Raw genomic sequence first — 144,179 nt, forward strand, 5'->3', positions numbered from 1 at the left:
TCTGTTAGAAAATCTGCAGACTGCCAGCACAAAGTGCCCAGCTCCAGGACGATTTCACACACCCTTAGCTGACGTGTCTTACACGTATACCTTTGTGGGAGGTTAAAACTGGCATCCAGTAACAGAAGTCCATGGGTGCTGCTGTCCAGTGTCTCGTTAGTGAATACATCAGCATGGAGAAGAAGCTGGCAAAGGAAAATGCATGTAATCCTCTTGTTTCAGCAGGTATCTTTTTAAGCTAAATGAGCACCTAGTCAGAGATGAGCTACCTTTTTACGTACTTTCAGAGACATTCCTTATGAATTTTTCCAGGGCTGGAATGCTGTATATGTGATATTTCCTTTAATAAAGCATTCAGGAGTTGTTTTTCAAGGACGTGCATAAATATGGGAGTCCACCGTGCAAGGGAGGTCATGTGTAGAAGATGTGAGAACCTATTGGCAGAATTACCCTGTGACTTTATTTTATATGACTTGAAGCTATATTTTTTTTTCCTCCCAGATTATAAAATAACACTAATCTGTGTGTTAATGTGTGGCCTGAGAAAGGTGTGTGAAAGGCCCTCTGCTTGGAAAAGGCTCGTCTCCTCTGATTTAGATGACTCAAAATGTTCTCTAGGTGGAAATTAACTCATCTAGGAAAGTATCCATGGCAAGAAAAACATGAAAAAATTCTTTTCTGGCATCAGGAAAGCTTTTTCCTTAGTACATTGGGGTACTACAACTGTGGGAAAATGAAGGAAGGTGATAAACCTAAACTACGAGCTGTCTGGAAACAACTCCCCCCAACACAATACACATGAGCACACACCTCTGAATGGTTTTTAGAGGACTAAGTGAAAGATCTCAGACCAAGTAAGAAAAGAGACTCTTATTTTAATTTGCTTTCATTTAAGGTGAAATACTGACAGAAAAATGTAGAGGATTATTTCTGCCTGTGATGTGAAAGTTTGAAGTGAGAACCTTGTGTTTCAGAAGTAAAAATGAATAATAAGCACAAAAGGATTGTATCTCCATTACTCTAGTAGGAAGATGATACTTCCTGAAGCACTGAGAGCATGAAAACAGTAGAGGTAAGAGAAGCTGCAAGCTCCTCAGGTCAACTTTGTGCTCCTAAAATACATGGAAAAAGTCAGTTTTCAGAAATTAATTGTAATATTTCAATGTGTTTTAATGCATCACTGCTGATCAGCCAGAAGAGAACTGTATAAAAGAGCCTCCAGTGAGGTATGAGGTGTTTCACTGTTTTTACCAAGCAATAAAATTGTGTAGTAAGAGGGCAATATAAAACTGTACATTTTTTATAACTCAAACCAACTTTTTTTTTAATGTATGTTTTAATCCTGGATTTAAAATCTGCCCTATTAGATGAATGACTATATAATTATGCCTCCAGCTTTTAACTGTTACAGCAGGGCCAATGTTCTTTACAGGTTTTGCTTTATCATGAAATGTAAATATTAGATTTGCAAATATGATTTTAACAGCTTTTATTTAAATAAAGTCATAACATTCTGGTATGACATTTCCAAACCTCTTCCTGTTAACTCTGGAAACACTCTTTACTGCTGGATTTGATACACTCTATGTTCATGAACTTCATATAAATAATAGATATCCTAGAGGACCATAAAGATGGGTAAGCTTCTTCCTTTCTACTGGGGACAAAAATCCAAGTCAGAATGTCATTTGCTCAGCACTTGTATTTTCACTAAAGTTGGTGGGAACTGAATTTACTGTCTAGAGTTAATTTGGTTTAAACAACATCTGTTCAACACTTTATTCTTTATTGTGGAGCAGTGATCATTATATAAACTGATAATCAGACCCATCATTTTTGAGGACAGCAAAGGAAAATATTTTCTACATTTTCTTTTCACTTTTATTCACTGCATTAAAATGTCCTTGCCACTTACCGTGCGAGAGGTTCTTCCCCCCTCTCTGTGTCTCTGCTCCCTTTCTGCCCTCCCAGTCCATCTGGCTTGGTTCCTCTGTTTCTTTTGCTTCCCACCCTCAGTTACTGTGTTACCACTAAAACCAGTTTTGAAGTAAAACTCTCACACTCCACAAGACCATTCATATGTATGGTATACTGACTTTTTGAGCACACGACTTGCTACTTCTCCCTATATTCACTCTTATTGACACCTTCTGTTTCCTGTCCATAAGCCAGTTTTAAAGCTTGCAATTACAAGCTTACAGTCTTCTCTCTCTCTCTGTTTTTCAAGGGTTTTCTGAGAACTTTGTTATACCAGCCATCATGCAGACTTGTTGCAAGAGGGAGACCACAGAAGGTCATCTTCCCTCCTTGCTTGGCTTTTGTGCTGTGCCTAATTGAAAACTCTGTGCTTGGGACAGCACCTGCTCTTCTGCTGGGGTTTAAATCAGAAGGAAAAGTTTCTTTTGGTGGACCTTAAGCTGTGCCCCAATACTCATGCAGGAATCAAACCATCTCCCATCAGAGAGCAGAATGGATTAAAGAGGAAGCTGGGTCCTTGTTGCCTTCTCCTTGCATCATTTCCTAGTGACTGGGTGGGAAGAGGGCTGAGAAGAGCAAGAGATGGAAGGCAGAAGTTCCTACACTCCTCAGATGAGGAGGTCAAAGACTTCATTCTGAAGCACAAAAAATGGAGTTAATTTTAACCTCCCTAATAAGAAATGAAAAGTAAATGATACTTCAAGAACAGCATGACAACTATCAGTAAACAGTTAAAACTTCTATGCAGAAGAAACCAGGTTGCATCAAGTTACCAAATGTTTTCTATAACACTATATTCCTCTCCTGTGGACAATTAGGAAGACTGTTCTGCATTGGAGGACTAGTGTTGACAGCACAGAGCAATGGACATTTCAATGAAAAAGTTGCTGTTCTCTTCCTCCTGAGATGCAATAAAGATTTTATGCATTGGGTTTTGCCTTATTTCACTTCCATTGTGATGTTAAGTACAGAATGGTGATATTTATTTATGCTACACTGCCTGTTTGCGTGAATACATAACTATAAACAGGTACTTTCATTTTCAGTGGAAGCCGTGGAACTAATGTTTTTCCGTGACCGCTTACACTGATTTTAAACGATGTACCAAGTGACTTTTAAAAAGGGACTTGAGCAATAGTTACATGGCATAGCACCAATTTTTAACTCTGTGTTTGGTAATCTATCATACACAAGCAAATCAATCCTCATCTGCCAAAGGAATGCTAACAGTGCCTTACTAGACTGTAAAATCACTAAGTCAAGTTTTTCTGGCTTGTTCCCCGCTGGATCTCTATTCGTGAAAATCATTCTCGCTACAGAGCATCTGCTCCTCTCTTGGTCTTCCATATTCTGCATATCTTCAAAGCCTGACTACTGTCCTCGGTGACAATCATGTGTGTGATCTCATTTTCAGGCCCAGGTAACAAGGCTTCCACCATTTATCTGGCTGCTAGTTCCTGAGCTCAATATCTGTCATTGTCATCATGGTCAGGAAAATGCACTTTTTAGTAGTGTAGTTCTTTGTTCTCAATTCTGTCCTCTCTGGCTTTCCCCACAGGTACTCTGCTCCAGGTCAGCAAGAGGAGAGGAAGCAGAAACATGGTTGTTTTCCCACCCTGCTTAGAGAACCCAGATTGATCACATACTTTGGGTGACGTACAGATAAACATACAGACCTTGAAGTAGTTGTCCAAATGGGACATGCAAACTTCTGGAGAGGCAGCTGTAATTAATTTACTGTTACAGCAAATCCATGGCTCCTTCCTGAGGGCAAGGGTAGGCCAGGAGATGTAACGAGGACGCTGTTGTTCTTACACCACCCAAGTGCCTTCTAGAAGGTTTGCTGGTCTTCCTTGGGAAAGGTCCATCACAGGGCTCTGGTCCTGGGCAGTAGAGGGCAATAGTGCATACACCCAAGATGACAGGTCAAAATTAGGCTTGTCAATTGTCCTACATAGTCAAGTCAGTAAGAGATTAAAACAATAGTTAAAAAAAAAAATCCATTTCTGCCTCTTCACCAAACATTTCCCTTTCCTCAGCTGAGAAAGGACCACAGAAATATTGCAGGCAAAGATTTTCCCCTGGGATATAGGAGTGGGAAAAAGTAACTGGGATATAGGGGATGGGAAGGGAACCTTTGTGGACAATGGTAAAGAGGGATACCCATCCTATTACAGTCCTGTTATAAATCACCCTCTAGGAATTATGCCATAGGACTATTAAGCCAAAAGACTATCAGTTTTCCAGGATCCTGTTCTGATCGTCCTCAAATAGAGTATCATTTTTGGGAATTTTTCTTTTTTTTTTTAACTCTAGTGACCTAAATGCTGTGATTCTATACTTTTCAGAGACCTACGGAACTAACCCGAGAAATATCTCTGCTAGAGAGAGTCCTGGGAGTCTGATTTACCAGCCCACTTATGTAGGCTAAGCTGCCATTGCAAAGCCAGAGTCCACAAGACTTTCACCTCATCTATGAACTGGATTGATCAGTCAAAGCTACCAGAGGTCAAAACTAAATCTGATCACTATTACTGATTTACAGTGTAGGAAAGTAGAAGATCCCTAAATCATTGTAGTTTCTGGCAGGGATCAAATTAAATTCTCCTGTGCTTTAATTACAGTAGTTTTGGAAAACTTGCAGGCTTTTCATGTGCAGTGTAATACAGAGGTCTGCTGACATTTTTCAGAGCACACAGATAACAGAGAAAAGAATGGATTGAAATGTAGATAGCAAAAAAAAAAAAAAAAAAATAGTGTTTTGTTTAATGTCCCACCTGAATTCTGAAGCCCATGGGAGGGTGCTTTTGTTCAAAAGATGTTTTTGCTACTTGGAAATCCTTCAAAGAATCAATTCTAAACTACTCAGCAACATCCTTCATTTCCCAATGAGAGAAATTAAAATGAATTGGGACTGACATGTAGGAAGAGACAGGGAGAGAGAGAGGGAGGGAGGGAGGGAAGATGGTTGATTTTTTCATACTGCCTTAGCAAAAACTGCGTGTTAATTTGACTCAGGAAAAAAGGTGCAATAAGAATAAAAGAAGGAAAAAAAGAGAGAAAATAAATACTGTGTGAATTAATAAATTTTACATTAATAAAATGAAAAAAGAATGGAGCAATTGATCTTGTGACTAATTAATGATCCTTTAGGAGGATTTATCAGGTGCTGCCACTAAAATATATTTTAAAGTATTTTTCATGGAATATATAGGAACAGCTACAGAGCTTTAGAGACTGAATGAAAGGATTTAAAGCATTACAGAGATTTTATTTGTAACCCTTTGTGTTGAATTTTAAGTACCTTACACAGACGACAAGATGACTGGTATTTGAGCAGAGTTTCAGTTAGTGTTGCAGCTGTAATTCATCACAGATGGGGTTTATTTGATTTTATTTATCATGCCTTCTTTGAGGTTAAGCATCAGAGGCTGGATAGTATCTTCAGTAAGTGAAATCACTGAGGTTGTGTGGGTATAATCTCTCGCTCTTTGTTGGTGGGCGAGTGGGCAGGCACTCTGAACGCTGGATGCTGTAGGGTAAGCAGGGTCACATTCAGCCAGTGTCACTGCGCTGGTTCAATTGAGTGCATGAGGAGTTAACTGTGAGAAATGCATGTGTCAGGTTGTAATAACTCTTCTCCCTGAAATCTCTGAGGGGCTGCTCTGAATCCTGTCAGTGAATCACGATCCTTAAGAGTTGGGTCTGTCTCATCTAACTTCAGCGATGCTCATTTAAACTTTCTGGAGTCAGTGGAGAGAGGTAGGCACCCTCACAAATCTGTCTTAGGATGGAATTAACTGGGCCATGTAGACCAGGGGGGAATGACTATTTTAACTGTATGCCTAAAATGTAGGTGGCCAAGTTGGATGAGATGAAGGTACAGTCACTCTCTGTGACTGCACCAGCTGGAGGATTAATGGAGCACTGCTCACTTTGCTATGCCATCACTGTTGCTCACTGCCCCCCCCCACAAGTCTACCTTGAATATGGGAGCCGTGGCAGTGGTGGGAGGATCTGGATGTGGAAACACTATACTCCTTGGAAATTCTCCTTTAGTGAAGGATTTCCCAAGACAAGGCTTGCTGAGGCAGTTTCAGCTTTTTTAATGCATCTTTTAGCCTCTGACATAGGGTGCAAACAACTCAAAGTCCTGACTTTGCAACGTAATATGTAGAGCTCTGAATTTGTGAAGTTGCATGTATAGGAGTCTCTTGTCATACTTCCTTTAGAAAGCTGACAGAGCTCTAATCCATGCATAGTATACACCCAGCTTTCTGTACAAAGCTGAGAGTAAACCCCATATTATAATCAAAGCAAAGTCTACCAGCAGTTGTGTAAGACAAGACCAATTCTTCATTTTGAGTTTGTGTCTTTCTTCTTGCTGTCTTTCTTTTAGTTCTGTAATGCAAATGGACCTGTCAGTTGCAGGAGTGTGAATCTGACCTCATGTGAGGTTCATTTTTGCAAAGAAAAGGAGGTCTGTTCACCAGGCTCTGAAGATGTTCAGACTATGTTCCTCCTTTGATCTCCAGATTGCCAAACATTCTGTGACCCCACAACTCCTACTACTAATAAGATACCATCTGCTTTATGAGGGTGACAGTAAATTCTAATTTCACGTGAGAGGCATACCTCATAATATGGGTGAATAAATACATAGTGACATAGTGCCATTAGTGCTATATGTATGTGAGATGCCCAGTCATATGGGCCACACATAGATGGCCATATTTTAGAAGACAGGGTCAGTCATCTTGCAGTTTATCTGGGGAATAACTATATTAATAACAATCCACCATAACAGAAAGCAGAGCTTTAAATGTAACATTAATTTCTTTTTTTTTTCCTTTTATGATGTTTCAAGTATTCTTCATTCCTCAGTAACTTCTGTCATCCAGAGTTGTGTGCATTTTTCAGCTATCAATTTCTGAAGGAAAAAGTGCTGGGAGCTAGTAGCATGGTTTTAATTGGGAAAACCACCCAAGAGCTTGCATGTGCAGCTGATGCTGACCTAGATTATCTGACACCCATGAGTCAGATATACCCTGGTACAACCACACTGGAAATGAGAGGCCAGTTCCTCTCTCACAGCCTGTGGCATGAATCAGAAGTAATTATTCTGAAGGAAGAGCAATGATGACTGTGTAAGAGCAGCACAAAGCCCAGGAGAAAACCCAGATGAGTTACTGGATAAGAATCAGCCCTCTACAAAAATGAGCCCTGGGAGGTCCAAGTGTTCTCACACACCCGGTCTAATCATGTTAGCAATAACACAAAATCACCTTCCTCAGCCTCAACCTGTGCTCCTGCTCCTGTGCTAAAGAGGCAAAAAAAAAAAAAAAAAAAAGGAAATAAAAGAAAATAAAAACAAGTACTTTGGAACCTCAGAAAGTTCTGTTTCAGCTTTGATTTCATAAAAACCAGGTTACTATTTTAACACGTGGGATTCTTATTTTGTCTGAACCTGTCCCCCTGCCTACTGAATAACTGGAGTATCATCTTGGTTCAAGGCTCAGATCTCAGTCTAGCAAAACCTTAAAAACCTGCTTCCTTGCTCCCTTTCTCTCAGGCAAAGTGTCAGGAACATACATTTACATTTCATCCAGTACAACCAACCGCAGAGCAAGGATTTTCAATTAACAACTTGTACACAAGATTCTCGCAAAGCAAACGATACTTTTGCTGAGCTACAGCCTGTGTTGTATTGTGCCAAAATGTCAACTCCCAGAATATAATGTGTTGAAGTGAAATATGAAAATTCTGCTTCTGTCTTAGTTGTCTAGTCATATACACCATATTAACATGAGATATTAAGGAAATACACTCTAATGATAGGAGAACTGCAGCCAACATCTTGTTCATGGTTGGGCTAAATGTCAGTTTTGTGGTAGTGATGGCAGGGGAGCATTAATCAAGTGTGAACTTTGATTAATAAAAACATCACTCTGGATGCAAAGCGAAAAAGAAAACGTGCCATTTAGTTTACAGGCAGCGTAGGTAGCGAACAGATGATGCAATTAGAGAGGGACAAGTACTTGTTTGCAAATACGCTTGTATTATGATTATCTATTACAGAATGAAGTGTTATGATTACATTCAAGATTGTGAAATAATGTTTTCTGCGTGTGAAAACGGTTGATTATTCTTTCAGCAGGTAATGGTCCTCTTTCCCTTTTTCAGCTTCCTCCAGCATCCAACATACATGTCTGTAACAATACAGACACAAGACTGTTGTTGCCAATTTCTAATCCAGTTAAGAGGAGCCAGATTCAGGGAGGTGGCTATGTTGCCTCACCATGCAGTTTTTCACCCTTCTCATTAGCGTTACGTACATTTGTGGATGAAGAAGGGAGGGAGCATGTTGCAGATGCCCTCCCAGGCTGCAGAATGTGTGGCTCAGGTAGCTCTGGCTCCTGCAGCAGAGCTAGAACAACATGATCCTCCTGGCAACACGAGTGGGGCGCTCTCCAGTCATCTTCCCAAAAGTCCACAGCAACCCTAGCATGTAACTCAAGATGTCTCTGGTAGATAGAGACATGGACGGAGCAGGCGCTGGGGTTGGGAACAGCCACTTTACATTCCGCATCTGCGCAATACTAGTGGAAAGTGCAGGAAAACAACAGCAACTCTAATTCTGCTTCCTAACTAACAGCATTTCATTTTCCCATATCCAACCTCAGATGCTTCCATCACAGAGACCAGTAATAGGCTTTGTTGCCTATTTGTATCCAAAGAAAAGTGCAGAAGAATGAGAGGCACACAGAGTTGGGACTAGATTTTTCCATGGATGTCCCCACTGTACATGGTGGGAAGACCACATGAAAACCTTTATTGCAAAAGTTTCTCTGAGGGGTTTGTGTTGTAGCAATTCCAGAAAAGCTCAGAAAATTAGCTGTACTATATGTAGCCCCTCAGGAGATTTTGCTTGTGTGAGGACATTTTATTTCCTAATTAGACAGTCTGTTCTGCCATGGATTCTTAATGAAACTCATGTCTGTGCTGAAGGCCCCATTCAGGACTTACCTGAAGGATTTCAGTGATGTGTAAAGCCTTAGGCAAATGTCACCTAAAACCCACGTGGGATGAGATGAGTTCCTTCATACCCACTGCAATTATTCTTCTTCACATGCTGTGAGATGCATCTGTAGAGTCTGAAAACAAGAATCTGTCATCTGGTTTTATTTTGTTGTTCTTGAGAATGCCAAGTTGATTCAGCAAGGTCATGCATCGTCTAAATATATGCCAGTAATTTTTTTGTTGCTGTGAAAATCAGCTTTAGATTTATGACTATGAACAATAATCTAGTTTAAGCTCAGTTTTCTAGTTCTGCATGCTATTTTGCAAATAAAAACACAGTTACAAACTTTGAGCTTTTAGACCAGCCTTGAAGTTAGCATGAAAATCTACATATTGAGCTATCAGTTTCCTAATGTTAGTACAGTGAATATGTTCCCTCTTCTTAACCCTGCAATGTCCTTATATGCAAGTTACAGTTCTTATACGTCCCCTCTGAACGCTGTTGTGGTGCTAGTGACATATTTATGGTAGACACACTAAACAACTCTCACAAAGGAAGTGGTCTGCATTGCATTCTCCCTTTTTGCTGCATTTAGCTAAAGCTTGAAAGAGCAATACCATACAAATGTAGTTCCTAGTAGCTATATTGCAACTGGACATTTTTCAAAGCTCCTTGAAAGCCTTGAGCAAACATGTAAAAGTTACTGTGTAGAAGTTAATGGTTTTTGATCTAAGTTTCAGTAGTATAAATCTGGAATAACTTCAGTGACCACATGTCTGAATATGCATATTTGTCTTCAGAACTTGGTTATAGTTCAATGTACCAATGGCCCATATACCCAACAGAAAGCTTTTACAGCAAAGTGTGGCAGCTGTTTAACACTGCACAGGAAAGCACAATTTAGGAAAGTTCTGCATCAGGCTCTGCTCTCAAAACAGTTTTGCAGTGCAAAGGCATTGATTTATATGGAATTACAGCTTATAAACTCTAACGGTGATTGGAGAATCAAAAAAATTACAGCCAGCTGAAATCAAAGAAGAACTTCTATAGGAGCAAATAAATAATTATTGGAAATTGCATTTTTCATGCTCAGCAGGTTTAACAGCAATAGTGTTGAGAAAGTGTCAGGCACTGTTTCATGATCTCAGTCTTTGGGATGTAGATTAATGTTACTTCCAAAATGTGACACTTCCCCAGATAGAGGGCCCTCTAATTCATAATTAGTTCAAGAACCAGCTCAAATAGATAGACTAATAGGAAGTCTTAAATCTAGTTCAAATAATTTCTCTAAGGTGAATGCATAATGACAGCTGTTAAAATGGTAAGGTTACAGTGCACTCACAATGAAAAATAAATTAGTCTATTGTCTGGTTTTAGAATGTATCAACTTGTAAAAAAAATCTGTATGGTAGTGCTCTAAAGTTATTAAAACACAAGGTCTCCTAAAGTAATAATCACTGGAAGATTTTTGTTCCCTGTAATGATGCAGTGAACAGGTGTTTATATTCTGACCAGAGTCAAATAACACAGAATCACAAAAACAAAGAATGGCTGAGGTTGGAAGGCACCTCCGGGGTTCTTCCTTGCCAGGTGCAGGACTTTCTCTTTCCCTTTGCTCATGTTCATAAGATTTCTGTTGCCCATTTCTCCAGTCTGTTGAGGTCCCTCTGAATGGCTGCACAACCAGCTGGTGTATCAGCCACTCCTTCCAATTCTGCTTTGTCTGAAACTTGCTGAGGTTGCACTCTGTCCTGTTGGCCAGGTCATTACTGGAGATGTTAAATGGCGTTGGACCCAGTATCAACTCTGTGGTGCACAAACAGTGACCAACCTCCAGCTGAATTTCTAGCTCCTGATTACAGCCCTCTGAGCCAAACAGTTGAGCAAGTTTTCAGCCCACCTCACTGTCCATTTATCTGCTCTGTGTCTTATTAGTTTGTCCATGATGAACACGGTATTGAAAGCCTTGCCAAAGTGAAGACAGAGAACGTCAACTGCTCTCCCCTCACCCACTGGTGTTCATGTGTGATTTCCCATTTTTACATCCATGCTGGCTACTCCAAATAATCTTGTCCTTCATATGTTTGGAAATGGTTTCCAGGAGGATTAGCTCGATCCTGATTAGCTTCTTGGGGATTGGGGTGAGGCTGACCAGCCTGTAGTTCCCCAAATTGTCCTTCTTGCCTTTTGTGAATATAGGAGTGACATTTGCTTTCTCCCAGTCCTCAGTAACCTCCTCCAATCACCATGATCTTTCAAGGATTATCAAGAGTAGCTTTGCAGTGACATTGATCAGCTCCCTCAGCACTCATGGGTGGATCCCCTTGGATCCCATGGATGTCCAGCTTGCTTAAATGTTCCTAACCTGATCCTCTTCCATCCTCCAATCCTCTCTATATTACTGCAGGGTCACCTACCTCTGTTTCCACTTCTTTTACACTTCCTTTTTATGTTTGCATTTTGTCAGGAGCTCCTCATTCATCCATGCAGGCCTCCTGCCACCTTTGCTTATTTCTTGCACGTTGGGATGCACCAGTCTTGAGTTTGGAGGAGGTGATGCTTGAATATCAACAAGCTCTCCTGGACCACTCTTTTCTCCAGGGCTGTCCCCCATAGGGTTGTTCCAAGCAGGCCTCTGAACAAGCCAAAGTCTGCTCTCCTGAAGTCCCGGGTTGTGGCCCTGATTTTGCTTTTTTCCTGTCCTCTCAAGATCCTCAGTTCCACCACCTCAAGGTCACTGCAGCCAAAGCTTCTCCTGACCTTCACATCCCTGACAAATTTGTCTTATTTGTAAGTCTGAGGTCCAACAGAGTGCTTCCCCTCATCTGCTCCTTGATCACCTGTGTCAGAAAGTTGTCATCAGTGCACTCCAGAAACGTCCTGGTTTGCTTATGTCATGCTGTGATGTCCCTCCAACAGATATCAAGGTGCCTGAAGTCCCCATGAGGACCAGGGCCTGCAAATGTAAGGCTTCTTCCAGTTGTCTGAAGAAGGCCACATCTACTTCTTCCTGGTCAGGCAGTCTTTAGGAGACACCAACTACAACGTTGACCACATTGGTCTGCCCTCTAATCCTGGCCCATAAATGCTCAGCTGGATTTTCATCCCTCCCTAGGCAGAGCTCCATGCTTTTCCACTGTTCTGTCACATACAGGGTGACATGTCCTCCTCTCCATCCTGTCTGCCCTTCCTGAAGAGCCTGTATTGATCCATTGCAGTGCTCTAGTCATGTGAGCTATCCCACCATATCCCTGTGGTCCCAGTGAGGCTGCAGCCCTGTAACTGCACACAGATCTCTAATTCCTCCTCGTTATTCTCCCTAGTTGGATTTTAAGCTATATCTAATTCAAATACCTTATAGTTGCAAATTATACTAATTTGGGTTTTGAAAGAGTAATGCTTTATTATTGGTCTACATATGCATATAATGTATTAGGAGCTGATATATTCATCATTAACATATCTAAAGGATAGAGAGCACCAGTGGTTTTCTAAGTTTAAATGTACCCTGCCTTTCTTACAAGGCCACATTGGTTTACTGTTTCTGTCAAAGGGAATCTGTCTGATCCTATACCTGTTGGATTGTGAGCAGACTCTATAAAACTAATGTGACTTTCCTCCTTCCCCCTCACATACATGCTGAGGCTGGTATTTTAATGTGGTGGTGGTTGTTGTTGTTGTTGTTGTTATTATTATTAATTGTTATTGTTATCTTTATTATTGTTATTTTACAATAGCAATTTTCTCTGACTCAGGTGTGCAGAGATGTCTGTGTCACTACTATAGTTCATGGCCAGTCAACAGCATTTGGAAACTTGTTTCCATCTGGAAACTCTTTGCTCTCATATGGGAAATGCATTGGTGATGTCAGCCTTGTACTTAATGGAAAGAGATCCACAACACTTGAATTGTCACTGCTCAGCCAAAAGTGGCCAAGAACTGAATGTGCATGAAGCTCGAAATATTTTCTCAGCCACAGAGAAGATCACTTCATCCAAGGATTGAAGCTCATTGGCAGCAAAGGGCACTGCTCACCCTATTCTTGATCTGTGGATAAGTGCAGTGCTTCTGTTTCCAGGCTCCCCTTCTAAGACATTTCCTGAGCACTAAAAATGTTTCAAAAATGTAAAAGAAAACAGTTACAGAAAAACGATATTAAAAGAAAATTCCAAACTGCAGTGAATGCCTCCAGCCAAATTTCTAAACTGGGCAGCAGAGTGAGAGGAAATGGTAACATATTTTTGCAGCATTTACACTTTTTATGCTATTGCTGGCACACACAGTTTTGTGCCTGTAGAGAGAGCAAAATATTGGAGTCAAAATCTACCCTGTAGATCTGAGAGCAGAATAATATTGAAGTTCAGGTCCACAGCGTAGGTCTGAAGATACAATTGTGCCCTTGGGTTGAACTGCCTGTATGAAGTTGTGAGGAGTTTTCGGGAAAATTGGCAGCAGAGCTGGGACGAGTGAGTGAGGTTGGTGGCCCTTCCAAGGGGACCGGCAGGTCCCCTCCGGGAGTCCACAGCCAGCTGGCAATCCAGGGCTGGTAGCCCTGTGCCTGCCACTGCATGAGCCTTCCCAGGACAGGGAAGGGAGCGTGAGAGTCCTGCTGGGAAGGTGCTGCGGTTGTTTCTGTCTTGGGGAAAAAGAGGCAGAGTAGGTTGGATGGGAAGCCCCAGGAAACCTGGCACTGTTGGTTAGCAGTACTCATAGGAAACACTTTTGTTTGTTTGCTTGTCTTAAGCTTTCACATAAGCACCCTCAGTCCCTTTGAAACTTGTTTAGAAATGAATGAAACACGGCATTAAGTGGCTGATACATAAATCAAACCATTACTGTAACTGTGGAATGATCAGTAGAGAAAAACAGTCTCTCTTTAGTTTGTCACTAGCCTGGAAAAAGCATTAATTAGCACTAATGAATCACCAGAGCTATGACTGAGCCAGGTTTCCAGCATTGCCAAAACACAAGCATGATTCAATTAATGCTGAAGGTTTTAGTGCATCTGTTTTTATGGAACAGTCTTTTGACACTAGTGTCTTTTTAATAATGCTTTGCAAATCTCTTCCAATATTATTGCGTGCAGACTGAGCTTCCCAATTTACTGCAAACAATAAAGAATCAGAAATGCATTTGTGACCTCCTTTTGGAAGAAATATGCATCTGGGTAATGTAATTATTATGTAAATTACTTAAAGTTAATGGTATTTTCTATTTATGCTGGATTTACTGCTTTCAGAGTTGATGACTGACTAGCACTAGAACTTAGATATTGGTGGAAAATTTAATGTGTTATTTAATTTAATTTAATGATTCTGAGAAACTGCTCCTAGTGTGTAAACAAAAATCTTATCAAGCGACCTCCACAACAATTTATGTTTTTGTTGGTAATCTCTGCCATTCAGAGACAGGGGCCAAACTGTGCAATGAAATTCAATAGGGGATAATGTGGAATCACACCACAGAGTTGTGAGAGACCATATCTTATTCTTGCCGAATGTCCTCAGAGCAGGGAGAAACATAGTGCAGCCTCTGCCTTTGCTATGCAAACAGCTCTGTCCTCTTCAGGTGAAGTCTGAGCACAAACCAAGAGGCAGCAGAAACTACTGTACCTGAACCATCGAGTGGCACATTCTGCAGCTGCTACTTCATTGGCATCCTGGACTGGCTTATTCCCAGATATTACAATCTTCAGGGACAAGATGACTTTCTAGACCCTGAAATACTCAAGTTTTCAAATCCAATGTGAAGAGATGTGCTGTCTGCGATCCATGAAATTGAAGGTAGATGAAAGCCTTCCTAGTTAAAGGTGACTGAGGAAGAAAGTATAACATAATACCCAACCTCTATTTTCCTGTTGGGTGTCAGGAGCAGACCTAATGCCTCCATCTGTAGTAGGAGAGTCACTGGCTTTTTTCCAACAGTCTCTGCCTTTCAAAAGAGACTCAGAATTCCTTGTTTTGACAGAATAAGCCAGTTCATGGTCCTGAACTATCCATAGTGCTTGGAGTGGAGACATCTCACAGGTTCTCTTAAGTATGCATAAACCTGAGCTTATGCCAAACAAGTATTCACCAAACATGAACTACCAATGCTGGTAATCTTTTTTCTTGCCACTCTTCATTTTCACACTTTTCAGCCCCTCCACCTCTTATCTAAAACTGCATTGCTGCTACTTCCTCCAAGGGTAGTCTAGAAGGTCACCCACAGTACTGGATGGGCAAAGGGAGCTCACTGGCCAGGGGGAAAGTAGCAGCTCTGGCAACACAGAAGTTTTGACTTTTCCCCTAATTGGTAACCTGAATGTACTGTTGAGGAAAAGACATTGTCATGGTTTAGGAGTAAGAGTGAGAAACACTCCTGGGTTCAGATAAGAACAGTTTAATAATTGAAATAAAATAAAGTAAAATAATAACAATAACAATATAATAATAATAGTAATAATAATATACAAAGCAAGTGATGCACAATGCAATTGCTCACCACCCGCTGACCGATACCCAGGCAGTTCCCGAGCAGCGATCGCTGCTCCCCGGCCAACCCCCATCCCCCAGTTTATATACTGAGCATGACGTCATATGGTATGGAATAGCCCTTTGGTCAGTTTGGATCAACTCTTCTGGCTGTGCCCCCTCCCAGTTTCTTGTGCCCCTGGCAGAGCATGGGAAGCTGAAAAGTCCTTGACTAGCATAAGCAGTACTCAGCAACAACTAAAAACATCAGCGTGTTATCAACGTTGTTCTCCTACTAAATCCAAAACACAGCACTATGCCTGCTACTAGGAAGAAAATTAACTCTATCCCAGCCGAAACCAGGACAGACATTTTGCATTTTCTCTGGAAACCCTTGACATGACCATTAAGACCATGAACTGATGATACTACTGATAAGAGGACATGGAAGCAGGTTTCCCTCATGCAGAGGTAGTCTATACCAGAAACATTTATTCATCCTTCATCTATTTGAATTCTGAAGAGTTGAATGAAGTGGTATATCTGTAAGCAAAATCAGATTTGCAAAATTACACAAACCCAGCAAAGTTTCACATCCCAGATGGCCATCAACTTTGCCCATTTCCAGTACGTCTTGGGCTAGCAGTCATCTGCTCATCTTCTCTTCTTTGCTGCCAAGACTGCCTGCTGACAGTCTTTTTTCTTAGGAAAGGCCCAGCAATCACTCAGTGGGTGTACATGAGGCTGTCAGCTCCTTCTATACCACTAACACTGGGCTTGTTGTAATCTTTTCCACTATAAGCCAAAATTTCTCAGCACTTACGACCCAGATGTACACATTCATTTTGGTCTAAAACCTAAAACAGAAGGATTTAGGCCACCCAGCTCTGAACTAAGGACAAACTTCCCAATCTATGTGTTGTCCCTATGAGAAAAGTATAGGTCTCTGTTCCAGCTGGGAACATTTATGACATTTGGTATGTCTGCACATTCTCACTGCAAGGGACAGATTGTCAAATTCTGCTTCTAGTTACATGCAGGCAGCCCAAGTGAAATCAGTAAATGATCACATCACCAGCCTCTCCAGTGAAATCTAGGTCTTTTATAAGCTTCAGTAACAGATTTTTTTTTGTCTACTGTCACATAAATAAAATAGGAAATTAAATTTTAAAAGATAGCAAAATGACTTTATAAACACAGTGCAAACCAAGAAAATATCAGTCTTAAACCAGCAAACCATACGCCTTCCCATAAAATCTGTTGGCATTGGTGTGGTGTATTTGTGTCATAACTTTAATTGCATTTAAATGTTGAATTTGAGATAATTCATGTGAGTCTGAAACCTGAGAAGAGACCAAACTTGGTAAACAGAATAGGCTTTATTAAAGCAGTGATTTAGAGAGTAACTCCAAGTCTAGCTAAAGATCCCTGTATAGTGATTTCACAGGGTCTACTGTTTTCTCCAAGTTCATCCTCTCTCTAACCTATAAGCTACTTTCCGTAGCCTAGGCAGGTGGCTATGGGTCGGGATGTTACCATTTTCCATTTGGATCATGGCACTGTCTCTTAGCACAGGTTTATTTCTTTCTGCTGCTGGGAATGAAAGCCCTCCTGTTCAGCTTAGGGGCAGCATGTAGAGCTATCAGAAGTGATATTTTTTTTCCCTAAAATCCAAATTCCTGTTATGTCCTCAGATGCAGCTAACAGCTTTCCAGAACAAATGGTGCTTTTAATACTAGGAAAATGCACCCTTGCAACCATCATATGCACTTCCAGTAAAACTCTTATCTGCAATTCCTGTGGGCTACATTTATGACTCTTCTCCTTTTCTCCAAATGCTCAGCTGATTGTTTTGTTCATCAGAGTAATCCCCCAAGACAAATCTTGTGTGGTTGCAGTATGTTATTAACCAACAGTTTGCCCAATTATATTTAGCTCTGGTGCAGTTATCGCACACCATGTCCCAGTTAGACAATGGCAACAGCATGATGTTGTTTAAGAGAATAAACAATTTTTTTAAGATCCTGATACACAAGACAGAAAAAAGTTGACTTGAAAATGTGCAGGACTGGCTATAAACAGAGGGGACCTGCCATAGTAAAAGCAAAGATCATTTAATGTTTTATCGTAGTTTAAGGGCTTTCTGACAGATCAGCATTACCTGTTATAAGACCAGATAATGTTTGATGTGTCTTAAACTTAATGCAATTTCATTTTGACTAAGAAACAAGCGAGTCATTTTACTGATTTATGCAGCTTCTTTGATTTTTCCTAGGTATGATATCAAAACAAAACTGTCTAATCTTTTTTCCAAGACCGTCTCTCCTTCATAGCACTCTTCAGAAAAGACTACCAAGCCAGCAGCCACCTCTGAAAGTTTCTGCTCTGTGATTATCTCTGTTGGAAGAACATAACTACAGAAAAATAAAAAGTAGATGAAAGATTCTTTCATCTTCTGTGTTTATTTTTCTTAAAAATGGGCAAGGATAGGAAAATCAGAAATTGTTAGTTGGTGGTGGGCGTTTTTGGAAAGAGTGAGCAAATATGTCTTGGTTTGAGCTTTGTGTGTATTGCTGGCTAACAGGTTACCTGAACTTAATCTTTCTTCTGAGATTTCTTTTTCATACAGTAAAAATGCAGTTGGCAAAAAGTTGGGATATGTGTGTGCATCTGAGATGTTATGTGGTGCAGATAACAGCCGGTATTTTGCTTCCACCAGGAGTGAGGGACATGGCTAGAGAAATGCTCTGCTCTAACTGGGACTTTATCTGTGTATTTATAATAAAAGTGTGCCGAAGATCACATGGCAAACATCATCAGTGCTGAATGTTATGGGTGATGTTATCATGCCTTTCCAAATGCAGCAGGTGCTGCTAGTCAAAGAATTTCCCCTTACGTGCCACGTCTTTATTTTGTCTTGTGTTTCCTTGGGGATTTACTCAGCTTCAGTGGGGCTTTGCAAGCACATATGAGCGAAACATCCCTGTGGTCACAAAAGGGTAAGGCAACAAGGTGGTGAAGATTTCTGTAATGAGATACATTTATCCTCATTTTACATTTTTACTGCAATAAAGGTAAGATGGAGAATGAAACTCCAGATTCAAGCCCAAAGCAGCAGAACCAAGAACCCCATTTCATCTTCAGTCTTAGGGAGTAGCTGGCTTTGCAGAGCCAACCCAAAAGGTGAATTTAGATCCAAGAGCTGCTTAAATCAAGGGATGGGTTGTAATCTCTTTCCAACATGAATATAAGATCACACTGTGATCTTAGTTACAACACATATGTATACAATAACTATGCTGAAGTCCACGGAATTGCTCTAGATTTACAAGTGATGTAACAAGCATCTGAACACAGGACACAAAGTTCATTATCCTTTTTAACAAAACTGAACATATCTAAAAATCTGCGCATAAAATGCATTAAAACTGCATAAAATCTGCAGTGCTATATTGTTACAGAAAACTCTACCTTGCTTGTAAGGGAATTGGTAATACTCCCTGTGTCTATCTGTAGGGAGGGACTCTATATTTCCTTACTTCCATATTTAACGATTTTTGTAGTTATTTATGCTAACTTAAAAATTTTGCAAATAAATCTTTATGTAGGCATAGGAAATGTTGATTTGCCAGTTCTTAAAATCTTCACTAAGCAGTTATCTTAGCAGAAATTTGTGGTTTAGAGAGATTGTGTAAAATACTTCTGGAAAGGAAGGGTCACTCCAGGAAAAGCAATATGTTAACAGGCCTTTCTACCATGGCTTTTAGTTTCATATTGTGACTGAAAATTTCAAACCAAGACATTCTGTGTCCTGTATCCAGGTACCATGACACTCACAGGAAGAGCATCGGAAAGACAACACTTCTCTTGAGCGTATGTGTACTACGTAAAAACAGTAAGTCTCTTGCATTTCAAAACTCATTTAGATTCTAGAAAGGCCAAAAGTTGTGTTCACATTATGATAACCACAAGTTATGACAAAATGGCTAAAACCAGTGTTCGTCATTTTTTGTGACAGCAACATCTGTCTTGTTGATGCTTGTCAATACACTCTAACTACGTGTCAGAGTCAGGTCTACTGAATGGTGTACTTTGTGAGTTTCAAAATGAGGAAAAATGCACCATCAAATTTTTACATATGCTAACTGACTGCAAATGCAATTGAATATGTGGGACTTCCTCCAGCTTTGTTCTTCGGTGGGTTGCTATTAGCTTACATTTGAAATCTCTGTTGGCCACACATTTCACATTGTTCTTCCAAATGTAATCATTTCTTTCTTTTATCTGATCTCCGACAGTCTCTCTGTTTTCATCAATATTTGACAGCAATTCCCAAAGATACAATGTAGTCCACTCTAATATCCTTGTGCATACTCTCTTCTCCCTTTGAAATCCAATACCTAAGCAGTGAAATAATTTATTGTGCCTTATTTAGAATTTTATTTTTTGCATGTATTTTGATACTGTCCCTTTGAAACAAAAGTTATTTGGAAATTTAAACCAACTGTTCTCAAAAAATAGTTATGAAATATCACTCAGTCTCCCCCCTTTTCAAATATGTAGTGTTTATCTTGTTTTCTTTAAATTATTTCTTAAATTTCTTAAATATTTCTTTTCATATATTGCACGCCAAACCATAATTTTATCAGAATGCACAAAAACAAATTTACACTAGCCACCTGAAAACAAAGTATAAAAAAATCCTGTGGTCCTTCAAAGACCACTGCCATCCAGAAATCAATGGACTTTTTAGAGTGAAGGACCAAATACAGTTCTGAATTTGGTTTATGTGGCATTTTCTGGCAACAAGAAAACACACCATATGTGAAAAAAAAGAGATTAGTTTTCTGAATAAGCATGAATAACATAATTATCCCAGAATGCACAATTAAACAGTGAAGATGATAACTTTTCCAACAACCTATAGAGAAGTGGTGGATTTTCCATACCAGTCTGGAAGATAGGCATTAGTTAAATGCAAGTTAACAAGTTCTGTACAAGGATAAAATGTTGAAAATACCTGATTAAAAAGTAGAATAAGTAATTTAGAAATGTATTGAGATTTCTTGACCTTAGAATTAAAATACAAGATTCTGGACCATATTCTGTTGTAATGAATGTGAAGAGGCACTTACATATGATAATGCAAATTGTATATGCATTGTGTTTTAACTCCTAATAACAGGCTTGTAAATTTACAGAAGTGGATATAATGGTAGATTGTGTCTCTTATTACACTGTAGTGAGAAAATGAGCAAAATGATTGACTAGATTCTATAACTGATAATGATTAAAACCCACACTTTTCAATTGTGAGGAAAGACCAAGAATGAAATACTACTAATATGCTAGTCAGCTCTGTCTAAATTAAGATTATATTAATATACTATCCAGCACATAAATAAACCAAAGTACTTTGTTGTAGTCCAGAAATACAGAAACTAACCCCAACAGGGCTGCACACATTAACTTTTTGCTCGAGGAAAAACAGGTACAGCTCTTGGAAATTAACATTAATAAGAATTTTTAACAAAATAAGTTTTCAAAGGGGAATGTAATTTTCATTTAAGGCTAAATATGTTAAGACATGAGTTTTAACAAATGTCTGTTTTGAAAAAAGACACAAAACAAAGCCTCTCAATAATGTGCAAGATATCTCTTGATGAAAAAGTTGACCATTTTTTGTATTTAAAACCAAAAAGTTAAAACTTTTAACCAAAAAAACATCCTTTTTTTTATCTAGATAAGATGTCGCAACTGACTTCAAACACTTTTTTTAAAAATTTGTATTTCATGGGAGTTTTGAAGCCTTGTTCCTTTCAAAATAGCAGAATTTCCTCTCAAATGACAAGCCAGTTCCTGCCTACTCAATTATGTTGCTGTGTTGTTCCTGGGCTTAATGTTAGTCCTGTTCAGAAAAGAGTTTCACCCTTAGACAGCAAATAAAAATTACCTTTAATTTTTGCAAAAAAAAATGAGGTAAGGTTGAAAAATGTCTTGCTGCATTGCAGAAGTGTTAAATTGTGCTTTTTTTGCCAGGTTTGTGGAGTTTTTCGCAGAGCTCTGACCCTGAGTGATTCCTTTGGTCACGGGCACCTGAATGCACAACTGCTCTGCAGTTGTGGGTGTGCTTGCTGCATGGGATAGGACGGATGATTTTGATTTTCTACAAAGAAACTTATATTTCCCAGGTAATGCATTCAGGCTCCATCCTGACTGTAAGTACAGTTCTTCTCCATGTGCCCCCTCACCAAACTTGACTAACTGTAAGTGTTCTACTTTGAAGCAGGTTAACCTGTTTCATCTGTCCACATGTGGTATAGTTTCTGTGCTGTCCCTTTGGGGCCCACTGATCAACAGAGCTGGAATCGGATGAAAAGATTTCTTCCTGGAAGGGAAAAAACTACTAAAACTACTGCATGTGCAGTTCTGCACATTTAAGGAGAAATGAGATGGTGTCTGTGGAGTTACCCGTCACCCTTTGGAACTGCAAATGGTACCAGTAGCCTGGGCTGTGGCATCCTCCATGCATTTTCTTTCCATGAATGCTGAATATTCCCACGGCATTCCCTAAACTGCATGACCACTGCCTCAGTGTTTGTCTGGGTTTGCTACTGAAAAGTAGCTTCCTTCAATGTCACTCGTTGCAGGCAGAGAGGATTAAACATTCTGGGGCCAGTTTTTCCCATTCAGGTTCTGGAGCAGCTCCCTCAAAGCAGAGGAAAGGTTTTGGCTCTAGGTATTCAAAGGGTTTCACAAAGTTTTAATTTCTGTAATAATTCCTGTTATGGAGTCATCTGGTTCAACCAAGAGACTTAAGAATTGAAAAATGACTTAAGAATTGAACAAACAATTCATGTGTCCAAGTACTGTTTAATTTGACTAAAATTCCTAGTATTAGGGCAAAAGGAAGGAAGAGCCTGTGGGCAAAATTTAAAACCGGATATAGTCCAGGAGATAGCTCTGCCTTCCCTCCACTCGCACCACAGTTCCTGGGGTGAAGGGAAGGGGTGAGAGGGGTTGGTCTATTTATACCCTATATTCTTTCCATTCTTCTTTGCTTCCCTTTTTCTTGTGTTCTTCTTCTACCTAGTGAACACTGTATTGGTTCTCTTAAACATTTCAGTGTTTGGGGCAGTCCTTGTTTTCTCCTTTGCATCAATATTTATGAAAGTTACTGTTTGGGATTTGGGTTTAGGGTTGCGCAGAAGCATTCAGAATTTTGCAAGGAAGCAAAGGAGTATGTGTAATTCCTAAATTGATGAGTCTCAATATGATGACATTTAACAAAGTTTGGGGACTGAATGTGTGGAATCAGGGATAATGGTAAAGCAAGTGCTAAACGGGAGAAGAAATGGATGCTGGACTGAGACTGGCACTACTGGCAGAACCAATGGTATTGGTCATGAAAAGAGACAAGTAGAAAGAGTCTTTTAAGTAAGCATGTGTTGCAATGTTTATTCACTTGTACTTGCTGGCCTATTCAGAATGAAGAAATGTAAAAGTGATTGAAAATGAAAGAATAAACATTCCAAATCTGAAAGCACATTTTGAGCACCTTGGAGTAAATTCTCATTTGAGGTTAAAGTTTGTCCATCCTGTCTGTATCTGAATGGGTTTGCCCACCCTTAATTTGCATCACATGTTACTGGTTGTGTACAGTGGAAATTCTGATCTGAATTACATATTGCATAACCTGATTGCCATAAACGAAGTCTGGAAAAAATGTAGAATCTCTAAAAAAATGTTTTCATTGAATCAGGATTTTAATGTTAACTATTCAATATTCAAGATATTACCATTAGAACAACATCGTTTGGTTTGGTGTTTGATATGCACATTCAGTTAGTGATGCATTTCCTCCTGGAATGGAAGGCTTCTGTAGCACTAAATAAATTTGAGACCTTGAGCTTATATTTTGGCATCTTTTTAATGAATTCACCACCCAGCAAGTTTCAAAGGTCACGGTAAGATCAAAAACTTCAAAAACATGTTCTTTTGTTATTTTTTAAGCTCCTGCTCTGACACTAAACTATTTACGACATCTTTTTGGAAGTGAAATGTTGCATGTCTCTATAAAAGTATTGAATTTTTTTTTTTATTCAGTTCCAAAAGATAGAAGAGGACCGTATGTGAGGAGATACAAACACACAAAGAATAGTTGTTCCAGAGATACTAAAACAATTTCTTTGAGCATGGTGATGGTGTCAAGCACTAAAGCACTGGGTATGCACTTTCTATTTTGTTTACATAAGAGTGAATTAAAGAAACACGAAGTATTCTGTAATTCAGCAAGCTCAGTTTTGTGTGTGCTTGTCTATGTGTGTATGAATTTATAGGACTATAATTCTTCACTTGCCTGGCTCATGGTAGTTAACATGGGGTAGATTCAGCTTCACACTAGGCTGTGAAGGAATTATTTGTCACATGGGCTTTTGTTGTGCTGTAGGTGGAGCTCCCTTATTTTCTTGTGGAGGCTCAAAGAATGCCAAGACAAAGTCGTGTTGTGCAGTCCTTCTGGACCTCTCATTTTTGCTCTACATTGGGATATAAAGGCATGCTAAATATCTGTTCCTAAGGACTATCAGAAATCTTCAGTGCATAAGAAAACTTTCCACCCACTTAGTAAAAGCAAGATTTTGGTTCTTCTGTGGTTTTTTCTTCCTCTATCCTACAGCAAACAGAACCATAACTATTTCAAGCCCCATGTACACCTGGTGAATGCTTAAAATACATAAAACAAGTAGGGAAATGAATTTTTTTAATAGTTGAGAATTAAAAAAAAAGAAAAATAATTGGAGAAACTTATAGGACTTCTCTATGTATATCATGGCAAGTAAAGAGATAAAAAAGGGAATACGGGCATCTGCAGAAAACTTCCATAGGAGAAGAATGTGTCTTACGGAGAAGATTTTCATTCAGCTTTAGATACTTATGAAGAACTGGTTCTCTGCCAAAGCAGTTTACATATGTTTCCCAGACCTTGCAAAAGGCACACTCTCACCCTGCATCAGTTTCTCAGGAAATAAAGCATTCAGGGTCTGCTTCGAGAAATTATCAGTGCTCTCTAACTGAGGTGTTGAAGATAAATGTGTTCAAGTCAACTGCAAACACCTCAAAAGACTTTACATGGTCCAGCACAAACCCTGAGCCCAGATAGCTGGTGTAAACTGGCACAGCTCCCCTGACTTTGTGGACGTCAGTGGGGTACTGTTGATTTATACCAGATGGGCATTTGACCACTTGCTGTCTGCTGAGCAGACTTGTTAGACGTAATCTTTGACAAAAACTAACAATGGGCACCATGATCTAAGTACTTAGGGAAATGATGGAATAAAAGCATCCAAATGTGTTAAATATCCCAATGTATTGAAACTATTCATTGTGAAGGCAAGTCAAATACCATGCCAGTCTTTCTCCCAGCCTCAGCAAAATGTGAGAGAGCAAATCAAAACAAAATCAAATCCACAGCCAGGTCTCCTCCAGCACAGTCTTTACTTATGGGGTCTCATGAATAAAATAGGGCAACAAAGCTGGTGAAGGGTCTGGAGCACAGGCCTTATGAGGAGCGGCTGAGGGAACTGGGGTTGTTTAGTCTGGAGAAGAGGAGGTTGAGGGGAGACCTTATCGCTCTCTACAACTACCTGAAAGGAGGTTGTAGTGAGGTGGGTGTTGGTCTCTTCTCCCAAGTAACTAGTGATAGGACAAGAGGAAATGGCCTCAAGCTGCATCAGGGGAGGTTTAGATTGGATATTAGGAGAAATTTCTTCACGGAAAGGGTAGTCAAGCATTGGAACAGGCTGCCCAGAGAGGTGGTGGAATCACCATCCCTGGAAGTGTTCAAAAAATGGGTAGATGTGGCACTCTGGGACATGGTTTAGTTTAGTCTGCCCTTGATTGGTTTAGTGTGGACTTGGTAGTGTAGGTTGATGGTTGGACTGGATGATCTTAAAGGTCTTTTCCAACCTAAACAATTCTATGATTCTAAAAGGACAAAAGCATATAGTCACCATTCCTTGAAACATGGTGTGTTTCCTCTAAATGGATTGAGAAATTAAACTTTTACTGTAGCTGTCTAACATAAAGTGGAGCTTCCTGACCTGTCCATTGCAAAGTACCTGTTTTGCACACGTCATCCATCTTTATGCAAACAAATGGCCACCGGTTTCTGCGCAGTTTGGATAACTGACGTAAACATTTTGTGGAGTGAAATCTTGGCTTTTTATCCACAACAGGAACAGGCATTACTATACAACACTAGCGGCAAAATTTAGTCATATGGGTCACCAGCCCTGGAAATGTGGTGTGTGAGCACTGCTGTCCTGACCTGAGAATCCGAGCAAGTGTCTCTACCTGGACACACACTGCATGATGGCTCAATCCAAGATATCTCAGTGATTCTGCATCATTTTGTCCTCTGCGGTGTGGACAATCCTTTTGGGTGCATAAGAGTTATCTCCATGACTGCCAGCTTAATGAGTGTGTTAGAGATACACCTCAGCTCCCTATCTCAATGAAGAGCTTAAAAATCACGAAAGGGTTTGCCCAGCTCTCCAAAATCCTGCCAGGATCAGCTCAGCAAAAGCCTGCTCCTACCTGTCGCAGACTGTGGTGATGCAGGAGCATATTGGTATCGAGTAGGGTTGGGTCCTGGGAGAGGAAAGCAGAAAGGAAAGTGGAAAAATAAATGTCTGAACTGCAAGGCTCCTCAACATCTTGCTCAGCTTTTGCCCTGCATGATCAGGGCTCTAACAATGCCTCAGGAAACCAAGAATTGGACTGACTTTTTTTAAAGGAAATATCACAGGACATTTTAGTGATATATAACCTTTCCTAGCTGCTCACAGAGGAAATGATTCCTAAGGATCCCTTATCTTAAAATTAAATAGGTGACGATGGGAGAGAAACAGAACAGCTGTTTAGAAGCTGTCTTAAAGGAAACAGAAAGGATTGTGTTCTTCGATGTGGTCCTGCTGCTTTAAAAAACTTTTATAGGCAATTAAAAAGTGAAGTAATGATAATAGTCTGACAAAATCCTTCCTTATCTTTGCTCCCTGACTTTACCTATCATTGCAGGAAGACCAGTTCACAGTTTGACCGTATCTTTGCTTGCAGCATATGAATCACTATTCTCCAAAGAGGTATTATTTACTTAAAAGTGATTAACAGGGATAAGAAGGGTCAGGGTGTTCCACTTTGTGCTGTTAGATGAACTAACTTGATGATAGGCATAATGCACTGGGTCTGGGAGAGCTGCACTATGTGCCAAAATGATCCCATGCATTATCAGATCTTACCTACCCTTGTTTAAACTAAACAAAATTGTCAGCTACTCAGTTACATTTTCCATATGGTGCAGTATCTTCTGAGCAGCAACTTGAATCAATCTTTGTAAAGTAATATTTAGAGTTATTTGCCTGCTATTCACATTTCTCTCAACAGTGAATGTCGAGAGCAATAATAATAATAAAAAAAACCCTAAGGAGACCGTGTGCTTTAATTAGTCTGTTCTTGTAGCTATTGTTATTATTAATGGAAGTTCCATGTGGTATCCAGTGGAAAAAAAAAAAAAGAAACCTTTGAAAGACTATTTCATTTTAAGAGGCAAACAAATGACATAATTTCATTTGGAAAGAAGAAAATGGATGGACCTGATTCTCCATTCTCCACTCACCCATGTCATTTTTCTACCAGTGTAACATAGCTGATGTTAGTAGAACTTTCCCTAATTCACACCAGGATGAAGAACAGAACAGGGGAACAGACACAGGGTGTGTATTTATGCAAGTCTTTCAACATCAATTCTGAGCTGGGAGGGTGATCAGATTTTGGAAGCCAACTCTGGAAGCCTTTCTAAGGACACTCAGTGTGAGTGCATTTGCTCAGCCCATGTAGGGTGGCTATTTGCTGGAAGAAAGACAGGGTAGAAAGAAATAGAAGAAGGGTGAAAAAAAGTTTAGATCTGGAAGGGATGGGATGTGAAACACATGTCACAGGATGACACAGTGGAATGATAGACTGGATGAACAACGAAGGAAGGAACATAGGAAATAATGAGTTGGGGGCCCACATTTTTGGTTGGCGGGAGCTTACCCTTTATTCTCTTCCTTCCAGCCTCCTTCCCAAACTCTGCAGGACAATATCCTGATTTCAGTACAACTCCTCAAAAACCTGGAAGCATCACTGGAAAACCAGATCATTTTATCCACTCACATGGGAACTGGCTGAAATAAAATGTACAGCAAGCCATTCTCCAATGACTTGTGATGTGAGAACAGGGAGTATGGGGAATGGGCAATAGTGATGGATTCATTCCTTGGCAGATCTTCTTGGCCATTTCCTTCCACACTCTACAACCCTGGGGAATTTGACAGCTCAGCTACTCCAGGCCTCTGGAAGTTTTGTTGGAGCAGAAAAAGTTACGCCAATTTCTGTTCTTTGCTACACCAACAACTGTATGTGTTTTCATCTAGAGCTAGTTTTGATCCGGAGAGTCATCGTCTTTTACATTATCTCCTCAATATGCTTTTATTCTTCTTGGGGATTTTAAAGACGTTGCATGCTAATTCCATGATGATTCCCATGCATGAACTCATTTTAATACATTTTTCCTCTCTATCCATATTTTAATGTCAGAACCCATACAGCATTTCTGCAGGTTCCTCCCTGTGTCTGCCAGGTCACCAAGGAAATCTGGCTCATTAGGCTTGGTTGCCTGTAGTGTGAGAACTCCACCTCAGAAGCATCTCTACAGCCCATTTCCCTGTCTTTCCAAGGGACAGGGACTTCATTTCCTGACGCCACTCGGTTAATAATTTTATCAATTAGGACAGAAATGTTAATGCTCTTTGAATAGATCATTTCCTTTAACTGGAAAGAGTTTCTCTTGTGCAATTAGCAGTACAGGAAACAGTTTTGCATTGATAAGTTTATTTATTATTTCCTATTAGTGAGCAACATATCCTGCGATAACTTTCATAATTAGTAGGTCAAGTGTAAATTTGGTCAGAATGCACGTCAGAGCCTTCAGTTTTGGATTGAAATGCTAAGTACAAAAATAGTTTGAAGTCGGATGTCCTTGCCTGCAAAGCACATTTGGCACTGTATTTGCCTGTGCCTTAACAGTCTTTATTTAAACATCGAATGATAGCAGAAATGTATTTATCTTGTGTTTCTGTTAGAGCTCTCCTAAACTGGGATATACACTAATGGAAATAGCCCTGTGCCACTTTTCATTGCCAGAGGGCTAGACACAAGGAAAGAGCCCAGGGCATATAATCCTTCCTTCATACACAAGACTAATTACCACCCATATTATGCTAATACTGGATTATACTTAAATATCTACACCAATTAAACCTTTAGGTCAAGTGAGGACAGGATTCATGACAAAGTATTTGGACTCCCTGCAGCGGAGCCCTGTGTACTTGTGAATTACCCACTGCATTGGGAGGGAGAAATGGCTACAAAGGGAACAGGAAAAAAGTGCAGTGACATGATATTGTGGTAGGGGCAAACACAGAAAGAAACTGAGGTATGGATTATGTTTAAAAGCGATAAAAGAGAAAAGAATAGATTATTTTCCTGGAATTTTTGGGCACTTCTTTTTATTTTGGAAAGTTGTAATTAAAGTTGCACACATCAAATGTTTGTGGTCAATGAATTCAGCACTCTATCTTCAGAGCAAATCTCTGGATTCCTGTTCTATACAAGGAGGCTGGAATACAGTTTCTTGGAAACACTTTAAAAAATAGCTCTATTTTCTCAATATTTTCTGCTGAAATGCCTCCATTTTTCAACCAGGTCTACTCCTGCTCAGTTTCGTGGAGGGGGAGTCCCCACGTTTGGATTCATTTCACTTTGGGATTGGAGATGCATACCTTTTGATGAGCCCAGTTCACTCCAAGCTTAAAGCAGCCTGAGTTATGTTGGACCCTCACTGGACTGTGCTCTGGGGCCTATGTGTGAATTGACTGTGTCCTTCTCCTGCATGCACACAGTCACTTAACACTTTTTATAGACCTCTTCTTCCAGCCTTTGTTCATTTCTGTTAATTTTCACTGAACTCTTTGAACACAATAATGTCAAGAGCTGACTGTAGCATTCTAGGTATTATGCCATTGTTGGTACTTTGCCATTTAAAGAAAGTAAGTTTCCTTTTTTTTGGCCTGTGACATGAATTGTCTGCAAATGCATCCCATATTTGCATGAGGCTTTTTGCCATTTTAGCAGATGGAAATTTCATCTCTAATTTAATGTCCATTAGGTCTCTTTCAGTACCATTGCTTTCCAAGTATCTCCCTCCTATGAAATTAGTATTAACCCCCACACACCCCCATACCCCACTATATAATTATCCAGCCCTTCCCCCGCTTAAAGACCCTCAAACAAAACCTGGAATTAAATATGTGAAATCCAAATGTGCACTTTTAGTGCTGTGCACTCCTTATGCTTATATTGGATCCACTGATAGCTTGTGAGAGCAGGCTGTGCTGGGATCAACAACGGATAAACAAGAGGTCTGCTGCAATCAGTGATTTTCTACTGGCAAAAAGCAGAGGAAGGATCATGCCAGGACTGACACTAACATTTCTCGGCGTGAGGAGCAGCAGGGACACAATTCTGCTTCTTGCAGGGTCTAAAAGCAACAAAAAAACCATGTAAAGCTTCTCCGGGCTTTACTACTCTGGCCAAGGTGGAAGCGGATTTTTTCCACTTCCTTGCATAGCACAACCACTCCATTAAATTAATAATCCAACCCTTAATGCCACAGATGACAGAGGAGGCCTTTGAAACTTCACTGAACAAATGATTTCAGCACGCAGTGAACTCTCAGCACACACAGACTCCTCTCTCCATCAGTGAAATCATTAGTTAGCCTCTGCTTAAATATCCTGCTTGAATTGGAGGCCAATGCACAGTCTGCCAGCAGGAGCTTGCTGGGGACTGGTTTGTTTTGTGCAGATGCATTTTTAATTCCCTCCTGCCTGCCCCTTCATAAGCTGTTGCTTCTCGGAGAGGGGTGCAGACCTTCCCAGGTGTGCCCAGGGCTCACTCACCTCGCTGCCCCCCCAGGGTGCAGTGGGAGGTGGGAAACATGCTCACCGCGGGCTGACGTTTTGAACACGGAACAGGAGAGGAAATTTGTTTTGTAGAAGTGATGGTGAGCAAGGAAGGGAAGAAATTCACATTAGTCAGGCACAGGAGGGGTGAACAATCCTGTTGAATAGATGTCTGTAAGCCAGGCTCAGACAAGACAGGTATTTACAGGGGTAGAAGAACTGCTTGGAGGATGAATAATAAAGAAAATTATTTTTATTTTTTTTGCAGATTTAGAAATCCAGGTAGGGCCACATTGTTGTTTAAATTGTCACTTTCCAAGAAAATAATACATCCTGATGCCACAGTATTACCAAAATATGTATTTTCTCTAGGATCCAATCCTGAAAGGTCTGAACCAGCAGCCCAAGCTAACATCCTACCTTAGAAGGGCCTAATGACAAACCTGGGTGAAAAGAGATCTTAAGGGCCGCAGAGGCCCTGTCTCTGGGGGAGAAAGCCACAGCACAGGTACTGCATGGGACAGCTGTGGGGCTGCACCCTGACCACTTGCAGCACGGGGTCCTGGCGCTGGAGCTCTGCAGCTTGCACAGGGCACCAGTAATGACTAATTAACTCCAGGGGGTCTCCCCACCCCAGTTTTCACACGATAGGTGAAAACCAAGGTTCATTTAAAGATGCTTAAATGCATTGCTGGGGTGCAAGCAGTACGTGACAGAATTTCAACCCTGGAGTTTAAACATGTAATTGTATTGTTGTATTCAATTGTCATTGAACTTACCCCCCTAATTTATCATTAGGGAAGGTCTTGGTTTGCCATTACTAGGGCATGCATGCTGTAAGAACACAGTTTCACAGAAGGACAGGGAATGTGACGAGTGATGAGGTTTACTTGCACATTTCTAATCCAGTTTGGATGTAAACTTCTCCAGCATACAGGGACTGTTTGGATCCAGAGTTTTTCTCCAGGCCCATCTCTCCTTTTTTCAAATGACTGTTATTTTTTGAAACATAACACTGTGCAAATAAAAGTGAAGCCATACTTGAATGTCAAGAAATGCATGGAGAACATCAGTAATGTAGAGAATATATACTCAGGGAATAAGCTTCAGCAGGAATGCTAATTTAGTTATAGTTTTTAAAGCTGACTGCAAACAGCTGGGTAGCATTAACCGATTTAGGGAAACAAGAAAGGTGGAGCAAAATGTAGGGGACTAAGGTATGACAGTGCCAAATGTATGGAAAAGATTTGGAATATGTGAAATGTACTGCTGTTGGACCCACACTATGTAATAATGGTGATGTGGTGTGCAGCTATCTCTGGGACTTCGCAGCAACTAAAAGATTTGTAGAGCAATGTCTGTGGCTTGTGGCAGGCCACTCTTTTGATAACAGGGCAGGGAAACAGAAATACAAGTTAAAATAGCATGTGCTGTGTTCCTTTATAGAGGCTTCGGTCCTACTAGAGAGAAGATCCTGACAGTCCTTTATTCTCTTTTCACACACATGCTGCTCTACTCTGCAGCAACTCAAAAAGTCTGCAAAGTCAAAGCTGGGAGATTAGGTTTAAACTACATCTGCTCCAGCTGCATAGCACTTAGTTCGCACTTTACATTTTCCAAGAGCTGTGCAAACGTTAACTAATTAGACTGAATCCCAGCAACACCATTCTCACGGTGGTAGGAGCTTTTATCTGCTTTTTATGAATAGATGGAGGCAAAGAGAGCTCCAGCAGCAGATTGCAAAACTTATCCTCACATAAGTAGACCCATGTTCAGGCTGTTTCTGTAGTTCAAGTGCAAGTTTCATGGACTGCAATGTTAAGCAGAAATGCTTTGTAAGGAGCTGATTACCAGTGTGAGTAAGATGTTCAAAATATGGCCCTTCATGGCTTGCCCAAGACCACACAGTGAGTTAGAAGCAGAGCTGGGATTTCACTTCCTTTAACTCTGATTTTTCTCACACTTGTGGTTTCATTGCAACCCTCTTGTGTTGCTTTAGTATTTTTTGTATTGCTTGATGTCTCTATACCTTATAGTAGATTAATTTTTAACCTTCTTATTAGAGATGGGCCTGAAGTGGAACAGAAGTTCCTTCTTCACTCTCTGGGGACAATAAGCTGTGTGCAGATTTTCACCGTCTGGCCATTTATGTACTTCTTGTGGAAATGGAGAATAGTTGATGCAACAACCCATGAGAGTTGATTGAAGCAACTTTTCTTTAGAGCTAGACAACTAATTAATAGCAATTAATCCGTTGGCATTGATGCTTTTATGTTCATGTTTACACTTATCATGTTTTATATTCTTCACATGTTTCTTTGCAAAAACAACATTTTGGGTGCATTTGGAAAGTAGCCCATTAGGGAAAATGTCATTTTGCACAGTACTGCACAGTTTGTTTGATGGTTCTAGCTGTACTGCCCAATGAAATGGCTTATACAACTCACCAAGAACGTCGTATTTCTAAGCATGCAATCAGACATTCAGACAAAGTGCTGCTGACCCGTGCTAAGTATTACCGCTCGCAGGCCATTCCCAACTGCTTGTCCTTTCCCCTCTGCCAGAAGTTACTGTCCTGTCAGATCTGCTAGGATAAATAATTAATTAGGAATTTCTTTAGTCTGTGGCCTGGTCCTATGCATTTCAGTTTAAAAAAAAATGCCAAACTGTAATTAAAGTTTCACATTATTCTTTAAACCATGATCATAGAACGAGAGGAAATGGCCTCAAGTTGCGTCAGGGGAGGTTTAGATTGGATATTGGGAAAAATTTCTTTACTGTAAGAGTGGTCAAGCATTGGAACAGGCAGCCCAGAGAGGTGGTGGAGTCACCATCCCTGGAGGTATTCAAAGAACAGGTAGATGTGGCACTTTGGGACATGGTAGTAGGCATGGTGGTGTTGGGTTGACGGTTGGACTGATAATCTTAGAGGTCCTTTCCAACCTTAATGATTCCTAGATTTACTTTCATTAAAATAATCAGCCACCAAGCCAGGAAACATGAAATTAATCATTACCCTTAACTGGTTTAGTGGTGGACTTAGTATTGTTAAGTTAACAGCAGACTGGATGATCTTAAAGGTCTTTTCCAACCTAAACGATTCTATGTTTCTGTGATTTCACAGAGCTGAGGTACAGAGCAAAGAGAGGCAGAGCTGCACTGCCAGGGCTTGGAGCTGTGGAGAGTTTCCTTTAGCAGCGGTGGTGGTAAGGAGCAGGGATGGGGAGGAGGCTGAGGATGGCACTTGCTGTAGCTGGGTCAACAGTAGCGGTCTTAGGTGGGCCAAGTGTGCCCGAAATGTATTGCTAAGCATAAAATTCATGTTAAGGTTTGGTTTGGAATTTGCTTTTGGAGAACAGTTGAAAACTCAGTCTCTAAAATTAGCTTTTAGCAAGTATTCCTGTTTATAAAGTTCATTCACTAGCATGTTTATGGAAAGTGAGCCCAGAAAGGAAGGAATGCAGTAAAAGTACATTCATTTGAAAATGCAAATAAAAATATTTGCTTTGAATCAGAGGCTTTTTTTTTTTTTTTAATCCTTCTGTGCTCTTTGTCCAGTTTGTGAGTACTTTTGTTGTCCAGCAAACAGAATGACTGTCCTGAACTTTCCTCTTCTCATTACCATGCAATACGTGTGAGTGAAGACTCGTGCCTGTTGGGTGGGGGAACTGTTGGTCTTGTTTATGAGCATGGGAAATTATTGTTCTTTTAAAAACAACAACAACAAAACCCGCTCCCCCCCCCAAAGTCACCCTCCGTTTTGGGAAGCTGGGTGGCAAGAACAGCTGGGAGCTGTTACTGTTGCACTGACAGCATTGGTAACATGAAATGTGAAAAAATTAATCAAGCCTTCACAAGACTGGCTTAAAATAATGAGGTTTCCAAACTGACACTTTTCATTTGTCTTCTGAATTCTGAGAAGTATTCAGTAAAAAGCAACCAGGTTACAGGATTACCTTTTTATTTTCCTTTAAAGTTTCTGTCCTCTGCTGCCAGCTGCTTGTTCCTGCATCCTGCCCCTCAGGCAGAGCTCAGCCACATAGCTGTTCCCCACTTGGTACAAGGAAGGAGGGAGAAAAAGGGTGTGGAAAAAAATTGCTTTGGGGAAGGGAGACAGAAACTACTTGAAACAATAAGAAAGCAGCAAAGGAGGCAGATGAGCAGAGTAGCGGAAGTGAAAATTGCTGTTGTTACTTCCTCAGTTCCTTACACATCTCCTAATTCTAATCAGATACCAAATCCTGTGAGCACTCACTTCAGATGTTTATACACATGGGGCTTGACGATAATGTGCTTGGATAACTGGGAGGGTTGAGACACAACATCACTGTTATGTGGGATCCTCTCACTCTTATCTCCTTGTCAAGCGATCCCAGGTTAGGCAGGAGGGCACAGTGTGATAAAGGAACCCAAAACTGCCCATAGGTCATCTCTCTTAGAGAAAAAGCAATTCTGCTGCCCTAATATTCACCTTTTGGATTGAAAAGCGCTTTGATCACATCATATGTTAAGACCTGCAAAACTGCAAATGTAAAGTCATTCCTCTGACTTTAGTTCATCAGTTCAGCACGAAGCCAGACTCCATGCAGTAAGAGTTAACCTTGTTATCTCTGTTAATTACTTCTATTTGGTTACTTTCATTTAAACACACAAAGTCTATCTAACTTCTTATCTCTATTAAGTTATAGAGGGAGACTGATGAAATCCCTTCACAAATGATATTAGAAACAAATGTTTTCCACCAGCTTTGATCATTTTGTATCAGCAAGCTCTTTCTTTTCATCCTTTTAAGCAAGAAAGATCACTGTGTAAAGAGGTGGACATGAACCAGAGCTGTTGATCTGAACACATAGATTTTTGGAGAACTTTGGATCCAGAAATGAATATCTAAGAAAAAATAAATAGACCAGGAGGCAAGGATACCCTTTGATTTGAACCTGTTTCAAACTCTGCAGAGATTGAGATGTGAAGGTGAACATGGGTCACCTGGTTCCTCTTTGAATGTTTTTATGAAATGGATTTAATGGATTTGGCTTTCTTCTGCTAACTAGGTGGACCTGCAAACTACCCAGGAGACAACGTGGGAAAATTGGGCTGGCAGGGTCCTTGCCGTCTCCAGAGATGTCTTAATCCAGTACCTTTTACAAACACTAGAATCAAGTCATTAAAAATATTAAAAAGTCGGTCACATTCTTTCCCACATTCATGTGTCTTTAGCTGTGTGTGGTAGGAAAAGGATCCAAAGAGTTTTCTCTCATGTGTTTGCTTTCGTGGCAATGAACTGAACTGTTCCCCAGAGCCCTCACTTTAGGGTTTCATGGTACTGAAAATTTAGTGGGCTTTAATTTGGCCTTGCCTTCTCTTGTGTTGTAAAATGTGCAACAGTTACTGTTCAAAGACATATTTAAAGTTCTCCTTGTTTAATGTAGGAGCTGGTGAAAAAACCATAATTTCTGGTGGAAATAGTTTTAAACTCCAAATCTTCTTCAGTCAGCTCCTTGTTCATCTACTAGTTTGCCTTCAGAAATGAAACTACTTCAGAAGTTGTTGTTTGATTTGTGGATTGTTTGTTGTTCACATACTTCTTAAAAACCCACCACTGTTCTCACATGGCTATCAAGAAGGACAAAGACCATTTGCCTGTAAGTTCCTCTTCCTTTTTTTATCCAAAAAAGAACATCTAAGTGAGTATTTACCTTAGCAACTGTGAATTGCATATTTTAGTTTTTTTACTATTTTATACTGTATGTTATCTATAAAAGATAACTTAACTGTACTTTTTTGTAAAGATCTTAAATTGCCTTATAAAATCTGCTTTGCATCATGCAACCTATTTTGTAGACTGAGAAAGTGAGACCAAAGGGAGTTCATTTCTAGCAGAGGCAAGACTTCTGGGCTACAAGTTTAGAGGCCTCCAACTGGACAAAACCAGCTCCTTGTTTATATAACTTCTATAATTCAGTACAAGCCCACAAATGTATTGTTACGAATTTATGGCCACCAGTGACTCATACTTTTAGGACACTCTAAGTGTTCAGCATCTCACAGGAACAGCAAAAAACTTTATCCCTTGTATTTCTCTATCACAAGTGACAGCTTAGAGTTCTCTCTGATAATGGCAATACAGAAATTTGGACCTTCAGACTCTCATCTGTCTTGATTATATCCAGCAGATAACAGGAGGACCTATGTCCTCCACTGATACAGATGGAGTCTCTTCATGCATAAGACATGGTCAGCTACTTATGTTCCCCTACTGTGCCTTCCTTCAAAACACTCTCCAAAAACATGTGTGCAATCATACCATGTGATTCACAGTCTAATGGCATACATGCCTTGATTGCTTCACTTAAAAAAAATGAAAAATCTGTGATTTCTCATTGGTCATATCAGAAAGATTTTCTTCAGCTGGATGACTTTTGGGTTCCATCCTTTGATTTCAGCTTCAAGTTTCAAGTCCAAATGAACCCCAAACAACAAAAACCTCTGAGTCCCACCTGGTTTCAATACAAAATCATGTTTTGTGTTCGTTTCAAAATAGGCCCAGGTTGGTTCAAAAGATTCATGAACCTTGGCAAACTTTTCAATGAGCATGATTTAAGTTTCTGTGTTTGTACAGTGTGGTTTTATTGTGAATGTTTCTCATGGTCTTAGTTAGGAACATAATATGGATTCACTATAACATTAGCTACATGATATCTTGCCTGCATTTGATGGTTGATGCTCATGTTTTGATACATATCTACAAATATTCTTATGTGCACAGCTGAGAACTTGGTTAACCTAAAAGATTGCCTTTCCTTAGATCAATTAAGAATTTTGTTTCACTTGTAAAATACACACATTCAGAATTACAGATGGAGAAAAAGAAGACTAAGGGAAAGGAGCTTAGAAAGTTGGCAGATCCTTAGAGGAACTATATTAAAGAAACAAGCATAAACTCACTAAATATGGAAAGAAGGCTAGTAATTTCAGTTAGAGACACATTTGGTTAAATTATGAGCTTTTCAGAGCCTCTGAAACAAGGAGAAAGGGCACAGAAACATCCCTTTCACCCCTTTTTCCTTGTCTGTCTCATTTATAGGCATGGTGGGGGAGTACCTAAAGGTAAATCATATTTTTCTGGTTTTAATATTGGCAAGGTAAAGTTTACCCAGCTTCTTAGTGCATCATCTTGAATATCAGGCAGGAGTCTGATGCATTTTTTTTCATCCCACAGAATTTGTTTCTATTGTATATTACTACATCACTGGTGGGACCTATGTTCTGAAATTTAGATGCTGGTCCGAATTCCTTCCAGATTTGGGGAGGCTTTAGATTTTGCTTCATAATTAAAAGTATTAGGAGAGATCTACTGCTAATGATTTGCATTGCTATATTCCAGGTTGTTTCCTAAACTGAACCAGAACTCAACATAAAGCAGCACAGGATTGCTTTTCGATTTCTATACTTCTGTTCTTTGATATCACATTTCCTTCCAGTCAAAGTTCTGCCATTTAGGTACTACTTCAGCGAGAAAATATGAGAAATAAAATCACAGTGAAATAAATCTATCTTCATCTCATTTCTCTCTGCCATTCACAGATGCCAACTTAATACAATAACTCTTTGAGATGACGGACCCATGTGGGGCAGCAGCTCCAGTGACCTGAATGCTACGGTGTACAATTCGGCAGAGACTCCATAGCAACTGCAGAAAAAAATTTGTGAAAGCTATCGCTCGGCACTAAGGTATACTTTCAAAAGTACCCCTTTATTTATATAAGCATGTGTGCACATTCCTCAAGATAGCTCGAAAGCAGGAGTTTTTGAGATTTCGTTGAACAGCATGTTGGTCATTACTCAGCGTGGCGATGCATTTGCAGCATTGCCTGTAACACATACACAGGCAGAAGGACAGGGTGTCACAGGCCTCATCTAAATGGTGCAGCTAAAACCACCTCCTCCTGGCTCAGCTGGAAGCAGTGTTCCTCTCTGCATGGCTCAGATTGCTGCTTATGGTTTCAGTTAGAGCTAGCTGAAAAGGATCTATTTTATACTTTTGCATCTGAAAATAGGGCTTCATCAGCAATTACACTTGTCAGAAGGAAATCTGGAGGTGGAGCTCCTCAAAAGAGGAACCTTTATCTTAAGCAATTTCCAAACAAAATCTTTGAGCTCTGTTTTTGAAATTTCATAGGAGTTTCTGCGTCTTATACTATACGGTTCTTAATACAAAAAGGTGTTTCAACCCTAAACGTGTAAAAGACATGACCATAAAACTCCAATGAAAAACAAAAGGGAAAGACCTGGGAATCAAAACCTGCGTGATCTGGAGGACTTCTGGCAGCTGATGAAACCAGTGAGAAATCACATGATATCAACAGTTCAGCTCCTTTTCTTAAAGATGAACTCAGGGCCACCTTGCAGTTTGGAAGTGGAAAAGTTTGGATGCGCGCTTTGCTGGATGATCTCTGAAAATCCCAAATGTATAATCCTAAAAAACTTTTTCCAGTGGAAGCCATGGTTGCTCCAAAGAGTGTCACACCCTTTGGCAGAGGGGCTCGGAGGCTCGGCAGTGAGCAGACCTCCCTATTTCCTGGAAACCCATTTACTGGTGCAAGTCACCAGAGACGTAAAATCTTTCTAGAGCACCCGGAAAAATGTAGACCTAACCCTATTTTTTTGTCATCCCTAAGTTGGTTTTGGTGGGAATTTACTTGTCTGAACCAGAAAAATTACAGCACTTTTTTCTTCCAAGGAAAAAATCCAGGGGAAATAAAGATGGTAGGTTTACATAAAAGTGGGTAAGAAGTGCAAATCTGTATTTTCACCAGTGTAAATAAAAGCAAAATGTAGCCTGATACTTTATTACTTTTCCATTTTATTTCAAACTGCTTAATATTTTCTGTTCAAAGGTAGTTTCAAGCCAGTAAAGATTCATTAAAACATTTTAGTGGCGGTTTAAGAGTACTTTATGAATTAAATTATTATTTTTTATTAATCACGTGCTAGTGAACTGGGAATTTAAGAGGTCAAATACAGTTAGCATTTTATAGCTGTTTCCCACTAAAAAAAATCATCTTCTAAGAAGACTCAGTTTATAATGAAAATTAATTTTCTGGGTGAGCCATTATCAGTTTGGGAACATTTGACTCCTACATTTTTCAAAGCTGAGGAGGGAACGTGGAGGGAACACTGACAACCAGCCGAAATTCTTTATTGCCTTCCTATGTGATGTACATTTGCTCTCTCTAGGATAACTAGTGTCATGCTTGTCAGCAGTACATAAAACAGACAAACCTTTTTTTTCCCTTCCTCTACGTGACCGGAGCCCCACAAATTCCTACCGTCTCAGGGTCCAACTGAGTGCTAGTAGCCTTTGTCACAGCTGTGTTTTGCACTTCTGTGGTCCATGTCCTCTCGGGATCTCAAAGCATTTTATGTACACTCATGATTAATTGCACTTTCTAGTATTCCCAGGAAGTTAAAAAAAGTCTTTTCTACTGATTTGGAGAAGTGCGTGTCAGAGGAGCCTGTTGGTTGTGCTTGTTAAAACAGTCAGAGAAAACGCAGAGGTCCAGAGTGAGTGATGTGCAGCTCCTGCTCTCCAGCGTCCTGTGCAAGCTTTTAGTCTTCACAAATGCCTAAGTGGCCTCCTTGCCTGTCCTCTGCACTAAATTACCTTCTTTATTGGCTATAAGATACCAGAGTGGATTTCCTCATGTAATTGTGGGTTTACGTCTTTCAGCACAAGTTGCTTTTCTTCATGTCTCATCTCTCTCTCCTTATCTCTTTCTCAGAGTACTTTCTGAGCTAACACTTTAATAAATTAACATTTTGGTACACCAAAGTCCTTCTAAAAGAAAAGATGTGTGTAGAGATAAAATACCAGAGTTGAACATCTCAAAAACAACAGAGAAACATATGGAAAGGGATGACATCTCTTTTAGTGACATCTTCTAAAATGCTTTCAAAGTTTCTGGAACCTTTACTTCTTACCAAATTCATTCCGTCTGTGTGTCTGCAAACATTTTTTTTTTAGAGTAATGTCTACAGTCACAGGTGCTTCAGGTTGTTAGCGAGGACATTTTTACGACTGCAGATGGAAGCCTGGATCTAACCCTGTATTTCTGGTTAGCCAAGCTCTCAGATCTCCAGGCACGGAGCAGAAAGAAAGATAGCCCTGTGCTGGACTAAGCAGCAGACTGCACAGTGTAGAAGGGGCATCCGTGCATTCGGCTTCCAGTCAGCGTGGTGAACAATTTTTCGTGGCGCCTGTGAGGTGCATTCAGTTATTGGGCTGGTATGCCATTTGATAAAGCAGATTTAGCAGTGAAGGTAAGGGTCCTAAGGTGAAGGTACGGCCTCATTATTGCAGCGGTATTGTGCAGCAGTGCTCCTACATGCCAGACCACATTAGACTCATGCGGAGTGTTTGCTAGCACAGCGCGTTAAGCCGCAGGTGTTCTGCACCATACAAAGCCTTCAAAGATCAGTCTCAAATGTTTCTGTTACTATAAAGAGGATTAAAAGGATTTTAAAACATAGCGGGTCGGCCCGACTGCTGGTGAAATTGCCAACTTTTAGCAAAAGGAGGGGGAGGCTAGAGCAGCAGGGTGGAGTGGGGGCTTGGGGGAAGCCATACGGTACCTTTCAGGGGGGTTTTATGATCCAAATGTGGATCTGTAGCACTTTCAACTGGAACTCATTAAGAATTCATGGAGCAGAAAATGCAAGAGGTTCTGGAAATGAGGACTTTGAAAGGCCAAATGTGAGCTGTAAATAAAATAGAGTGGATATTCAATTTGGGCTATTAAATATCTCAGAATATTTTCTCAGATCAGCAGATCAGGCTTTCAACTAAAAACCTACCCCTAAAACAAAAGGACAAATAGAAGGAGTTTTACAGACTCTTAAGTAAAGATAAAGACCATAATCAGATATTACACATCTCGAAAACATGAGAGCTTATTGATTAGAATGCTGAACAGCACCATTCATTCTGGCTCTGACTGAGCAATGTACCAAAGCATGTGTTTATCTTTAAGCATATTTTGAAAACCCATTGACTTCAATCATCATTGACCCCTGTTACTGAAATTGGACCCTTGGGAAGACACAGCTTTCCTAAATATTATGTGTATAAACAAGAGAATCAGGAACACCCACACTTGAGAAAGCCAGCAGCTTAAGCAGAATATACCAGGATCACTAAGAAACCATCTCCTAAATTCATCCATTACATGTAGGTGGTGCTGGAGCTGGCAGTTCTTCATCACCGTATTTTCTAGAGGCCAAGACCTTTGCAAGAGAACATTTTATCTGCTGCTATATTAATTTAAGGCCTGCTTTAGAGGCCTCAATTCTGTCCTCATTTGGACACCAAGTCGTCTCAGGAGTCTGGGGATAAGTGTGTCTGTGTAAGTAAAACACTGTTTTGGACTACCTTTGTAATGAAGCCCCTCCAGGAACAAAGATGTAGCTCATGGCGTCAGCAGCTGAATGGCAGCTGAAGTAACATCACCCAGTTTGCAGCCTCATTCTCTCCTTTTGCAGGTGCAATTTTGTGCTGGCATTTAAATGCAGCCGCAACATTTACCCTAGCTATGGTAATTCTCTTTTGAAGACCTGGACTTTTCTATCAGAGGTGATTTATGCATAGTGGGCTTTTCTTCTTCACCTGCTGTGTTGAATTTGATGACTATTGGTGTTACTTGCTTTTTTAAGTTACTCAGAACTCTTCAAGGATAACTGTCCAATCCATTATTCCAACAGTGTAATAAATAAACAATTGATAGCAAGCTTTTGATTAAAGGTGGAGATCAAATAATGAAGAACAATTACACCAGATCTAGAGGAAGCAAGACCTTTCTGTGCACTAGGTCAGTCAGTGCACAACACAATTTAGTCTGAAGAAATGCAGAGTATTAAATCTGGGAATAGTAAATCAAAACAGGGAATAAAGTCTCTCCTGCTTATGGGAACACCTGTTAAAAGTAAACTCAGGTTAAACAAACAACTCTCAGAGGAACTGATTATTGCCTGTAACTTTCAATGGTGGTTTTTCCGCTTTAAAAGAACACTTACCAGCTTGCAAGAACACGTTAAAAATTTCACTTACAATTTTAATACAAACATTATCCTCTCTGGTCAGTCTCTTCAGTTCCTGCAAGAGGTGAGGGTTATTAAACGTATGAGAAACCTGCCAAACCCTGAGGATTGGCCAGATAGTATGGAAACTGGCTGGAGTTTTACTGACATCACATCAGCACTTGGGCAGATCTATTACTCAACACTGTCTGAAAAGAAAAATATCCTCCTGAAAAGAAGAATGTAGGCAGCTGATGCCTCAGTGAGCTAATGCCTCCTTGAAATATTATGAATTTTGATTAATATGTGCACAATATTCTGAAGTTCTTGGAAGGATGAAAATGTAAGAAGGATTCAAATGTTACAAGTGGCATTATGAGTACAAGTGTACACCAAATATGAAAATTGTTTTCCAGTTCAGGCAATTTAGCATAGCATGTATTGACACATTTAAGGTGTGCTTTATTTTTGGCTTGTCTAGCAGAAATTTGGTCTTAAGTCTAAGGAGTTTCAAATTTGGGTAGCTGCAATTACCAAAAGGTCAGAACCACTACAGCTGTCAGAAGTGCCAGAAGTTCACTTACATTGCATACCTCAGTTTTGCAGTGATTAACTTTCTATAGCTAAATGCTAATGTTATACATTGTTGGGAGATTATGACTGCACTGAGTGAGAAAAGTCTATAGCTCAAGATTTTAAGCCCGTGTAAAGTCACTGAAAAGCATGTATCAGAGCTGAAGTTTTTAAAAATAACTGGAAATCCCTTTCCAATTCACAGGAATTCAATACGGTGCCTGGTAATGTTGTAGTTATACCCCCCCAAAAAAAAGTTAAAAGAATTCTTTTCCGGTTACTGGGGGACTCTTGTATCTACGCTTGTCTTTGATAAGCACCCGTAATGGGCATTCTGTAAATCCGTCTTAAATATTATAAGACACTGTTTTCCCCTTCATTTTAGCAGAAACTTCCTTTTTACCCCAATGCAGAATCTGGTTATATCTTGGAATATGTGAACTGATAAGTTTCTGAATTAATAGTAATGGACTTTAAATATTTCAACTTTGTATTTTATCTTGCTCTTTTAATAGAATTGCCCTTCTCAGATGAGCTCCTTTCATTGTCTTAACATTACGTCACAACATTCAGACACCCTAACTTTATCTTCATGAGGCTGCGTTCACTATCTCACACCTCCCTGTATCTTTTATTTCCTGCTTGCATATTCTGCTCTGCATTCTTCCAGATAGACTTCTCTTATAACAGATGCTTCTGGTAACTCTTCCTAGCTCTTAGGTCTTTTTTCATTTAAAATGAAGCACAGATACACTTTGCACAAATGTAGACTAAATTTCCTTTACCTCTCAATTCCCAGCAGAAGAAAAAAATGCAATTAAAAGAATTCTAATTAAAATTAAAACATAAATGTGTCTATATTTCTACTTTGGATAGTTACTTAAGATGGTGAATTTTAACATGCTGTCTGTCAAACATAAGGTCTTATTTTGCCACACTTGCTGATTCTGGACATTGTAAGAAACCTTAACGGGCTTCACAGAATAAAATGTTTGATTTCTAGATGATCAGCCACTGGGTTTCTGCTGTGTATTTTCCTGTGCCAAAAGCATTTTTAGCTCAGAATAAATAATCTTCTTGTCCATTTACCAAAACCATTTACTCATTGTAAAAATTGTCTTTAGAAGTCCTCTCAGTTTTCCTGGGACTATTCCTGATATACATTGTACACGCCACAAGAAAATGCTTCTATCTCTTTTGGATTCCCTTACCTGGAATGGCACTACATGTGCTCAACTAATTGATTGCCATGTTGATCCCTTAAGCATTTTGCTATCGTCCTTTCTGCATACTTACATTTTCACAAACTTGCTCTTAGCTTCCCACTAGAACAAGAGGGGTATTTTTTCAGTCAAAAAGGACATAATAGAAAAACACTGCTTGAAATTCTGCTCACTGAGAGAATTTATTTTCCCATATTTTTCCATATTGAATAGAAAAATAAAAAAGGTTACCTTTTAAAAATTTCTCCCTTTTATGCTAAGAAAATATGAAACTGGAGAGAGAGAAGTTAAGATCAGTGTTTCTGTGGTTGGCTAAAAGTTTTTTTCACTGTCTTCAGTTTTTGAAGGGAAATGTGGAAAAGCCATAGGAATTTTTCATTTTGACTTTTAGCAATCTCATTCACCCTAATGCCCTCTCCCGCTCCCAAAAGAGTCCCAAAAGTTGTTCAAATGCCACAGTATTTTAGAGCACTGATTGCTGCTGAAATTCTGCCTTGCATCCTCAGGTTTCTTAGATTGTTAAGAGTGGGCTGCGTGTGAATAAGCCATAGCCTTGATATTCACCATAACACCATTGCAGGGATTAAGTATTGTGCTGAACATGGATTACGCTCCCATTTTGCATCCATTAATTACATTAATCACAGCCACTGCACTTACATCTGTGCTCAATGGAAAGGACAGGCTTATGCAATTTTCTTAGCGAGGACCTGAATTTCTTCTGCTTTCTCACTTAAACATAATTTTACCTTCTTGCCTCTTATTCTGCGTTCTGTCGTGATAAATAATTACATGTTTTGTGCCCTGAATGCTTCAGTTGTTGGTGAACAAGTTTTAGCCTCACTAAAACTTTGCACAGCACTTTGGATCAACCCAGATGGGAGCAACTGTACTAATTTCACGTGGCCATACTGCAGCTGGCAGAGTCCACAGAGCGCTCAGCAAGTTCACCTCTGAGGCTGGACGGCTGGCTGAGCAAACATGGCAGAGTTATGTCCCTTCTGACAGGTGAGTCAGAAGCATAACCATGGTGACAGCAGTAAGGTGTCTGTATGTTCTTCCTTCTGCTGGGTTTTGAAAGGAAATTAAGATGTGAAAGCATAAATAGAGTCTTGTGTTTTCCAAATAGACCAGAAACTTGGTGCAATGTTGTTGGAAAGGCTGCTAAAGCTGTAATAAGGTTTTGTATGACCAGGGCGCTGTGCATCGTTGTCTTCTTTATCATGCAGAGACAAAAAGAAATTTCTTACTTACATGTAAGCATCTGTAGAAATATAGATCTGCATCTACTGGCACTAAATTATGGCTTAGAGGTGTCCCATCATTTGCAACTTCAGTTGTGTTCAGTTTACATTGCAGGAGTTGTAAGCTTTTTGAAATTTTTTAAATTAAATTATTGATAATGAAATGGCTGTTTACTTTCAGACAGGTCTTGGCTGACCACAGTGTGACTGGGACACAATAGTTACTGTTATTTCACTGTACAGCCTTATTGGACCATGAGCTTGATTTGGGGGTCTCTGTAGAAACACCTTCATGCAAAAGCAGGTGAGCAAGGGAAGATGAAGACATGTGCAGGTCTGACCTGGCTTTCAGGATTCTGGCCTTGGAAAATAGTGGTGCCCAATTAGAAAAAAAAAGACACAAAAGAGATGGAATTATGGGATAACACTTTCTTATTTCTGAGCCTTTATTTTTGTGGTAGTTTCTTTTTAAGATGTAGAATATTCTAAAAATAATGTAATTTTACCTGCATTTTCTGTTTTCTCTTTAAAACTGTATTACAATACCTGTGAAGGGATAGCATGCCACAATTCTGCTGTGCTTTTAAAGTACAGCCTTAGAAGGGGTGAACCAAGATGAGTAAAACCAAAGATAAAGGATTGAAAGACATATTTTATAATAGAGATGACTTATGTATCTTTAAATAATTCAGTTTCATCATGAAACTACATACAGGTATGACAGGGGCAACATTCAGGTAAATATGAGTAAAAATATGTCCACTACTTCTGAGAACTTTAAGAAGTTTCTGAAAAGGGAATAGCTGCTTACTATCAGCAGCTCCTGCCTTACTGTAAATTGAAAAATAAGGAAGATATTGCTGAGTCAGTAGCTTTAATTTTTTAAAAAGATAATTAACAGCATCTTGATGGTAACTGCATCCCGTGAAATACATTTTGATGTGAGTTAGGCACATGATTTTTTTTTAATTTGCCCATGCAGCCTGCTTGAAACATTAAGAATTTCTGTATACTAGGTCCAATGTATCTCTTATTTTCCCAGGAAAGAAATCAGGGCAATTAGTGTATTTTTGGGGACTATATTTAGACCGAAGAGAGGAAGAATAAGAAAGGGAATTCTACTTGTCTGACCATGGAAAGGTACAACACATACAGAGCCCTTTTCTCCCGACTGCACCAGCAAACACATGCGTACTGTGCTGGCAGTACAAATATATTCACCCGGAGCTAAGGATAACTGTAAACAGTAAACAGGTGGCCTCTTCTGAAATCCCATATGCTAACGGAAGAAGTTCCCTCCAAGCTCCTTGTCACTAAATGTGCGCTAGCATTTCCTCTCCCCTCTTTCCTCAGTGAATGAGGGGTCTCTCGTACAAACTGCTCCACGGGAAGATTACTGGGAAGGAAATAAAACAAATGCAAAAGCAACCTGCAGATTGTTTCAACTAATAATAGTTTGCAGGATCCTCAAGTCACCAGTTGCAAGAGAAGAGACAGTTCTGGCTCTGCACCGTAGCTCATCTCTGAAGACCAAATGTTACGAAGCAGAGTGGGATGTATTGTATGGAGTCAGATGCAGACACACCTGGTTCCACAGAGGGATCCTCTACCACAAAGACTTTCCTGAGTAGAGCTTCTTGCTACTCCATTTGCACATCTAAAAATGGCCTAAGTGTTGGAATCAAAGCCAATATTTTATTAATAATTTTTCGTTTTAAAATAACTTTGTGAAAACATCCCATTAAAAAACACCTGGGGAAGAGCTAGCAAAGTAGCAGGAATCCTTGCAGCACAAAATTTTTAAGTAGCACCCTCAGATTTTTCTCCTGATCTCAACAGGTTGCCTGAGAGTGCGCACATTCAAGGATACACATGACTAGCTGGGAGCTTTGCTATGATAACCCCAAAATGTCTGGGGTCCCACTGCTCAGCTACTTGCTCTATGGGGAGAGTAGAAGCTATCGGAGTTGATAACTGAGAGCTGTGACACTGCACGAGGGGGACTGTCCAGGAGTGGTGATGGCTTTGATGGTCGCTCACCACCAAACCTGCCTGATGCCCTGGCACCTACCCACCACCGTTGGATTTGAGGCACTGGCCCAGGGGATGGACCCAGCCCTTTCCCTTTTTCTGCCAGCCAGCACAGAGGCGGTCGTCGCAGGGTGTGCTGCTGGGAGCCGGGGTGGGACACTCAGGACTGCCTGGGTCCCTTCCCAGTTGCCAGCAAAACGTGTTTTTGAGTTCTTTCTTGAAAGCAATCAGCGCCCTTAGCAACTGGGTGCTTTAAAATGTATTTATTTCAGCTCCAGAGAAAACAGTAGTTTGCTTTTATATATGGACACCATAGTGACATAACAGTAAACTTACAGCAATTCTCTGTGTTACTGCCATTTACAGTGGTTGCCTCAGGAACTGCAAATAAAGTTACATGTTTTATTTGAGTGTTTGAAAAGGGTCACTGTCAAGTAAATTAGACCAAAAATTTAAGCTTTGGTAGGAAAGGAGAGAAAGTCTACAAAAGGCTCCATTAACAGGAGTGTTTTCAAGATTTTAAAAAGACAAAGGTAAGTTAGAGCTATTTAAAAATATTTTTTGCTACTTTGCCCTGCAACATTTGCAGCCCATCCCCAGGAGTGTTGTGTTAGTCAGACCACCAGCAAAGGAAGGAGATGGGAAGAAGAAAAACTGATTATGCCCTCTGGTTTTCTTGATTGCCCAAAAACTTAAACAGCATTACTATACAAAAGTGAGTATGATTTGTTTAATGCTTTATTTTTTCAAAGTTTACATGTCATTCACTCAAAGCGAAAAAGAAAAGATCATGGAGCCTGGAGTTTAACCAAAACTTTTTTTCCCCCAGTTTTCACAAACATTTTGCATTTGCAACATTTTTTCTCATTTGCATGCTTCAATGATTCGAGTAAAAGAGAGAAGGAAACCTATGACCTACACTGAAGAACACAATATTTCCATAATGCAGGCACTGTCCCTCTGACTTTGGGATACACTCCAGATCAAATTCCACTTGGTTTGCTAGTCTAAATCCACAGCAAGTGTCCTAAGTAGCAAGTGTATGGACATTAGTTTGATCTGAAAGCAGACCTTGACCAGCAGATTTTAGGGAAGCTTTTAGTTGGAAGACTCATTGTACTTTCATAGTCACCTGTCAAGCTAATGAAGTTACCTGAGGTTCAAAGACAGAAAAGGAGAAGTCTGGGGGAACAAGGCTTTAGTTAGCAACTCACATGAAGTACAGGTCTTAAATAAGTTCTGAGATTTTGAAGTTCATCTGCATTTTAGACTGGATACATGCTACAGATAAAGATTTGCATTTGAAAAATCCAGGCTGAAGGATGAATCACCTTGTAATCTTTATGTGCAGAGATGTATAAAGTGTTGGTGAACACTGCACTGTGCTACACTGCTACATGAAAAATAGCAATTACCACCCAACAGATTTCACACATTCCCAGAAAAAAAGAGCTTCTGCTGTTGTCTTTTGCAGGCATGGCTTTTGTAGTGGATATTTTAATGCAGATCTAAATGAAGGAAAATCCATCCATTGCAGAGATATAAGTTGCCTTTGCATCCTATAGCATGAGTACAAAGATCCTAATGCTTTACAATATCCATAGCATATCGTTAAATTGATTGTGGAAAGCTGAATAAGGGACTAACTGGCCATCCACTTCTTCAAACCCTAGATTGCTGATTAAAAATTGTTAAGCATGTGAACCTAAGAAAAGCAAGGTTTAATGACGTTATCAGTGTAAACTGTCCTGTAATTATCTGATCTTCTAGCCACACATTAGTCTCTTACGCAGGGACTTGATACTTGAGCTTTCTTTCTGCTCTAAGAAGGAAAGATAGAAGTTTCAGACCACCCATTGAGCTGTCTCACTGTGATGTTTAGGGCTGTTTCCGCATTTGATGATAAAACCATAAGGTATGCATATTCCATTCTGAGGACATGTGGCACTATTTTAGAAAATGCTCACGTAACTTCGACCACTGAAATATATAGAGTTAAAAATAGGCCAGCATTCCAGAAATGCCTTATTCCTTCATATCCACTATGGTTTTATCATGCAAAATTCAGACAAATTCTGGCAAGGAAATTCATTTCTCGATTTCTTTTGAATAGAGAGGAATAGGGATTACTTTGGAGGCAGGAGACATTCAGAGATGCAGAATTAGACCATCAGATATCACACCTCCTTACCCAGCTGTAAATATTCATCTCACAAAGGAAACATAGAACACAAGGGGAGTCAGCTATCAGATGATTCTCAGGAGATCAAAGAAAAAATAAAAAATAACCACGCACAAAATATAAAACCAAAAGATGATCAAATGATTACAGATGCTCCAATTGATGTGCTTTTTAGAATTCACTGAAACTTTTAGGTGATCTGCTTGACCTTTGTTTACTTCAAGGCTTTTTATTATCTACATGGGAAAAAGACAAATTTGAAGGGTGTTATAGAAAAGAGTCAAAAGGCTTAAGCTGTCCTTTCAACACATGTATTATTTTTAATAATGTAATAAAGAAGGAAGAGGGTTTTTAGAAGTATGTAAATGATAGGTTTTTTGTTCCTTTTACAATAAAACTGGTTTTGAAGTTGTGCTTTCATTTTCCTCTCTGCATTCTTTGTATACATTGTTTTCTCTCTGCTTTTTATGTTTTTCTGTGTTGCATTTTATTGTGGAAGATGCACAGGCTTTTCCTGGTCTTGATTCTGCAGGTCCCAGAGTTAATCCTCAGCTTCCTAGAGGTGAACACCACTGGAGTTACACTAACTGCCAGTATCTCCACTGCAAGCAATGCCGTGGTGTGCCAGTTGTGTGCCGTGGTGTGCCAGTTGTGTACCCATTTTGCTTCTACTCCTTTTTATCTTGTGTGCTGATGAGGAGAGAGCATAATCTACATTGCACAAAGCACAGGGTCAAGATTGAAGCTTGACTACCCAAACAAGTCTGACTCTGAGGAACTCTCTATGTCCTTTCCCTACTTACATTCCTAAAAAGAGGCATCATTAAGAGCACTATCACAGTCCCAGTCAAGCAGCTGTTGTGGTAGGTACTGCATAAAGAATTAAAAAAATAAGAGATGCTGCCTAAAGCACTCATATTCAATATATTTGTTAGGATGTGATTCAGAAAAACTGTAGGTGTTGAAATTAAGGTAGGAACTGAACAGAACAGAAAAGTCAAATAAGAAAAAAAATGCAACCGGAAATAACAGTATGTCAAATGATGAGCAGGAATGATTTCTGGAAACATGACACCCTTACTTCAAAGATGATAAAGTGGTGGCTTTCAGGATGTAGATGGAGTGATAGGAAGGTGCTTGTGCTTGGAGTAGACTAAGAAAAGGGGGTAAAATCGAGCATTATGGGCATGGAGGAAGATGGAAACAAATCAGTGTGTGTGCTAGAAGATCGAATAAAATGGAGATAAACACTGTAGGATTTTACAAACAAAGATAAGTTTATTTTTGATACAGTAATGGGGAAAGAATTAATACAAGAATGCAAAGGGAAAAGTGCAATCAGACTGCCAAGTAATCTGAATCTGATCCTACCAACAGTGTTTTGAGTGGATGAAAGGAAGATGCAGCAATATGACAATGTTTAAACTGCCCAAAGATGAAATTGTATTAGAGATGGAAATGCAAGAAATGGGAACTTTCTGCTTTCTGGGCAGACAGAAAAACCTGAATATTTGGTACAGAAACAGAAGTGGCAAGACAGGGAGATGGCCTATGTTGGAGGCATCTGGTTTTCTGGCTCTAGCAGCTTATTGGAAATGCTGACTGTAGCCTCTTCACAACCAAGGAGTCCATTGCTCTCCATTGGGATCTTTCATTGGATTCGCTGGCAGAGAACTAAATATCAGTTTGTAGAATGAGGAAAGTAATACAGACTGTTATGCTAAGCCAGTCCAACACAGGATCATTATTTCAACATAAATACATATGGTTTTTTACAGGAAACAGAAAAGGCTGACACCCTTTTAATGAATAAATCCAGCAAAATCAGGATGAATAATAATTCTGGTTAGTTTGCTTTTGGCTGCTCCTCAATTCAGCAGAAACCAGGTCTATCAGAAAAATGTTTCATTGTGTAATACATTCTACATGACTGCTTTTATCTGTTTATGTCACACACAGAGCAGTAATGAATGTTTAAAGGAAAATATGTGTTCCAGGAATACAGGTATATGAAAAAATATGAGCAGAATTCTACCATAGTTTGCTTTAGAAAAGAGGTTAGTACAATCTTTCAAACTGTTTGTTGGAACCATGTTAGTGCTGTAGTATTAGCATGTATAAGTATCTATATCGCATGATTACACATATATAGAACATATACAATGTGTAAGTGTGCTAAAAAATTTGGGGTATTTTTTCCAAGATTTTTAATCAATTGAGGATATTGGTTAAAGGAAATAAAAACCTTTCTTGAAAAGGCATCATTTTTTATTAATCTTTTACTGTTCTTAAAAATGTGCATTCTTATTTGAAAACTCAAGATAGTTTCAATGAACTGCTTATTAAAAAAAAGGAAGGTATTATACCAAAAGAAAGATTGTCACAACAGTCCCAAAGTTTGCAGGATGTATTCTGCTATAGATAGTCTCTATAGAAAGTTAGAAACCTGAACCAATAAACCCAGGTCTTATATGGTATACAGTCTGCAGAATATGTCCATATTCACTTATGAGTGTGATTCATTTTACAGCCTGTGAGGAAAGGCAAGGAGACAGGAGAATTAACAAGCTGTGGCCTGATCCACCCATCAGAGTTGTGCCATCAGATAGTCTGAGTGCGCCTTTACCATTCTTCCCTATGCCAAGTAGCTACTAGCAATGCCACAAAATGAAGTTCCCTAAATTCACAAAGAAAAAATGCTTTGGAATTTCCTTTAAACTGAGAAGTTACCAGATGCCCAGGTGTAAAGAAGAAAGAGAAAGCAAAGTATGGCACCCCATTCTATGAAGGAGTCTTTGAGTGACTCTCTGAAATAAAATTATCATGGGAGCAACTGAAAAACTGAACATGAGATTCATATTTGTTATATTTTATACGTGCATCTTATTGATTGTGTGTGTTTCTTTTATAAAAGTGCAAGTTATTTAACAATCAAAAGCTTTGCTTCATGAGGATAAAGCTTCTTTTTGCTTTAAGTATATCTTATGCTTACTCAGACGCTGACAACAAATGCAGGCACCTAACTTTCATGGAAAGGATAAATCCCTATAAATCAATACAGCAGACAAGTCTTGAGGAGCATCTGCAACCACTAAACCAACCCAGGAGTGGGTGTGTTTTATTCAAGCTCTGTGGGGACTGATGCCATGGTAGGAGTGAAGATTTTCCCAGGTGAACATAGTTCAATGCTTCACTGGCAATGATCTGAGAAGGAACACAGGACATTTGGAAATATTCATAATACAGAAAGTTTGTGATACTTCATGATTTTTGCATGAAGAAAGAAAGAAAAATCCTTAAAAAAATCTCAAGTAGAAGTTGTAACGTAGGGCAAGATTATCTTGCAAGAGAGATCACAATCTCACATCATCATTTCCCAACATGTAAGTGCATGGAGAATGTACTCCTCTGGGCTTACAGCTCTGCCACTGCCCAGCCTTGTTTTGACATGACATTGCATCAGTGCTAAGACAAGGGAAACTGAATCTCCCACTGTTAAAAGAAGAAAGGAAATAAAAATATAAGACATATTGCCTCTGAGAACTTCATCAAACAGTCTTGTAGGTGTCAGGACTGCAGTCACTCAGCTTGCCGTTTGGAGGTGGAAGCAGTGGTCAACTGTGGCATCTCAAATGAAACAACAGGCATGACATTGATTTGGATTATTGAATTAGACAGTTCAGGGGCTTTGTTAATATAGCTGATGAACATTCTCAGTCCACAGGTTTGCAACCCTAACAAGCTCTGCACATGGGCAGATAGAGGTGACTCTCAGGTATTTAAACACCAAACCTGGGGGCCCTACTTAGGCTCATTGGGTAATCACAGGCACAGTTCTCTTACTACTGTATATTCAGGGTGTTCCTAGTGAAGGGCTCTTGGCTCCTACAGCACTTCCTAGCCTTAGAACCTTAGACCCCAGTTTCAGTGTGTACTTATACTCCCCCACTATGTGTTCTAAGAAAAGTTAAAAGAATAAATGGGAAGGCAAAATGAAAAGGAATGGACAAAGTTGCAAAACTGGAAAATCTGTGTCAGAACTGTCCATGTAATAATTTTGGCTGCACTAATTATCTATCCCAATGAGACATACTGGTGCATGTGTGGAGAGGACAATGATTTCCAGAATATGGGCAAAGAAACTCAAGGCCCTGGAAGTAAAGTGAGGGCATTGAATTATAAGCTGTTGAAGAAAGGAACCACCAAAGTAAACCCAGATTTCAGCAGATGGTCTTGGAATACAACACAGGCAATTAGCACTCTTCACTGCACTCATACCACACCAGACAAGAAAAGAGAAAGTATTCAGCTGGAAAACAGAACTGCAGTCAGACATTTTAGTAGAGATGAATGGAAGCCTACTACTTTTGTTAACTGAGTAAGAAAAAACACCTCATTAAAGAACAAGGAAATATTAAGAAGTCCCCTTTGTTTACCCTCCACAGATGAAAGGATTATTAGAGTTAGTTTTAGTTAAATCTCCAGCAGTGTCCAAATACACAAATGAGAAAGTTAACATAGGGAGCAGTGCTCATGAGATAGAGGAATCAGAAAAGGCTCCCTATGAGCACCCCCCTAAAAAAAACATGGTTTTTTTTTCTCTTTCACCTCCTGGGATATGGAAATGTTTGGGCAACAAACATTCTGCCTAAATGCCAGCCACTGAACAGAAATGAACCCTTAGTAAGCTGAAAAGGGGAAGAAATTAAGGTAACTGATGACAGAAAATCTAAAAGCCTTTTTTTTTTCTTTTTTTTTTTTTTTTTCTTTTTTTCTCCCAAGGCTTTGGTTCACATTCAGAATAATGGTACCAGAGACATCATTTTTCAAGATGATTTTTTTTGTTTCAGGGTAAACTCTTCCAGCTGTCTGTGGTGACTGTCCAGGGGGATTAAAAATTGTTTTCCACATGATAATGGCTGGCCAACTTTCCACTGTTCTCAGTACAAGGAAATGTCATTTAATTATTGCACACAAAATGGCTTCTGTTGTGGACCTCCCAGTCATGGCACTGTTGATATCTCACATATTTTGTAAAGCCCTTCAGACTAATATCTTGATAGAGAAAAGATGTTGGGTATGAAATAAGGTTCTATTACATCCTATATAGCCAAAAATCTCATGGTTATGAAGCAATAATTGCATTCTTTTACAAGTCTTTGCCTGACCATGAGGGGGATCATTTGTAAAGAAGACCGAGAGGTACCAGCAAAGGGACCAAGAGGAAATCATTGGATTTGGTGTAGCCATATATATGCAGTCCAATGCTAAGGCTAGGAACAAATCAGAAGATACTGTGGAAAATAAAAGATACCATCCCTCAGGAAATGAGTAGATCTTTTTCTGAGGTAGGGTAGTATTATCACAAACCAGAAAGATGCTATTGCAAGGCTGATGATTTCAGAGAGTGAGAGTTGTCATGAGAAGTGTCACAGCCTTTCCATGAGAGGGCTGGGAAAGGTACACCACAGCATGCTGCAGCCCAGCGAAGCTCCCACAGAGATGCTGAATAGCTCATCCGCTCTGGCCAAAATCATTACCCCAGTGTTTGGGCTCAGAGGGATGGCACAGAGGGAATTTATTCTACCTCTTCCCCAAAATGAGTTTCTTGCCCGGACGGGTTCGTCTTGCAGACTATAGCATCTTTTGAATCATATTACCTTTCATCAGAATCAAAGTTCTTTACAGAAGTTGCTTCGTACATGTCACTAAACTTTTGTATATTTTCATCTGCGGATTACCTGGGCTACATCCAATATCTCTGTCACCTTCAGACAGCTCTTTCTTTTAATTCACATTTCCATCGACATTTCTGGCGGGCCTACAGTGAAATATTCCGTAGCTTTTATGAATGTAAGGAATGTGGTGGTGAACCACAGGATTCCCCCACCTACAGCTCCCCCTTTCAGCTGCCAGCTGCTTGTCAGATTTTAATTAACAAGAAAGTTGCTAGCAGTTATTCATGCTGTTTCTCTCTGTTCCTCTCTGGAGAATTCTTAAATAGCGTTCAGAGCATCGAGCCTACACTTTCTCTTTTTTTAATGCTCTTCTTCACAGCAGCCAGTGCAAAATGTTAAAAGTGATGGCCTTCTGCACCCAGAGCTCAATTAATAGAGAAAGGTGTTCACTAGTTGTGGATGTGGCACATCTACAAGGGACGTCCCTTCCTTCTGCTTCCTCCTCCTGTTTCCTCCACAAAATGAACAGACAGGTCTTCTAGAACATTATGTCTGCTCAATTGTAGGTATATTGTTAAACTTTTTATTTTTTACAACATCAAAAGTATAATTTAGGTGAGAACACTGAAGGATTACCTGCACTGGGAAAGTCAATATGGGCATGGACAAGTAAAGTTGTCACTGGAGTGGAAGGAGGGCTCCTGAAGGCATTGTCTCTAGCAAAGACACAGCAGCTCATGATGTGAGTTTATTCCTCCTCCCTTTGAACATCGCCCTAAAATACATACCTATTTTTGCCTGTCACCTCCTGGAATTCAGAAGTGTTTGGGCAACAAACATTCTGTCTAAATGCCACTAAATGTCTAGTATCATATCAAAATGTCTGAAGAGCAACACAGCATACAAGGAGGTGAAAAATTATTTCAAAATATTGGCAGCCAGTGAATATCCTCAGCTTTAGCCTAGCCCTGAAATCTAACTGAAGACAGTGCTTATGGTATTGCTAAATGGGAAGGTTGTACTTTTCACTGTTGGCTACCAGCCTTTGAAAATTATTAAAACGCAGCAATATGCAGCAGTCATTCTAAGTGATCCAACAGAGACTCAGAGAGCATTTCTGTACTCAGTCTTAAAAGGCAATAGCAAATGGTAAACGGTTACAACAAATAGCAATTTAATAGGCATAGCTTTTGATACGCTGCAGATAAAATCTGCTGGACTGTGAAACCCCAAGTATCTGTCCCATACTCTGAGTGTAAGAGTTTCCATTATAAAACCTGTTTTGATGCCCTCAACCAACCCTCCATTCTAAGTTTCTGCAAAGAGCTCCTTCTTGTGTAACATTTCTGCTATGTGGACTCCAGCCAGAGAAAATCTGGAAAGGGGGGAGGAAGGAGGAAGAAGCTGGAGGTTATGCTCACAGCTATGGTTAAAAGAAAGGACTTTGTGAAGACTGTTATTAACTTTTGGACACATTTTCTATCTTTTCTAAGGCAGCTTTTCCTCAGTGTTTCTGATTTGCACTTCATATTTGTTTTTTTATTTTTATTTTTCCTGGTAGTTTTTCATTAAGAACTAGAGTGGGGAACAGAGCATTGGTTCAGCATTTGGAAATGGTAGTATGGCCCCCACTGCCCAGGTACCTCCACATCACTGGTGTTGTAAGCATTTCTACTCATGTGAGACAGTAATGGTCCGATTTATGCATCTTCTCCCTTCCAGGTAAAAAGTATGTCCATGGAACTTGTCCTGTATTAAAAGAAAATGAAGCCTTTTAGTGATTCTTCAGTTCCTGGGAACTGTTATAGATGACCATTATATATTACACGGAAGGAATAAATTCCCTTCTGTCATTATTAAGATCTACGGTACTTCCTCTACAAGCACTGTGGGTAGAGGTCGAATCTATATGGATAGACATTACAAAGCTGATAATGGTTGATATCATGAATGCTGATTAGTCCATAAGAATCATCCACATTTTTACAAAGTCTATAGATGTTATACTATTCAGTAACAGTCACCTCCTCCAGTCTTAACCCATTTATAAACTGGCTTTTCCTTCTTTAATGTACTGTCTGTGCTTGAGATGATACTGCAGTAAGCCTTTAGGTGAGAGTATCTTCAATCCAGCCCTCTCTTACCTATTCACTAGTAAAAAATGATGTTTTGATTCATGGGTTTCATGTGAAAACTGGGTGATGGCCATTTTTCATGGTCAGGAATTGTGGAGTTAATCTTCACAAGCATTAGTTGTGGTAATATCCACGTCTCTCTGATCTTCTACGAAGTTCTTGTAAAGAAACTATTGACAACAATCCAGCAGAACAATTGTAAGCCTAGCAGAACAATTGCAAGCCTAGCAGAACAACTGTAAGCCTAAGGCAATGGAAAAGTAAAGCATATCAAGTGTGATACAAATAACAGGGCCAGGTCCTAAACAAGATATACATGTCTGTGAAGATGAGAAATGGCCTCCAGTTCTATGGACTCAGAGTTGCAGCCACATACAATCGCACAATCCCCCACACAAGCACATAATGGCAGAGGTTTCCAGAAGCATGCAGGGGATTTAGGCACACAGTTCCCAAAGCTGACCAGAGGATTTATTCAGACAGTCCTCACTGGAAATCTGACTGGAGTTTTGTACGACTGAATCTCCTGGCTAGATCTGAAATTTTCAATCTATGTAACTGCGTGCCTACATTTGTTTAAAGGAACACACCTAAGCAAACTTCAGCCTATGCCCAACAAAATTCATACACACGGGAGGATTTCAAATATTGCAAATAAATTACTATTGGCCTGGGTTTACTTTGAGATGACAAGCTTCCATTCATCAGCAGACTCTTTTCACTCTTTGTTTCTTCCTTTGGAATGTTTCCGTAAATCAGCTTATAAACTTTTGGCTTTAAATAAAAAGATGCTAGGGGTTTTTTGTTGTTGTTGGGATGGGGTTTTTTTAAACCTATTGCAACAGCAACTGCAAGGTCTCTCCTTCCACCAGGGCTCCCCCTGAGAGTTAAAACCATAATGAAACAAAAGAGAACAGAGAGGACAGAGAAATCCCCTACAAGCCTCTGTGGAAACCAACTCATCTCTTTATGAGCCTTTGGCTTCTATATATCCCAAAGATGATTCAGAAATGTTCTGAGGTTGTCCCATGCAGGAGGTGGTGGTTATAGTGCTACAAAGGCTCTTCTGTCAACTTCACAGCTGCCTGAAAACTGGCTTTTATTTCATCAGCCACTTCAGTTCTGAAGAGGGGCTTCTTTTTTATCACTACATTGCATGTGTCCAGCCCATCTGATTCATACTATTCTGGCATTCCTTTTGTGCACTAATTAAGGGCTTTAGTTAAAAAAAAAAAAAAAAAAAAAAAAAAAAAAGGTTAACACTATGTATTCACTTTCACTTTAATGTACATTTTAATGATTTAAGTCAAATCCTAGCCATGCAATATAAGTAGGAGCATAGGACTTGCCTTATCAGATCAGACTATTGGTCCATGAAGTCTTGCATCATGAATCCAACAGCTGATTTGTGAGAGGAAGGTAAAAACAAGTGAAGCATTATCCCTCTTAGCTAAGTCTGCAATGGTACCCTCCAGGAAAAAATTCCTTCCTTGCCCCTGTGCTGATCAGATCACTATAGTCTAATTAAAAAGGTCTTCTCAGCTCAAACCATGCAAAGAAAGAATGTATGAAAATTGGTAGAAAAAGGATAAAACCAGGAAGATGCCAAGAAGCTTGGAGGGAATTTCCATTTACCAAACTTGTTTACAGACAGTTACAGGGTTAAAGGCAACAGGAAAAAGTTTGAGCAGTGCAGGTACGATATGAGATACTGTTCACACTAACTGCTAGCACACTAACTGCTAGCACAGCATCAGCAAAGAAACTCAAAATACTATGTATGCAAGAGGTCAGGTGTCTCTGACATTTACTTATCATACAGTTTCAGTGCAGACATTAACACAGTCTCTAAAGGCCTGACTCTGACACAGATGTGGTCATTCTGCTCCCATTTTAATGACAGTAGATTAATACTTACTAGTAGATAGCAAATTAATCTGTAAGTTAGTGGCCTCTTTACAATGTCGTCATAAGGGGCCATTGCATAGCTGTAAGGTCACTGTAAGGACATGTCTTTTGCGGGGAGGAAAATGTATACAAAATAGAGTTTTCATGGGGATCATGATCACTTGGGATGTTTAAAAATCAGTTCATCTTAGTTCCCTTTCAATCACTGTGAAATCTGGAATTAGTGTGCAAAAAATGTAAACTTTTAGGACCGTATCATGAGCTGAGTCCTCCAACATATGTACTAATTACTTGAATAAGAGAATGTCATTCTGTAAAATAATAAATGAAGTCATCTTTTACTTATGAGAACTACCAGCAGGATTTGCTCTGCAATGCCCTTATTTGTTAAACTTCTGGAACACAGTACTCTGCACAGAATTGTGTGGTCTCCCTTATCATTGTTTTTTTGCATCCCTTAAGTTCAGAGACATTAGCAGGGTGTGGCTTTTTTCCATTAAAGGCTGTTTTGGGTAATACTGATCCAAGATCTATTTCATTATGCTAACAGCTAAAGGCCTTGTAATAATAATTTCTGTTTGGCAGCATCACAGTCAATTTCACTGATGTTACAGTTGTTTTAATTCTCTTTTTCAGGGGTGAGAAAAGCTTCAGTAAATCTTCTGAGATGATTTCTCCATACTTTTCATCTTTTACCACAAAAGGGATTGCCAGGGAACTATCCAAGAAAGAAATGTAGATAAGCAATACCACCATCAGGAGGAAGGGAAAGGAAGGGAGAGGAAGGGAAAGAAAGGCAGAAAATATTTGCTTTTTTGACAAACTTGAACAAAAGCAAGAGCAGCTGTAAACTTTCAGAGATGAACAACTAAGTAAATCTGTAAAATTTCTAACACTTGCATGGATGCAGAAGTTTTGATACATCAGTTACCTGATGTTCAGCTGACTGGTTATAAATTGAGAAGTTTGTGATAATATTAACTGAAAACAAGGTGTCTGGCAATAGTGAACTGAGCCGTAAACTTGCACACACAATGCATGAGTTAGTGATTATAGCAATGGTAGTAAGAGCTTTCCCTTTCATTCTTCAACTCTTTTTTCACCCTTCGCAGTCAGCATGTCAGAGGGCAGAGCTGAAGGTGAATTTTTCAAGCTATTGTTAAGCACAAACCAGAATTTGTAAGAAATTTGCTGGGGCACCTCAGAAAAACCTGTTGAAGCCCACATGAAAATCTGGTCTCTGCCTTTCCTGCCATGAAGGAAGGGCTCCTGGAGTGGTCACCAGCTCTGCCTTGTACCTCCCGACATCCTCCTGTCTGTCCAGATACCTAATGGACAGCTTCCAGGATGCTTCCTGCCAGCCTTGCCAGCGATGCTCAGTGCTGAGCACTCACAGGTGTGTGGGAGAGTGTGCTCCATCTGCATTTGAGCCTCTTCTTGATGTAAAGAAAGTGGGAGAGGCTAGCAATCAGGAAAGCTTCCCAGGATGCTTTTAAGAAAAATGCAACCTATGCAGTCTGGGTTCATAAATCCTTTACTCATGGGATTTGTGCTCCTAAATCTTCAAGGTACTTCTGAAAATATTTCTTTTAATATGAATTTATTCATTTTGGAAAACTTACCAAAATGTTAATAAATCCTAAGGCGGTAGACTCACACCAAAGTCGACCTTCTCTATTACTGTTAGGAAGGAGAGTCGTTGGCATCGGTTGAATTGAAGGGGATTTCCTTTTGTTTTGCAATGTATGTGCAGACAAGCAGGCACCAAGCTACAAGTGAGTAACTTTCCCACTAATCCTCCAAGGCGTGTGACAATATGACCCTGAGCTTTTACAACTAAGAACAGTATGGTATGTAAATATTATGAACATATATGGTAAGTGCTCTACTTGCTGAAAAACACAGAAAATTATTCCCGAGAATGCCTAGTTGACCCTAAAGCTACACAGATTATTCTGTTTTTGTCTGCAGCATTCATCTCTGTTCAAAACCACGATGATATATTAGATGCAAGTTCACTGGAGCAGGAATTGTGTCTTGTTTTTCTTTATTTCTCAATTAAGCATCTGTTTTATTTTGGATATAAATAATAAAAATGAGAAATAAAAAAAATATTGTCTTGTATTTGCCACTACATTCTTTCCAAAAAGAGAAATAATCACTTGTTGAACTGAGAACATTTTAACTGCTAGCTGGAAATCAGGATGTCACTAATTGTGCAGCACACATTAAATGATGCCAAAGAACATGACTTGTTCACTGCAGTCATGCACTTAAACTGAAGAAAACCTGTTATTATTTCTTTGAAAATGTTGTGGCATCCATTAAAGTCACTAATCTATTGGAAAAAAGAACATTGTTTTAAGTCTGTGAATAGAAATTTCACAACACAATAGAATGTCACCTTTTTATGATGAATATGTATTCTGCTAAAAACATAGCAGTGGCACTAAAACAATGTGCAAAACCTAGGTTTATTTATACACAAGCAACTAGGATAAAGCAGATGAGGAAAAAAAAATGCAGTGGTGACTTACTGATTTTGCAACAGAAAAGAGAAGTTATGAATACACTTTCAGTAACACTCCCAACTGTTCCAAGGGCCGTGTATCATCTACCCATTTAATAATGAATATATTTTATGTATTGTGGCACATGATAACCTTTGAAAGTCTCCATCTCTTAATATGTATATGTATCAGCAGATTCTGCCAGTTCTCACCATGTATTTTCTTGATTTGCAATTCAGGTTTCATAATTGACAGAGACTTGGAACCTGTATCCCACAGAGAAGTCCCAAGAGTGCAGATTTATCCATGGGTTTATACCAAGAATAAATTCGACCATGGACCTCAGAGGCACCACTCACAAGGGTTTGAACTACTGGCTAGGGTCCGTAGTTTCTGTACTTTGGTTGTTTCCATTTACTTTAGTTCAGCTTGATTAGATTCCAGCACTTGGTAAACCTGAAGAAGAATAAGAATATGTTTGCATATCAAGTGCATTTTTTTTCATCCTTGCTCAACGTCTGCGAAAGACTCTTGATAAAAAGGCAACTTGCAGCTTTGCCTATAATATAGCAAGAACCAAAATTCCACTATGTCTTGGGAACAAGCATCGGGTGATGGAGGAATATGATGCAATTATCCAGGTGAGCTATTAACTGAAATGTAAGATTATTAATTGAGGTAAGATTATTTCCTGCAGCGTCACTGAACACGCTATTCCTGCATTCTTCCAGCATGACACAATGCTTGTGATTTATAGTGCCTGTTAGGTCCAGACCAGGAACAACAGCATCCTGCCCTCAAATCCTTCCTCTGCTTAATGCTCCTTGCTTCTCCTGTTAATATTCAGTTAACTTCTGGTAACCCTACCATTCCTCTGAGGGCCTTAAAAACCCTCCAGTTTCTTCATCATGCCATTATTACTTAATGATCACTCCGTTCTTATGAAAATGTCTGTACTGAACTTTAAAAAAAAAAAAAAGGAAAGAAAAAGACAGCAGCTGTGGAAAGAAATGTGATGAAAAAGGCTTTGTAGCAAGGAGTGGCTCCTGCCACCATTTACTGAAGAATGCAGAGTTCAATTTTTAAAACTGGAAATAAACTTGTATTTCACACAGACCGGAATTTTCACTATGGCTGAGCTGTCGCAGGAAACAATAATCAAAAGTGCTGCATGTCTTGGTCTTGGATTGCTGGCAGTGCTTTAGAGCATTTGAAGATTTGTTAGGATTTTGCCCTTGTGAACAACTATGTCCTTAGGGGGAAGTCCTATAGAAATCAGAGGGGTTTTCCTTTTAAGGTCAGATTCAAACCCCATTGAAGGCAAGGGAAAAACCTCCTGTTGACTCTGTAGGCTGAGTTCAGGCCCATGTAGAAATCACTTTGGTGACACCTAATTTTTCACCTCTGACAGAAAATTAGAATTGATCAATTGATAAAAATAATGTGCAAGTACTTCTGCAAAATTCTTTCAGCGTGTATTTCACTGTTGTTCTTAAGCTCATGCCATCTGTTGCTCACAGATATTCAGGCTAACTTACAATTTAGTCATGAAAATGTTTGAACATATCAGAAGTTTGAAAGTTTTTGGACGAATGATCCATCATCTGGAAATTCATCACAGAAGTCCATTATACAGTAGCTGTCATCATTTCAGTCTTTTGTTTAAAGAGTATCAGCCACTCAACTGGAAGCATGAACTGTATCCAAGATTTGTGTTAAAGCTAAGGTTATAAATCACCTTCTACAGAAAAGAAATATTTCTGGACACCAAATAATCAATTACATAGATTTCAAAAGCCCCAGAGGTTAAAATTTGAGCATCAGTACTATTTTTTTTTTCACTAAAGCATTAACATATACACATGTATATACAGCTATACAAACCATACAGAAAGTTAAGCATTATGTTAACAAGATGGCAAGAGCTAAAATAAACATTTACCCTCGGCACAGCAATATTAACCCGAAAGCAGCCAATTCAGACAAGATGTTTGTACCTAGAAGTGTATCAAATTGTGATACAGCTGACCCAGAAGGCAAGCTGGTTGTGGCTGTGCAAAGTTAGGACCATGCTCATCTACACTCTGTTGCGGGATATTGAAACTACAGCAGGAACAGCAGGATGGGCAACGCGTCCATTCCTCTGCTGCCAGCCAACAAATTAATACAAATGGTATGAATGGTAGATTTTGTTAGTATAATGACCAGGAACTGTGACTAATGAAGAGCAGGCACTACTTGTTCTGCTCTCCCTGAGATGGTTTTGGCAATTCCCAGCTTGTGGGTACACGGGACAGCTGTGGGCAGTGGCATCTTCAGCAGTGACATCCAAATCCAGCACAGCTCATGAATCAGAAACCTAAGCCTGCACACCATTGTTGTGAGATATCAGCAGTTTTAAAACGCAGAATTCATTCCAGATAAAACCACCTTTATACTGAATGACCATGGGAGAAGCAGAAACAGTAGGGTATAAAAAGGATCTTATGTAAGGATAGGATTTGGGCTGGGTGGTTTTATAACAATACTTGGCGATGCAGAAGAAGTGACGTTAAACTGAATTCTTCACTCAGAGATCAGGAGGGAGTTTCACCTTCAGCTCACTCCTTTCTTCAGAGCTGCACAATAGGGTGGGTTCATTGTTGTGGTTTTTCGCATTATCCAGATGCAACACACGTTGAAGATGGCTGGCAGGAGAATACTCGGCTCAGTGCAAAGCTGTCCTGACCTAACAGAGCAAATCCCATGTTCCAGCCTCCCACACACTGTGGTCCTGCACATGCCTGTCTGTTACACAATAACCATATTAATAGTCATTTACCAGAGATACATCTCCCCATCCCTATTAATTAGTTCACATTCTGTATTCATCGCTCAGTAATCCAAAATTGTGATTTCCACCCTAACTGTGGGCCGAAGGAATCTTCTGGTAGAGCACATTTTTCTATCTTTGTGCCTTACAGGGTATGGAGAGAATCAGAGAAGTAAGAACAAACAACAGAAGGGATGCTCTCAAGTAACAGAGAATTCCCCACTCTTTCTTCATCCCTGTGCAATAGGTGTACATATGTAAGCAAAGACGATTCCTGGTGAAAATGAATATTCCTTTGTGAGAGTCAGAACTGAATCAGGATTGACGCTGATTTCAAATGCAGATGCTGGCACAGAGTAAAATTATTTTTCAAACACCGAAGCTTTCCCTGGTAAAGTATTTAAGGTTGCATTTTCAGGCTAGAAGGAAAAAGTGATGAAAAGTTCTTAAAACTGAAGAAACAAAATCCTTGATTCTGATCCAAAGTCCTGCAAAACAAGATCCCATATGGTAATGGCTAATCTTAGGAGAATGGAGGGGGATAAAATGGGTACATTTTCCTTCCTCTCTCCCTCCCTTTTTCCCCTTTGGTTTTTAAAGTTGCATGTAATATGTCACAGGAGGGTCTCTGCCAAAGATGTGTTTTCACCATCATTCACAAACACCACACATCCCATACTTCATTCAGTGTGGCTCTGTAAGGAAATAGGTACCTGGTATTTAGCAGAAGACACTGCATAGCACCAAGCAGTGCAGTACAGAGGTGTTAGTCCAGGTCCTGGAAGTGGCATAGCCCTGTTTTCAGCTAGGTTTCATTAGCCTGGTGCAAGCCTTTTGCTGTTGTGATGGCTCTCTGTACTTCAGATAGTTCTTCTACCCTTTTTAGTATTGCAAGGTATTGAACGATGCATTGTAAGCAAAGCATGAATGCTTCTGCCCAGTTTTAAAACGCCTTTCCGTGTTATCTTGGGGGCAATGCCTGTCCCTGGTTAGACCATGTTTTGTACTGTGTATAAAGCAGTTGCGATCCTAACTAGTTCTTCTGTGGCCAGTGAAAATCAAGCAGTCAGTGGGTAATCATGTAGATGTGACTGGGTATTATTTTTGATTGATTGTCCTGTTAAAGGATCTTCAGGCATTAAACCAGAAAAGGGCCCTGGTGTCTTAAGTAGGCTCTGAAAAATAACTAAGGCTTCTCAAGAAGCCTGTTGTCTGAACAGGCCCTTCAGAAAGATATCCTGTGTTTCCAATCCACTGCCATAGATGGTCCTTCCCCATGTTTCACAAACAAAACAGTTCCTTTGGCAAGAAGTTCAGTCCATTCTCCTTCATGCCCAGGTAGCTTTACACTTGTGCAGAGCCACTAGTTACTCGTCTGTGGAAGGGCTTGACAGACCGATTAACTTTCATCCTGGAAATTCAGGCCTTGTGGAAAATGGGACCATAAACCTCATTGTCAGCATATATGGTGCATAAAGGCAACATTTCAAAGATGCCTTGCAAATTCAAGTAACATGCAAAAATTGCAGACAGTTGTTGGGTGTTATTTCTCTTATGTTAGCTGTCAATCTGTCTTTTGTCAGTTGTAGTTGACATAATACAAGGTGATATAATTCAGTCGTGATATAATTCAGTCATGATATAATTCAGCCATAATGTAATTCAGTCATAATTCAGCTCATAATGTAAAGTGATATAATTAATTTTATTACTGCAGGTTTCTCTAAGAACTCTATGGATCCAGACCAATGGAAGAGAAACAATTTAGCAAAGTATCTTTTTATGAAACCTCAAATAATAAAGGAAATCACATCCACCACCTGCTATATTGTGCAAAGTGTTCACACAGAGAGTTTTGGGAGAACTTTACTCTCCATTTGTATTTTATTAATTTGGCAGTAATTAGTACTACTCAGTTACTACTTCAGCCTGCTAATCATTTCTATCCTAGACCAGGAGGAAAAGACATTGTGTGGTGACACAAGCCAACAACTGCCAGGTTAGTCTGGATGCTGAAGAGTCAAAGATGCTTACGGGGTTTTGCTTGTGTTCATTTTAGGGTTTGTAAATACTTCTATAAAATTGATTACAAGTAGAACTGGAAAAAGCAAACAAGCAAACAGAACCATTCAAAAATGATTGTGTGGCAAAAGCCAAGCATTCAGAAGAAATATGAAATATATAGACTTTCATTCAGAACTCAGAAATAATACAAAAAAACTTGAAATATTTTGGACTCAGAAAGCTCTTGTGTTCCTGTCTTGACTTTGTCCAGTGCTTCTGTTCTGAATGGACTTTAACAGACTAGAGGTGTCTGCCAGAGATGGAGTTCAGACAAATAGCCTAGTCTGTCCCATGGGCTGCCTCATTTCATGGACTTGAAGTCCATAATTTTGCTGAGCCATGAGAAGTGGAGAAAGGGAATCTGAAGCAATCAAGACACTTCTGAAAAGATGAGGGTGGCAGGTATTTCCATAATATTTCACCTTTGACTGGTTTGTAAAATAAAACCAGAGTTTTCTAGGCAAATTTTGAGGAAAAATTCTATTTACCTGACAGCCTAATTTTCTGCTGTAAAATAGCTCTCCTGGGTTCTGCTCCACTGTCTATTTTCTTCTAGGAAGAACACTGTTACTTCTTCAAAAACTCTGCAGTTCCCTGGTGAATAACTTGAATGAATCTGTTCATCCCACACCCATGCCATTTTTAAATACGTTGGCTCAAAGAAGAAGATATTCTTCTGAAGTGATAATTTATATGAGTGAGAGGTCAAGCCATGTTCAGCTGACAAAGGAAAGAGCAGAGTGTTTCTATGGTATGAGAGCAGTTGCATGTTTTTGGAGTAATTTTTTGTATGACCTGTACAGGGAGCATTCTCCTGTATAGCTCCTATATTAGAATGTTCTTTTTTGGTTTATTTTGTGTATTACACAGTGAACCTTGGAAATACAATATAATTTTACTAAAAAATAATTAAATGTAAATTAACACTTAATAATTTTTATTTAATTTTGATTAGCATGTAAAACATACTTTAATTACCTCAGAATAAAAACTGCAACTTGAGCAATTATTTAAATATATCCCTAGAGTATAATACTATTTAGGACTGGACTCCCCTCTGATGTTGTGTGGGGTTTTTTTATAGTGAAACGTTTAAAATAACAGCTAATTTGTAACATACACACGTACATATGAAACACATTATTTTTAGAGCATTATTTTTACTGTGTATCTTGAAATAGAGTGTGTGTGTGTATATTCATTTAACACAACTTGAGCTCTTGGAAAACTCGGCTCAAATTCCAATTAATATACATTACTTCTAAAGCAAAATATGGAAGAGGAGGGTTGTTGTTGCCGTAAGCATTTTAATCGGCATCACTGTTGCAAATGGCAAGAGCTATGGAGGTCTTAGAAACATTTCTTCATGCCAAGGATAAAAGTTTGCATTAATTTGGCCTGCCCTGTCTCAGCCACCTGCTATTTCTATTGACCTACCCTGTAGTCTACCTTTGGCTGTGGTATTAAGCATACAGGAGGGGGTGCCAGCCTGGGGTGGTTTTTCCCTGCTGCTTGCCTCCTGCAGTCACAGGCACCATGCAGCCTCCAGTCATGCTTTGTCCCTTGAAGCGTCACCATATCCCACCCCATGCTAGTGTTGTCTCTTGAAAAAATACTCATAAAGAAGACCTATTTTTTCAGAGCGCCAAGTATCTCCTGCAGACATCTGCGAAGCATCATCCAGTATTTTTGCCCAGAAAGAGGAAAAAAGGGGCTTGAAGTTTTGTAGATTCAGATGTAATGGTTCTGTTTGCTGAGGTGCTGCGCAATTTCACCTCTGTCAATTAATTCAGCGGTGGGATTTCAGCAGTTCTGGAAGCTGGCTCTTCACATTCAAAAGATTAAAGGTAAAAAAAAAAAGAAAAAGAAAGCAGCCAATCAAAATAACCAACTAACACCCCCAAAAATAACCTAAGTTAATTTTTTCACTTTTTAGTAAGTTGATCAAATGAACATTAAAAGGTAAAATCAGAGTGCTTTCTGAAGTAGTAACTTAAAAGGCAAGCAGTCAGAATTAGATCTGTCAAAATGAAAAGAGATAGGATATCGTCTGTGAGAAACTGGTTTACCAGAGGCATAGGAAAGTCTAGTTTTCCTAAAAAAAAAAAAAAAAAAAATCTGTTGACTGAAAAAAAAACCTAATTTTTTTTTTTTTTTCCATCAGACAGCATAGCAACAGTGTTGACTTCAGTGCCATAACATGATTACAACTGCAATAAGGGAACACCAGGTCACAGACCATGTCATTCAAAAACAAGAGTAAAACCATTTGCTGATGTCTGCAATTTTCACAAATAGACTAAAATAGCCCATTACTTAAGTGTTCAGCTGCTCAGATGATTTGGCTTTTCATTCTTTTTTCCACCTCCCCCCCCCCCCCCCCCCCCCCCCCCAATTTTCCCCCTTTTTTTAATTGAAGGAAGGGAGTTTGGGAAAATTGCATTGGCTATTGTAAGTACAGCCTGTACTCTGTCTTGATGCTTGACCCTACATTCTTTCTTTTATATGAGATGAAATTCATTTTCCTTGGGCTAGCATAAAATGAGAACACCATGGAAGTTTGCATCATTGGCAGAGGTGAAGGGTGGGCTGGAGTGGATGATCTAATTGGCTTTCTCCGTCTTGAAGTTCCTGCACTCTGTGAAGTTCTGTGATGAGCCATTGGTTTAATTTTACAGGACCTCGGTGGCCAGCTCATGAAATCTGGCTAGAAAATCTAGCAAGAACACAATGGAGCTTACTGCATTATTACGGCTGGGTTTGGTATGTTATTTGTTTGCTTAGAAAAGAGCTTTTTTGGTACATAAATCATAAAAATAAAGGTAGTCTTTGTTAACACCTTAAAAATGAATCCATACAGATATATCTTTGTAGCTTCAGTGGGTCTTTTCCATGTGTCTATCAATTCTGACATGCTGATGGCCTTCACAAATGATTTGTGTTAGGGAAGCTTGGCTGTACAGTTTGCGTATCACCAGGAAGCCGATTCTGAAGAATAAACTTAGGAAAAAACTCTTCATCTGTGTTTTCAATTTTCTTTGGGCCTTATCAAGTACCTGAAATGATTCGCTGTTCCTGTATGCCCAGGGGAACTTGTCTGAAAGATCTAGAACAGGTAAGGGAAAGACACATTCTATTCATCTTTACTTGTTGTAAGTTACTGAACTTCAAGTTATGACTGTTAATATAACGAAATTACTGCACTCCTACGACCATTAAAAAAGAAACATTCTGGAAAAATGAGGAAATTAGTGGGGAAATATATATAAATAACTTAAAATTCTCTTCTTCTGACCCCTCAAAGTGCACCTGCCAGATGATGGCCTTATTTGTATCCCGGTACATAGAGGGTGATAAATTGCTCAGAAGATCAAACTAATTAAGTAGCTGTTATTGTTAAGAATGCCTTTTAAAAATGAAAAATTAAGTTGTATTTAGCACTCAACACCTACACACCAAAGTACATAACCCAGATGAGCTAATCTTTAAAACTGGTGTAGAAATGAGCTAATGTTTTTAGGGAATTGTATGCACAACATGGCAAGAGATCAATAACAATTGGAAAAAAACCCACCTAAACTACTCAGCTGCTAGCAATAAAGAAGTACCAAGTTGCAAAATGCATTAACTGTTTTTTGGCTTGTTTATATCATCTGTTTTGTGCAGTTTCATATGACAGGCTTGTATCTTGGCACCGGCACTGAAACAGTGTTCAGTGTGACAATGTGTACCTTTACAATTCATGGCAGCTATGCAAAAAAAGAGACAAAGATGTTATCTCTGCAGATTGATAAAAAGGCGTTGATAACACTGAATAGACTGGAAGCAAAACTATGTGTGTGCTGTATATGTGCATACATGTATGGTATACTCATATATATCCAAGCACACACATGCACATATATGAATCTCGGTAACAAAATTTTGGTTTTAAAAGCATGAAGTTGGCCTCAGGAGCTAAGAAGCTGAATTTGTGAGCTGTTAAATGTCAGAGCTGACCTCTGGGAGTTTGAGGAGGGATGATGTGGTGAAGGGCAGGCTTCAGGTCATGTTTTATACAAGAAGTTTAATTGTTCTGGCTAGGAAGCAAAAGTGACTCATTTACTTGAAGTGGGTCCCTATCTCCCAATGCAGATTTCAAATGGGGGAGGATACTGCTAGCAATAATATCTTTAAAAGAATTGGACTGGTTTACTTCAGTATTTTAACTACTTCCATTCAGATTCATTTGTTTTGGACACATAATTTGATAGTGTTCCAATGATAGCAAAAAACAGTGCTTTTGTCACCCTTCTTGAACCCATGCAAGCCTTTTCATTGTGTTTAAATCAGAGGTTTTTTTGCCAAAGAAAATTGTAAGCTAGTGGGCTCTTTCTGAGTCTTTTATTGAAAAATGTAATAAACTATTTAACTGTATAGATTGTAAAGTCATCGTGACACTGGGTTTGTGGTGTTGCTCTTTTCAGTTTCACTCCTGTCTCAGAAAGCTCCCTCTACAGATCAGGCATGTGCGTTTTGAGTTATGACAAAAGATGAATAATACATATATATAAATAAAGAACATATTTAACTTTTTTAGTAGCAACTCATTTATTAATAAAGGGCTGTCATTCATTTCAGTTCAACTTGTCTGTGTCCTGCGTTATCCGCTTTCATTTATCAAGCTCCCATCTCTTGGTTACCAGCCTATTCCCAGCCTTTAGTTACCTCCAGTTTCAATTTTGGAAACTCCTATTTTTTGGTGACATATTTTCTGTAAAATGTGAATTTCAATAAAGAATTTTGCAGCAGAAAATGTAAATATATCTCCTACTTTCTGATCAGCTTATAATTAAAAGAAGGTAAATAATTTGATTGTTACAAATTCTTATTGTTTCAAGATGCTTTTATCAATCACAAAGTGTAAATACATTATCACTGAAATATGACAATCCACTGCCACTGAGACCCTGGCCATATACCACTGAAATAAAAGTGAATGTTGTTACAGTGAAAGGGGAAGGGCCAAAGAGCATGATACCATGCAAAGCACCCACTTTGTGCTGAAGAAGCAATGCAATTTATTTTTTCAAACCTGCAGCTAAGGCTGTATTTCAAGACGCCTAGAAAATCTTTTCTCCTTCACTGAAAATGTGACTTTTCAGAGAAATTATTGAAGCCAAAGCTAAAAATACTTAAACTATGAACTGGGTATTTTTAATCATAGTAAATCATAGAAATGATGCATGGAAGGGACTTCCAAAAAAATCCTACCTTCTGCCTGAAGCAGGATTACCAGCTCTCCACTGAGCAGAAGCACTCCTCCCCTTTCCTCATATGGTTTCATTGTTCATTTAATGATATGAGCCTCCAAATTAGTTGCTGGTATTCCTTTAATGAGGATGATTTGCAGGCTGCCTTCAAGCACAAGTCCCATGACTTCTGCTGGCACAAGGTGAAATTCCTACTTCAGTAATGATACTGTGCCTGGCAAAAATAATGTTGACTTAGTTAAAAATTGAGAGAATTCTCTGAAAATTAGATTTACTGATGAGTAAGATGAATAAGAAAATATAAATAGAAGATATATGAATGTATACTAAAAATTGGGCCAAGCTGCAAAAGCCAGACCCACAGCCAAGCCGCCCTGAAGTTTGAAAGGCTGATATTCAGTGCACTTTTCAGTTCATTAAAGATATAATTGGAGGCCAATCACAAATATTTTATCTGCTTTCTCTGAAGTTCAGGTATTGAAAAACATCTGAAAACTGTTTTCTCTCTGAGCCCAGGTGTAGTATCAGTGTTCTTTCATACACCAGGCACCCAAACTGAAGGAAACCAAATATGCTATCAATTAAAATAACATCTGTTCAAAAACTGTATGGAGATGAAGATACGCCTTATATTAGCTCTTCTTGTCTTATGACCCTATCTAGTGGGCTCTTTTTGTGCCTGAGAAGCCAAAGCATTTGACTTTGCTGCAGTTCTTTCTTACAAATATTTTCTTTGGTTTCAGTAAAGACCATGCTAGCCAAAAATCTGGACTGAAAATCTGGATCAGGGTTAACAGCTCAGTGAACTAAACCCACGTACTGTATCTGAAGACAGGAACATGAAACCTTATGAGAACTGTAGGTCAGTGAATGCAGCCCTTTACTATTGCAAGCAACCATGGTATACAGTCTGCCTAGGAAACTAATCAAGTTCTTTCTGTTCCTACAGATCAGCACCTCACTGTTCAGAGAGCTAATAACCTCTTCTCACTTCCAGCTTATGTTTATTCATTCCCACTTTAAAGCCATTAGCTTCTTTGTCAACAGTGCCTTATAGAATCGGCTGCTTTACTCCCTCTAAAATGTTTACAGAGTGCAATAGTGTCTCCTTCCTGGTTTTGTTCTCCTAAACTATTTATCAATTTATTCTCAACTTCCCTCATCTCTCTAACAAGTCCAAAAGCCTTTCTTTCTAAAGCTATTCCAGTTTAAATTAATCCCTTTTAAACATGTGTGACCAAAATGATACCAAATGAGCTTTCTTCTGAGTCAATGGTGATGCTTCTTCTCTGTATACACTTACTCTCTGCTTGATTTTCTTTTTTTGAGGGAGGGGTGTTGTCACATCCCTTTCACAGATCATAGCAATTCCGTGATAGGGTTACTAGGGTGTAATGTAGGAAATTCAAACAAAGTAGAATATAGCAGCAGTTTTGAGGTCCCAGTTTATAGGACAGGTTCAGTTTTGGCTATCACCAGGTTCAATTCATTGCAATTTACAACCTACAAATTATGTTGTAAAGCAGACCCAAGTCTCAAAATAAAACTTAGCAAAGACCACACACTTAGTTAGCTTATTTCATATCAAACCATAAGAAATCATAAATCTTCCCTTTTTCATTCAACAGATTTATGAACTTAAGCCAAGCACTTAAAATATACAGTCTAAGATTTTATTTTGTAATGAAAAATGAAAACAGGTGCATTTCCCATTATTGTCATTTTAGTGTAAAAACTTTGCATACACTGATCAGAGTGAGGCACCTTCTCTTCACCTCCAGATTGAATCCTTCTGGTATGCAGAATGTTTCAAAACATAATCCAAACTTAAACTTTGCAAATTGCACTTATCTTCATCACACACTGGGAATAAACAGATGACTCAGTATCAAGCTCAGTAGAGCTTTTTTCTTTTCTTTTCTTTGTACAACCAACCAACCTACCTTTTTGATTGTTTCTGCTAAAGGATTTTTCACAAGTTGTTTTTAACCTTTCCTGTGGCAATGTATCATTATTTCTCATGAGTGACTGAATTCCACGTAGCTCTTTCCTGACAGCTGTTATGAACATGTCCTGATGTACAAAAAGCACAAGCACTAATAGACCTGATTAGATAAGCAAACATGAATGTTCCCTTAAAATGAGGGGAGAAGGTCGCATTATTTTTCTTGCATTTCTTTCAAAGATGCAACTTGTCTTCCTGATCTCCTGATGCCAGTTAGAATCAACGTGTGAAAATGAGTCCAAGCAAAGTCAAATGCTATAAAAAGAAAATTATCATCATCAAGGGGATGCATTTAGTTCATACACAAAGGAGGTAATATTTTTGCATAGCATATAATTAAATTTTGGAACTCATTACCACCTAACATTGTGAAGGCCAAAAGTTTAAAGGGATTCTTTGAGTGATAGGCTAACTCATTAGGGATAGGTCTAGTGCTGTTAAGAGCAATACAGTCTCCAACTCAGGTGGTTCCCTAAGCCACATGCTACTAGAAGGTGAGAAGCTACGTAAGAGAAAAAGTCATTGTTTATGTCTGCTACCACCCCTGTCAAAGATAGTCTAGTGAATTAGAGAAATCTCTGACTTGCCCTGGGGTGGCTCTTCATAAATTATATATGGATTTAGGTGATCAAATACAACAACACAGTGACATGTGGTAAGAGAAACACAGTGATATGTGGTAAGAGAAAGTTCTAATGCACTTACGAAAAACTTATCTGCAGATATAGCTTTTGAGTCTTGAATGGGATAAGAAATGGAAGGAGATATTTTTGGGTCTAGTTCGTACGGATATCATATAGCGCTTTTGCTTCTGTGGATGTCTGCCAGCATTCTGAGAAAAGGGTAACACACACATTTATCTCCCTGGTGCATGGATTTGTCTGCCTAGGCACTGTTAGAAATTCTAGTAAAGATACACCCTGTAAATGTTACTTCACAAGAGAAAACAGTGGGCAATGATAACAGATGGACTTGCACTAGATGGTAATAAAGTCACAGAAGTTTAACAGCGCTCCTCAGTAGCAAAGGGAAATCAAATCTGGTAGAGTGTTTTGGCCAGATGAATACTTTGCAACTTCATTGTTTATTTAGACCTCCTGCATCTGTGAAATGGAGGTAGAAATCTTCAGTGAACAACCTCTCTAGTGAGACTTACCAGACAGTCTTTTCCTGGTTACGCCAAAAATAGAAGATTAACATTTTTTTCATGTGTTATTTGAGCACTGTCATCTGCTAGCCTGAACAGAAGTGTGCAAATGGCTAAAGAAAGAAAAAATAACAGTTTTGATTGATTTCTGGTTTCTTGGGATTCTACTGTCAGTAACAGAGCTGTAGGTCCCTGACTGAAGGGCAATCTAAGAGGTAAAGGTTGTGCTGCAAAAGGCAACAACTTCAACATTTACTGGAAAATCTCTTGGCAGCCAGTGTGGCCAAAGCAGTATGTGGAGTGGTGGCCAGAGAGTATCTGGGAGTGACTGGAAGAGGCACTGTTTCAGCAAGTCTTTCCTTTACTGCTCATTAAAAAAATTCTGTATAGCTGCAAATAGAAGCTAGAGCTGCCTTGGAATCAGTCCTCAAGGACAGACAGGACTAGGAGCACGAAGGGGCATTACACTGTATTGATATTGGACAACAATGGAAATGTGGTTTGAGTTTTGGGAGGGCTCAGGTTAGTTTTTATTTGGCACAAATAGTTTAATGGAGCTTTAGATTTCAAATAGGTCAAACTGGCATGCTAGTAGCCCTTCTATGAGGCTGCCCAGTTCAATTTGATTTGACAGTCTATCAGAAGATATGCAGTAACTAGGTACTACGTTTGGGTGTGCAAATTAGAGCAGTCTTTACAAACTACTTAACAGAATTTAATATACTAGTGCAAGAAACATGGTTTCACAGGAATTCAAGGTTACATGTATTAAACAACTTATTCTTGTCAGTTGATTATTCTCTTTGTGTTGCCGGGGAGTGGGTACTGAGGATTTGTTTTAAATGACTGTTCCCCGGCATTGCTTCACAATGTTGCTTTTCATAAGAATGTGGTAAGCTATCTAAAGCCTGCTTTATATGAAGTGTTTGGAAATGCATTTGCAATAATGAATGGGTAGTGGAAATTTATCAAGTCATACAGAGGCAGATACTGTGAGGCAATGAATTAACAATAATAATAGCATATGATGCTGTGGGTTATTTTCATTCTAAAATAAACTAACTCATGTACAATACATGCCACTTGCATTTTTTAACTCTTTTCCCCCTTTGGCTACAGACAAACAAAAATTGAGCATGGTCTAAAGAAGTAGTATTTTTAGGAAGAAGTTTTACAAATGCAATTACAGCAAGACATTGTAGCTTAGATTGCACGTGGGTAAACACGTGCTTTCACACCAAGGGAAAAGTTTAGCTTGGCAGCTGAGGCTGAGAAGCATGACTCCGATCTCACTTAAAGCCAAAACTGCAGAAACCCAAGCCATTTCCAAAAATAACATCAAAATTAGAGCCTTGAACCTCCTCAGACTGGTCATGCTGAGAATGATGATCCCGGGGACCAACAAAGCTACTGAGTCCCCCATGGAAACATTTTTGTGTGCTGATTTTGTGCTTCAGCCATGGAGAAAGAAATATATTTCGGCAACTGAATACAAGTATAAATCAAATTAATTCAGTTTCTAGGATTATTTTGCTATTTAAAAACAATTATGAATTTTCAGGGCTTTTTTTAGAATCATACTAGCTAATATACAAGACTAAATCCTCTTAATTGACATTCATTAACAGAGAAAGTAGATTAGAGGAGATTCACCAATAACTTTCTTGCAAGCTCAGAATAGGATTTTGAGATACTTATGAAGCCTCAGTGAATTTAGTATGTCTATGTCCCACTCTATTTCAGTGATTTTTCTTTGCAAAATCCCTCCAGTGTTAGAAAGGTGGAGAATCCGTCGTCTCTATTTGCAAAAAATTTCCACAAGTGAATCCTACCACCTCGGTGTCAAGAGACCTACCTGGTGAATCCCAACAATTCTCAGGGGAGAGAGAGATGCTGAGATGTCCACTTTAGCCAGGAAGGCTTTGCGGAGATAAAGCCTCAGGTGCTTAAGGAACATAACTTGGGTAAACATATGTATCTTGGCGATGATGCTCACTGCAGTGGGGTTGGGCTAGATGACCTCTAAAGGTCCCTTCCAACCCAAAGCATTCTATGATTCTATGAGATGTGCCAGCTTATGTAGGAAATCTGTGGTGAAATGGAGAGCTGCACACTAGTCTGAATCCAAAGGAAAGCATTACCCTCTGCTTATTTTTCCTGTAGACAAAGTTGCATTGTCTCAGAAACCAGCAATGACATGGAGATATGCAGGATTGCTTTCAGGTTCCCAATGGCAGGAAAATACCTCCTCATTAAATACCTAACTAGGGAAGTTCAGCTAGGACATGAGGCAGTGGGACCAAGGGAAAAAGTACAGGAGTAGAGGTCCCAAGTAAACCAGATTCCTCTGCAATACAAGTAGCCTGGTATGAAAAGTAAGAAGGTTTGTCTTTATAGTCCTTTATCCTGCATAGGACTGCAGCCAGGATCTCTAAGCACTTGCAAAAGACAAAGTAGTTTTACTCTTTTGGAGCTATGAAAGGGAGCAGGAAGGATGTCTTCCTATTGCAGACCCTTGTTAAGTGCCCACTAACTCAGCAATGCTAACATGCACAGGAGCAAAAGACCCTTTCCCCTAGTGCAAAAGGGGCAGTGAGGAGCTCTGAGGGATGTGAAGTTGGTTCAGTCATAGCTTGCAGTCTGTTTCACAGTAGGAGGCAAGGATACAACACCATTTTAAAGAGGCATTTCAAATTAACCCCCACCCAAGCATAACTAGAGAGTCTCACGGGGCACTCTCCATTCAACAGTTCTTAGTGTGGGCTGTGTGCAAATAGCACTAGCTAGCACAACATTATTTAACCTTTAGTGTGTTTATTTGGCGGTAGAATAAGTTTTGATTTTCCCATTTATAGAGATTCTGCTGGGAGAAACAACATATTTCACACTAGCCATTGCAGTTCCTGAGCAGAGTAATAAAGCAGAGTGATGGATAATGCACCCCCTCACTCCCTGTGCTTTATTATGCATTTCTACATAAAACTATTTTCAGTATTTTGAGAAGGAAGTCCTGACAATCAGCACTGGTGTTTATGAAACTCCAGACCCTATCCAAGAGTCCCCCGACACAAATGTTCTTCCTCACAGAAGGAACTGTTTCCTTAGCTCTTTCACCTCTTTAGAGCCATTCCCTACAACTCTTTTGTAGGCATTTTCCATCTGAATAGACTTTATTTAGGTTTTGTGCTTTTAGGTTGCTATTTAGTTACTCCATCAGAAAAATAAAAAAAAAAGCTCCCCAGAAACTCAGAAGGATGCCTGAAGACCTTACACAGGAGGTTTTTGTCCAGGCAAAAACAAGGAAAGAGTTTGGGCTCTTTTCAAAGCTTGTCCAGTGTTGCGTACATATCAATATTCCTCTTTGTGCTGGGAACTCCTCGGTTGCCCTGTGCATTCTGTTGTTGTTTTTCAAAGCTTCAGCACACAGCTTGAGGAATAACAGTTGTTTATTCATCATTAACAAAAATTGTTTAAATACTCCATAGTTGTACAGTGCTGTCAAATGCACTACTGGATTTAATAAGGCCACTCGTGTACTTAAAGTTACTCCCATGCTTACATACTTTGCTGAATCAGGGCTTAAGTGAACTGCCTAAAATCTCTCTAGATGTCTGAGAAGCCAGAACTCCTGACTCCTAGTTCTGTGCATTAACCGCAAGATTATCTTTCCCCTCCTGGGAGATTCAAACTCAGTGCATTTCAAAATGACCACTACTGAATGACGGATGAATGAAATGGTACACATAAAAATAACTATGATCAGAAGTTTTCCCTCAAACTAAACATTAGCACAGACCCATCTGAAGTTTCCATTTGAACATTTCCATTGCTTTAAAATTTATTTTCCATGTTCATGTACATCTCAATTCTGGCCCAAACCAGAAGGTGAAGTGCCAAAATACTGTACGAAAGGATATTTTTGTGGTCCAAGTGCAAGCATTCAATGCTGAAAGTCTTGCAACAAAGCTTGTTCTCACAAAGTCTGCAGCCAAGTCTTGAAGATTTCAAGTGCTTAGATAGTATAAGGCCAGATCCTTGACTTCAATGGAAATATACCTCTTCATGCCAGCTGAAACTCTGGCCCTAACACATATTCAGTGTCTTTCTAACCCACTCTTACTGTACTACCTAAGTGTAGAAAACACCTGGTGAAATATTCTGGAGCCTGTGTGCCTTCTTGGAGCTCTGTTTCAGAAAACATAAAAAGAAGGAAACCTGTAAGCGCCCGGTAGTGTCCTGCAAAGCCAAATACAGAACTGAGCAATTTCATCATCTTAGAAAACCCTTTTTTTTTTTTGTACTGCGTGGCTTAAGAGTCACAGGGCAAACCATGGGCTACATTATGCAGTGCTGATAGTAAATATTTTGAATGAGCAAATATCCAACCTCTACATCAATGGACACTGCATCACATGAGCAATCTTCTCTACCTTTTTCCCCTACAATACACAAAAAATCCCCAAAATCCCAACTTTGAATAGCTGCCAGCTTCCCTTGTAAACTGGTATGCAATATCAGTGACCTATGCATGGTTAGACCAGCAATGAACTTGGCCTGCTTTGGTGGTGGCATGGCCAGGCATGGAGAAGTGAGTTGGATGCATACAAGAAGCCAGCAGGCAGAATGCCTGTGCTTGTGGTATCTGCAGTAGCTTCTTTTTACCTGTACTCTGCCCAGATTCATGACTGCTCCTAACAGTAATACACACACAATGTTGCTTGCATAGTTGTTGAATAATATTTGCTGCTGGACCTATAACAAGCTGGTAGGGAGGGTGGAGCGCATGTGCTAAAGAAAAATGTCTGCTGACACGCACATGCACGTGTGGAGTGTCCCAGGGTTAATACAGAATTAATGACCTCCCATGCCGTTTGCATCATAAACATCTCTTTGTAAATGAATCCAGGGCCATTTTTCTTTCTGCTGTTTCAGATGAAGTGAAGGTATACAAGAATACACAGAATCTTCTGCTACAAAGATGAATTTTATTACCTAATATTGCTAGGCATAAGAGGTGAAAGACAGACTGGGTTTCTAAAGCCACCCAAAGTGGATTCTGGCTACACCCTTAGGTTTACAGAAGCAGCTTGGCACCCACCAAGCAGAAATCACAGGCATGCAGAAGGGAGCTGGTCTTAATGCTGCAAATGTGTTTATACTGGAACTCAAAATAAATAGGGAATAATGTGTCTTGTGTGTGCTCAACAAGCCTATGACACCAACAAATTGAGCTGTTTTGGAAAATGCTGCCTGGGGAAATTTTAGCGCTAAGCTTTAAAAGTAGTGGAGCCAGAAGTGGAAAAAAAAAACCCCACAACAACAAATAACCCAGAACATATTTCAAATCTGTGCATATGCTATAGAAAAACCCTAAATTAAACAGCTTGGCTTTGGGCAACACACAAATCTTCACCACTTCGTAGCTCATTAAAACGGTCAAGGTTCCCAAGAAATATAAAAAAATCATCAAGCACTTAACAAACACACATCTTATTCAACAAGAGTTGAAAAGTTTTGTACATTTTATAGAGGTTGAGCCTGAGCTATTTAAGGAGGTATAATAACCTGGAACTATAGTGGTAGTCAGAAAGATTGTCTGAAACAAACACCCACAACTGACTGCCTCATTAATTCCTACTCATGATTGCAGATTTAAGAAAGCATTGAAAGGGATTGTGTTTGTAGTTTCTGTAAATCAATGAATTTTGATGCCAAGGAAAGTAAGGTATTGATTTGGAACACTATCAAAGTTAAACTGAGCAAAATAAAGGCAGATTCTGCACAAGGGTCCTTTGTCCTTTTCTAGCAATGCCTCTGTATTGCAATTCTATAGTCCCAGAAAGCCACAGTGAGCACAAATAGCAATAAAACCAAAGCATGTTCATTTTTTTGACAAATATACAGTAGATGTAATGAAGGACCTCTTAAAACCATTTTTACTAAGGATCTGAGAAAGATTTGTTTGTTTGATGCTATGAATCATGAGCATGTGTATATAATAAACATCAAAGAGCTAGGAAAAAAGTTTTCATAAGCCCAGGGAATATTTGGATGCTTTGTTGAGGTCTCCACACCTCCTAAACCTATGAAATTGATATGGCTTGTCAGTCTTTTCATAGCATTTCTACTAATGTTAGAATGCATTAGTAAGGATATTGTACTATATTGCCCTAAACAGTGCTCTTGTCCTGGGACAGGTCTCTCGAGATGGCCATTTGAACTAGTGCTGCTCTCCTGGTGCATCTTTTAGAGCTACTCATAATCATAGCCCTCAAATCTGAGAGGAAAGAGCATCTGGTAAATCCCAGTGGTCAATAACATTAGAAAGGTCACGAGGAAACATGCTTTTCCCACATAGTCTTTTAATTGAGCTATGAAAACCTGCTATGCACTGTGAGCCTACTGTATCATTTCAAGGTACAGAGTTAGAGACTGAGCATTTCTCCTGCACTCCCACAAATTCTAGCTGGGATTGTGCAGCTGTGTAGTGACCCCCTTGCAGGTTTAGCCTGAATGCCTAAGTTAGCCGTAATTTTACAGTTCATGCCTGTGATCAAGTAGCTAGTGAACTGAGACTGCTAACATATGGTGGCATTTTCCTAATCTACAGGAAACATGTTTCTACTTGCAGTGCAAATCAAGGTCTGTCACACCTCAAATAGTGAGAGTTTGATTTGTAATTGCTGTCACCATTGGCACATAAATAAATTAGCATCTAGTAATACACAAAATCAAGGGGTTTGCTATTCTGTGTCCCAACCTCCTATTACATTCAAAGTATCATTATCCTTATTAAATATTACATTTCATAGGTACTAATATATACTTTCTATATGTTAATATAGAATATCTTTCCTATTTTTATAGTAGTTTTATACCTTTGTGTTTATTACATTACCGTTATATTCAAAATACCATTGGTAGCACAATGGTTAAGATTTTCCTTTCTATTGAATTTTTCTGGATAAAGAAATCACTCAAGTTCCCATTCCTGTGACAGAGGCAAATTCATGCCAATGAAGTTTTTAAATGTACATGCAGATGTTCACATGTGTGCTGGCAAAGACAATATATCGCCTCATGAAATTAATTATTGCTCTACCCTTAATTGGTTTAGTGGTGTACTTGATAGTGTTAGGTTAATGGTTGGACTTGATGATCTTAAAGGTCTTTTCCAACCTAAATGATTCTATGATTCTATGAACAGGTTTTATACAGCTGGTGGCAAGAAAAATTAGCTGGCAACTTTAGTCACAGCTCACTTTGATTATACCTACACCTATATTCTACGTTCTATGGCTGTAACTATATTCGAGATGCATGACATTGTCAGATACTTTTTAACATGAACATTTTTGGAATCCAAGCTATTTCTTTTCTTTTATACTACCTACTGCATACATACTCATGCCATATTTCCTTCCTTTTCATAGTTTTTGCTTCTTTCCCATGTTTAGTTGTGTTTTTTCTGGTTCTGACATCCAAGATCTTTCAGCTGTCCATTTTTGCTTCCTATATCTGCCTTATCATTTTCTCTCACTGCTTTCTGGTTTTGTCTCTACAGTTGAAGTTCAGTTTGGTCTGGATCTTAACCTTAGTATGGTTTAGTAACCCTTAGTATGAACTATTTAACATACAAGATTCTTTACTATGCATACTTCCTATGTACAAAGATACAGGGTTGAGGGAAATGTCTTCCCACAGTTTTTGTAAAACTCATGTACTGAATATTTAACCATAGTTTCTAATTGCAATTTCAGACTGTATACTTTTCAGTTCTCCATTAAGTTGCAACACGCATCATTTCTATTAAAGGTGAAAGACAGAGTCCTGCAGTAGCAGAGAACAATTCTGGTGATGGTTATTAATTGTTTATTCTGCTCTAGACTTCTGAGTGACTGAGATCTCTGTGCCCAATATGTAAAATAAGAACGATCCTTCCTATCTGCTATTTTCCTTCCTGTGTAGTTATTATGTGCTTTGGAGTGCACACGATCTGTATATCTGCATAACCTCTGACTGCTACAAGCTATTAGGCCCCAGCATTGCCTAGAACTGTTGTCCTTACCAACTGAGTAGGAAGCCTAGGTTACTTCATAGAAGCAAATAATTATATACTCTAATATGGGATAGTGTCTCTTCAGACATTTCCTCCAGAATTTCTGAAAATGACATGCCTATTTAACAATTCTTAATGTTTTCCTCCAAACTAATAGATGCTTCAATTGCCTGAACCAGGCATGAGAAGGCAGAATTAAAAAAAAAAAAAACACAACCAACCAAACCAAAACAAACTAAACCTAAACAATTATATTGCTTGTAGTTTTCCCCCACTGCTCTGTTACACTTTTTGGTTTTTAACAGGCTCTCCCTTGCCCTCCTAAAACTGCCTGCATTTGAATTCCTGTTGATGGTGTTGGTAGAAGACATTGTTCATTGGTTACTGTCCATGTAGGGCCCCTGGCAGCATGCTCGTTTCTCATTTAGACATTTCACAATCCCCAACAAAACATAATTTTCTGGAAGAACTTAGTTTAACAAGGAACTACTGTAACAAAACCACAAGGCCTGCCATTTACTCTTAGGCTATATTTTACTTTTTGCCAGTTTCCTTTCTTTCTCTAAACATCATTAGGATACAATCTCTTTCCTAGAAAATACAACTTTTTCCCTTCTGAGCAGAACAAACTTTCACACGACAAAGCAGTTGGCCACTTCAAGTAGTTTTCTTGTAATAAGAGCAACAGAGCTCTTGACATTCTTTCTAAGCAACAACAATAACTCGTAAATCACCTTCCATTTTCTGTTTTGCAAATTAAAGAGACACTGCAAATTAAAAAAGAATATAAGGTAGGGAACATAAAGATAAGTCGAGTAAGCCCTAAGACACAGATTGAAGAGCAGCCTTCCCCTTCTCACCCCGGACAAGGCCTCTTCCCAGCTACCCTGTGCTGCCTTCTCACAACTCCTTGATTTAAACTCTTGGCTTCCACAAGTTTTGTATCTCATTTTCCCAGTGTGTTTCACCTGTTTTGAGCACCAAGCACAGCTTAGTTAAGGATTAGCCTCTTGACTGCCAATGCTTGGGCCCTGCATATTGTCAGGAGAAAAATACTATTCAGCTCTTCAGTTTTATAGAGATACAACAAATGTTGTGGAAAATTGGGCTTTCACTGAACTGTTGTATCATGTGCCATGAAAAGTCTTTAGATAAATAACTGAAAAAATATTTTTGAAATTACTAAGAAACTGAAAAGGAAAATAACAGTTTTGTTCTAATTTGTCCATTCATTTCCAATGGGTTTGAATATTGTCAGGCTGATAGCTATCATTTGGGATATAATTCCTCTCTATTATCCAAAGCACAATCATTACAGACACGGGCTTCCCCTGCTTGTCTCACCAAGGCCCTGCCTCTTTTAAGGAAGATAATCTATGTTGATAAAAAACTGCAGTCCCTGCTGAGCCTACAGAAATGAATTAGATATGGCTATCTGAGTCCTAAAGAAAAAAACCCCACAAATCTCAAAGGATACCATGGAAAATATGACTCCACCATTTCCATTCAAATCTAACAAACCTTTAGAATACAAAAAGAATGACTTAAAATGCATAAGCCAAACTTCATACTCTTTGAACCTCTATGGGCATTATATATTGCCTTGACACTGTACATCTGAACGTCTTATGGTGGTGCATTAAGTATTATGACCAGGATTTAGTATGCAAGATCCATTCTCTGCTCCTCACCTACAAAGAAAGGGCAAGTGTGTTTCAAGTGCTTTACAATGTCATATCTCCTTGGGAAGGTTGAAACACTGAGTGACATGGGGCAGGCTAGTGGCAAGCTGCGCAAGCTGGGCAAGCTCTCACCCATAGCAAACAAGGAGTGAAAGAGTTTTAAAGTAGGTCATAGAAACCATAAGTTGAGGGCGTGCCTAGAGCTAGCTGCTGGAGGGCAGAGGAGTAGACGCCACACTGCACCTGCTTACCTCCTTTTTACGTCCCGTGTAGCAGCAGTGTGTGCAGTTGGTACCATAACTCACTGCAGCCACCCTGAGTGTCACAGGCAGGACTGGCATCTTCGCTGCCAGCTGGTTACTTCTGGGCAACCCAACATTGTCCACTGGGCTCTGCAGGTGTACCTCAGTCTTTAAGCTGCCGCAGTTTTTCATGGCAGGGAAAACCTCAGCTAGACCTTCGTATCTCAAGCTGAATGTGTGAAGCTGACTGGGATGGAAGTGAACAAGCTACAGGTTTTGTCTAATCGACTACATATGATATGAAAGTCATGGATGGACAATAAACAAGCTATTTCCCTCCCCTCTCTCCTGTTGTTATTAAAGACACTTTGTAGAGTATAACAGTCTTCAAGTAAGGGCTGTAGGGTCAGGCCTTAAATCTAATCGTAAAAACCACCTGGTGCCTGAAATAGTTAATACCTCAATGAACCATAAGAAACAGATGCTTCTTTGAAAAGGGATGTGGGGACTGTGAAGATTTATAATATTTAAGTCCACAGGTGAAGTAAAAATCTCTAGGATCTTGAGTGCAGTCTGCTAAAACTGTAAACTTTCCATTTAGAGCATCTGCATTCTCTGTTGAATACCTAGTTCACAAGCTGACCTTAATTCCAGGTTGAGCTTGGTAATGGGATGGCTTTCCAGGAAATGTTGTAAGCACACACTATACTTCATACTGCCTGCCCAGGGCTTAACTAATTGCTTGACCTTATGCAAATGTTGCCGCACATTTTATTAACAACACCAAGTAGTCTGTGATTTCCCCCATATAAAGGCAAAAGGTTCGAAGCTTGATACTTAACATTTAGGTTCACAAATTCATTTTACATTTTTAAAAGTAAGTGGCCTGAACTGTTCAGGACCCACAGAGTCAGTGGAATCTCCCAGTGTTCAACAGCTGTGAAAGTTAAAAAAAAATATTAGTTTTGGTAGAAGGGCCTCAGGGAGAACTCAGTTGGGAGGAAGATTTGGCAGTGATCTTTGGTCAACTAAGACACATTCCCTCACATGCTCCTTCTCAGGAACCTGGTTACAATATGTGCTCTCACAGCTGGCATACTAAAAGGGATGTTCAAGAGTAACAATCCTCAAAATTTGTTGTACCGAAACAACAGACTGCTTAAAGACACTCAAAATAAAGGAAGAGTGTTGTTAGTTCTTTTTATGAAGAATCTACTTTTGTAGACTGCTTTGTAGCAGGTTAGAAGTAGACAAATATAGTTAGCTGTATTCAATGAGTGTGAAACCAGTATAGCACACAGAAAAGTAAAAGTGCCCCTTGCCAGGTTTCCTGTATGCTGAATGTTTTCAATTAATGTCAGATTATATGTATCTTCACTACAGAGCCATAAAACCTTCATTAATCAATAGCCAGTTCCCAAAGCAGCCCAATGTATTGAATAAGTTGCCAAGCAAATATTAGATAAAAATAATATTTTAATTCATGATGCAGAAAGAAAGAGAGAGAGAGAAAGAAAGGAGGAAGGAAGGCAGGAGGGCAAGGAAGGCAGGAAGGCAAGAAGGAAGGCACACAGGCAGGCAGGCAGGCAGGCAGGAAGAAAAGACTAGCAGACTGAGCACACAGGCCCTATCGCTTAATTCTTTTTGTGACACACAGTATATAATTTAATCCTTCATTTTTTGAAAGCTCACCACTGACTGGCTGCTTAAGTGTTTAGTTTAGATCTAAATGCTCTCAAAACTGAGTCAGTCTCTCCTTCACTGTAGGGGCTTTTCCTCAAACTTTGTGAAAAAGTACAGGAATAGTTTACCAACTCCAGAGGAAGGATCGTATGAAAGACAAGCCTTCTCACAAACTGGAGATGGAGACTTAGATCTCTGAAAGAGTTGGGGAGCATAAAAAAATATAGAATATAAATTATACATGAAGAAACAACCTACTGCTCGGCCGCGGATTAAATTTGCAGCAGCACTGAATGTCAGATACCCACATGAGTGGGATACAGGCACTCAGGAAGGAATCAGGAATCTCTGGTGTCTTAATTTCTTCATTAAGATGCTGAATTTAAGAGAAAAATGTTGAAACTTGTGCTTTTAAATCTAAAAGCGCTTTAGAAAACTTACACTAGCCATTAAATGTGGGTATTTGGGAACAGAGAGAAAACTTAGAAACATGCTGAAGCCCAAAGGAATAGTTCAGTCTCTGGAGTTCACAACCAGATGAAACACAGGAAATTACAGAGATGTAAACAAGTCTTTCAGCCAGGTTTACCATTACTTTTCCTTTTTTCTTTCTATGTTTCAGTCAACAGTTTAATTCCATAAAAAAATAAGTCATTTCTTTGACTTTCCTTGGTAGTTGTTTCACTTACAAATACTGCATTCAATTACCGTTGGCTGTATCATTTAGATTAATAGGCAGAAATGGGAACTGAAAGTCTGTGATGTTCTGCATTTGGTGTAACAACAAGCATCGATATCACGAACTGTTGTATCTTGGCAGTTGTTTTATCACCATCTTGATGGATTTGTTTTCCTCTGTCTAGGGTACAAATTGAATTTCATCATGTGTTGGCCAGTGATATAGTAATGGAACAGGGAATTTTTTAGCATTGAGGCTTTGTTATCTGCTTCTTTGTGTATTCTAAAGAGCCAGAGTTCTTAAAAACAGCACTGCAAATGTCCAGCTAGAAAATGCCCTTTTGTAGCCTTTGCAGATTATAGCCCTTCCATACAATGTATTCAGTCAACTTTCTTCCTGTTTTCCAATCAGTTAAATTTAGAACTATTGTCTTGATCTATTAATGAGATAGAACATCTAGGGAAGTCAATGATCAGTTACAAAACTGGCACCTACTATGTGTCTGAAATTCTCAGCAAAACTGGTATGCCCATCTGAAAACAGACAAGTTCCCTAATTTTGGAGACTACTCCCTCATAAATGGTCTTTCCTTTTCCGTATTATTTTGCAGTGTATGGTGCAAATAATTAAATGACTATATGAAAAATTAGCATAGTATGCCCAGAGTAGAGGGTGAAAAGGATATTTTTCCTGAGTTGCCTAAAAAAGTCACTTTGACAAATTTCTGCTATTTCAGCTGTTTCCCACAATGACTAGTTTCTTAAGTTGTCTGTTATACAGCCAGTGAAATATAGAGGGTTATGGACTAAAAGCCAAAAAAAGACATCAAAAATACCTCCATACTCTTCAAGGCCTTTGTACTTCATGAGACCTTCTATTATTTTTGTTATGGTGTAATATATATTAGCTCTTATGGCCCTCAGCATGCTTGCAAATGCAGAAACACAGACTTCACAAGAAATGGTCATGACTTTGAAGAGTTTGCTATCTAAGTAGATAAGACAAAGGCTAAAAGAAAGGAATGTTCCACTGAATAAAATGAGACTGGCATGTATAGGGTGAGGTATGCCACGTAGACGTTATCTGCTTGCTTCTCCCAGCCCCCACAAAAAGTTACAATCAGACCAGCAAACAGATTTCAGGCTCTTTGCCATAGCCCAGACTGGAGCTCCTTGAAATTAAAATTTATTTTCTTAAGTTATTTTTACTTACTGCTTTTCAAGTTTAGGCACCTATTTTGCTTTTTCTGTTCAGCTCTGTTAATGCAGTGTTTTGCCGGAGCCTTCAGCAAGCTGTGGCCCTGTCCGTCTGCAGCTACGCAAATACAGATTTAGACATTATGTTTGACTGAGAGGAATCAGCTCCGAATAAACAAGGAACTTCTGGTATTTTCTCCTTTTATGAAGTCTTAGATGCTTATTTCAATTCTCTCTGAATCAGTTGTCTCCCCATCTGAAACATATATATTTAGGTCTCTGTATTTTATTTCAGGGTGCTGTCACAGTGAGGATTTAGGATGGGATGTTCAGATACCGATCCCTAACTTGTTATCCTTACAGGCATTCAATGTATTGCAAGTCTTAAGTTAGATTACCACGTTTGTCTCTCTAATTGCTCTCTGGGAGGAACCCATCCTCCAGCCACAGTTTTTTTCAACAAAGAGCAATGTTCTGGAACGTGCATACTGCCTGGTAGTTATTTCTTAAACTACTAGGTCACTTTTTATATGAAAAATAAGAGACTACAGGGCCAAGAGAAAACCACTCACTTGGCTTCTTATCACTTGGCTTCTTATCACAAATGGTTGGCAAAAAGAGTGAAACACCACAATGTATCCATTTAACAGTATTAGTAACAGTATTATTATGACTTCTCTTTTTACCTCTGAAAAGGTAAAACACAAGCAGCTCAGAATCCCCGTGTTATTTTGCTGGCCTGTCTTAACCACTGCTGACTAAATCTTCATCACTATTTAAAACCTGGTCTCTCTATTATAGTAGGAAATAACTGGGCTCACCGATGCAACATGTTGTTTTATACTGCTTATCCTCTGGAAAATGTAGTGAAAGCACCAAACTCATCTCAAAGGGCTACAGAATAGTGAACCACCACACCTAAACAAATATCAGTTGCTTAAAATGTAGGATTCATTGAAACCAACTGTACACAAAGGAAAACCCACTTTTAGAATGAAGCATTTAAAGTGAAACATTTTCAAAAAAAATCTAAAAATCTACTGTAGACTATGGCGTCTGCTTGGGTGTGTAATATATCTGCTTCTGAAGATGGTCAAAACATAGGGCTGGAATGAGATGCTTAGAGACTATTAAAAAACCAAGAATAAAGAAACTCTTCTTTTTGGGAAAGGTATTCTTTTTCTAGTACAATAGACATAATTTGCAATATAAAATGCAAGTTTTGTTTGCTTCCACAGTGTTGTTGCACTTTCCATTTTACTTGCTGGAGCCACAAAATTTTACTGACAAAAATCTCTGTAGAAGGAAAAAGTCTAATTCACAAACATGAATATTTGTGAAAAATAATACTTAACTGTGCACATACAGACTCCAGCAAATAATGGTTGGTTGCTTGTCCACGCAGGGAGCAAAAAAATTCCCAGGAGATTTAATCTGTCTGGCAAAAGCTGCTCAATCCAGCTCATATTTCTAATATTTGTCACTTGTCCAGAAGTTAAAAATATTGAAAATATTCAAAATAAGTTAGAGTACTGAAAAAGTAAAAAGCAACTCCAGTCTGTTCTGTGAGAAAATAAGGTTGCATGAACTAAAATATTACTTTTACAAAATAATGATTTAAAAAAAATAAATTGTAGAATATTTAATTTCATTTGTAAGTCCAAGTAAAAATGATTAATGATCAGTGCATAGAGATTAAGAAAGTAGTAAAAGGGACAAGATGGCTCAGGGAATTGTTAATGTGGTACTGTGCCTTTTTTGGTTTCAATTTCAGCTTTTCAGTTGCTGTTGCTAGTGAATCCCTTATGCTTTAAAACTGGCTTTTATGTTTTAAATCTAAGTTCTCCTGCCAAGTGGCAGATTGCCTGAAAAGTCAATAAAAGTTGGGGTCTGGTTCACCACTGCATTGATCCAGAATCACGCTAGTGTAGCTCAGTTGACTTCAAGCAGTGTACTGGAGCACCAGGACCCAGGAGTGTAGTACTCAGCGGCAAATAACACTTGCTTGGAATATGAGTTCTCTTAACTATAAACTGGGATGCAGCCTTGCCAAATCCTGAGATTTTATCATGGATTTCACAACATTTGATGCTTTCTTTATAGTTCCATCTCCCAACTTTAGGATTAAAAGAGAATCTCAGTTTTCATTTTAAAAAGTTAGGTTTCTAGAAAACCCTCACATTGTTCTGAAAAATTTGTGACTAGTGTATACCTTTGAGACTCAAAAAAGGGGAAGAGGGTGAATAAAACATCCTAATGGATACAGCTGGGGTTTTTTTTAACATGACTTTTTAACTCAGTCTCCTCCTCTCTAGGGGTCTGCCCCCTTCTATTTATGGTTGGCAGTGTTCAGGACTGCTAATATGCTGGCTTCCTGGTCAGCCCAGTACATATCTCTGTTGACCAACAGTCACATCTCATATTTCGGTATGAAACATGAGATGAAATTTCTTCTGTAAAAAAGTATATGAAATTTCTTCTGTAAAAAAATGGTGCCAATCAAAACCACTGGTTCAAGCAGGATGCCTATAGGGTTTTCCCCTCCAACTCTGCCTAGCAAAATAGGGTACAGAGGGAGGAGGAAAGGTCTACATTTTCCTTGAAAATCATACATGTTTCCCATTAGCATTAATGGGTGTTTACATGCATTCATAAGACTGAGAGTAGGCCTTGTACTACATATTCATAATGTTTACAAAGCAAAAAGAGAATAAAACAAAGCATTATACACAAGGCAGCATTGTTACGAGCTGGAATATGTTACACTAGCTTCTGTTCCCTTACCAGTTATGCCTTTTGTAAGATTTGTGTTGTATTCCCTGGCCAAGTACCATCCTTGCATTAATCGGAGAAGACATTTGAAAAAACTGATATGGAAAATCTGCATTTGACCTTGTGCCCTTGCTTCATGTCAACAATTTCAACCACATCTGCTCTTCCCCTGTGAAAATGTTGGCATATTTCTCTGAGGTCTGCTCTGACAGCTGCAGGCACTCTCTTTTTGTACAGGATAATTCCACTCCCAAATACTCGGAGAGCAGCGAGTGCAGATCTTTCATTGCTCTCTCATTTAATGCAGAGACTCTGCAAAAAGAATTCAAGAGAAGTTTCCACTGAAAAATCTGTTTGGTTCTGGGTCCTTGAGGAAGAATTTATTCTTTCTGTTACCACCAAGTGATGGTGAAATCACACCTACGTGATCAGTGGAAGGTGGGAAAATGTTTGCAAAAGGAATACAGCAGTATCCATACATTAAATTTATTGTAGCGTGGCCAACAAAAAGGCAATCAAACAATCAAGTACAGACTTCCCATTATATTTAACACCTGCTAGATCAGAATCTCATCACATAAGGTTAATGGGTTTTGCTTGCCTGATTTATTGATTGAAGCATATGTAAATCTGGACAATAAACTATCAGACCAGGGATTGCAATTAATTTCGTCATGCTGCAGAAGCTATGCAGCTCTCTGGAGTCCTGCCGAAGTAGCAATGACAGTATATGCAATGCAATGTACGGAAGTTTGGATGAAGTGAGAAGTCTTATTTTAAACTAGCTTAAGGTAATTTACAATGTAATTCTTCATGATTATTTCTTGACATGGTGCTAACTGAAAACAAGTTTCTTACAGAATACAATTTGTTTCCCTGACTGTGCATATAACACTATCTCTCACCTGTGTCCCATCTGTACTTCATTTTAAGGATGTAAGGGGCATCTCTTTTAACCATCTGCTTGACTTTGCACTGATAGCATTGCATTTATTCATCCATTCATTTAGGGTAGGGGGTACTAAATATCACACACAGGAAGTTTGCACCTTGCTGGATTGGTACCTTGGAAGACAAAGAGACAATTTCCACTATTCTCTCATTTCAAGCACAGAATTCCTAATGGTAGTGGGAATTGGGTGGGGAAGAGGGGAAGGAAAAGAACCCATTTATTTCATTACATGCAAGTAAGGACTGTCAGAATGTATTTTGCATTTCCAGTCAGATGTTAAGTTGGACCCATGATAGTTAATACTGTAAAGAATATATGAATATTTGAATCATGTACTTTAGAGCATTGTCTCTGCAAGGTTTTTAAAATCTAACACAAATTAAATGAAATATGGACTTCCATATTCATGACCCATTCTCTTCTTGGCTTGGTTTTCTGTGCTGTTTTAAAACCTTTGTATTTCTTTCTTGAAAAATTCCTTCTTGATGATAAATCCTCTATATTTGCATACATGGTAGTAATATCAATGTGGTTTAGCATGTTTTGTAGTCATGATTAAATCTGGTCTACTATTACTTATACTATGATGAACAACTCTTTGATTTTATATTTAAAAAAAAATGTTGGAGCACAGTTTTGATCCAGGGTGAGATGAGGGGGTGCACAGGGTAGAGGGTCAGTTTTGCTTTGTTGTTGCTCTTTAAGGGCAATCGCACAAACAGATATGTTTCAGAGAAATTTTAAAATGGAAAAGCAGAATAGACAAAGCTCTGAAAGAGATGTCAAATAGGGTTTGTAACATATTAAACACGGGCTTGAAACAGTGTGAGAGACCTGTGAGCTAGGCTGTGCAATCGCTCTTCTGTATCGTCTCCCTGGGAGGGGGGTCTCCAGCATCCTCTTGAATTTGGAACAGGTGCTGTCTATATATTTTTGAATTGTTTACATTCCAAATCCCTTGCTTTATGGTCATATAATAAGTAGATTGATGTACCTGGATATTGTAAAGCAGGAAACTTTAATGTCTGTGAAATACTGGGAACATCTAATATTCTTATGAGTGTTTAGCAGATGTTAATGCTTTCTGGTTTATGATGTCCAGGTACATTAGCTGATCTATGAAGTTCTGAGTGTTTTGCACATGTAAGTAATATAAATACACTGGTTCATGCCACTAGTCCTATAAGAAATTAATATCTCACAAAATACTTGTGGCAGGAGGTATTTAAATTTCCATTCTGTTAAATGGTTCTATCAAAAAAACTTTGGAAATACATTAAGTTAAAAATGTTATCAATGGAGATTATCCATAAAATCCTGAAAAAGTCATGACAATGAGGCGATGAGAAATGAAAATTATTAATTCTGGTGAAGACAAAAAAACACACTGGGTTTTTTAATATGTACCAGATCATGCTTGTACTTTATTTTAAAAGGATGGCTTCATGAAGACAATAATAACATAGTGGATAAATATTTAGATTTTGAGTGAAGTACTTCAGCCTTAAGCTGCTCTCAGAACTCGGGAAATCCATCAACACCTATGATTAGTTAGAAAAGTCTAATATTTATTTTTCCAGTTAGTAAACTGCACATTGGTACATCATGGATTCTTCCAAAATAATTGTTGGTTCCTATGCCACCAGCTTGTTCACAGGCAGTGCCCTGTGAACATTAGATGGCTGGATTTCAAGTCCAAATCCTACCTTTCCACTGTGAACTGTTCATTCATTAGTTACTTCCTTCAAACATGATGCGATAGTTTCTTTGGCAGGAGTCTCTTTCTCACCTGAGTATTTAGGAGAACAGCTAATTCATCTACAAACTCTGAGGGAAATTTACAGGCTTTGGCAACATTCACACAGCAAAATAAATAATACTCGTAATACATTTTTCTTATTTAGTGGACTTATGGATGTGGAGGCTTTAGAAATGTTAATTATCTTAGTCTCACAATCCCCCTGCTAAGTGGGTGATTATTATCAACCTTCTTCTACAAAAGACACAAGTAAGGGAGTGAGAGATTAAGTGATTTATCCCGTGTCCACAGGAAATCTGTGATAAAGCGCAGACCAGAACCCAGGTCTCCAGACTCCCGGCCACATGGTCTCACTCTGCCACATTGTCCCCTACTGCTGTTCTGATGGCTCTGCTGAAGTTTTGGGAACAATGCCAGAAATTCTGCATCAAAAAGGAAGCAGAGACAGTGGCCAAATATCCACACATTTAGCTGGAGTGACACGATTTCTGTACAAACATATGGAATAATAATTAAGGGGTTCATGGTTCATCGGCCTTGTGCTTAAACATAATAAAATGTACTTTGGGTGTGATAGTGACCACATGAATTTGTCAACACTCCTCATGGGGTAGGCAAGTCCAAAATCCTATTATGTTGTGCCTTACTGTTTGAAACAACTGAAGGGTGCTAAGGCTTAGCCTTGTCCTCAGGCAGCTGCTCCTGAAGGAGGTCCAGTTTACAGACGGCTTCTCTTTGACCACCCAGATGTCACATCCATATGTGCTCAGCCCTTTTTTCTGCTTATTTAGCCATGTCTCATATGAAATAGAAGCAAAATCCTATTTCACACTCCACATTTTGGCAGCTCTTGCCAGACTCATGGGTACAGAATAACAGAGTATTATATAGTGACTTTATACAGCACTGTTAATTTGCACTAAAAGCTTGGCTCTGTGTTCTTCCTTCTCCTTTCAAGGAGTTGGTGACTTTGCCTCCTCTGCAGAAGGTCTAAAATGAAACCACGAGAAATGCCTGTGTTGTTCACATGCCAGGAAAGCTTGTATGAGAACACAGCTGCAGTGAGGCTGGTTCCCATTCTGCACTGGTTCACAAGGGAATGAGGTCCCCATTCACCCCCTTGGCCATGTGTGATGGAACAGGGCTCTGGGGACCTTGGGTTGAGGCACTGAAAGGAAATGCGTGGCATTCCCTAGCCACAAACAATGCATTTGTGGGTTCTGCTGAAAGGTATAGGAAAAAGATATGGCCATGTCACAAGAGGACTCTCTTCCTGACCTTATGTGTTGCTCTGGGATACAGATCAAACAGAAGGACAAATTATCTCAGAGAGCAAGAATTAGCCAAGATACATCTTCTTCGTATGGGCTACAGATCATTCCTAGTACTGCTACTCTGGTGATGTGGGCACCAGCTTGTCCATACTCAGGATAGATCATAACCTCATCCTAATTTAGCAAAGAGCAGGAATTTAAATCAGCAAGGAACAGGTCAGTAATGATCCAGAAAAAACTCTTCAGTTTTGTGTTGATGGGGCATGTGAGCCTACCCTGATGATGATACTCATCATCATTGATCTTGATGTTTACTCATGGCACCTGCTGTCTCCTTCCTTACCCAAAGCCAGAACTTACTACATGCTAGTCTCTGGTCATGCAGCTCTTCTTTCCCCCAGCAGCTCTAGCGGGAATTCTTGTCACTGCACCAGCCTCCTTTTTCAGTGCTGTTTATCAGTCTGTGTTAGATGGAAGTATGTCTGGACTTCTTTTTCTGCCCATTACCTTCCTTGTCCTTGGTAGCTGCTGTCTTCTGTTTTTTCTCTTCTTGAAAAACTGTTAAAGCACTGGTTTTGTCATGTCCAGCTGCTCAACATTAGTGATATGATGATTAAATCTGTTGCTGACATCACCTTGCGAGAGAGATCACAGTATCAAGTGGAAGAAACAGAGGGCACAGCATAAGCTATGAACTGGAAACCAAGACTATCTAGCACCAAAGTGAAGGTAGAAATAATTGCAAACTGGCTGCTTATTTCTATATGTATGTAGTCTATTGCTTACAGAGTGGTTCTATATCACATCTATTTTTCACAAGCAGAAACTTTATTTGGTGGGAGCAGAAAAGTTTTAGAAATGAGAGTTTCTTTAAATTCATAAATCTTTGTATCCAAAGCATGGAGTACATCTGATATATAATCTCTCTGCATAGTCCAGCTGGTCAGTTTGTGAGTTTAAGACATTAACAAGCTCTAGTGCAGTTAGATGCAGGGATTTAAAATATTTTTGCTTGACATATCTGGTTGCAGAGAGAGGTTTGCAAAAACAAACCAGAAGACTCAGAAGTCAGAAGGGAAACAGAAAGATTCACACATGCATTTTTTTTAATAAAAATAATTTTCTTTTTTTATTTTTAGGCCAATCTTCTCATATTTTGCGTTAAAGGTTTTGATCATTTGTGCCTGCCAGCTCTGCAAGCATAATTATTCTGTGTAAGGCCTTGGCTTCCTCCTCACCTGGGATTAGCCAAATACCAGAAAGAAGAAGATGACTGATTTAAAGGTCTTCCACCAAGGCTGTTGGTGTGGACAGCACAGCAAAGAGTGGGTACTTATTCTGGGATTGTGAAAAAGCTATTACTGTTCATGTTTGTTAACTTTGAAGTAGAAGATATCTCTTCCCATGTGCACTGTCACCAGTCTCAGCATGGGCCCTTATGAATGAGACCGATACGAATATTAGTACTTGTATGTGTCTTATCATCGCAGTTGACTGATCCTCAGGCGTGAATCCCTCTCTGCATCCACAGCAGTCCCTGCCAGCTGTCTGCCCATCGTGGCAAAGGCAGTAAGTCCAGGATGGAGTGCTCTTGGAAGGGGCTTTTTTGCAGTTGGGAACTCTGGCAAGCTTTGTGCAGATCTTTTAGCTACAACTGTTTAAGATTATTTAGTGGCTTTTAAACACTGTTCATGCCCATTCCGAACAAGCCCACAGAACATCTGCACAGTGTCTGCTAGCTGTGCTCAGGGAGTGTCTACCAACAATCCTATATTGTTCTCAGCAAATATATATCAGTCCAGATTTTTTTCCATGGCTTAGTATCCTCTTCAAGCATTGAGGAAACTGTGACCTTTCATTGATTCAGGCATGGAAATGATAATCACAATATTGAGTGGTTATATTTGCTTTGGAAAAGTAATCCTATTGTTCTCCTCTTTTAAAGCTTAAACTAACAGTCAGCATGAATGTCATCTTTATAAAACGATAGGAAACCTACAATGTCTGGTATTAATAAATGCCTCTGTGCTCAGTGTCTGAACGGGATTGGGACTGAAAGGAGAGAATGAAGTCCTTATGAGAGAACTCAGGGGTAGTCTCTCTTGTGAGTATTTTTATGAGATGCAACTGCTGCAGAAGTGCATCTTGTGTATCCCAAGGCAATCAGTTTGCTCTTCAAGGGAGCACAGTGATAATTTATTCCTGACAGGAGAGGAGAACCCGTAATGGTGGTCTGAACTGCCACTGCTGTTTGCTGATTCACTCTGAGTGTACTCTGAACTGCTGACTGCATGATCAGAGGAAGAACTGTCCTGCTGGGAATAGATGGGGAGAGACAGCAGCCTCACGGAAATCAGTGAGCCTAGCACTGCAGCATAGCCAGTCTCAAACATTGCTGACTTTTACTTTTAAGAAAATCATCCAAAAGTCCTAAAGTGCTAGCAACAAAGAGTTTATAAGGGCAAATGTGACAGCAGAGAATTACCCATTGACTACAATTGTAACTGTAGACTACAATCACTTAGAAAATTTATCTAATTTGCAACAGTATTTTTCATAGCCTACTTGCTGTTGCAATGAGTGGTAACTGAAGAATCAGTGGGGGAAGAAGAATTGTCTTGAGGTTACTATACAGGGAAGGGTCTCAAGTGAACTGTATTTGGTTCATGGTTCCTCCTGAGTCTTTCTGCATGGTTTCAAGAGAGTCACTTAATCTCTCTCAGCTTCTTTTCCCTGTCTGCAAAAGAATAATGTTTTTGTCTATTTAAGTTGTAAGCTCTTTAGAACAAAAGTGTAAATGGATTATATGTTTATACTGCAGAAAATACACGGGGCTTTGGTCTCAACAGTGGCGAATATGCAGTCATTAATAAAAATAGTATTAATTGGAGTAAAGACTACATTACACTTTGATAGGGCTGTGTTACATAACAATGGCTGTACATACTGAATTAATGTAATTTTCACAGTTGTGCTTAGAGCAGGGAATTATTTTGGCTGGAAAACAACTCAAACAAGTAGTGCCAGCAGCTGTGAGGTCAGGAATAACTGTTGGGTTTTATTTTTCATCTCTTGGTCTTCTTACAGTTCATTTAGCTCTTTTAAGAAGGAGGTGAGAAATATACAGAAAGTTTTGATAGTGTCCAGTGTTACTTTCCAAAGTTGGTCTTTGTTGGTCAGCAGGCCTACCTCAGACTTACTGCTTTTAAATGGTCCCAGGTATAAATGGATCAAACCAGATTGTATTAAGATAAAGTCACTTGCTGAACAGTCAAAAGATACTCAACTATTATACTCTAAATCATACAAGTTTTCTTTTGCAAGTCACTCCCAGAGCTAATTTTCACAACTTACCTGTAGTATACATAAAACCCAGAGCTTATAAAAATGAAGAGACCTAAAGTGCATCTTGTTTATGTGCGCCAATGGGTTTTTCTGGATAATATTCCATACAAGCACAGTTGACAGCAGACCAAAAATGTGCATACATCAATGGATGCCAGTTCTGGAGATAACCTGAGTTCATCTTTCAGCTCTGGAGACAGGCTTTACAGACAGGCCCTGCTATTGCATTTGCAAGGAGGGGGAGACAAAGAGCCATGCTTCCTTGTTAACAGACCCGTCAAAAGACCCTTCTATAAGAGGCAGTCTTGTAAAAGAAGTTGTACATGTCTTTGACTCAGGCCTTGAAGAATGCATTGTGACTGCTTGCCTCTTTCTGGGAGGCAATTAGAGAGTATCACAGATTTTTTTTCTTTCTTTTTAATAGCATACAGAAATAATTTTCTGCAGCTTGAGGAGGAAAAACATAGATTCTATAAGAATAAACACGGGTAAATAAATGAGCAAATGGGGGTTTCAGGGTGGAGAAGGAAAAAAAAACAACGCCAGCAGGGAAAAAAAATCTTTCACTTGACCAGAGTATACATGTTCTTTGGATCTGAAACAGGAAAAGATATAAAAGAAATTTGAAACACTCACCCTTAGTACGCTGGTTTTCACTCCTTAGTCTTTTGGGCTTGGAGGTTTTATACTTTAAGGTCAGGGTCATTCTGATGTTATTTTCCTTTTTCTGTGTGAGTGGAAGGGTGCATGGCCTTGAAATCTGTGGGCAGGGATTCTGTTTCTGCATAATCGGCCCATGACCCGCCTTTGCTTTTGTGCCTTTTGGATCCTGAGCACATTCCATTTCCCACAGCTTTTGTTAATACATTGACTTTGAACTTATTTCATATAAAATTTCCAAATCAGACTACTGCTAGCCATGGCAACAAGGACCTGACTTCTCCAGGAGTAAGAGAGCCTTGAGGGAAAGAACAAAAGTTAAGCTTGTGGGACTAATTCTGGCCACACTGAAACTGTCCAGATGTCAGCATAAAAAATGAAAGCAATGGAAACCAGTACCCCCCTCATATACGTTTACCACAATGATATAAGTATTGTCCGTTTTACAACATGGGAAAAAAAGTCTTTCATTGCATGGAAATGTGTTGCATAACTACTGTGCTCTACTGTTTGGAAAATGCTGGGACGAGCCAACACCAACACTTCCTCTCATTCTCATATTTGGTTAATCAAATTACTTTTTACTAGACATTAGCCAGAACACTAGATAATTGTTTTCTATTTTAAATAATGGCTTGCTGAATTCAAAGGGCCTTGTCTGAGTCTGCAAAACCTGGTATTAAGCTGGAGTAAAACAGTATCCAATTATGTCCATTACCCCTAGGCAAGTACTTTTCCTAGAAAAATCACCTGTCAACAGCACAGCATTCTGCCAGAGTAATTTTTATTCCCTTTCTGTTCCAGAGGCATTTTATTTGCTGATCTATCAGTTGACAATTCCCTGTCAAAGACAAGGAAATAATTATAATATTTTAGTGATGCAACACATTTGTACAAAGGTAAAAGTGTTGTACCAGTCAAACACAATGCATCCTTCCCATTATTCTAACTCAGACATGCAGACTGTGAAGCAACCAACACTGGTCCAGGAGTGATTAGGTGTAGAGACAGGGAAGGTCTAGGAAGATTGTGGGGGTCCAAAAAGCATGTTCAACGTTATGGGCAGAAAGCTGCCTTTACCTTTCTTAGCTAGCTTTTCACTCTGCTGTGGGTAAGAGGTAAAAAAACCCCAACAAACCAACCCAACATCCAAAACAAAAAACTCAAGAAAAAGTAGTTGGAGAAAAGTTCTTCTTTGCAAATAAGGACACTATCTATAGGGTCTCACATGAAAAGACATAGTGGCACCCAGTTGACATTAACAACAAAACATGAAGTTCGAATGTTGGGAATCCCTATGAAGATCTTTCTCCTCATAGTTTTTAGATCTCATTGAAGTGGGCTCCACAAATAAGTCATTCTGTGGTTTTAAAAAGCATAGTAGATAATTTTCAACATAGAACAGGGGTTGCTTTTGTAAAGTCTAATGCAAATCACCAGAACCTGCCTGTTAGCAGGCCACAACCAGAGGATGGTAACATTTTGAGAGGAAGAGGCATGTCAAGAGGAAATAAATGCATCTGAGAATACACATTTAAGAGAAACAACTGAATCGACTAAATCTGCTGCCTGTGTTGCATTCTTCACAACAAAAATGAAAGAAATTCTGGAGGTCAAAGCATTAAACTGTTTTAATCTAATTCAGTAAGGTGTATTAAAGAGGCATTTTCAGCAAAAATTTATTGAAACCAAATCCTGGGGAGAAGTAACTATTTCAGGGAACATATGATCAGGTTTTAAGATGATTAATTTTTCACAGCGGTAGCCCTTAAAAACTTTCCCATCACATTTGATAACTAATGTTTATTTGCTACAGATGAGTGCTTTGTTCTGTGTTTATTGAACAGAGGGCCCTTCAGTCTGAACAGGTAATGTTAAGCAACTACATCTATTTTTCTTAGCCAAAATGGCAGCTACTTAACAGTCACAAATAGTTCTTTTCACACTTTCCTCGCCAATTCAATGGTACACAGAGGAATAAGAAAATTGGAGACCAGGGGGAGTCTTGACTTCTAACACAGGCTTTGCCACTAATTTCTTGTCTGACAGTGATTAATATTTTAGTTTTGACATTTGTTAATTAGGAATAACAGGAGATAGAGTTGTATTAAAGTGCCTGTCCAGCAAGGACTAGCAAGCAAGCCCTTAAAGGGGCTATTCATACAAGTAGATCTCTCTCTGAGTTTACATATATGATCAGTGCACTGAGCATGTAAAATGATATACAACTGCTGAGTAGTACTGTTACGAGCAGAAAGCTTGTGAGCTATGGACACTTCCTGTAGCTCTACTTTGGCACTAGCTTGGCAGATCTATCCAGCCATACAGGCAGGCATCAGCACTTAGCCATGCAGGAGACTCAGCAGCCCTGACATAGGGACTTAAGCAAGTGGTGAGTTTTTACATGTCTAAGAGCATGAGCTCCAAAAAGACCAGCATGTTTAGTGGGAAACCACAATACTGCCCACTGGTAAACATCAACAATGAAGAGTAGTTTAAAGTTCACTTCAGTTCTAGGGGTTTTTTTGCCTTTTTTTCTTTCTTTTCTCCTGAGTGTTTCTTCTGAGAATTCAAACTCCTGAAATATCTTGTAAAAGATATGCGTCTGAATTCTTTCAAAACTGATGGAAGAAAGAAAGATTGTTCTTTCTTTTGAAGCACGCCCAGAGGAGTATACGGTGATAGTCTGTCTCCACTGTTGCTCAGCATTTAGTGTAAGCAACAAGGATGTTGTAAGCCTGATGAAATTTAAGCACACATTTCACATTCTGCTGGAATATGCATTACCACCCAGTCTCTGGGGTTCTTCAGGCAAAGGACCTTCTCACCTTTCCTTGAAGCTTTTTCGGCTTTCCTCAGAACTGGGGAGTGTTCACTGTGTCAGAGAAAAGTAACGTGAATGACATATGTTGGGATGATTAAGAGACAGAGTCTTTGTTCTTTCCTCCAATTAACACATCACCCTTGGTGGAGCAATAAGCATTTCCCCATCTCCTTTCTTTCACACCTCTGACCCACTTGACCAGGTTTACTCTCTCCAAAGTGCCTCTTACACCCTCATGAAATACCATCCTCTAATGGTGAAGATGCTCTCTGTGACACAGTAGGTGAGGAGTCAAATGTCCTCCATCGGAGAAGGAAGTGGACCCATCCCTTTCGTAGCACAGGTGGATGATGCTCTGACCTCAGGAGCAACATCATGGAGGAGCACCACCACCTGCCTTCTTCATTCCTTTTTTCAGTGGTGCTCAATCTGATGGTGGGTACCCTCACAGCACCTCCCAGCCTGAATGGAGATTGGTGAAGGTTAACCCAACTCAGCGTGGGAGAGGTGCTAAACTATCAGCACTAAGGCGGCAAAGGGACTTGCTACACTAAGAAGCAGAACTCCAAGCACATAAAAAACTTTAACATTGAAAGCTTAGTTGCCTACAAGAAGTGTAAATGCCCCACACTTAGGAGGCAGCTGAACAAGGGTACTGAGGGTCAGAATTTTTGACTGGGGACTTAAAGTAGCAGGTGAGCATTGAAGTTGTATCCAAGCCCTTTCATGGATTTAGCCCCCAAGTCCTATTAAGCAAGCAGCCACCTTAAACACACCTCAGGAATCGCAGTCTGTTGTTTATCACTTCCCACAGGCACCACTTTAAACACACACGAGTGTATATGTGTGTATAAAAGGAATACCTGGAGAAATTTAAAACATCTTAATTAAACTTAAGATGTGTGGTTCAGATAAGATTGGCATGTGGCCACTGCATTCCAAGATTCTCAAATAGCATAATCTAATTAATTTTGTTTAAGAACACAGAGGTCATAAACATACAGTAATTTGAAACACTTAGTACCCTGCCAGCTGGCACTGTCTCCTTTCCACTTCTTTGCACTGTAATTTCACTTCCATTTGTGCCGAGCCTGAAATCTCCTCACTCTAGTAGTAAGCTGTATTATGTTACACAGTATTCAGCTGAGGTATTTTTTAATGAACTAATTACATGTTAGTTAATAATAGAACATTTCTTTAGTAGTCAACTGCTGAATATAATTCTAGAGAACTACCATAGGCTGGGATGCTGCAGGAATGTTTAGGAACAGGTTTCAACTAAAAGCATTATGCTTAGTCTTTAATATGCTATAAATAAACAAAAAAGATCTCCCCTGAAAAGGCTGATGTTTTATCTTTTCACTGCTGGGTCGTATGCTGAGAACTGATGTTTTCCAGCTTTGTCAGTGGATGGTTTTTGAAAGTCAGTCAAAGAATAATGGGGAATATTTATAGAGACCTGCCATCAGAAAGGCATATTTGGATTTCCTTCTGTTTGCCATCCACTCACGTACCCCCTGTTTCTGCTGTAATGCTGTAGACACAGTCTATGCACTCATTTCCTAGGCAGTCTCCGAATGCCTGGAACAGATAGCTTCTGCGAGGTTCAGACCCTTTTTATGGCTCTCCTGAACACGGCAACATGATGTCATGTAACATGATGTTGTGCAAATCTCTCAAAAAGTTTCTCACCACTCTGCCCACCAGGGAACCATCTGGCTGATGTGTTTAGCCAAATATCCAAAGAGCTCAGCGCATTTCTAGTTACTGAGATGCAATGCAGATAAACCTCACGACTTCAGAGCTCAACTTTGTCATTCAGAAATAGTTTTCCAAGGACACATGCCCTTAAATGTTGACTTTTGACCACTGGATTTAGCGCTTTTGACCACTTACTGGAGCCAGTAAGCAATAAATAGATTTTGATAACCTACAGATATTATTACTTCAGAAGTATATACTTTTGAGAATGCCATAGGTCAGATTCTCCTTGGCTGATGTAAATGAGCACAGCATGATGAAGTAATATTTAAGCTACACAGATTTATAGCAAGGAAGGATCCGTCTCTGCATACAGACACACACACACGTCATACACAGACTTCACTATCCTCCTCACAGCACATGCATAACTATCACTAACATTAATGAAAGGCAGGCATTGAAGGGTTATGTTCTTACTTGTACATTAGTGTGTAAAGATCTCCATCAAAGATTTTCTCTGCTGGAAGACAGGGATATGGTTACAAAGCTATTCTCTGTCTGGTACTGCCAGCAGTGCTGCAAATCCCCCACACCCCGTATCTAATGTACTCAGATGCAAAGGAGGCAAACAGCCATGCCAGGGGAAAGCAAGAGGAGCACAGGCTAGTTAAAAGGCAGCTCTCAGAGATGAAAAACAGACAGAACCCCCTACAATCCCAGCACTGGGCTCTGAGAACCACTCGGCCTTAACCCTTAGCCAGCTAGAAACTGAAGGAGAATAACCAAAGTTTACTGTTATTGAAAATCTGAAGCATGTCTTTTTGAGCACAAAATGCTGTGTGGTGTGGAAGCATTGGGTGTTTTGAAGTGTTATACATGAGACACATATACACGAGACACATACACACATCCCATTTCTTACCTTACACTACTGTTGGAGAGAAGGACTTTGAGCTGCAGAATCCCTGAGGTGAACAGGGGGCTTTGGGGTTTCTAGCCCAACCTCCTGCTTGGACCAGGTGCAGTGGGAGCAGGCTGCCCAGAAACTTGACCAGCCAGTTTTGAGTATCTCCAAGGATGGAGATGCTACCACCCCTCTGAGCAACCTGTTCCAGTCCTTGACTATAACTTAAGTTTTTCCTTACATTGAGCCAGGATTTCTTGTGTGGCAGCTTGAGTCCATTGTCTCAATTCCTTAGTGGCATTAAGACTGGACCATAGCTTCACCTAATCCCACTGAATTTATTTGAACAGTTCTAAGTAGTTTTACTGAAAATTATAGCGGAGATAGAACTGCAGGGTACAGATGACCAATAATGCTATGTAAACCTTTCCACTTCAGATTTAGCTGGATCTGATACTTATTAAATGACAATGTCATATAAGCGGTTTGAGTAAAATAATTGTTGGTATGAGACCAATCCCTTTTCTACCATATATGTTTCTGACATTGCTTAGTGATCTCAGTCCAGTTCTCAGTGGACTGGTCTTCACATCAAAGGCCACCATCACAGTTGGTGCTCACACATTTCTTGACAATGTTCCAGGTTCTTAAAGGTATTTAGGCATTATTCTGCTCAGTCTTGCAAGGCCTAAGTGATTTTGACAGGTAAAAACCATTTTCAGAATTTCCTGAGTTAAGACTCCTTGAAAGCCAAGATTTAAGTGAAAAAGAAACTGGAATTTACCCTTCATCCTTAGAAGTGGTCTCTCCACAAGAAGGACACAGGAAGAAAAGTATATAGGGCAAGTTGTGGAAATCTATGTTTACCTTTATAGGTGTTGTGCATGTTAAGAGAACTTCATTTCCAGGAACTGTGTCACTCAAAACTAATAGCTATATTTCTTAAAATAAATTAGTACAAGGAAATGTTATTGGCTACAGGGTAATTTACATCTTAAGTTTTCATGGAAATCAGAAAAAAAAAACCCAGATTCTCTTTCCTGAACAAGAGTGCAAAGAAGAAAAGAGCTCACTGGATTTTTTTAGTCCTCTTAAGAAAAGTGTCTGTTGAGTAGGCTCTTGGTGAAAGGTACTCTACAGGAAAATAACTCAGAATGACCAAAGAGGAGATGTGGTTCAAATACTTATGCATATGAGATCAAACCACTGCCTTGCATCTGGTGAGTTTATACTGACAGTTTATTTCCAAGACAGTCATCAATATAATGTCTGAGAGCTTAATCCTTCTCCTGTTAAGGCAGTACCAAGACTCCCACTGGCTTCTACTGTGTAGGTTTGAAGCCTGCATATTCAATGCCTACAAATGAACTACCACTTACCCAGGAGTAAACCCAGGAAGAAAGTATTCAAAAATAAACATTTATGTTTAAAGAATTGCCTCTACAGAAATCCATCACAAAAATGATTGACTGCCTATAATTTTGGAGGGTTTTCTTTTTTCAAAATATCTTTTCTAAATCATCATAGCTATTGAAATAGGCATAGCCTATTTTATTTTAAGTTTTAAATAAACCAGAAAATTCAATCTTATTTTCTGAGGAAAATAAAATCTTATTTTATAAAATAAATGGCTGACTTACAAAAACCTTGCTTTGGATAACTGAAGAATAAACATAATAATCTCATCATTTTGGGGGAAAAGTCATAAAATATCACTGGAAATTGCACTTAATCGATCAGAGAAGTCTGTTTTAAATCTTGATAAATAAAAACACCATTGAGAATTTCCTCAATGTTGTTCTTTTGACCTGTTCTGTTTGCTTGGAAACTAACTACAAATTCCAGTTGGAGCATATTGAGATGTTCAGAGCAAAAATACATCACGTACTAACATTGGTTTTGTCCAAGAGCAAAGAGCATAAGGGGCAACATGTTTCTCTGTGCCCCTTTAAAATGTGTCTGTATAGTTCAGCAGAGCTGACCTCTTGGGGGTAATTAGGACCAGTACTTTAACAATACACCATTTACCTTCCTACATGCACATCTTCCAGAATACAGAATTTCATTTTATGTAGGAAGGTGTTGATTGAGAGTGAAGGGCTGAGAAAGTTACAGCCTCTAGTTCATGAGGTCTTCCCTTAAAATACATTTCTAATTCAGAAATCAAATGTTGCAATTGATGAATTACTGTTAATCTCAAAAAGCAAAAACACTTCTCTTCATTGCCTTCCTGATTTTCATGAAAAGGCTCTACGGACAATAACCTTCCTCCCTGACTCACAATGAGGTCTGTGGTGCAGGGGCTGTGATTCTTGTCCTGCTGAGCAACATTATACCACCAAGTGCTGAGCCACATGAAGTTTTTGGCTGTGCTCTATTATTTTTTTTCCAGTTCTCCAGATTCCTATGCCCTGTTCTCCGGTTCCCAGAGGTAGGCATTTCTGCAATTTCGATTCACTTCCAAATATCTTTAGAAAATGCAAAGCGCTCTTGGCTTGGATTTCATACACAGTCCAGTGCCAAAAACCTATCTGCATTTTTTCCCTTGTATATCCTAATTCTAAACTTAGTTTTCCTTTTACATTCTGCAGTACTATGCAATCCTGGGGGGAAATAGTTATTCAGGGTAGCATTAACCCTGTGTGAAATACAAAGTGTGAACATTTTAGCTGCCCATCATCACTCAGCTGAACAAAATGGCTTTGTGGCTGGCACTTCTTCCACCTTACTTCTCCTCCCTGAAATTGCTTAAACAAAATCCATCTTACTCGTTCTTTCTAAAACCATAGACTTGGATTGTCTAGCCTGTCTAACAGCCCCCTAATCCAGTCAGAAAGCCCAACCTGTTTGAAATAACCAAATATGCATGTGGAATTTGCATTAGAAACATAATAGACCTACTAACCACGGTTATTACAGCCTGCTCGATTGTTCAAACATGCCTCCCACCTGTTGCTGCTTATAATGTGCTCAAGTGCCATCAAGTGCAAAAGTTATGGTGCTATTTATATGGAACCTTCTTAGACATGCACAAGGTGCAAGATATATTTACAAGAGCCTTCTTTCATCTCTTCCGCTAGGCACAACAGGGGTCTCATCTCCTCCCTGGATGCACATGTGACTACAAATGTCATTACTGGAAATAAAACATTCCCACCAAGCAAGGACCGAACCCCAGGGAGACCAGCACAGGAATTCTCTTGAGCATTTCGTTTGGAGAAGGAGAAAGAGGAGGGAAAAACCACAACAAAAATGCCCCACAGCTTTGCTGGTTTAATTGCTGTGTTGTAGATGCATGCAGGATGAAAATGAGGAAGGAACCGAAAGCATTCGGGTGGGAGTTGTTCCAAAATCCTACAGGAAATTTGTGTTGGCGTTGGGGGCCTGAAGTTAATGGAAAGATTCAGGCTCACTTGAGTGTGCTCTGGATCAAGCCCTTAATACAGAAATGTGTCCTAAGAGGTGAGGCACCTCTTATGAATGGCTACAAGGCACAAAACAGTGAACCCCTGGTTCTAATTAAGCCAGCTAACATTTTTATCATTAACTCACCAGAGCAAGGATTTTACCCAAATTTTCAATACTTTTAAATTTCAGGAGACTTAGTTCAGACTCTTTAAGGTCAGGCCGTGTCAGGGTGGAAATAACCTCCCTAAATCTCTGAACAAGTAAGTGTGAAGAGAATCAAGTTTTAGAAATGGAAATGGTGAGGGTTTAATTGCTTTGCATGCCTGATAGTTTTAGGGCAAGGGAAACAAAGTCTGGGGGAAAACTTCTCTCCTCAAATAGGTATTCACACATTTTTCTATGAAGTTTTACAGCTTTCTGTGATCAACAAATTTGATCTTTTTAGTATGTTCTCTTTACTTCTTTGCATTTTTAATTGAATTAATTAATGTTTCTATGGCTTCAAATCAGTGCCTTGAGAGTGCAAAACAAATATGAGCATTATTGGGAGAGTTCTGGCTGAGGACCTGAATACTCAGCCAGTTATAAAACAAAGCACAGACCCATTGTGCTTCATTGCTTCACTCGACAGCTAGGAAGAAAATTAAAACTCCAGATTTGTTTCAAATGACCCTGTAGAAAACATGAGATTTCTGTCTTTACAGGTCTCTCATCCCTGATTCTGGAAAGCAGGACCCTCTATGAAGATGTAGATGAAACTTCATAGGGGCAACTCTTTCTGCAACATACCAAATAATTACCATAGAAGGATACTGAGATCTTTAGGTATTTGAAATGACTGTGGTGTTGTATAGAGAGACCTGCATAATGGTTTTGCTTGGGTGCCAGCTGACTAGCTACAGAATCATGGAGCTCCACACAAGCAGGCTTACCTTATTCTTGTCAAAGGTTTCTCTAGCTGGGAGATTGTCAATGGTTGAGCTATACTTAGGACATCCCATGATCTCTCATTCATTTACTGTACCATGAACCACACCTTTTTCTTTCTGCTTATAAAAGTGGTGGTATTATCTCATTATAAAATGAGATTATCCTGTGGGCTCGGAGCTTGCAGAACCTTTAAGTCCATCTGCTGGTTTGGTGCCACTGTGCGTATCTCTGTGGACCTCTGTGTGAGCAGTATTCCAGGCACAGCTGGCTGAAATGCTGCTGTATAATCTATTTTGGAAGGAAAATTAGGTTTTCAGCTAAACTTCTTTTTTTTTTTTTTTTTTTTTTTTTTTTTTTTTTTTTTAATGGATTGTCTGCTTTCCATGGTAAATTCCAGCTTCTGGCTGAAAACCCAGAGCATGTGCAATAAAATGCCCTGTGTGTTTCTATGAGATGGTGCATGGCACAGGAAGGTAGGGGAACATTTTCTGACAAGTACTGCTGATAAAAACTCACATTAATGTTGATGCTTTTTCATGCAGCAAGTTGTTAGTGGAGCCACTGGAAATTACAGACAGATGGAAGATACAGGTTGTTGCATGAAGCTTGTTCAGCATGCTGAACAACACCACAAATATGTTATTATACGCACTCTTCTTTGAAGTGTGATGGATGTAGCATGTGTGAGTTGCTGTCTCATTTTTCTATTGAATTATAAAAAAACAACCCACAGATCTAGCTGGGTGGTAGCTCCATTTTTCCCAGTAGCTTCTGACAGTAGTTACATTTCATTTAAAACATACGCTCACTTTTCCTGCATTCCCCAATGTAAACATGTAAGAGATGCTGGAATTTACTGAAGAAAAAGAACTTTGCAGTCCTGTACTGCAGAGGGTGGCACAGGAGGGCCAGAGAAAACACATCTGTGGGTGAAAGGCTCACGCTCTACCTTTCACAGCCAGAAAGCTATAGGTTTTGCCTCAGCTGCCCATGGAAGCACTGAGCTCAGCATTTGCTTGCTCTGAAGAGTATCGGGCTGTGCCCAGTCCCAATGTATGACTTGGAGAGGGGCATGGGGAATGCAGCTGTGCCCAGCTAAGGGGTGAAGGCAGTTCCACTGGTGCTGCCTTGCTCCTCTCCCTCGGTTAGCCTGTTATCCAGGACCAGCCGTAATTGTGCTTCTACCTTCCCAAGTACACAGCACTTGGACATACTTTTAGCTTTTAAGGCTATACAAACAGCCCACCTGATGATTTTCTCACTAAAAATACATTCAACTGCCAACACCTGAATGTTTTCAGCATCTTCTGCTATCAGAGAAAATGAAGTTGTGTTTTGGGTTTTTTTTTAATTTATATTAATTGTGAGCTCTGTGTCTCTGGGCTAATTCATTCTGGCTGCAGTTTGAAAGAATGCCATTTGCTGAAACCACAAGAGGCTTAAAGAGTGGAGCAATTACTGCATCCACATTCTTGGAAAAGTCTGATAACAGCAGAGACCATTCCTACAGCTCAGTGGCAGGCCCGAGTATGCTGTGAGAGAGTGCAGCATGAAAATGACTCATGGGCCAGCGCGGCGTCTTCAGTGCTTGCACGCTGACATCAAAGCCTAGGAACTCAAGGCCTCCCTTGAATGAGCTCAACTGCATTTAAGGAGATTCTGGTAATCAGTCTAAAAAAAGCACATTAGACATGTATAAGGAAGCAAAGCACACAATTCCTTTGTTATCTCTGGCATCAGTGGAACGATAGAGAAGAGGTGTATTTTCCCAGGATGTCCATCAGAGAAGAGCCCTGCAGGGTTTTTCAGATGCCCATCAATGAAATTAGCATATATCAGGGAAAAGTACACACTGCCATCCTATTTGAAAGGAGAATGTCTTGTATGATTGTTAAATGGTGAATTGGGTTCTTACAAAGTGTTGATTTTGTCAGATCCTGAAAGTTTGTCAAATAGATGATTCGTTTTGTGATACTGACATCTTCATACACATAGAAATGCTCCTTAGCATTTTGTTTGTTCCTTAAATGTTTACTGATTATCATCACCCTTTTCATCTACCTGTAACAAAACTGAAGTCAATTATCTTCAGAAACAACAGATACCACTTTGTTCTGGACAGCTCTGACTGCAGTGTGTTGAGCCCCTTCATTTTCAAAGTCCTCCACATCATTATCCTCTTACAGTCATTTTAAAACTAATTTTATTTTCCAATGGTAGGGAACTGTCTTATTTTCTTATTACATCTGCATTTAATTTCTCAGTAATTAACCTTAGATACTAACAGTTCCAATTCAATTTCACACTGGGTAGTTGTGTGAAGCTCATTAACTGGTACCAGTGCATAGAAGATCCTTTGTAGGTTTCTTAAAGATCTTGGATCTCAGGCAAACTGGATTCACTCCTGTCTCTGCCCCAGACTGCCTTCATGGCTGTGGGTAAGCTTCTTTTCTCAATGCCTAGACTAGGACACCTTTCTCTTAGGTGGGCTAGCTTTCCCAGTGCTACTGTCTTCCATACTTACAAGAGGAATAACAGTGTTTCCAAGTTTCCACACAGCAGCGATTTGGAGTTGGTCCTAATTTCTGACAACAGGTATTAGCCAGTGTTTAGCACAATGGTGCTCTAATCTTGGCTGAAATCTCTTTTTAATGATCATTAGTCATTCTGCAAATAAACATCAACAACAAAGAACAAAAATACCATAGGTTCAGTCTCTAAAAAAACATTACATCTTAGAGACAAAGAAGCTTGTAACACCATCTGCTAGCAAACCTCTGCTGAGAACATTGTTCAGGTTATTCTTTCTTTAAATTGGCCAAATTCTTCAAGTTTGAATGGACTCCACTTTTTTTCAGAGTTTGGGGTGAGCAAAAAGAGAGGGGCACAATAACATAATGACAGTACAATTCAGTCATTATAAAACATATAGGAGAACATGGGGGTGGGGGGAACAGTGACTTAAGAATAGGCAGGAGGAAAGGTGGATTTGAAAAGAAAGGAATTTCTTGTAAACATTTCACAAAACAGCAAAATTATTTGAGTGATAAAATCCTTGGTTTAGCGCTAAATTTATGATTAATACCTGTTGTGGCATATGGAAAGTACTGTCATGATATTGTGGCTAGCAGCAGTATAATTCTCCATATATATATAAGCTTATGGTCCTGCTATATTATTCCTTTGCAATACTGGGGACATTCCCACACTGAAGTTTCAGATAAGCCCACGTAAGTACTCATTTTATGAAAGAATAGTAGAACTGATTCAGACTAAGTAGAGGAAATCTCATTTCTGCAGAATGGGACAATTACTGAAACAACAGATGTGAGTAGCATTGGTGCATCTTTCAGTGGCAGCTCTTTGGCACAAATATGCATTTATTTGTAGAATACCAAATGCCTATTTGTAACTGGACTAAAAAAGTCCTGTCTGTTTTTCCCTCTTTCCTAGCTGGTGACCTGCAAATTTTGACCTCTAAGGGAATGCCTCTTTGCCCAGGTCATATATTTTTTGAAATTGTCAAGGTTCTCATTAAATCATATTTTATATTCCTCTTCCTGTTGCAGCAGGTGTTCATTCAGGGTTTGTTTTTTGGGTGCAAGGGTGGGTTTTTTTTCAGGGGGATGGGGGGAAGGCGTCTTCCTCAGGTGAATTTCAGGCTATGATCTTATTGGTTGAAAAGGTTTCTGAAATCTTTAGCATCATGAAAACAAGAATCTAGGCAAAGTTGTGAAGAAGTCTCCTCTCATCCCGCCAGTCACTCATCCACCAGCCATATTAAAGCACAAGGATAAGCCCTTTCTGTTTTCATACAAAGTGAGGGAGGGAATGAGGCAGAAATAATTTCCCCTTTTTCAGATATCATCTGCTTAACTGATAGCGACCAGATTGGACAGAAAAGTCAGACACTGAAAAATCCATTACTCTTTTTGTAGTTCTTTCAGGACCAGGTACTAGTTCAACCCTAGCAAGACCTTTTGCCCCCCGCCCAGGAAGGGAAAGAGGTGGAGGAAAAACAAAGGAGAAAAACAGCAGACTGTGGTGCACAATGAATACAAAAGTCAAGGGCTGTGGGGAGTTACAGGATCAAAATGGATGAACGTGGAAGCAGAAGAGGGACACAGAAGAGCACCACTGTCAGTGCCCCATGCTCCCGGGAGGGATGCAAGGAGCTGGTGGTGGCTGCCCACGGGTGCTCTGCCCTGGGGGCTGGGGCGGCGGGGGTGTGGGGACAGGACCACTGGCAATAGGGCTGCCCCCACCCCATTTTGCTGCTGCTTCTTCTTCCTGGTGATGTGAATGGCCAGTTCAGCCAGAGCCAGGAGAAAGCTGACGGTGACCTGCAGGGCTTTATTCTGAAAGATTAGACACATCTACATTCCTCTGGTTATCAAAGGTGGTGCCCCAAACTGGACTGGGAGGGTAGCTTAGAAATAGTTTGAACTGCAACCTCAGGCTGGCTTATAACATCCCCAGCAGAATAGTGAGAGACTTTCACCATGAGAAAACAAACAAACAAACAAGAAGTCAGAGAAAAGAAGCTGTTTTCCATATTTTGCTTGGAGGCAACAGACGTTTATCATACCTCTTTTGGCAGGACTAACTCTTGGCTCAGAGCAAAGCAAAACTTTCCATGGAGAGTGAACGGTGCTACTGGCTGAGACACAGAGGTGTGGGAATATATGGGCTAATCCAAGCTGTCTCCAGCAAGGATGCTTTACTGAGGAGGCAGCTGCTACTTTGTAAGGTCTTTGTGGCAAGCGGATTTTTTTATTTTTTTATTTTTGTACAGAGGGGTTTTCCTCCATGCCTGGGCCTCAAAGGCATAGCTGCCACACAATTTATAAATGACAACACTGATCACACTTGAAAGCATAGCCACAGCCTGGCTGTGGAGCCTCTGGCAGCACTCTGAGCCATGGAAGGCCAGAGGATAATGTTGGCTGAGTCAAATGGCTCTTGAGGGATTTACAGAGTGGATTATGCTTGAAAAGGGAATCCTCTTTTATGTCTATTTTTGGGAAATAAATGCTAGGCACTGTTCAAGGTTGTTCTGAGTTGGACAAGTTCTCTGAAACCGAAAGCAGAACCAAATTCTTGCCATTCCTTCAAGGTACTCCAGTGAAGCCCCAAACACCTGATAGGAGAAGTGAAAGAAACCCAAGCTGTTTATCTAGTGTAACGGCACAGGATAGAACCAAGCCCGAGTTAAACAGAGAATATTCTGTTCTTGTCTGCATTCATTTTACTGCGTTACTTGCTATTGAAGTATCTGCATGGCTTTCAGCAGTGCATCTATAATGTGATGAACATTTGTCCTGTCATTGTTTTCTACTTTAATCTTCTCTTTGAGGGAAGAGATATTTAGAGTAATGTAGTTTTGGCAGAACTTTAGTTTGAGGATTGTAAGGAGGAGGCAGGGAAAAACATATTTCTTTCTTTTTAATATACTTGCTTCCCTGCATTGGTTTCAGAGAAGAAAAGGGCAAAGAAACAGATTTTGTATCTAATACAAAGCATACACACAAATGAATTTTATCTGGAGAGCACAGCAGAAGAAAAAATTGACAATGACCTGTGTGTTTAGGAGTTCTTTTAGATACCCAGAGCCTAGATATATGAGCATCAGCAATAAAATTATCTATTTGGATGCCACAGAACTGTGACATAACTGAAAAAAACCTAAACTCAAAAAAGTGAACTGCTGATTCTGAAATACTTTAAGTTTTCATTAGTACTCATTGAAAGTACTTTTCAGTCTTAAGTCCATCACATTCTCTTTTGCTCCTATCTAAGTTTACACCATAGTTAAAAAAAAAAAAAAAAGAATTAATTATGGATTTTAAGAGCTGATTCTAGAAAAGTCATGCTCAAATGTGTGATCTTTAAATTGCTTCAGATTTTTTTGTTCTGCCTATGTCGCTGCTTTGTACATTTTTGGCAGCCCTGAGTAAAATTTTTATAATGTCTGTTTTCATGAAGTTCTACATTCTTTCAAGTCAATGAAATCCAATGATAGAAAACTTAACCAGCCTTGACATAGTTGTTTTACCTGTCTACCAATTGTCACTTGAACCCAAATGAAATATGTCAGGACTAAGCTCAAGAATCCCGTACTTCATACAATTTTGATGAATTTATTTCTCATTTTTGCTCTTACATGACATCTAACTTTAACTATATGAATGATCTACCAAAGACATTATAGATACTCATGAGGTTAAGATCACACCTGTGTGCAAATATTTTCCTGATTCAGTGTGCAAGTGACTTCCCAGTTGAGTGAAGAAAGTTTGTGGTGGATCCACGTTTTAACTTGCAGTCATGTTTTGTTCCCACACTGCTATCCTACCTTCCTACAGAGGCTGTTATTTTATGTTAAATATTTATGCTGTAGCGTCACACGCTTAGGATATAACTCTGATACCTAATATGCAAGCACTCCCTGAAAAACTCTATATCCTGTACAATATTAAACGTCTGTATTTTGTTTGGTTCAGGTTCTCACACAAGTGTGAAAAGGAATTTGAAGCTATAAATCACTGTCGGTCAGTCTTTACCTTAAGTGCTAACCACATCCCTGAATCAACAATATGTTTTCCTTCCTTTCCACAGATGGGTTGACCCTGTGGGTTCACCATGCGTTATTACACCTAGAAATTCCAGCCGTGCTCGCTGATTGCATCACTAACCGCTATTCATTGCTGAGCTGAGGAACGTCTTCTCAGATGATTTGCAATCACACAGCTGAGAGCTTTTACTCTACTAGCAGAGCTTGCTTTCAAACAGAAAACCCCAACCCTGTTAATATAATCCTAATAGTTAAGGTAAAATATTAAAACACTTTCTAATTACTTCCTTGCCATTTCCTATGGCTTTTCTTTTAATAACATGGATTTTTATTATTATTGCTTGGTTTCAGACTCATTTATTTTCTGTAATAGGTCTGCTCCACTTCCTTGAACTTTGAGCATGAGGGACCTGCACATTCAGCTCAGCTAATGACTTGAGATGATAGGAAAATGAGATGATCTAGAAAAGCTTGAAAATGTCACTTGTTTGTGCAGTATTGCTACATGGGTTCCCAGGATAGCCTGTTCTCCCTTACAGAGCAACTAGCCTCCAAATAAGTTTAAATTGCAGTTAAAAGTGCCGCAGTGTGTTTGTGCTTCAGAGGGAAGTGTGTCAAATATTGGCTCAGCTGATGGTTTCATGCAACATCCAGGTATCCCTCAGAAGCATCCCAAAGTAGTACCAGCTCTCTGCAATGCAGCGTCCTCCAGGAAAGCACATTTTAGAGGGGCAGGTTGAACAGGATGATGGTAAGACATATAGGAACAAGAATATCTCAGGGAAATGACTTTCCATGGGAATAATGCTGGTTTGCAAGAAACTCAAAAGTCTCAGAAAGATTCCCCTTCCTAAGCAGAGCAGGAATGGCCACCAGAGACTTTATCTGAGGGCAAGCAGGCAGGCAGCAACTTTCCACCCACCGCGCTAATAGAGGTGAGTCAGTTGTTTTCTTCCTCAGAGTTTTTCTGGGTGGTTAATGTGAAACATAAGCTCCTTTCATCACTGATTTATGCTCTTGCTCTGCAACTGATTGGATAAACCCTATCTTCAGCTGGTTTAATTCTGTCTCATCTCATTATTTCAGCTGAGCTGAGGACCTGATCTTTGAAACGTGAAGTTTCTTTTCTGTTATGGCTATGCTTGATTTCATTATTTACCTCTTGCACTGTAATTTTCAGTTTTTACGTGAAGTTTTGGAGCTCCTTATAAGAAGGTATTTTATGTTTCTGACTATTCAGTCACTCCCTTTATTAACACACATCACTTTCATTAAGCCACTTGGTAGCTCCTTTCACTAAGACTCCCTAGCCCTAACTCTTCCTTGCATTCTCCTGAGCTGCTCTCGTCATCCCCCTGTTCCTTGGAAATAGTATCTTTCCCACAGTACAATCACCGACACTCTGTACAGGCTCTTGCAAATGGCTGACACAGAAAACGCGTTGCCTGTCTTTGCCCTCCTATCCTTTGACTGCTACAAACTGGCATTTTATTTGCTTTTTTCACCTTTCTTTTTTCTGTCATCTTTTTAGCACAGCTGTGCGGCTGCCTGCTGGCTTCACTTATTTTTCCACAATAACTCCCAGGTCTTTTTCCAGAGAACGGTGCTGGATGACTACTTAATTCAGCAAACACAATACTTCTTGCATCAGTTGCTTGCTTACAGACAAATTACTTGATGTGTGCTAAAATTGAACTACATTTACCACCTGCTGGCTTAGATCATCTCAAATGATCCAAAGACTCTTGACTTCAGTTCCACAGTTCCTTGTATTCTATCCCCTTCTAACGTTAGTGTTATATTCCACTCCAAAGGTTTATTTTTAGGACAACTCTGCCAAATTGTTTACACATGTTAGTTCCCCTAACATTTCCAACAGCTTTTGACCCCAGGGACAAACTGAAGGCCTCTGTACATTAGTTCTGAATGGTATATAACCATGATAAGGTAAACGTGGATATGGAGCAGGCCATACATAGGTTCTCCCTTTTGAAAAATTAAAAATGGAGATGGCACGATTTTCAAAATGGCTTAAACCCAGATAAGATGAGTGAGAGCAACTGTGAAGAACTGCTGAGAGCATGATGCTTAGCGGCCTCAATGGGAATCCACTTTGTCCAAGTCATTAGGACTAAATGATTCTGGAAATGTTGGTACATAAAGACAATTGGGGTACACTTAACTTCTAATGTGCAAATGTATTTTGGAATTATATCAGTCCTTTTAAGTACTTTGAAAACTATAGCATAGCTTAAATATTTTTGCATGCTAGTGGAATATTTTTGACGGTGCCTACCACTTCTTGTAACAGTTTACAGTGAAATCAGATCTTGTCAGGTTGTGTCTGTAAAGAGAATGACAGTGGGTCAAAACAGAAGTCCTCTCAGATAAAAGAGTAGTGACCCCTATTCCCTAGGGCACCTTGAAGTGAGGCAGCTGATTTCAGGACTACATGTACACTCCTTTTGAGTGGGATTTGGCCCTTACTCAAAAGCTAAAAGCCCTTGCTTTGTTTTTACTTCAAAACAAAATAAAGCAACCCAGCATAAGACTATCAAAATGTCTAAAGTATGAGGGAAGAAACATGAAGACTGGAGACATGAAACATTCAGTTAGAAGGGGAAGGTTTTTTTCTAGAATTACCTGGCTATCTCAAAACAAAGCCACCATTTCAGTCAAGTGACAGTGTTTTAAAGCTTTACGAAGAAATATCAATCTGTGACTTTAATATCCCAGTTTCATGTTAGACCTTTTCTGGCAGTGCTGCGAAAACATTTCCTACATACTTTCAGCCTTATCATGGAAAGTTAGACAGCTTGGGATCACATGGGTTGATAAGTTTTCAACCAAATAAGAGTCAGAAATGTAAAAGAAAAATATCCTGGGAAAGTTTCCTTCAGCTCATATGTATGAGAGAATATAGTACATTCTCCTGTCCAGCCTATAATTAAGATGAAAGGCATATTTCCATATAATTTGCCATTCAGTGGCATGGTTTGCATTCCACATGGACTGCATCATCTTGATTCTTCTAATGCAATGAAACAAAACAAAAAAATGAAATCAGGCTTAGTAGTTGAATAGGATGCGTTATTACAGTTCAGACTATTTTTAACTCTCAAGAAACAAAGCCATTTTAACTGCGAGCTTTTCATAAGAATTGAAATGTACAGGCTTTGCAAAAGTGTGACTTCTTCGTATAAAACCAACAAAGTAGCCCGGCTTGAAAAATTAGCTTATATCACTTTCTTCCCCTAATAGCAGATGGCCAGAGGAAGACAGAAGAAAAGCAGTAAAGAGATCCTTAACCTACCTTGTCTTCAGCAACATTTTTAGCTCTCCATGGCCGTCTGTGGATCATAACATGGATCTGTGGGATTGTCTTGCTGAGCTCTAAGGCACTTTTACGTGTATACACACAAACACACACACATTCAACCTTTAGCTCTGTGCAAGTCTGACACATCATGCCTAGTCTCATCAAAGTGAATTAGAGCCTTTTATTCTGAGGTCAGAAATATATTATGAGTGATAAACACTTGGTAGCCCTGACCAACTGGAAAAGGTTTCTGCTGCTTCTGCAGTTCCACTGGCTTTAGTGGTGATCAGGAAAATCTGAATACTTAAGTAAATCATAACAAATTTAGGAGCTCTTGAAAAGTCTTTCCCTTGTGAGATCTCTAGTACTTCCTAATTCCATCTGTGTTAGAAATGGCATAAGAACAGTCTTTCTCATGGTAAATCAGTATATCCGCATTTTGTCTAAGCTGGGATGAAGAACACCAGAGGACACACACATGTAAACAACTTAAAAGAGAAAATAAGTTGAGAACTTTTTTTAACCCCAAACACAGTTCAGTTCAAGGTTTATGTTAGGGCCTGTGCTGATTCTTCTTTTATATAAACCTGCTTGTCCATCATTATTAGAGTTTGCATCCCAAGGAGATATATGCTTAAAGTCAGATGTCTGGCCATAGATCTATGGGAAATGCAAATGTCAAGACACATCTGGAGAAAACACAGAGCCCTTCAAACATGGATTCTTCTATGCAGATATACCGTTTATACCGGGGGCCCAGTGAAGCCACTGGAAAATTGCCAGCGCATTGAGGACCAGGCCCCTGATGATGAGGCTTTGCCCCAGTGTCCTTAGCTGGGCTTAAAGCAGTGTTGATGGTGGAGAGAAAGGAGCGGACCTCTCTCCAGGCACCCTCTTGCACAAACAGAGTAAGCACTCGGTGTGCCTTTCCTTGCCTGCACAGCAGCTGTTCTGGAGTTTTAACACTCCATTTTGGCTTGGCAACATCCCCAGCTGAAGAGATTCTCATAGTTTAGTTCTTTACTTGATAGTTATGTGTAATTTCCAGAATTTCCTTATGCACTCCCCCATTATCCCTTCTCCTGGAGCTTCTGCACCAGTGGTGGGCTCTCATCACCAGGAGAAAATGTCCACTCGGTATACAGAAAAACAAGAGTGTTTATTAAGAGCTAATGCATCACTTTCTGTTGGGTGTATACTGGTTGGACATTTTTTTCTGGTTTTGATAGCCCACCGTTGACACCAAAGCACTAGGAAAAGGAGTAATGGGGGTGTGCATAACGCTCTGGAAATTGTGTGTAACTAATACATCACTGCCTGTTGTGTCCCAGATAAGGGACAATGTGTGGCTGCATAGATGCAAGACCAGGCCAAAGAATGAAAAATTTTCTCATCTTCTGCTGCTGTGTCTTCCTGCTGAGAATGACCAAGTTACTGCGCTCCTCCCCTCTTGCCAGCTATTGGGGCCAGCAAGGGTACTCTCATTCCTCACTTCTTTCCCACCCTTCTCACATTTGTCAGGACCAGGGGGATTCAGACAAATGGTTCCTGCATGCTCCCTGGGAACAAGAATTTGGTGGGCTCAGGAAGGAGAGAGCAGATGGGGATACAGAAATGGAGCTTCCTGAGGAAATCTGGTTTCCCCCCTGAGACCACTCAGGGCACTGATAGTGCGAGCCTGAGACCCTCAGTCACACCTGTGGTCTCTTTGGACTTACTTCTGATGAAGAATGGTATAAAGGAAGAATAAGTGCAGCAGTAGAGGGCAGGAGGAGCAATGCTTTCATGCCAGTTGGCATGTTGGTTTGTTTTGTTTAGATTTTACACTGTGTCAATGTCCATGACAGATACACCTGAGAAGTTTCAGAGTTCAGATTTGGCTTGTGTAAGTTTTCAAAAGTTTAGATATTTATCTGAACTGCATCTGAACTATGCAAAATAACTTCTTGAGACTGCTCTGTTGGGCTGGAAACCTTGTAAGAACAGCCTTCCTCGTGACATTTCCAACACTCCTGCTTCCTGTCATGGCAGTGAAAACAGCCATCCTCATGGTATTTCAACAATTCTTCTACTAAATGGAAACCAGAAGTGGAGGGGGTGGAAATACATGAGACATCTCCAAACTTTGGAAATCTGCTGCTTGAGTTTCATTGTAGAAAAATTTAGGGTTCAGAAGCTTTCAGATTTTTTTCCAAACCTGTTCTACAGAAGAGAGAGCACAGAAGATGAACTGAAAGTGCTACTGGCATAAAGGGGTGAAACAATCCATCTCCCTTTTTGTATTTAAAAAAACCCAGAGATATTTGATGGAGTTGAAAGATAACGTAATTAAAATGAATAAAAGTAAACATTTTTGCACATAACTTATACTTAACTTCTGTAGGACATGGCCACAGGATATCACTGAGGCCAAAAGCTTAACAGGATTTAAGAAGTGATGGGTCATTTATAAGGATAATAAAAATATTCACTGTCACTTTGGATACAGTTATATTAAAATATTTGCAAGGGATATAAACTCATCTGCTTTGTGGTATAAGCCAGAACCTAAGTGAATGACATTAGGGAAAAAACTGTGTTATTACATGGCTTTTAATAATTGCTCTTTTTTGCATATTAAAGTGACATGTCTGTATTAGAGAAAAGGGGATATTGGACTAAAATAAATAATTGCATGATTTTCTGTTGCTTTCCATAGCATTCCTCTAAATGTGTTGCATTAGAGGACCAAGATATGGGAACTGCAGGTGCTGATGCAGGAGTCGTTTCATCTGGAAGATGTGAGGTAAGACACAAGCCCTTGTTTACAATCAGTATAATACTTACCACAACAACTTGCTAAGAACTGTGAATCCTTATGTCTTTAACATAGATTTAAAAAAAAAAAAACACAACATATTTTAGTTCAGCCCAACTCAGTGTTTTACAGGACACAAGATTAAATTATCATAGCGATCCTTTCCAGCCTGTACTATTTCACTCCTTCTAAGGACAATGCAAAAAGTAGCTTTTTAACCTTCACAATAGCCAGTGAGTAAAAGTATGATATATAATCCAATCTATATTTGGGGGAAATGAGATAGAACAATTAATAAGTTTAGAGAGCGCTGTGTGGTAAAGCAATAGGAAAGCAGAATTACAACTGTGGTATTCAGGGTTTCTATACCTATTAGTAATACATTGAATCATAGTATCTCTTGTCTGTATCAGTAGATGCATATAGGTGGGTATGAACATCTGTAACAATGATTCTTAAAGGGCTAATCTATTTGACAGCAAGAACTAGTCAGAAAACAGAATTACTATCCCCAGTGGAAATTTCAGTATTTCAAAGCTGGTTTTAATTTGAATCAGAAATAAAACCTAAAATATTCATGTTTCCCCATGAACAAAAGTTTGCTTCAAAATCACTGAAGTGTTTCATTTGGATAGCATCAACTTCATGTGACATTAATTCCCTTGTTAATACATTTTAAATTGACCATGTTGAAACACTATAGTATATTATATTTTAATAACTCAGGTATTGTAATAGTATATAATTTACTGAACACACTGTGTAACTTTAATATTAAAATTACAATCCTAATACAATTTAAATGTCACAACAAAATCAAAGTATTGTTCCTTATCTAAATGAAACTTTTCAATATGATGTTCAAAATGATACATTCTCAGATTTCTCATCAACAAACATTGCTGATATTGCATATTTCCTTAAAAAAAATCCAGTTAAAAAAACCCCAACAACTTGCATTTTCCATCAGAAATAATTTCTACTGAATAATTTTCATCCAGCTTTCTGAAAATTCTAAGCCACATTCCTTATGCAGTTGCAACTAATACAATTCAGTGGTGAGGAAAGCTACTGCTCTTGTTGTAGTAGAAGAAGTGACGGAGAAGCATTCATTAAAGCAAAAGAAAAATGGAAATGATGATTGCAGATAGCCTCAGGTTACTGTCTGGTACAATAACACAGTTCCTCTTTGCACAGTAATGAGCAAACCAGATGTATCCTGTAATGAGGAGAGTAGGAATACAGTTAGCTCAGTAAGGTATAAAGCTGCATTTCATTTATCTAGAAAGATTCTGAACAAAAATATCTTTTCTCTAGAGCTAGCTGATTAATGAAATCTCTTTAGATTACATATTAACATTTGCAGCAATAATAACACTGTAATAACAATTTGGGGTTTAATCATGCTCTCATCCCTCCCAAGTGCTATCTCATTCACAGCTAGTCTTGTCTGGGGGTTGAAAAGGCTGTAGCTGATGCAAATCCTTGCCTTAACTTTTCTCCTCCCCTTTCTGTATTTATATTTCTATCTACATCTACCTATCTATCTGTATCTATGTATGTCTATGCCTATACTTCCATCTATGGTAAATCTGTGTTGAAGAGAAGTATTTGTACCCATCTCCTTTTTCCTGTGAAAGGATGTTTGGCACAGACAGACTGGGAAAACAGCGAGCCTTTTTGAAGACTCCTTCCTAAAATCCAGTTGCTGAGGGGTTTTCCTCAGGCAAGGTGCTCATGATTTTGGTCCTGAGTGGTGAGCAATGGAGGTGCTATCCTCATGGCTAACTGTGAAGCAGCTGCCGATGCTCCGTGACCCTTCAGTCCTTTTGGAGTAGCCTGAAGGTCCTGCCCGCAGGGCATGCTGCAGAGCCCACCCATCTCTGCAGACCCTGGGGTATCGTGGGTGCTCTGATCGGAGCGAATCTGGGCTTGCACAAGAAGAGGAAGGTGGTGAGGGCTATCAGCAGAGTGAAGGGGTGGGGAAGAGGCAAATCCTGTTGCACTCTCCTGCATATACATTTAAACGTTTTACCTTCTGTTAAACAACTGTGTTCTCATGATGACATTTAAAGAGATAGATGATGAGCAAAAGTAAATGCCACTGTATGTTTCTGTATTTTGTATTGCACAGTAAGACTAATGTGCATCTGAAAACAGTAAAATCCAAACAGAATGAGGGAAGTGATATATGAACACCTATACATACAGATGTGTTTCTTTGAAGCTAAACTGAGTTTTGAAGGTAGTTTGATGGAATTAAGTGGGATAATGTCAATACACACAGGGAAAAAAATCTGCATTCTTTAAATCTTCTGTTGTTTAGCAATACTAAGGAGAAAAGAATCTATAGAAATTAATGTAGTTCCAGCAGGAATGATCTTGTCTTTTGTGTTAGTGATATTCCTTGTTTAAACATTTTAGTGTGATCACTTCATAAATTAAAAGACAATGTAGTTGCACCAATTCTCAAGTCTTCAAGGAGTAAGAGCAGTTCAAGGCTGATCTTTCTTATGGCAGTGAACAGAGGCTTCACAGTTAAGGTAGAACTGAGATTTGCAGTCATAGCAGGAACTAAATCTTCTCAAGGAGCATAAAAGTGCAGCATATATCCCCCCCGCCCTGCAAGAGTAATTGCTTTGAGTACTGAATGTGTTCCCTGAGAATTTTCTGTCATATCTGTTAATCTGTCATGAGTTATAAATATTTTTAAGATTTTCCATTAAAAGTATGTAGCCTTTCTAATAGCCTCTCAAAAAACTTCCCAGTTATGGTTCTTTAAAAATAAAACAGCTCCTAAAATGGTACAAAATTGAGAGCACAGCTTATCTTTTCATTTACTCCAGCAGACAGACAATAGATCTCAAAGTTGTCCAGAACTGGATTTTATTCTTGGCTCATTGGAGACCAGCATCCCAGTTTGCGGAGGGAATGATCCATCCTTTCTCTCTGAGTACTAAGAATACATACGGTTCTCAAATGTAGTTACCTGAACAGGGTTTTCCTATACATCCAACCTATTTTTTTCCCCAGACTAGATATGCTACTTGTCTAAATCTGTAGCCATCTCTAATGAGATATGTAAGGCACCAGGGGCATCTTTTGCCTATCTACAGATAGACTTTCCCATTTAGTTCATCCAACCACTGTTTCAGAGTACCTTTTATGCTGTGTGAGCTGTCTGAACCATGCTCAACCCATCTGGAAATCTTAATTGCAAGAGAGCCCATTCCTCTATCTGGCTCATTCAGATGCACCCAAGCCAGGAAACCAAAACCAGCACTGAGCCTTCCCCACAATGCTAAAGCCAAAGTTAGTACTAGAGTTTGGTGCTACCTGGTGTGGTTCTCTTTTTGGTGGCAGTTAGTAAACGGTCTCTCTTTTCCAAAACCAGATCAGGACTGGCAGGACATGAAGTGCTGTTCCAGAAATAGTAAGTTATGCCTCGGCTACTTTTTGCTGTCCCTTGGAATGAGTCCCCTGTGTCTTGGTCCCTATGGTGGAGTGGCAGCAGCAGAAATTAACATCTCTGCATACAAATATTTTTCAAAATGCAGTTGTAAAGTTTCAGGTGAAATTGTTAAATGGGAGAAAAGTGGGTGAAAGGGGCAATCATCCTGATGGAGGAGAATCTGGCAGGCCTGAACATACCAAGTCTCTTTGCTAGGTTAGCAGGTTACTGTCATTAAGTTCAGCTGTATAAAGTTCAACCCATCACTTCTGCACAGGAACTGGCCATCCATCCAGGGGTAGCATGCCTCATAAGAAAAAGTGTTGTACCGTGACTAAGTATTTTAACTATCTAGCCTTGAGGAAAAGAAATCTGGGCTTTACTGTTTACTGATAAAGTCTACAAATAAGCTATGCATTCAGTTCCCCATTAAGAGTGTCATATCATTAAAAATGTGCATATATTTATAAATGTCATAACTGATCAAGACTTTCAAAACCAAGACCCCAAAAGCTAATCTCCAGAGGCCATGCTCAGCCACATAGATGGTTCCCATGCAGCAACACCCAGTGACTTCACAGTTCTGGGCACTTTATAGAATCATAGAATTGTTTAGGTTGGAAAAAGACCTTTAAGATCATCCAGTCCAACCATTAACCTACACTACCAAGTCCACACTAAACCAATCAAGGGTAGACTAGACTAAACCATGTCCCGAAGTGCCACATCTACTCATTTTTTGAACACTTCCAGGGATAAATTTGAAGGAAGCGGTCACCTCCTTCTCCTGAGCACTCATTAAACATCATCTAGAACATTGCATGCAGTTTGGGAGCCCCCTTTACAAGAAAGACATTGATAAACAGAAGTGAGTTTGATGGAGGGGTGCCAACATGATCAGGGTTCTAGAGCACAGGCCCTGTGAGGAAAGGCTGAGAAGCTGGGCTTGTTTAGCTTGGAGAAGAGACAGTTTTGAGGAATTTGATAGCAGCCCCCCATTACCTGTGGGAAATTATCAAGAAGGAGGGTGATGCTTTTGACAGTGGTCCAGGATGGGAAGATGAGACAACACATGTATGTTGAAACAGGAGAGTTCAGCCTGGTTGTAAAGAAAATTTTTTCACTACAAGGTGAGTCAAGCAGTGAAACAGGCTGCCCAGAAAGGTTGTGCAGTCTCCATTTCTGTAGGTTTTGAAGATCCTACTGGATAAAGCCCTGAGTAACTCAATTTGACCTTATCAATGACCCTGCTGCGTGTGGTAGGTTGAACTAAATGATCTTCTGATGTCCCTCCAACTTGAATTATCCTGTAATCCTATGGTAGTATGACAGAGCCTTTTATATATCAGAACCATTTCTTCTATTCTTTGAGAAAATTATTTTTGTAAACCCAATTTCATGTTAATCTCTTTGAGTGATGAGTGACACAGGAAGAAATTAATTTTGCTGAAATAATACTGCCTGAGAATGGACTACACTTAGGCACAATGGGAGGCAGTTGTCTGCGGCTTTTTGCAAGGGCTGTTACCTTGCCAGTTTGAAGCTTGCAGTGCTCTTCTTCCAGCTCATCTAGTTGACTCACTATGCAACAGGATGGCACAACATATGTTATCATAAGGTTCAACAAGGCCAAGTGCAAGGTCCTGCACCTGGGATGGGGCAACCCCTGATATCAATACAAGCTGGGGGATGAAGGGATTGAGAGCAGCCCTGCAGAGAAGGATTTGGGGGTACTGGTGGATGAAAAGCTGGACATGAGCCAACAATGTGTGCTTGCAGCACAGAAAGCCAACTGCATCCTGGGCTGCATTGAAAGAAGCGTGGCCAGCAGGTCCAGGGAGGTGATTCTGCCCCTCTACTGTACTCTGGTGAGACCTCACCTGGAGTCCTGCATCCAGCTCTAGAGCCCTCAGCACAAGAAGGACATGGACCTGTTGGAGCGGGTCCAGAGGAGGGCCACCAAAATGATCCGAGGGCTGGAGCACCTCTCCTACAAGGACAGACTGAGAGAGTTGGGGTTGTTCAGCCTGGAGAAGAGAAGGCTGCGGGGAGACCTTATTGTGGCCTTTCAGTACTTAAAGGGGGTCTATAGGAGGATGGGAACAATCTTTTTAGCAAGGCCTGTTGTGACAGGACAAGGAGCAATGGTTTTAAACTAAAGAAGAATAGATTTAGACTAGACATAAGGAAGACATCTTTTACCATGAGGGTGGTGAAGCACTGGAACATGTTGCCCAGAGAGGTAGTGGAGGCCCCATCCCTAGAAACATTCAAGGTCAGGTTGGACGGGGCTCTGAGCAACCTGATCTGGTTAAAGCTGTCCCTGCTCATGGCAGGGGGGTTGGGCTAGATGACCTCTAAATGTCCCTTCCAACCCAAAGCATTCTATGGTTCTATGAACATATAATGTATATAAAGCAACATGCAGCTAAAAGACATTGTACAACTATGCCATATCATGCTGCAGTGCATGTTGTCAAATGGCCTCTGGCCTCATGACTTTATAAGAGAGAAAAAAGTCAGTCTCCTTTAAGTGCCGCTCTTTTTCTTCCTCTTCTACCTCCTCTGTATTATTTTCAACTAACAGATTTCCCTGCCCCTTCCACTTGGTAAGATTATATTGGCTTTTAGGCACAGTAGGTTTAGTTTCATATGTGCTATTTGGGGGCTAGTCTCAAGGATGACCAAAACACACTACTCTGTTTACTCAGAATGGAAATCCTGGGCAGTTATATGCATCTGAAAACTCCTCTTAGAAAGGAAATTATTGTACTATTTTGAATTTCCTTGTAATTTTTTTCCTAAGCATTCACTTATCTAAAAGCCAGAAAACCATTGATACTCATGGAAGAAAAGAACATATTTTACTTTCAGTGTGTTGTACTCATTTAATTTTAGATTAATATTTTTCCCCTAAACCAGGTGGCTCCCCTGCATTCAGAGTCCTCTCATAGATTCACATAGAAGTTGTGCACATGTTCTATACAGGCTTATGCAAAAAAAAAAAAAAAAAAAAAGGAATTGCATAAAAAAGATGAAGCCATGTGCTGGTTTTGTAGCCATTTTCTTTAAATTCTGGGAAGATCACCTAATCTTTACCCAAAACATCAAACTGAGAAGTCCTAAAGCAGAGCTTTACAGGAAATATAATACTCTGATGGAGAGAAAATGGACCTAGAAGGAGAAATGTGCAAAGAAAACTGTAGGTTTTTGAGCTTGCAGAGAACAGAGGAGCATTCAGAAATCACAATCTCTTTTCAGTCATGAATATCTTGTAAAACTGGAGTGAGGCACATTATCTACAAGCACATGAAGCTAATGATTTTCTAGTGGTCCTTTCTTCTCAGCAATGGAGAGCAAACTTGAAAAAGCTAAAATAACAAATAATGAAAAATGTTACAAGGAGAAGAATAGAGTAATCAAAATTCACTCATTCTGGCTGATAGCTTTTCTTTCTGATTATGGCCAAGAAAAAAGTCTTTCTTAGGGCTTTCCTTATAGTGCTGCTGTGGGTATCCTTTGAGACAAAATAGCCCAAACCCCCAAAAGTCAGTTAGAGTATAATTTGTACAGACTGCTTTGTAATGCTGTAGTTTATTTATTTAACTCTAGCTTAATGTGAACTTATTGCAAAAGGATGCTTTATTGTCACTTTTCAAATGGGAAAAGATGAGGACCAATTCATCCTTGATTTTTGGAGTGGTCTTGTGAAACTACACACATGTCTTAAAGGTGACCTACTGAACTAAGTGAGAGTTTTTCCATTAGGAATGACAGATACTTGACTTGATGCCTTCTCCATACATACAACACAAAGAAGAAGAGAAGCCTTCCAGGATCCTAAAAACAAAAGGTGCAGCACTCCTTTTCTAAGCTTTATAGCTCAGAGAGGGAGTATAGCCCACAGAAACACCATCCATCATCTCTAGGTTCCTGGGGAGCTGTGCTACTCTACCATCTACTCAGAGTTGTGGTTATAAGAAACAGTGGTGGCTAAGAAATTTAAAACCTGACCTTCACCTGGTATAAATTGACAGATTCTATTGAAAGCAGTGCCAATTTCTTGCCTATGTTGGTTTTGTTGGGTTTGTTTTTTTTTTTTTTTTTAATGCAGAATGTTTAAGTTTAAACAGGGCATTTGAAATTCAGTGTTAAGTTTCAGGGGCACCTACCCATATGCAAATGTTTGTGTAAATTAGAAATAAACAACTGGGCAAACTTGCATATGGTCTCATCTGTTTGCCTTTCCATCTGCACATTTTCAAATAAACTCTTTGGGATTTGAGAATTCATTACCAGCTGAGAAAAACTGACACCCTGAAGACTGATCTATTTAATCCAAAATCCATTATCGCAAGGAAATTTTTTCTTTGCTTGCATCTCTGCTAAAAATTGAGTCTACGTGTCAGAATAGGTGCAAAGATTTTGCTGGTGCTCTTTAGGTCGTTTCAGTTTACAGAGGGTGTTTCTAGGGAAATAGCGCCCTGTACGCTCACCAGCAGGCTCATTTGGCTCATCTGGCAGCAATTAATTTAGTTTGTATGTACAAGATTACAGCAGAGGATAGTAGCAAAATTTAGAGAAGCACAGGAAAAGAGAAGCCGCAGCAGAAATGTCTTGGTACCCTAAGCAACACAAACAACAACAACCGATGAAGCAGAGCCAGGCAGGAATTGGATTGTCTAGGATACTCTCCTGATGCCGCGCATAGTGATCTTGAGCACTCAGGCAGCAGAACGGTCCTCGTGCAACCAGGGGAAAAAAAATAACAACCGCCTCTGGAAACTGCAGGGACGCAGAGAACTCTCTTTCCCAGGGTGAGGGCTTCTGCTTACCACACCCAGCATCAAGTGTTTTGAAACCAACAACAAAGCCCTGCACAACAAAAGAAGAACAGTAATAACACTAATCATGCTAAAATAAGAAGAGTTTGGCACCTTCCACTGAGAAACTATACAACATGCAACAATGCCAAGCAACCAGTCATCTTGGCCAAAATAATTGATGGCAAGAACTGAGTGAATCATTTCACAGCAGAACACCTTCTGCTTACATTGGGCTCTTTTTTTGTGTGCCAGTGGGATATCCAACAGCACATCATAGGTTTCTCAAACACGTTTTTCTGTTTGAATGTATTTTTGTTACTCTTTCTATATTAATCAGTTTTACTTGGAATTAGAGCTCTGTTGCTATTAGGCTACTGGGATACATTGCATTTTCTAATCCCCAAAGCATGCTGCATAAACATATCCACCGTTATTAACATATTAAAAAGCTAGCTGATGCAAATATTCACTTGTATAAGTTCGCAAACCTTTTTAGTCACCTTGCATGGCTAAATATTCGTTTGTGTGCATGTACATTGCAAGCAAGCACACAGAGAGATGTGACTGAGGCTGAAGTGGATTAATTAAAAATGCAAATGAATATGTCCAGCAAAACAAAACACATACATTATTATTTAAGTTTAATCAAGTGCTTCAATTCTTTGTAGAGTTGGGGTGGAATTACACTTAAAACTAAGCCTATGATTCAGTATTTTATTGAATCAAGGCCCATTTGCAGGAGCATTTTGGGGGGGACTTTTTGCTTTTTAGCCAACTCTACTTATTAAGTTACAGTTTCTGCATGGCCATATTTGTGTTTTCTTTATTTTGTGTTCATTTTACAGTGACAGGCTATAAAAAAATTCATTTGTCTTTAGAAAAGTCCAAACCCAGCAGCTCTCAGGAGCCGCTGATTTATGGTGTCCTGCCTTCACGATCTTGCAATGAGCATTTGTTCTGATGATGTGATGTTTGTGATTTCATATCCTGCTGTGGAGCTTCAGTGTGAGAAGGCGTATTTTGGAACTAAGATGAACTGGAATGTTGCCTCACCTACTCATGCAGTTTCAGGTCCAATGAATTGATTTAATCTCTTGCTCTTAATAAAAAACAGTTGTTATTTTTCTTACTCTCCACTGGATTCCTAGACCACATCTACAGTGGTGTCAAGAAAACAAATATGAAAATCAATGTTTAAGTGTAACTTTAAGTTCTTTGTGGCCAAACTGGCTTTCAACAATGTTTAACTATCAGAATATGAAATAATTTTAATATCTAGTCATATCTATTTATCCATGAACTGCACCAAGCATTATTGTAACTATCAATGACCACTAAAGCTATCTGGTCAGAATTTCTCTGTTGCAGCTTGTGACCATTGACTCTCAAGCTGTCGCTGTGCTGCTCTGAGAAGAGTTGACCTCCACCTTATCCATATCCCCCCATTTCGTAGCTGAAGAGCACAATAAGATATTCAATCACCCTTTTCCTAATAGGACTGAATGAATGCAGTTCTCAGCCTCTTCTCATATATCATGTGTTCCAGACCCCTGGTCATCTTGATGGCCCTCCCCTTGACTTACTACAGTACATCACTGTCTTTCTGGTAGGGATAGCAACAGAGAACATATTTCACACTGTCACTGAAAAGTGGAGAATATAAATGAAACAAACTGGGCAATTTGCAGTATTTGGTAGGTTTGCTTGAAGAGTACTGGCTCTGGAAGCCTCTTGTGTCAGTTGTCCACCCTTCTTCCCATCCCAATTTATTAGCTTAAAATAATACAGTTCTAAATTAGCCTCCTCTTTACTCACCATCATTAAAACAAGCCAGACAAGAAAGAATAAAACTAACAGATAGCCATGCTGTGTGGAGACCTTGAATGGATGATTCAGGAATGGTCAGCCTCTGATCTCAGATGAACTCATAAAGTGAGAAGTAATACTTCTATCACCCCCGTATTTGCCTTGTTCAACACCTGTATATATACTACTATAAATCACTGCCTAATCCCTGACACTGTCTGGTTTCAGGAATGTGTTGCCAAAGAAATAATGGTGCCAGAGGTATAAGTCAGCAAACGAGTTGAGTCCACTGACCCACCTGTCACCAGGCAGACTGAAACCCCTTCACACAGGTGAGTACAGCTGGGTCTGAGTCTGAGCAAACAGGGGGAGAAGAAGGAACATCCCACAGAGTCAAGAACTGCAGAAAGCGCATCTCAGGAGCAGCAAAGGATGGGGAAAAAGGCTTATGAAGGCGAGTTTTTGCAGTCACTTTGGAGTTTTTCTGGGTCATGTCTCTTGCAGAGACACCAGTGTGGACTGTAGTACAATTCCTTACACTTGCAGTGGAATACAATTCACTTACTGCAGGTCCTCCTGCATCAGATACTATCTTCCACGTCTGTCTTACACCCTTTGGTGTGTTTAGAAGAGAAATAATAGAAATTTTACAGGTGCAGAAACTGGCACCAGCATGAGATGAAGATGCTGTTCTGAACACCATCGTGCCTAAAGACATGCTGATGGAAACAGCTATGAAACAAGGTGCTATGCAGTGAGAATAAGAAAAATCTAACAACAATAATAATATCTACACCTTGACATATTCTGAGGCTATTTAAGCCAGAAATTAATTCAGAATAGGGTAGTGTCAACCATCCAGTAACTGACAACTCCCCACTCTGGGGTCTGCCAGTCCTTCACCTCTCGTGCTCTGTTTCACACCCAACATATTACACTTTGCCTTCCCTTCATTCCCACTTCCCCCAAAAATGCACTTGGCTGCATTTGGCCATCGAAACTTTGGCTTTTGTCACATACTAAATTACATTTGGAGTAAAGGAGAAAGCAACAATTGATTGAAAATGGTAAGTGGTGGAATAAGTTCACTGCAAACCCATGCATTACTTGCAGTATGGCTCCTTTCCTTTACTTATGGGCAGGACCAGCACTACTATAGAGATTGCAGAGGCAGCTGCCTAGAGCAGGGGCTGGCAAAGGGCAGCAAGTGTATCTATCAGTAATTTGAGCCTGTAGCACAGATTTGTAGCATTTCTTTGTTGTTCTCTCAGGCCTCTGTTCTGAGTGTTGGAGCCTCTAAGAGAAAGCAGAGTATGTCTCTGGGCCACTGAGAGTAGCTGGAGTTCACACTCTGTGCTGTTCTCTCCCAACTGTTTCTTCTCTGTGCTTTGCCATGGGGACAGCAACATTTGGCAAAGGGTAGGCACCCCTGTGAAGAAAAACTTGTGTCATCTCAACTGGCGCAGAATCACGAAAGAACATGTCAAGGACACATACTGCCTTCTGTCATGGCTCAGCCATGATTTACTTGCAAAGCACTTTTGTATTCTTAGCATTCTAGAAATAATAAAATTATTCTTCTTGTTGTTACCATAATATTATTATTCCTGTAAAGGAGAATCCTGAATGGATATAGTGGGTGACCTAAGAGGGTTTTCCATTAAGAGCTTCTATGGTTTCCTTGCCATTCTGAAATACTTTCACTGTTTGCACTTTAGCTACCTGCATAGAAATTAGCCAGAAATCTGTCTTGTTTTTCAAGAGTCACAGGTTTTATCCCTCAGATTTTCTAACCATATTCTCTACTGTTGAAATCATTAGTTTGTGTAGGATCATATCTACAGCAGAAACTACATTTGCGTATCAAAAAGCCATATTGCACTAATGTGTCCTGCAATAGGAGCTGCTGATGCCTGCAAAGGAAAATAGCAGCATGCAATGTGCTTCATTAATCTCAGGACTGTACGGTCATATTCAACTTGATGTTAAGCTTAAAAACAGTTGTTGGTGTACCTTGTTATTTAAACTCTATGTAAGCAATGTGAGCTAAATCCAATGATGGAGACTTGGCACCAAATAAACTTTACCAGCAAATAAAGCATTAATCATAAGCTATAAATATCAAATTGTTTCCATAGCATTTTGCAAACTTTTTAGGAATAATCACAGTGCACAGCCTAGCAGCCTATAGGAGAGAAACTACAAACAAGAAGTTGCAGTAACACTTTTTATGTACTTTTTTCATCACTTAATGAGATTATACAAGGCTTTTCTACTACTGTCTCTAGAATATTTGTTATAAATGGATTTTAGGCTAGTTTTTAAAGATGTAGACTTAACATACATGAATATTGTGGTAAAGAAGGATTTTTTAAATATTTAAAATTTGTAAACACCTCTGGGTCTAAGGCACGTATTTACCTGTGTCTACTGCACCTGATTATCTCACTGGATGAGTTAAACACTGCTTTGTTTTATTCTTGGGTACAGTATAATGAAATATAATAATAATAATAATAATAGAACAGTTATATCTTCCTATCCTACTCTTTCAACTATGCCATCATTGCTCTTTCCTCCTTATACCCTTCTGTCACTCTGAAAGTCTTTTCAAGACCTTGTTTGCTCCAGCACAGAACTGATAAGAGAAGCAAATATTTACACTGTAATTGGATGCAGGGAAAGCAGAACTGCAGAAAGTACCAGGGAGATAATGGCATCCTTTCTCTGAGCAAGTCCTACCTTATTTTTGGAGAAATACCTTTGATTTTAATGGAAGAAGAAACTGCTGATTTAGTTTATATTAGATAGAACATAGTACTTTTAAATACAGCTGCCAATGGAGAAGATTTTCATTATAGTTTGAAACACTGCCCACTTTTTAATTTGTCTTGAAACACAATGAAATTGCAATTAATGCTCTCTTTCTATGAACCACAAGGTCAGTTTGACACTGTGAATAGTTAAATCATCCTTGGCAAGTCTTATTCTGGCATAAATTCTATAATGAGAAATCCAGATTACTAGCATCATTTGAAATGTGAGTGCCCAGCACTTAATCTAGTACCATTTGTTTCTGCACTGAATAGTAACGCCTTTAAAGTAGTCATTAGGGATGCCTATGAGTTTAATTGGTTTGATATTAGGTATTTTCCTTTTAATTGTGCCTTGTAATATCTGTTCTTTTCAGTAAACAAGCAATTGCAAAGTCTTCCAGCTCTGTTTCTTCAGCTTCTTCAGCTCTACTGCTGCATGGGTGGGAGGGACTCAGTTCAGCTGGCTTCACACACCAATCAGTAAAAATGCATGAACTGTCCCTAAAGGCCTTAAACCACATTTCACTGAAGAAAACAGAAACACAAGCTCTGGCCCTCTCCCCCTTAATGGTCCTTGGAATTTCAGTGATTGCCTAATTTAAGTCTTCAACACTAAGATCATCCTCTGATACTCTGACTTAATAAAACCTTCCTCTGAGAACCAAATTAGAAGTGCCACAAGGGACAGCTTATGAAGCAGAATGCTACTGACTATGAGTAAGGGTATTAGTATCTGACATTATGCTGTTTGGACCACTTTCTCAACCATGACTTGTGCTACTCTCTTCCTATACCTGCAGCATTCAGCTCCATTGTGGCTCTTGCAGTGCTAGGGAAAGTGAGTTTCTCTACTGCCTCTGGAGCATCCTTAAAGACAGAAGCATCCCAGAGTCAGTCATGATCCACCCAGTGTGCTAGGAAAAAGGTTTGCTGGGCTAAGACTACCCTTGTCTCAGCGTACGCTTGCCCCAGGTGACAACTGCTGGTACAGCACAACCTGGTGCTCCATCTTTCCTGTCCCTTTTGCCCACCTGCCACATGGAGGAGGTGATGCAGCTCTGCAGAAGCTGTGTCACCCCCTGCATGGGGGGAGATGGCACAGGGAAAGGAAGGGCCAGATGTTTCCCCTTATAACTCCACAGCTTTGTGTGGTCTGGCTGCATTGCCATATGTGCATTAAACACTAAGACTATGTGGCTGCTATACTTAAAGCTTTTAGTCTGATTAAAAAATAGGGTCCTCCAAAGTCTTTGTAGCTGTACTAGTGTCTTTATAAAATGCTGATGTGCTTTAAAGTTTTGTCAAAGAGATGAGGAAAGAACCAGAAGTCTTTATGTCCACAAAACAACTTTAACTTAGCTGTTATACATATCACACATGTGTAATATCTTGAAATAATTTGTGCTACTTCCTTCATTCTGTATTTCAAAACAATGCTGTACATATTGTTTGGCTTAAGGAATAAAATAATTAAGTGCATTTATATACTAATAAGAGGCCAGAAAAGAATGCCTCGCATTTTTAATTTGACTCTCACAAAACAGCTGTGATTCTTTTGCATTCCCATGAACCATCAGTGTCTAGCCAATGAATTCATTCCTTAGTAATATGCTTTTAAGTATATGTCTAAAAGTGTTTGCAAAGTGAACATAACTGCTGTCTAGGTCGATCCTTCAGCATTAAAATGGCTATGTTTCCCAAAGGTATTGTCTGTTTGGATTATACCATCTTCAAAAAGGTATTGACTTTAGGAATATGAGTGTCTAATCCAGCAATGCCCTGCTCGAGGTAATTTTTACTATTGGCATTAAAAATAACAGGAATGATATTGTGTCAACTCTCAAACCCCCTGAACAGGCTAGAAATTGTAGGGTGCAAGAGAAATGGTAAAGTAAAATGAAGATGGAGTACAGAGAAAGCAGCTGACCAGTGCTCTTGCACCCCACTGGACTCCACCTGCTGTCATACTTATGACTGCCACACCAGTCAGGTTTTAGACAGTGCATCTGCCAGACAATTCATTTTCTAATTAACCAGTCTGATGTGCATGCTCAAGCTGAATTCAGCAAAAATGGATATGAATAGAAAGAGCAGTGACATTTTTTGGAAAGTTGAAAACTACATTTGTGGGTTTTTTCAGTGGTGGTTTTCCATTTTTCATCCATCTAGAAGCTGGTGACGGTGCCCTCACCCTGGTGCCTGCCATGAGCTGATATTGTTAAGACTTATTGCAGCTGTTTGGCTGCTGCCAGTTGCCACTCGGAGATGACTGTGTGATGTTGACCTGGCTCTTCTTCTTACCTGCCCTTCAATCCAATGCAGCAAATGCCCTCTGCTAGGATTTGGGGGTGGGGGAAGGGGAAACAGGTGGAGCAAGGCCCAAAACCCAACAGAAGATTACTTTACCCAAGATCATTGTGATTTCAGAGGGAACTATTTTTTGTTGCTCACCTGGTCCTTAACAAGCTACAATATAAACCTACAGGAAAGGCAATGTGGTTTTCAAAGTGACTGTGCTGTACATCAAATGTTCTTGATGAGACAGATGGTCTTGGGATAGATGGTCCAAAAGTGCTGGAAGCATGTAAAAGGTCTGTACATGTGTTTTATGGACCCTGAGCACACATACAACTAAATGTAAAGAGATGGTGTCAGTGAGTTACTGACCTCTATGGAGCAGCTAGGAGCAATCACACAGCAAAAGCAGATGTTCCATGCATGCAAGTTCATAGGCTGAACTATGACACTTCTCAAATTCTCTGATTTTTTTGTGGGTTTTTTTTACTGCTCCTGCAACAATATGTTATGGAAATTTTTCTGCTCAACATCTAAAAAAATGTCTTTTCTTTGGTTTTCCACTTCTTGTTGTTAATAAAGATTTTGAGCTAAAAGCTTTTTGTTTTTAAAACTCTTCATGCTCCTGAATATGAGTGTGTGTAGCCAAGCTGAAAGACTGTGGTAGCACAGTGAATCTTATGAAGGTCCCCCATTAAATATGCCTCCTAATTCTGTTGACTTTTACATATTTTAAAATGTTACCAATAATTAGTGACTAAGTAAGTTCTTCTGCTCAAAACATCTGACTGAATCAAGCAGTAAATTTAAAATGGGATGATGTTTAAAATATAAATGGATGGTGTCTGGGGTCTCAACTTCTTGGCCCTACAAATGCTAGTGATCCTTGTAGCAATAAACATTGAAAGACAAGTTTTTCTCGAAAAACAACTGCAGAAATTTTGCTTGGGATAAGAAATTTCTGTATCTCCTTCAGTGAAGATCAAGATTTTCTCACAATTCCCTTCATGGTCACATCACAATAGAAAAAATCAGTGGAAAATTAGACCAGCCGGGTTAGCTCAGTTGGTTAGAGCATGGTGCTAAAGAAAATGTCAGCTATAGGTAATACAGCCACCCTTTGGCTAGCACACAGAGAAGTGTGGAGAGAGTCTCTAGGAATAAAGTAGACACTGCAGTGCGTGCTAAAGAGCTCTGTTTTTTAGGGATCAGCAGGTCACTCACATCCCTCTGCGGGTATCAGCACAGCCAGGGAGGTCTTTAAAATATACTCAGCTGTATAATGAAAGAGCAGTATCTTGACACATTTCCCAGTAGGCACTGGTAAATGAAGCTTACCATTCCAGCCCTGTCCTGCCCTGCTCCCCAGCTGGGGGTGGTGGGATGGCCCTGGCTGCAAGACCCTGCCCCATGGGAAGCCCACCGGTCCCTGTGCCCTGGCCCCAGGGAGCCACTGGCTCACACTGTGCCCTGACAGCTTTAATCATACATGATGCTTTTTTAATCCAAACTCATCTAAATCAGGGTGTCTCCATCCTTTCAGGGACCACACACCGCAGAGTGATTTGCCTTTGTCCCTTCTTTTCCCATCCCCAGTGACCTCCCCTGCCTCCCTGTCAGCTGCTCACTCCGAAATGTCCATGTGGAAAATGTATGGAAAAGGCAATACTGAAAGTACTTGTGTTAGTTTAACCCATCACATATTGTGATTTCACAGGTGGAAGTCAGCATTGCACGATCAAGTAGCTTCAGGCACTTTTCAAGCTGTAGGTGCTTTTCAATCATTTAGGAAACAATTGCTGTCAAACAGCAGGAGGCAGGTTTGGGTTTACTAAGCAGTGCAATATGTGTTCCTCATTGGAGGATGTCACAGCACAATGGTGAAAATATGAATATATCTTAAGTATGATCGTATAATGGATGCCACACGTATATTATGCATGACAGCAGTAGTGTATAATGCTACTTAAGATCCATCCTAAGGTGGATTTTGAAGCCATCTCAAAGTATTTGAAGGTCATAAACACCACACAGGGAGACAAATTACCTCGGGTAGTGTAATACACTTATAACAAGGAGAACCAGGATGCAATGGAACAAAGTAAAATTCAGGCTGCATATCAGGAAAATTTTCCTAACAGCAAAGTCTATTAGCCTGTGGAATAGCCTCCCAGGGGAAGTGGTGGAAGCTCCACAGCCTGAGTCATTTAAAGCTAGACTAGAAAACATTCGAGAATAATCCTGAATTGGCAGAGAATAATCCTACATTGGCAGGGAGATGGAAAAGATGACCTAATAGGTCTTTTCCATCTCTAGCTTCTATGATTCAACCAAGGTATGTTGCTGTGTGTTATGTATCGGGGCATGCCCAGCCCATTAACTCCAAGTTCCACTTCAAAGTGGAAATCTTGAAATTTTACTTTGGCTGCAACTAACTTTGCCATTTCAGCAGACAGTGAGAGCTTTGTGTTCCTAAAGCATTTGTTCATTTTTAAGGCCTGTGTAGGGAATGAGAATTTTAACAATAAATTTAGAACAAATTGTGGTTTCTTTTAAATGAGAAGGATCTTTCCTGTTTCTCTTGATTTTTTTTTCCTCTTTTCCAGCATGGCACTATAAGAGGCAGCCCTCTGACCAGGTTCCAGTTCTATCTATGTATTTCCACATCTGTTCCCGTCATTATCATGTTTGAGTATCTGATGCATATAGTGTTGCAAGGAGCAGCACTTAGTTCACAAGCAGGCCTGAATCTTGCAAATGGATGAGCACTTATAGGCATATGAGTCCACATACAACATTGCTGTTCCCACAGCTGTGCCGGTTAAATACATTGACTCAACGGACCAGACTCTCAACTTGGTGTGAATCACTGCAGCTTTACCCACTGAGGAGTCGACTGGTGTGTTTTTATTGTAATAGTGTGACTTTTGATGTGCTGCTGGTAAAATGCACTGGAACAGATCCTCTAACTGGCCAGGTTTACCTTGCATCACTCGCGCAGCACAATGTGAATGTGATCTGTCCGGAAACGGCTCGTAGGACATGTCCCCTGCCAGAAAAGCTCTGCACTTCCAGAAAACTGGCAGATGCATCACAGCTGCTTCCCAGGCCCTCTGTGGAGTCGGGGAAGGCCAGGGCTGGCATCAGCAAGCAGAGGTCCTCTCTGGTAATACTCGTCCACCAGCACAGCTCTCCGCTGCGGAGCAGTGGGGCATGGAAGGGGCAGAGTACCCAGTCCATGAAGTCCTGTTGTTGAATATACTCTGATATTGTGAGAAATAACCCCTTTAACATCTGTTCCAAAGGAGAGGGGTCCAATGCCCAACCCTGATTTCAGCTATCTCTCAGTATTGGACAGTGACAGGAGGGTACCCCATAGACCAGATTGTATCAAAGTATTCAGCTTGGCAAAGAAAGGAGAATAAGTTCTGAAACTTACGCTCTGTGCTCGCCTTATTTGACTCAATATAGGGCACTTATTTTGCTGGGTGAGGCCAAGTCACCATGGGAAACACTTATCCAAGTGCTGTGGGTATTACTAAAAATTCCTGACATCAGAACTGGATAGCTTCCTAGTTCAAATCAGTTACCTCAAAAGTGTGTCTGCAAGGCTGCCTTATGCTCTCACCCTTGTGGAATCCATGGGCTGCGTGAGTGTGAGGACACTTAGCAATTATTTACAAGACTGATGTGTCGTGCTGGAGGAGTGAATACCCTGATACTTCTCTAAGCATCCAGATCTTCATTTCACTCATGTGCTTAACAAGTGACATCTGGCTCTTCTTGTCTTTATAGCACACATTTCTCTCTGTCCTTTTCCAAGCAGGCCCTTATTTTTGGGAATAGCTTTATTGAAATCACAGCATTTAAAGATCCCAAAAGTATTGCTGCTGATATTGCATGAGAAAAAAATGGGTGGAAGGGAGGCTAGACTAAAATGAAATAACCTTGTCTTTTAGGAAAAATATGTATCAGTTCAGAGGTGTGCTTAGGCAAATTACTGCACAATCTTCTTCTTCACTCTTTCCCTGCTTCTTTCTTCTGTCACCATTCCTTCTACTTGCCTGTCAACTTACATCAACTTCAGACTCTATTTTTTTTTTTTTTGCAGTAGAGGCCTTCCTTGTTTATAGGATGCCTGATGCAGTTCCAGATACTTGGTGTCTAGAAGAGGAAGAGGGAAATACCAACCATTCCAGGAGTCTTCAGTTGAAAATGTGTATTTTTCACCTGCTATTGCATACTGGTTTTGATGGGGAGCCAGGCTCATAAAGAAAATTTTAAAAAGTTAGTGCATTTCCCAGGTAGCAGCATCAACATTACATCTGGCTCCCTGTTTCTTCACCAGATATTTCAATGGCTAGTAAGGGTGGGATCTTTTTCAACCTCTTCTAGTTTTGGCAGTGACTTCAGTGGGAGAGGGGTTATTCCAGCACTGAGCCCATTTGGAAAATCTCACCTTAAATAATCAAATATAAATTAGATATCCAGGATATTATCTGCCACATTCAACATCAGCTGCAAGTGGATCAAATTTAAGTCCAAAATAGGAAATAGTAATCTGGAACACTGCTTGCTCTCAAAGCAAGCTTCATGCCAGGCCTTGCCTCAACTCCAATTGCCAGGTCAGGAGTGGTAATGCAATATCATTTAGGTCTCTGTGCTACAGAATAAAAGCTTCTCCATGTGTTAAAATTCTACTGTTTAACCTACTGATGCTGGAAATGAGCACTTGTTAATGTTAGAGCAATAACTTGCAGTTTTTGCATGCAAGGAAATTTAACACTAGCATTTAGACTTTAAACCATTTCTACGAACGAACAATGCTTTTGGGTGTGAAAGAACTGCTTAAGTTAATGCAATAACATATACTTTCAAAGTCTGGAAGTGAAAATTTTACATAGGACCGGCATCTTTCCTAAACGGGGATTAGTTGCAATCACAGTGTTACGGCACCAGATTGAACTCTAATCACGCAATAGGGTAACATCAATTACTCATAAATAACTTTGGAAAAAACAAGATCGGAATGAGTTTGATACATTCCTGCTGCAAAATATGTCTGCAAAATTTTTGTTGTGCAGAGCATTATCTGACAAGAGAACTTAAAGAAGAACATAAAGCCTCCTCATTTTTAATTGCAATACTTACTGCTAATTAAAAACTGTGAATGGTGGTTTCCATAATACTAATTTATGATAGCAAGCCTTTATTAACATAAATATTTCATTGTTCAATGAGGACATAAAAAAAACAAATTGACATTTTGGCAGTCATTCAATGTTTTTGGGATCTATTTTATAAGATATTTTACTGATGAAAATGTGTCTTAAAGCCTTAGCAATATGTTTGGCTTTGGTCTTTGGCAGCAGAAAAGCAAGAATCTGAAAGCCAGAAATGTCCCTAGAGCATGCATCTATATTCCTGCTGTAGGTCTTTAGAGTTCTCCTTTTACAGACAATTGGAAAAATGTTTCAGTGGCTGTTTTCTGATACATTTTGATTTGTACATGAGAAAATCTCACATTTCTACTGTCAGACATTCCCATATTTTATCACATTTTTCTTAAATGATTTTCAAGAAATTGCATTAACTCTTCAAGTTGACAGGACTAAATATTGGCTTGATAAAATTTTAACACTGATTTCACAGATGTCACCATCTATTAACTTTCTGGGGAATTTTGTGGACCAATTAAAAAAAAGGAGGGGAGAATTACTTATACTCAGAACACATTTTACTTTGAAGTGAAGTTTATAGAAGGCATCATGTACAGTTGCAGAGAATATTTGGAGATACGTGTACACATTAAAATTCTTGTAACTTTCTGTATCTGAATATGTCTAAAAATAAGGACACATTAGATAGCATCCAAATTAATCACATTATGAGTAGAGCTTAACACTTTCTTAAAAGCTTAATATAATACAGTGCTAAGAATGAATGACAAAAGATTAATTCTGTACACTGAATGTATATTAGAAATTTTCTTCTCTGAGCCAGTTTTCCAGTACTTACTTAGGAGAAAAGCCTCCTGTACTGCTGGTAAAACCTTGTCCAAAAGTTGAGGTACTTTTACTGTAGGATAAAAATCAAGAAAGGGAACTAGCACTCAAGAGCACTCATCAAAGCAAATGCAGAAAGGGCACTAGGTCAAAAGTCGGGAGAGTTCATCCTGATTCTAACTCTGCGTTGATGTAGTGATTTGGATTCTCCATCACCCATATTAAAATTTGGTAAACAGGTCCACAAACAGCAGGTGTGTCAGTTCCCAGTCTGGTAAGACCTGCTATATTTTCCTGAGCAAGCCCTACACCTGTAGTGTAACTATTCCTTTTGTTGGCTTATTAGTTTAATTGTTAAATTTTGTGGCAGAAACTGTCTTCCACCATGACATTCAAGTTTCTGATATCTAATTGCCTGATACAGTTAGGCACTGTTATTCAAAATTCTACTTTAAAACATTATTTCATAATTTTTTTCCTTTTTTTTTTTTAATAAAAATCTAACTGGCTAATGGCTTAAATGAAATTCTCTGGCTCTTTTGTTTGGCTTTCTGATTTCTGCTCTCTGACTTCTGCTCTTTTGGGGACAGTAGTGCTGAGTAAATTATTACAAGACCACTTTTCCAATCTCTTTTCCATACACAGTCACCCAGAACCTTAAAGCTTGTTCCATAACAGGAAAAGAGCTTAGTGACATCTCTTTAATTAACAACAAAAAATATTCTCACTAATAAGGCGTGTGCTTACTTCTACCACTCTGTTTCCGTGTTACACCCTTTCCTCTCACAGTTCTGTTTATTTCTTGGACAATATATTCTCTGCAGCACTGTCTTTTCCTGTGTTTTGAAAGTACCTATGCCATTTTTTTC

This window comes from Pelecanus crispus, chromosome 3 (assembly GCF_030463565.1).
Source record: "Pelecanus crispus isolate bPelCri1 chromosome 3, bPelCri1.pri, whole genome shotgun sequence".
NCBI classification, from domain to species: domain Eukaryota; kingdom Metazoa; phylum Chordata; class Aves; order Pelecaniformes; family Pelecanidae; genus Pelecanus; species Pelecanus crispus.